This window comes from Rhinolophus ferrumequinum, chromosome 5, assembly GCF_004115265.2.
Source record: "Rhinolophus ferrumequinum isolate MPI-CBG mRhiFer1 chromosome 5, mRhiFer1_v1.p, whole genome shotgun sequence".
NCBI lineage: Eukaryota > Metazoa > Chordata > Mammalia > Chiroptera > Rhinolophidae > Rhinolophus > Rhinolophus ferrumequinum.
The window spans coordinates 71450645-71572540 of NC_046288.1; the positions used below are offsets into that span (position 1 = coordinate 71450645).

Genomic DNA, 121896 nt, shown 5'->3' on the forward strand with positions numbered 1-121896 from the left:
AATGACTTCCAAGGATAGATCCTAAAAGGCAATATAGTTTCCATCGTGTTCACTAGAATAGTCATTTGTGCAACTGCACAGCACCTCATGAGAAATCAACACCCTGGGACTGCCATGTTGTGAGGAAGAAAGCCACACAAAGGGACCACGTATTGACATGCTTCTCAACAGTCTTAGAGTCCTCTCAGACCACGTGTCAGGTGCAAAAAAATGAGCCTTCAGTTAATTCCAGCCCCAGCCACTGAGTCACTCTCTGCCTTTGAATCTCTCCATCCAGACCCCATGCCGCATGGAGGAGGGCAGGCTGGCCCTACTGTGCCCTTTCTGAATTTGTGAACATAGAATTCATGAACATAATGACACATTTTACTCTACAAAGTTTGGGATGGTGTGTCATGCAGCAATAGTAACTAGAGTCCTGGACCTCATTTTGTTTTCACATTTGTAAGATGAAAATTTTGTTCTGTATTACTTACCAGATCTTTTTTCAGTTACAAAGACTTGAAAATCTGATCTTATTACTTTGTGGCTTAGAAGCCTCTGGGTCAGACTGCCGGCTGTTCCACCATCCCAAATCTGTTTTATTTGTTATGGTCACATGGCCACCCAGCTAGAGAGCATATTTCTCAGGATCCTTTGCAATGGTATGTGACCATTTTACTGAGTTCTCACTACTGGAATATGAGTGGAAGGGACACATGCCACTCCCCTCTCACTTGTTTAGAAGGAAATTGCTGACCCTGGACTTTTTTCCTTTTCCACGAGCTGGAACACAGTTGGGCCAAACTCAGCTTCACACTTGCAGTTGATATCAGTGTCTTAGGCAAAGGAAGAACCACAACATGTAAAGAACCGAGGGCTCTGAATGACCTTGGGAGCACGCCTGTCATATGAAGGAAAAATTAAATTCTTTCTTTTTCAAGCCGCTGTATATTTGGGTCTCTGTTACTGAAGCCTGACTTTAATCCTAATACACCCGCCAAAGGCTCCCAGTGCTGTGTGACAAATTCCAACTTCCTTCACATGGCGAAGGCTCTGGTCCTCCCTCCAGCCTGATCACCTGTCATTTCTCTCCTACTCTCTGTGCCCAGGTCAAGTTGGTCTTCATGAAGTTCTCTTGATGTCATGCTTTTTTCTTTGCCTGGGTGTCACTCCTCAGCCCATCCTTTTGCCCACCTCACTTCTACACGTGTTTCCGGTCTTGCTTTAAATGACACTTAACTTACATTTCCTGTTATATGCTTTCATAGCATCCTTGTATTTTTCTTTCATACCACTTACCATCTTGCTAATTAAACAATCATTTGCATAACTTTGATTCTACTTCGTCACTCTACCGTAGACACCATGGGGATGAGGCCCATGTCCTTTTTGTTTCTTGTTTTATTCCCAGGACCTAAACAGTGCCTGGTACGTAGAAGGTATTTAAACAGCGTTTGTTGAATTTTGCTAAGTGAACTTGCAAGATAGCTGACCAAGCTTTGCTGATTAGGCTTGTGGTCGCAGAAGTAAGCAAAAGATGAACTTGCCCATACGGTATCCACGTACAGCCTTGGCTTCACAGATATTATGCTCACAGATCAGTTGAGCTCACTCCACCAGGCTGTGGGCCTCCTGAGTTTGCTCCTTCTAGGCCATCTTGATGTCATCAGGGACACTTCTGATAATAGAATCTCTCTCTTTAAAAAATTGGTTTATGGATGAAAAGATCCCAAGTATATAGGATGCTGAGTTTAGCAGAATTTGTATGTAAATTGGTATTTTGCTGGTGATCAATCTTGTGCTAAAAATGGAAAATCAATAAAAAAAAAGAGAGAGAGAGAGAGACTCTAAGGGGAAAAATAAGTTGTAGACATTTTTGGTCCAACGAGTTTCCAAGTCCGAGGACACTGCATCCACGACCAAGGTTACTGTTTATTTCAAAGGAGAGTGCAAGAAAAGCAGATGACCATCTCACACAGAATACAGCCGAAGCTCCTGGTGAGAGAAAAGTTCTAAAAGCTAGGCTTCCCACAGCACTTCCTGGGAAAGGCCTTTGCAGTGTCTCCTAGAGACTAAGAAAGGAGTCACCATACATGAATCACAGGTCCAGGATCTCTTGGGCTGCAGAGTTCACCGAACTGCTAAAGGGATAAGAGCTGACTTTGTGTGCCAGGCAGTGGCTGCAGAAATAGCAGAGAGCTTAACGACATTGAAATAGCATGCAAAAGAATAAAAATGATTAACAAACACCTTATCTCAGTGCCTTCAATCAGATATCAAAATGATTGACACAATAGAAAGGTATGGATTGCATGGGGGTGGGGCAAACGTTGCTGCATAGCACCAATTCAAACCACTTCTGATTGAAGCAGGGGAGGGGATACCTTGGGAATGGTTAAGCATTCAATGGGAAGCTAGTGGACGCAGATAATTTATGTAGACGCCTAGTTAACTTTGTTATACAGAGATGCAGGAGGTCTCATGGAAAAGAAAATAGCTGTTATGGGTTGAATTGTGTTCCCCTCCCACCAAATTTATATGTTGAAATCCTAATGCCCAGTACCTCAGAATATGACTTTATTTGGAAATAAGGCCATTGCAGATGTCATTAGTTAAGGTGAGGTCATGCTGGAGTTAGGGTGGGCCCCTAATCCGATATGACTGGTGTCCTTATGAAAAGGAGAAATTTGGACAGAGGCTGACACACGTAGACGGAAGACAATGTGAAGAGACACAGGGAGAAAGTGGCCGTCTACAAGCCCTCTAGAGAAGGCTGGAACAGATCCTTCCCTCACAGCTCTCAGAAGGAGCCAATGTTGGTCTCACATTTCCAGCCTCCAGAGCGATGAGACAATACATTTCTGTTATGTAAACCACCCATCCTGTGGTCCTTTGTTATAGCAGCCCTAGCCAGCTGACGTAGTAGCAGGGCACAATAGCAGAGTGCATGGATCTCAGAGACAGGTTAGTCCTGGTCCACCCCTTGCCAACTATGGGTCTTTGGTCAAGTCATTTAAAAACTCTTTAAAATTCTCAGCTTCCTTTTCTCTCAAATACAGATAATCAGGAGTGATACTCAAAATCCTTAAGAGCCCATAATGTGCGCTAAAGAGGCTGCTGAACCCATACGTGGCCACAGGAGAGTGACTCCTTTGTTCTTCAAGACTCATGCCAGTCTCGGAGGGCTAGTCAGGCACCGAGCACGTACCTGCTGAAGTGCCAGCAACACCTACACCAGGGCTCTGTCTGCTCCTTTCGGGTCTGGTCAAAACAGGCCAAGAAGACACATGGGGATGGGAGCCATTGAGGAGGAACCACTCAGGGTTCTCGGGCTAACGGGGGTTCACTGACAGTGCACACTTGGTTCTCTCCTAGGCTGGGGTGTTTGGGTGGGGGAGAGGTATGAGGTAAGGGGCTCATTTAAGGGGCACTGAGCTGCCGTTACTTACCAGCCTGGCATTTTAATGGCAGTATTTTAATATTTCAACCATCAGTGGGGCCTTCCTGACTTCTACCTGCTGAATATCAGGCCTGGGATAATTACAGATAATCATATAGTTTTGCGAAGATTGGATGAGATGATACATGTCAAGTGCTTAGCAAAATGCCTGGCGTACGGCAAGTGCTCAATAGGTGCTAGGTTACATTATTATTGAGAAGAACGGTTTTAATTAGAGGTCAACAAACATTTATTAACCACCTACCATGTGCACTGGCCCAGACAATAGGAACATAGAGATGAATACGGCATAATCCCTGCCCTCAAGGAATCTATTCTTAGCAGAGCTGAGACACTCTTTTCTACTTCCTGGCTTTTCATACTGACGGAAGATGGAGGGTCTTTCAGTATTCCAGTGCCTGTCATTGTTGGTTCCACCTTCCTATCCACACAAAATGTCCTCACACATCCCCTGTTTGAGTTTTTCTTCAGGGACTCGCCTATGTCACGGGGTGTCTTAAGTGATCCCTGAACTGGTAGGTTCTACAACAAACAGATAAACACACAAGTTTGTACTGAGGCCTGAATTCAATTGATTTTGATTCTACGGAGATGAAAAATGCCAGGCTTGGTTAATATCTGCCCAGTATCCTTTTCCCAAACAGGGCGCCAGAGGATAATTTGTGGTTAAAATCAGAATTGCTGCTATGGCAGCTGGTTTCCAAAGATAGCGACCATCACATTCTTCCCTCCTGCATGGACGTGGCTCGTCTCTGTCCCCATCTAGAGTGGGAGTTTATTCTTCCACCCTTCTGAATCTGGGCTGACTTGAGGGGCACTTTGACCAAAAGGGTACGGTGGACGTGACTCTATGACTATAGGGCAACTTCCACGGTGCTACGGTCTGAATGTTTCTGAACCCTCAAAGTTCATATGTTGAGATTCTAACCCTAAGTTCATGGTATTAGAAGGTTGAGCCCTTGGGAGGTGATTACGTCATGAATGCTCTGCCCTCATGACTTGAATTTATGTCCTTATCAAAGAGACTCCAGAGAGCTGGTTCATCCCCTACACCATGTGAGGTCACAGTGAAAAGATGGCCATTTAGCAAGTGGGTTCTCACCAGACACTTAATCTGCCTACATCATGATCTTGGACTTCCCAGCCTCTAAAACTGTGAAAAATAAATTTCTGTTGATGTTAAGCTACTCAGTTTATGGTATTTTGTTATAGCAGCCCGAATGGACTGAGACACACTTCTGCTCCCTTGAAACACTTTCTCTTGGGCAAAACCCTTTGGGAACCCAGCTGCCATGTTGTGGGAAGCCCGACATGGAAACACATGAGTAGGTGCTCCAGCTGACACCCTCAGCTGAGTTCCCAGCATTGACAACTAGCCATGTGTGTGAGCCATCTTGGACATCCAGCCAAGACTTCAGAGGACCACAGGTCCAGCCTCTGTCTGACTTTCACCAGGAGACTCCACATGAGAACCACCCAGCTGAGGCCAGTCAACCCACAAAACCACAAGAGATGAAGACAAATTGATATTGAAGCCCCTGATTTGGGGTTGTTTATTGAATAGTAATAAATAATCAGAATTTTGCTCTTCATGAAACTCAAATATGGTCAACTTGTAAGCATGATGAAGGAGCTAGGGAATCTGAACTTCGGGGTTCTCACCATAGCTCTGTCCCTAACAAGCTCTGGGAACTTTATCACTCTGGGCATCTATTTCTTCTCTTGTATGAAAAAGGGGTCCAGATCGCTATGATTCCACCTACTTCTAATACTCTATGAGGTTGTTATCTTTCAGGATGATGCAAACAGGCCCTTCACTAACCTTTTGTACAGAGTTCCACCCGAAGGTAAAATTCTGCTTTAATTTCATAGAGTCACAGACAGTCGTGGTCATCCAGCCTAATCTGCTCATTGTATAGATGAGGATAAGTCACAGAGAAGTGAAGGTGCCCCAACTTCCATACTCACTGCTCTGATCCGCTGCTCCTTTTCCAAAGGTTTTGTCCAATGACTTCTTACTTCACTTTGGAAAAGGGTCATTGCTTCCCCTTTTTCAAATGTTCTGGGATTTGGTGAGTAAACTTGCCAATGCTTGCTTTCTATGTCTTTGAAGTCTTTGCTTCTGCCCTGCCTGGCTTCCCACATGGACCTGGTTTTTCTTTTTTTGGGTTTTCCACTTCCCCCCCAAAGCTTTTTTCTTTTACTTTTTTATTATGATAACATATATACATATATAACATAAAACTTGCCATTTTAACCACATTTTAGTGTACCAAAGAGTTCTAGTTTTCAGGGTTCATTCCCGGTTCCTGAAGAAACTGATGTATGACACATCACAGCTGAAGAGGCCAGTTCTGGAACATGTCTCCACGTTTCTGCAGTGTTCAGCTTCTTGGGGAATGTGGATAATAGACTGAGAACCTCGAGGACAGAGGACCAGGTCTTAGCCTGGTCGTAATTCCCATGGCCTTGCTCAGTGTGTAGGACAAGCTCAAGAAGTGTTTGTTAAGGGAATAAATGACCCTGTATGTTAAAAGAGAGCCTCCTCAGACTTTCTTATATCACTTTAAGATTACTTTTTCTGTATCATGGGAGCAAATAGGGTTAATAAACAGCAACCATTATGTCACATGTGGGCATATATGTGACTCTCTTTCCCCAAAGGTAAGCCACTCGGTGCAATAGCAAGGACACGATAAGCTCGTAAATACCCTTGTTGACAGTTTCTCTTTAGAAATCATGTTTACTTGCCATGTTGTGTTTCTGTTAGAGAACAAAGAGAAATTTGCCCTTTGGTGACTGAATGAGGTCACCGCATTATAATCGGTGTCACCAAGGGCTAACAATTCTGCCCCACGGATGTAATAAAAATGAGCAGATCACTGCCATCCTTTGAAATATTTGCTCAAACATACCCACAGACCAGAGCTGGGGGCTGCAACCAAACACCTCTTGTCTGCCGTGAGACCAGCTAAACCACAGCCGCTCTGATCCCCACACTGTTTGGACATTGAAAGGAATTGCAGCTTTGGTGGAAAGCAAGACTATTTGTCTCTAACAGGAATGAAGGGGCAGTAAAACCCTTTGGCCTGGCTTTGTCTCTGGTGTCTTGAACCTCCTGTTTTATTGCAATTACAAGTCACAGAATAAGGCCTGGCCCAGAGAGGCTACTCCCAAACTGCGAAAGGTTCTCTTTGCTGTTGGGGTCACAGCCAGGCTGGAGAGGCTGCAACCAACTGGGAGAGGCACATCATTAGCTAAATGTCATGACCTGGTATGAGGGGGGAAGATAAAAATCAACATCCAGTGTTGTGAAGGACAGTCTAATGGACGATAAATATTTTACCAGCTCTGGCCATTTATATGGCATGCCACCTTTTCACCCTCTCCAGCAAATTGTTTTCTTTGTCCCCTCCCCAAGCCCCATTATTCTTTCATAGTGCAGAAGGAAAAACATTTCTGTCACTTGACTAACATATTCAATGCACACAGTACGTCCTAGATAATGTTAATTCTCTTCTTTTTTTCTCCCCTGCCCATCTTTCCTGAATAAAAATGGTCCCCCCACCCTAAGACAAAAATCAGACAGGAGGACAATGTAGGTGATTCTATTTTAGACAGTTGTCAGACTTTTTTCCTTTTTAATAAGCTTTCCAGAGCAGCGGGGTCAGTCCCTCTCTTGGCCTGCAGGAGAGGCCAGTGGCCCCCAAGTCAGACGCTTCTATTTTCAGCTCCCCAAGTCCAGAGAGTGGTAACCTCGCCTAGCTGAGGGCTATGCAGCTGACCCGCCAGCAGTTTGGGCTTGCAGCCTCTCTACACTTCCATTTCCATAAATTTACATCAAATTTGTGCTGAATCATATCCTCCCCCCCTTGCAGAAGAAATGAAATACATTATCAATAAGTACAACACATTTGAATAATCTGAGAGGCGAGTGACTTTCCCTGTCTCTTTTTCATTTAACTCCTTCCTTGGGCGACGAATCACTCCACTCCCTCCACCAGCCCAGGTTGTCGGTCAGTCTTCCCACCCACCTCTGCGTCCAAGGTTTCCCACGTTTCTCCCCTGGTTCTTCATTTTCTGGCCTCTCATCAGGAGCCCCAGGCCCTAAATCTCCTTCTGCCTCTCCTTTCCTATTTGGCTCCTCTGGCAGATGCCCTTTCCTGCTGACATCCTGGTCCCCCCTCCTAGAACTCTTCCATCAGCAGAAGGAGCTGCCCCTCTGCGTCCCCTCACCCCGACCCCCTGCCCCGCAATGCCCCAGCCAATCACACCCATGCCTGTGCCCCCTCAGGATGGCAATTGCAGGGCCCGGCCCACCAGGCTATCATCAGCCCCACTCAGTCATTTTGAGCACCTCGTGGAGGTTCAGCGGGGAGTGGAACTTCCTTCCACCCCCTGCCGCCTGACTGATTGGCAGCCAGTGGGGCTGGGGGAGCAGTGGGCAACTGATTGTTTGCTCCTGGGCAGGGAGGGTTTACTGGAGGCAGGGAGAGGGCCCAGAAGCTCGGGGGGGGGGGGGGGGGGGGGTGGGGGGGGGGTGGGGGGGGGGTGGGGGGGGGCTAAGAGACAGAGGAAGCTCTGAGTCAGGAAGCTGGCCAGGATCCCCTGCCTGTCTGTCTGGTGTCTGGCTGCCAGCCATGATAGAAAAACGGATGAGGCCCTTTGCAGATTGTCCCCAGGTAGGGGGAAGAGGGTATGTTTATCTTTTCCAGAATTGAAACCAGTGGCCCAGGGGACCTCAGGTCTCAGGGCTTTGCAGGAGGCCTGACTGCAGTGCACGCTGGGACCTGCAGTCCTCTGCCCTTGGATGAAATCAAGAACAAAGGAAGGCATTTAGCAACCAGCCCATAGGGGCTTCTGGCAGGACCTGTCAAAATGGCCCCCCTTTGACAAGAGCAAGAATTAGGGACCTTGGCTTACATAGAGCTAATTAAAAAAATATATTTATCTACCACGATAAACCACAGTCATTATGAATCATTTTCTTTCCAGGCTCTTCAGAGTGGGTTTCTTAATTCAGGCAGGAGAAAAGTGACTGGGGAAAGGAGTCGCAATGAATATTGCCCCAGTTGTATAGTTCAGAGAGAAAAAATCTCTCCTGGAGATTTGCTTCGTTTCCTTTAATGAGAACTCTGACAGTTTTGCTTGGGCAGCCAGAATTTAACTGAAAATACTGTTGGGAGAAGCTGTATCAAAAGCTTGAGGGTTTTCCCCGTGTGTCTGGGTTTGTGGGGACTTGGCCAGAGTCGCCCTGCAAGTCAGTAGAAAACCTGTAACTAGAGGCTCAGGTTTCTAACAAGTCCAAGTCTTCCTTTCGTTCCCAATCTCTCCAGAGATTTTTTTGTTTTGTTTTGTTTCCATCAGCATCTGCTGGTTCCATTTCTTAGATTAAGCTATTTTGGAGTTTCTACATCGAAAACCCTCTTCAACTTTTGAAAGTGAAAAGCATCACTCAGAAGCACTTTCTTCTAACACTATATGTGCAAATAAATAAATACATACATACGTACATACATAAAACTGGCCCTGGGGCTATGAATATATATGGAAAAATTGGGTCCCTAGAGGATTTTCAGAGAGCTAAGGGGATGTGAAAACAGAGGCTCAAGCCAACATGTCAATACTTAGTGGCAAATTTAAGACAAGGGCACCTGGTTTTCACCTGGTCCAGTGCAAATGGACTGTCAGATGGAACATTTAATGTGCTGCTTTCCTCAGAGGTAGGGATCATTGGTCAGCAGTTTTATTATTATTATTATTTCTTTTTTTTTCTTTTTAAGTTAACCATGATATAATTAGCTTTGTTTTTGTCAGCCTGGGCTGATGTTGATGAGGTATCTAGAAGCCTTCTGGTATAGGTGCCTAAAAGCTTAAATGGCATTTAATTATTATTATTACTCAATGTCAGGCTACATAAATGAAAAGAGATAAAAAAGAATTGCTCGCAGCAACATTGCCTTGCTTTGTGATTTCATCACATCCCACAAGCGAAGCAGGTTCGAGCTGGCACATGGGGCATGAAACCTCTAAGGAGAACCCAGGCAACTGGAGATGCTGTTTCAATTGACTTGGAAGTTTCTCCACGTGCTGGGGAGGGAAAAGGCTTGCCACTCTTTGATTCACTTCACTCCCAATTTTATTTTTAAATACCTTAATAATTGGCTGACTTCCTTCAGAGAAGGAGAGCAACTAAGAGAAATGGCGTCACACAGAGAATTGTCTTAAAGGTACATGGCTTCTAATGTAAGATCCCTTGGCTCCCAACAGCTTGCTGATGATCTGTCCTGCTGCCTGAAATACGAGTGAAAGCTCCCAAGGAGCAGCAGTGCTGAAAGCCTTAGCTAAACATGGTAACTGCAAGGGGCAGGATGCCTTGCCACCTGAATGCCAGCCGATAGCAAGGTGCAGACCAGGAGGTGGCGGAAGGCAGATGGACCAAGTTATGTCCACTCTTACAGTCTATTTCATCGACAGGTCAGAATGAAACCAGATGGTTTGCCAAAGGGCAACATATTGGCAGACAGTACCTTGCTTCTTAGCATGAGACATCAGGCTGTTGGGAACAAGGGCTTGATGCTGAGTTAACCCTAGACGTTCAGCTCAGGGATGACCTTCTTTCCATCTAGTTGGATTACAAAGAGAATGGATTATGTGGCCCAGCATGGTCGGAAGACCAGAAGCCTTAGCTGCATTCTAGCCCCTTCTTTTTCTCTTTTTATTTTCTAGAGCAAAACCTTGATGAGTAATACGGTTGACAAACCTTCAGTTCCCACAACACAGACTGGTCTGCCGTGTTATTGAACCCAAGATGAGTGTAATATTTGTACACAACAGGCACAGAATACATGTGCTAACTGGGAGACGGACTCCTTCTCATAGTCCCTGGCCTGCCAGCATCTGTTGCAGAATCTTCTTTAGATGAGGACTCAACAAGTCGTGATGCGAGGGGCTATTGCTTTTTAAGAGCCGCTAGGCAGAGTTGAGGCCATCCAGGCTCTTTATCAGTAGTGTCACCATTTATTTATATGTTATTTGTTGATATATAGCAAACCACCCCAAACACGAATGGCTTAAAGCAACAACATTTCTGTAGCACATGATCTGTGGGTCAGAAACTTAGACAAGGCTCAGCTGGGTAGCTCTGGTCTCAGCGAGGCGCATGCATGCATCTGTGGCAGCATGGGGGGTGGAGTGGGAAGGGAATCGATGGCCTGACTCCTGATATGTGGCAGTTGGCTTGTTTCCCTCATCTAGCAACACTTTGCCGGCCTCCATTTCCCCATCTGACAAATGGGGATAACATCCACCTCATGGGGTTGATCTAGGATCAACAAGGGCTAAAAATAATAAATAAATGTTGGCTGTGATGCTTTCACACCTGTCAAATGGGTTCACAACTTCTTTTCAACCTACCTGCTCATCTCCACAGGCAGCGTTTCTGCAGGTATGGAAAGCTCACTATTGGTGGTGGTCGGTGGGAGGATTTTAGGTGGCACAGGAAAACCACCTGGAATAGTATCGACTCATGTGTGAGCCTCACCTGCCCTGTCATTTTCTTTCAGTCCTTCCTCTTCCAGGGTGTCTCAATTTGATGCTGATATCTTTCCTGACACATGCTAAACATCAAACTCAGAGCTCTTCGGCCTAGTTAGAATTCGATATCATTTTATTTTCAATGTTTACATTTGCTTTCTGTTTATGACAGCTGATAATTTAAGAAGTAAATATAAGTAACTCTTAGTAGCTTGAACAACAATGTGAAATACATCACACGTGGTTCAATCATTCATGCATTCAACAAATCTGTGTGGAGCATCTCCTATATGCCAGGCCCTGTACCTAGCGTTCATCAGAGAACAGAGCAAAGCCCCCGGCCTGGGTGCGGCTTACATTCTAGTGGCAGGAGCCTGATGGTGTTCAGGGAAAGGCTGGATTTGGGGATGTGCTTCGTGAAGGGGGCACCCTGGTGCCCGCGCCCTCGCCTCCAGCCCTGGCGAGCGGTAATGCTGGGGTCAGGGGTTACCTCTGGGCTGAGACCCGGGCTGCCCCTTCTCTACGAACCCGGGCGCGATCCGAGGGTGGAGGTCGGGGGTCCGGGGCAGCGCGGGGCGGGCCGGGCCGGCCCGGCTGTGGCTGCGGCCTCGGCGGCCGCGGCTCCTCCTCCCCTTCCTCCTGCGGAGGCTGACGTTGAGTCAACAGCGCGGCGGCCGCAGGAGGCGGCGGCGCAGCGGGTCGGAGGCGCCGGGCCCTCGCGGGGCCCGGGTGGAGGCGACGGCAGCAGCGCCGCGGGAGGAAGAATCGGCCGTGGAGAAGGGCGGCGTCCATGCAGCCCGCCCGCGCCTGTAGGAGAAGGCCATGAACAGCGACCGGACCGAGAGCGACTGGCAGGGGCTGGTGAGCGAGGTGAGGCCGAGGCGCCGGCCAGGCGGGATGGGCCGGGCCGAGCTGCCACCAGCCCCGGGCCCGCGCCCCCGGTGGCCGAGCCAGGGCAGGGACGCGCGGGGGACGCGCACCCGGTGGCCCCGGCGCGCTGTCTCCGCGCGACCCGCCAGGTGCGCCGGTCCTCCCGCACTTTCCTGTCTATCCCGGTGCCACTTTCTTCCACGCCATATGGTGCCAGCCTTTGGGGAGGGGCCTTTCCTCAGGCAGGGCTTGGTCCTGGATTGGAGAGAGAAGCCCGGGGATCCGGGAGAAGGAGCCAAGTCCCACCTGCCTTCCTGGTCACCACTGTTTTGGAGCCAAGCGATTGGACGCCCGGTGCTGAAGCGGAAAGGTGGTGCCAGGGGGGAAATCTGGGCCCAGGGTAACACCCAGGCCAAGTGGAATTATCCGCGGCGGAGGTTTGGGTGGTGGAGATCCGGGTCCTCTGTAGCCTTCATTCATTCTCTTATTCAATTAAATGAACACGTGTTACTGCAGGCCTACTGTATGTAAGGTGGTGGGCCGTTTATCAAAGGAGTGAAACACAGGTGCTCATGTCATTCGATTTGTGGAAGCAGAGAACACCATGCCTTCCTATGTTGCTATACGCACCCCTGGGGGCCGATTTTGGACTCCTATGCTGTTCCCTCTTCAGTCCACCATAAGAGTTTTTTAGGCTGGTAGGGGCTGCCTGACTTCTCCAGGTGAAAGGGAGTGCCGATGTCTCCTTCTCACAGGTGAGTTGCTTGTCCTGATTTAGCACCATTTGTGGTGGCAGTTACCCATGTTACCTACCATCCACTAGAAATTCTTCCTTTTCTCCCTCCTGAAAATTATTTCCCACTCCCAAAGCCCACATGGGGCTTCTTTTTCTTTACTCTTGTGCACACATGCAGGGTGTAATGGTTTGCTCTCTTCCTTCCCTTGTGGGGTGTTGGAAGGGAAACCATGTACTGTCTTTCCCTTCGAATCATTTTCTGAGTCTCCAGGTCAGCCTGATAACAGTACTGAATGTCCAGTGTGTGCAAAGCATTGTATTTCTAAAGAGGAATGAGATGGCAGCTTATCCCCTAGTTTAGTTTGTTTACTCTTGGCCTAGTAGTTGAAAGCTCCTGACTTCACAGTATTAATGATACATTATATCACAGCCTGTCCCCATTTCCTCTAACTTTCAGGCTTTATGTTAAGGGACAGATCGATCCTCTGGACATCTTTTCACTTGCCCGCCTCAAGAATCATACCCAGCAGTCACAGAGGCTGAAAATGGTTCTTCATAGATGTCCAGTGTTGGACTCTGAAATAGCAGCATAATATTCACTATACCAAAAAATACTCATCAAATGCCTATTAGGCATCAGGTTCATTGCTAGGTACTTGTGGTTCAGTGGTGAAGAAGAGAGAACTCTTTGTGCTCTCAAAAGACTCCTGAGCGTATAGTATAGTTTGGGAGGGAGTCACACTAGCACTAAGAGAGTACTAATGAATGGAATGTGCGAGATGGAAAACCAAAGGAAGGAGGTGCACTGTATAACCCAGCGGTCTCCCTGCTAGGCTGTGGGTTTTATTTGGCTCTTTGTTCCAAGGGCCTACACACTGAGCACCATAGACAGCAGGTGCCCAAAAAATGCTTGTAGAATAAGTCAACAACCTGAGGTGGGTCTTTCCGGAGTTGTCTTGCCTATCCCAGCTGCGTTTCTCCAGAGGTGTGCTTTCTTTCCTTCCACAGACATTCATTAAAGGCTTAGGATGTGGAAGACACACAGTGAGGGCCTGGGGGATGTGAAAATGAATGCAACATGCTTTCCGCCTTCACAATAGCGAGTAGCTGTTTCTTGAGTCCATCTTTGATGTCAAGCATTTTCCATGGCCTCATTCTCATAGTGGTATAAGGTAGGAACTGTTACTCTACAGAGAAGGAGACTGTGTCTCAGACAGGCTAAGGAATGTGCTCAGAGCCTCACAGCTGGAGGGGGCAGAGTTGGAACCCTGGTCTGTCTTGACTCTGGAGCTTGGGATCTTTAGGCCATATTTTGTATTTTAATCATCAGTTCTTCTGTCTGTATCTTCCACCAGACAGCAGGTTCTCCAAGAGAGGGGACCGTGTCTTATTCATTTCTGAATCCTCAGGAACTGGATTGTTTCTCAGAATATGATCCACAGATCACCTGCATCAGAGTCTTTTGGGAGCAGAGTCACTTATATTTGGGTCTCTCCCCAAAACTACTGTAGTGGATTGAAATCTCCCCCATCCCACCGATAACCTCCCTTCCCCCCACCCTTGTGACTATGACCTTATTTGGACATAGGGTCTTTGTACATATAACTAAGAATCCCAGGATGAGATCATCCTGGATTTAGGGTGGGCCATAAATCTAATGACTAGTATACTTATAAGAAAAATAAAGATAGATTTGAGGCACAGAGATCCAAGGGAGAAGGCTATGGGACAACCAAGACACCATATGAAGATGGAGGCAAAAATGGGAGTTATGCAGCAAAAAGCCGAGGAATGCCAAGGGTTGCCAGCAGCAACCAGAAGCAGGAAGAGGCCTTGAACAGATTCTGCTTCAGAACTTCCAGAAGGAACCAGTCCTGCTTACACCTTGACTTTGGTCTTCTGGCCTTCACAACTGTGAAAGAATACATTTCTGTGTTTTAAGCCACCCAGTTGGTGGTAATTTGTTACGGCAACCACAGGAAACTAATACATGTAGGGCATAAAAATACCTGGGGGTTATAGCCCCAAATTTGCCTTTCTCACAAACTGTGGTTTCTCACAAACTGTGGGAATCACCCAGGTGATTCCCCATTCTCCTGCCCACTTAAGTTTATTTAGCAGGCCAGGTGTGGACTGCGCCTGGCATGGAGAATTTTCTGGTATTCATCCTGGTAGGATTCAAGGAAGAGTGAGCTCAGTGGCCAGTGATGTTTCAAAGTGACTTTGGAAGTCAGCCAAAGGAACTGGGGAAGATGGCGCCAGACAGCTGACCTAGCCGGATGGGCTTTTTGATGCTCTCACATCTATTTCTGCAAAGTCCCGGCTTCTACCTCCTATCCTGGACCCACCTCCATTGCCTTTCCTGCCCACAGCCCTGTGCTCTCAATCAATCAGTTCGCTTCCTTGGTTCGCCTCTAGGAAGCAGTTTTCATTTACAACGATCCTACAGAGATCAGTTTGATTTTCATATTTTTAGTGTAACAAGCTGGAATTACAGCCTTCTCTCAGGCCCTGAAGTAAACACGGCCATGCATGTGAAAAGAAGCATGGCTGGTGTTCTACTTTGGAAATTAAATGTCTGGGGAGGGGAAATGTTCTTCTTATCACCACCTGAGGTGATCTTTCAAAATCAGGGGGAAATCTTGAAATGCAGCCATGCGGACAATCAATAACTTTTTATTTCCAAGATAAAAGTCCTGGTCATCTCTCAGCCTACTGCCCTATGATTAAACCATGCCTAATTCAATTTCACTATTTGGGTTTTGGTTAATTAATTAGATAGCAATCACTCTCGTATTCCATGAGTGTGTTATATATACAGTGGCGTGAGGTAGACAGAAGACAGTCGACCCGGGCCTCTACCCAAAGTAGAGCCACTGACTTTTGGGAGAGGTTGAATCACGTATAGTTCAGCCTTGTGGTTAAGGGCACAGCTTTGGGTCTTGATTGTTGACGGAAAACTGGGGGTGAGTCTTGGCTCTACCCCTTTCTTAATGCAAATGATCAAAAACCCAACCCAAGTGTTTTAGCTCAGAGGGAATTTATTGGCTGATATTGTGGGTTGAATTTTGTTCCGCCCAAAATATGTTCAAGTCTTAATTCTCTGTATTAGTGGATGTTACCTTATTTGGGTGAGGTCATTAGAGTAGGCTCCTACTTCAATGACCAGCATGCTTATAATAAGAAGGGGGAAATTTGGACACAGAAACGCACAGAGGGAAGACAGTATGAAGTCACAGAGGAAAGAAGGCCTGATGACAGAGGCAGAGATCAGAGTTATGTAGCTGAAAGCCAAGGAATACCAAAGATCCCTGGCCACTGCCAGAAACTAAGAAGAGGCAAGGAAGGATGCTCCCCTAGAGCCTTGTTAGGGAGCATGGCCCTGCTGATACCTTGACTTTGGACTTCCAACTCCCAAGAATATCGGAATATTAGTTTCTGTTGATTCAAAATACCCTGCTTGTGGCAATTTGTTGTGGCAGCCCAAACAAACTACTACTGCTGACGTGACTAATAATTCCAAGATGGGTTGACTTTGGGCAGAGCTGGATTCAGCACGCAGACAGATGCTTTCTCTCCATCTTTGGGTCTGCTTGATGCCTGTCTTCAGCCTCAGCCTCCCGTCCTCTCAAGTTCAAGTCCAGAGGGGAATCCAGAAACTCTTATGAAGTAGATCCCATAAAAGCCCAGGAGTTACTGCATTTGAACCCACTTAGATCGTTCATCTGCCCTGGAAGAAATCACGCAGGAATGTAGTGATCTGATTGTCTTAGGCCTGGAGTTGTGCACGGGACCCTGCATGAACCACATGGACTAACAGTGGTTGGGACAGTGGAAGCCGTTTGCCAGAAAAGGGAGAATCACTGCATTATGCAACTTCTCTGAGCCTCATTTTTCTCATCTTTAAATAGAATGATAAAGGACTTATAGTTGTGAGGGTCCAAGGAAATCATACTTGTCAGTGTTCAGTTCTCCAACTGGCAAGTAAGTGTTTAGTGGCCATCAATACAATGAAAATGACCCTCAGGACACAAACGCAGGTGTTTACGGAATGAAAACGTCTTTATTTTGGCAAAACACCTTAATTTGGATGACAAATTCCCATGATGTGGGTGGTGGGAATGTAATCTGAACTGGAATCATGCCTCCCCCTTTCCCTGAATTTGTATTTAAGTTGTAGGGGGCTTAAATAGTACTCAGCCATTGGCAGGGGTGATGGGGTAGAGGGCACACATCTGGTCTGCGCTATTTTTGTTGAGTCACGATCTCCTTATTTCAGTCTAGAATCTGGTCAGTGGTCACTGGAGGTCACTGTTGTGTCCTCCCTGGTTCCCCTCTCGGGCCTCTGCTGGCCCTTTGGCTGTCAGTACCATACCCATGCTACTTGGGGTGAATGAAGAACAAGTGGATGTAGTGTTTCTTCACTGCTCTAGACAAGGGACTTCGCTCTAGTGCACACAGTGGGGGGTAAGATCATATTCTGCTGCCCCAAGTTACTCCTGAGCTGCGGAAAACTTTGGGAAACTATTGTGCCATTGTCTCCATAGAGGTAACGAAAAAACAATGCACAGTAGTGAACAGTATGTCTTAGACACATATATAGGCAGTTGGTGAGGCTTGAAGTAGAAAAAAGCATCTGAGAAGTGGAACTTGAACTGGATTCCTCCCCTTTGGTTGAAGAGGGCATGGGCCATCATGACAGGAAGCAAGTGTGAACACTGGGCTGGTGGTTGACCTTTGAGGAAATGCTCCAGATAAAACTGAAACTAGTGGGTTAACGTATAGCAGATTAAAGGTTGGATAGCCAGGGTAGACAAGATGGTGGACGACTTCAAAAGCAAAACAGAAGGGTGTGCTCTAAGGTAGCTGGTAATAGAGAGTCACTGAATGCTTTTGTAGCTGGAGTACAAGTTGACAAAAATACTTGAGATAGATTTGTTTCCTCTGAACTCAGTAATCACTGAGCCTTGTCGTCTACAAGCCTTTATTTACCAAATAAAGACAAATTTGGTAACTTTGCCAGGAATCAGGGAAAGATAAGATGAGAGACTATAATCTTTTTTCTCTCACCATCAATATTCTCAATTATTCCTATCGCACGTGTATCATACCACTTATCGTATCGTTTTCTAACTAACCCTTGACTTGTCTCTCCACTGAACCCAAAAGATCTTCTTGAGAGTAAGGAACATATGTTACTAATTTGTGACCTTAGTTACTAATTTGTACCTTGCCCTTTGTATCTACTCAATAAGTGTAGAATATATGAATGCCTGGATGTTTGAATGAATGAAGTGGTAAGAAGATGCAGTACCAGTGGGAATAGAAAAAAAGTGGTCTATAAGAAAGATTTTAAAGGAAGACCCTTACAGGATTTTATAGCCAACTGGATTGGGAAGATGGAATAGAGTCCAAGAGGACCCTTGATTGATGGCTAGAAAGTGGTGGTGCGAGGTGTAATGAAGGTTGCGGGGGTGAGAGTCTGGTGAGAGGACACTGAGTTCCATTTAGAACTATGCATTGTTCACAGTTTCCTGGGAGCACTTGAACTCTTATGAGGCAAGCTTAGTGCTTACTGGAAACATTTTTGATGAGCAGCTATCTTCATAAAGGCAGGCTAATTTCAGAGTAAGTTTATTAAAATTAGCATGTGGGGGAAAGTGAGCACAACGGCTATTTTTAACTAATGGGATTCGTGTTCTCTCCTGTACAGGGAAGTTCGCATATGTGCTTCTAAAATCGACAATTTTTACTCTTATTATGCTAAAAATCAATTTACTGACTTTCACATTGAATGAAATAATTGGTTGAAGATTAGAGACTTTGGCTAGTCCCTGAATGAAAATGGCCAGAGTGAATGACATTTCTCACTCACTGCCTGGTTTTCCACCACTAAAACCATCCTGGGGTTTGGGGTACCTCATGGCAGAGGACTTTGCTTAGTGAAAAGTCTGCGTCTCTCTCTGGCCCATCAGGTAAAATGGCACCATTCGTAGGGGATGCCTGGTCCCCAAAAACAGAAACCTTTGGTTGATTTTTTTATTTTGAAATCTTCCCGTTTTCATTTCACCTCTTCTAGTCTACTCTGTTTCCATTATCTTATGCTATTTCATTGTAGCATGACTTAATCATGTTCAGGATATCAGGTCATCTTCAAGCCAGCCTACACTCTATACAACTAACCTATTCAGCCACCTTAAAAAGTAAAGCACTTTTCAGCAGGTTCTCTTCCTCAGAAGCCTTCCGTGGCTCCCAGTGTTGGTATTCAAGGCCCTCCTCGAGCTGGCTTTACGACTCATTCCTTCTCTCATAAACTGATCCGCCGTGCATTCTGGCCTGTACCTTATTCTCATACCCTGACCACAGCCTTTAGTAGTCCTCCAAGTTAGAATAGGAACCCCCAGCCCTCACAACATCACCATGACCACCCACGCTGGGAGGGAGCTCTTCATCCTATTGCATTATGTAGCTGAGGTTCAGAGTCATTCACACAGCGCTTAGATGCTCCCTGAGAAAGGAAAGACCTTCCCTGGGTGTGGATCTTCACTCTGACATGAGTCAGCGAACTCCTAAGAGAATGGACTGCGTTGGGTAGGAGACAGGAATTCTAGAATGATGAGCTTCATGCTGTGGCTGAAGAGGGGTAGGACCTGAATGAGGATCCTGATACAGAATCCCAGAACTGACTCAGTGCTGGCCCATTTGCAGGGCCTTTTTTTTATTTCATACCCTCATTTATGGAAAGAGACTCAAGGATGTGCCTGCCCACCTGTATCTTCATTCATGGTGGACACACTGGTGGGGGGTTAGTGACATCAGGATGCGTCCATCTCAGTGTTAGGTTGGTTGGGTGGCATGAAGGAGTGAAGGACAGCCCGGGGATATTTCAGTGGGACGGGATAGCAGGGGAGAAGGTCAGACACGTATTGGGTACTATTGTGTGCAGAGCCTTGTGCATGGATAGTTGTTCTCAAGGGGTTTACAGTCCAGTGGTGATAGAGAGTAGGGAAAAGGCCACTATGCTATGACCATTGTCATACTTGTTCTGCAGAGTAAGGGGAAGTTAATTCAGATCGGGGGATTGAGGAAGCTTCTTGATGACGTTGGCAGTTGGGCCAGGATTTCAGCAAGTGGAGATGCCTAGGAAGGGTGTTTTAGGCCGAAGGAGGGGAGATAGCAGAGGTGGCAAAATGTAGGGCTTGTCTGGGAGATCCTAAATCGTTTGGTCTCTGGGCATCAGGTGTTGTTTGTTAGGCAGGCCTTGAATGCCCTGTTATCTGTATAGGGTGCTGAGGTCCTGAATGTGGCCTTCATTCTGGAGGTGACCAGTGACATGCTTGTACCCTCTGAGCAGGGCAGAAGTTGCCTGGATGCGTTGGGAAGGTAACTGATTTGCCAAGAGTGTATGTGAGGGGCTGGGTGGGCATGAGGACTGAGCAGGACACAGGAGCCTACCTGTACCTGTTCCTGTACCTGTACCTCTGTCACCTTGCTCTCATCCACTGTCACTCCACCTGAGTCTGCCTCCCACCCCTTCTTTGCTCCTGAAAATGCTCCTGTCTAGGTCACCCAAGACAAGTCTCTTATTTGCCGCATCTAGTGGTCTTTCTTCAGGGCTGAACCTATTTGACACCTGGCTGTGCAGCCTCCGACACTCCATTCTTCTTTCCCTATACACTGGGCTTCTGCATCCCTCCATGTGGCCACTGGACATGTCCCTGAGGCACCTCACATTCAGTGTGCTCTCCCTGAAGTCATCCTCCCTTTGCCTCTGCCTTTCCTATCCCTCCTTCCCTTCTTCCATCTCATCTCAATTAACATCACTTTGATTCTTCTTCCCCACTTATCCGACCCACCGATTTAATTATTATCAGGGCCCGCGTCTTCGGCTTTTGTACAAGTCCTCAAGTAAGGACTCTATGGCACCATTCCCACTATCGCACCACAGCCCAGGTTCTCATCCATGCTCCTCAGAATATTTGCAGCGTCCTCTAAGCTCTTTCCTCCATGCAGTTGCTGGAGTTGTTGTTCCAAGCACGGAAGTGGTCTACCACTCCTGTGCCTGAAGCTCTGACGGCCCCCCAGGATCTGCAGAGTGAACCCCGCTCCCTCTTCATCCCCAGTAACTACCCCGTACCCCTCAAGCTCGCCACCTCCCCCACTCTTCATAGAACTCCTTCCTGTCAGCAGATCATTCGGTACCCTGAGGCATCTCTAAGCCTTTGCTTATCTCCTACTTTAACGCCCAGCTCGAATGTCCTGTCCTCCACTGGAGCCTCAAGAGGCTCAGAAGTAGATGGTGTGCTTCAGCTGGGGAAAGGATGTGGGGATGATTGACAGCATAAGAAGGGAAGGTAATGTGGTTCCTGAGTGATAGGGGCCCCTCAGAGATGCGGGTGGTCACCAACATCTAGCACAATGCCAGGCACGTGATACTTTGCGGGTACTTGCAGAAGGAAGGAAGTGGGGAATAAAGAGAAGGGAAGATGGAAAGAAAAACAATTCACCTTGCCATTTGCAACATTCTGTCGGAGCCAGCCCTGCTCACCTGCTGGTGTGCCCTACTTCCAGCCTCTCCCCCAGGCTGGTCGTGGCCCTGAAGGACCTGGGAGTGTGTGCACACGGCCCCAGCACATGCCCGGTGTCCCGGCCAGCTTTCTGGCTCAGACTGCAGGGAGTTTAAGAAGTCATCAAGCTCCAGTATTAGGTAGCTGCATGGTCTCGGGCAAACGTCCTGTCTTCTCCACTTCTCTGCACTTTAGACAATGAGGCTCATAATATCTGCTTTGTGTCTCTCATTTAAGGAGGGTAAAGTGAGATGATGGGAAAGTGTGTTTTAAAGTCCCCAACCCTGTACTGCTGAGGTGGTGGTCCTGTCCTTGCCCGAGCTGTAGGAAAACCCTCCCCAGACCTTCAGAGATGCTTCTGCAGAGGGAGGTGATGTGTCAGCTGCCAGCTGTCAAGATGATGCCATTGAAAATTCATATTGATGGGGCACAGATTGACGTATCTGCTTGCTCTGCCATCTGCAGACCCCATGACCAAGGCAATATTGGAGGTGGCAGGGATGGGACTCCCTTTTTCTAGCCAGTTCCAATTTGCTTTTTAATTTGCTCCAGCCTGGTGAGTGCTGTCAGGGTCAGTCTGTCACCTTTTCTTCTTTCCCAGCGGTCTTCAGTCTGGCCAGACCTTCCAGCACGATTGTAGCTACTCGGTCAATTTCTGAGCACCGGCCATTCCCGCAGCCCCTTCTGCACTCCCCTTATTCACCTTCTGATTTTGTATCCCTCTTACTGTCTCCCAGTCCTCGCTCCTGCTCGAATGGTTCGGCCCCCTCCCATTTGTTACCTCTCTCTGGTCTTCAGAATCATCTGCTGACCACTCTACTTTCTTCCTTTGTTGGGGTTTTGAATAAGCCTCCTATTAGGCCTATGGCAGAGCTCAGGAAAAGATACAGCACTTACTGGCAAAGAAGTAACAGTAATCCCTCCCGCACTGGACTCTTGCAGGTGCCTCCATCAGCCATGGGACTTCCTGCCTCCTGCATCTCCTTGTACTTTTCCTTCCATCTGTTACTGCCTGTTCAAGTGACTGGAAGCAGTACTCTGGTCCTGACGCTTCCTTGCTCAAAGACCTCCACGGCTCCTATTGGCTCTCACTTTGGTTCAGACTGTGTTGTCGTTTAAGGCCTTTACTTTCATTCTAACCAGATGTTCTAGCCTTATTTTATATTTCTCCTTTTCACATGTCCTATGCTCTTGGCAAACAGAACCACTTCCGGTCCCCATGTACCTGGCCTTTGGTCAGGCTATGCCCTCTGCCTGGAACTCTTGTTCTCTCATTTCTCCTCGCTTTTCAAGGCTTGGTCACGACTGCCTTGCACCCCCAACCGAAAGGCCCCTTGCCTTCTGCGATCCCATAGCATCTACTGTGTTTCCCCCAAAATAAGACCTAGCTGGACAATCAGCTCTAATGCGTCTTTTGGATTAAAAATTAATATAAGACCTGGTATATTATATTATATTATATTACATTATATTCAGTCTTATATTATAGTGAAATAAGACCGGGTCTTATATTAATTTTTGCTCCAAAAATGCATTAGAGCTGATTGTCCGGCTAGGTCTTATTGTCGGGGAAACACGGTAAGCACACCGCCGTGACCAGCGTCTTCCTGGCCGCCTGACGTTAGAATTATGTTCTTGCCTCGCTTCTAGCCTGGAGTTAACTCAGAGCAGGAAAGGGCTGATTCATTTGTGAATCGCCTGCTGTGCCCAGTGCAAAGTCCTGTGTGTAGTGAACAAATTTCAAAGAAATGACAGACCTATTGGGCTCTCAGTTAACACTTGAATTGAAAAACTACTGAATTAAAACAAGGACATCCTTTTTTTTTTTTTTTGTCAGAGACCATTCTCATCCGTTTCTTTCCCCCAAAGTCCCCTTACTATATATCCATCTGATCTCACAGCTCTTCTGAGTTTCAAAATATAAATTGTGATCTTTTAAAGGTAGTAAGTCAAATCTCCTTTAATAAGCGCTAAGGGATTTATGAATTTACTAGAAGTCAGTTTCTCCCTCCGTCCCTTCTTTTCCTTCCTTTCTTCCAAACTGGAATTTTATTGTATTAGATATACGGCATGAAAAGAGTTAGGCAGAAGCTGTGGATGGGAAATCACTGGGTTATAAAGAGTTCCTTTGTATAATGGGCTCCGACCTGTGTTATGGTGTGTCTGAACATGCGCCAGCCTTTCACACTGCTCTGGACCAGAAGTTAAGTTTGCTATAAGGGTATCTGCCAGCCACAGTTGACTCTCATGCAAAGAAATTGTGTAATTTCTTCGGTTCCTATGGTCCTCTTCTCATCACGAGAAATAATAAAAATAACTCCTTACATCTGTTTTTCTTCCACTGATATTCAAAAGGATTTACTATGTCCCAGGCACTTTGCTAAAAGTTGGGGTGCAAAGTCCAGCAGGATGTTGTCACTTTCCTCTGCATTCCCTGATCCAATCCTTATAACCACTTTGTCAGAATGAACAGAAGGTCTTCATTTTATAGAACAAGAAACTGAAATTCAGAGCCCTTCTTTATGATTATTCCGCAAGAAGCTGGTGTGTGGAGGTAGGCCTTTTAACTTCAAGTTAGGTGTTTTTCCCACTGGGAGCCTTGGGTTCAGACCTTTTGCCCGCTCATATCATTCTGACCTAGCTCTAAACCCATGAACTGAACTGAAAAATGACTTTTGGGGTCTGGTTCCAGATTCCTGCCCAGACTTCAATATGGGCTGGAAGTTGAGCGAGAGTGGTGCCTGGAGACCAGCAGATGTGACCATATCTTGAAAAACTGTCAGGACACCACCTCTGCTGTTGTAGGCTGAAGACAGGTGTGCCAGGTGACCCAGACCCATCCGAGCATGGTGAGAAAAATCTAATCCTGCCAAGGATTCACTTCCCCACCTCCTCCTGTTTCACTCCCAGCACAGAGAGTTTCCTCAGTGAGCTGTGGGTCTGCCCATGATGGACTGAATCTGTGAATGAGGAGAGGTTTGGAAAGAAAAGTGAGTAGCTGATAAAACCTTGGATCATGGTAGACTCAACTTTAAATATCCGAGTAATAGGCATGAATTCATTGCATCCCTAAATTTAGAAATTATAGATGCATTTAAAAGAAAAAACAAAACAAAAAAACTCCCAAAAAACCTAATTGCAGTACTCAGAGCTGACTGCTGTTTACACTTTAGTGTATAATATTCCAGACATTTTCCCATGCCTTGATTTCTAAAACTGAGTATATCATATGCTATTTTACTTTTTCATTCGTATGACGTGAAATGCATGCACGCAGTGAATGCTCGGTGTCATTTTACTTGCGCATGTACCTGCATAACCGCCAGCCAGATCAACATATAGAACATTCCTAGATTCCCAGAAGGTTCTGTTTGTCCTTTCCCAGTCAGCCCCTTTCCCAGGTAACCATTATTCTGACTTCTGTCACCGTATGCTGTTTTTATAACTTGTTCTGTTTCCTGCTCAGCAATAAGCAGAGAATAGCTTCCGTGTCACTAACTCATCAGCCTTGTCACCATAACCCTCAGTCATAATGGCAGCCACGTAGGAGTCCACGGTATTGAAAAACCGTGCATTGGTTGGCCTTTGAGCCTCTGACTTAGAAATACTGATGGTATTGTTGCCCACTATCAGAAAGCCCAGATGTCCGACATTAGGGGTTCTAGTTAGCTCTAGAACTAAATAGGCTGCAGAGTCAGTGACCTCGAGGTTTTCCTGGGTTTTTTTTTTTTTTGCATGGCCTGCTTGTGTGTTCCTTGGCTTGCTCGTTTCTTTGAGTGCACGTGGGTCGTGCTGTATGTCCCACTGACCATGCGCTGGAAAGGGCACCTCACATCCTAGCACGCGGTACAAAGATTTTTCTAGGAGAGCAAATTCCAGGTAGCTGGTTCATCTCATTCCTCCACTTCTTTTAAACAAATCATTTTTAAGAGAGGAGAGAAATTCACCGGACAGCTTAAACAGCTGGGTTCAGAGAAACGTGCTTTTCAGGTGACATTGGCGGGTTAGGAAAATAGCTGTTTTGGTTATTGGAATCATTCGTGAAGACACTGAGAAAAATTTCGCTTGTCTCCCTGAAACACTGTCCTACTCGATGCTGAGTGGTGAAGGCTTAATCACGTGGGTATTCACCACACACATCTGGGACACTCCCCCATTTCACTCTCAGTTTAGCTTTTGGTGATTTGACTACCACTACTATTATGACCACTACTCTGATTGCTACTACTACTCTCGGTAGCATTATTATTACTAAAAGCAGTAACGTGATTCTAATGTTTTCCCATTTAGTAAGCACTTGTTGTGTGCCAGGCACAACATGAAGTATTTTTCCTATAATGTTCAGTTCAGGTATGTATTTGAAGGAAAAGGGAAACCTTTTATTGAGCACTTTTTAGTGTGCCAAGTCCTATACTGGCTGCTTCATATATGCAATTGCGTTTATTCTTCACAACAGCCTTGGGGGGGCAACGAGGGTTACCACCATTTTGTAGCTGTGGTCAATAGAGCGAAGAGATGATAAGCAAACGTAAGACAATATGTGAGTAATGCAAGAGCTGGGATTTGAACCCCAGGATCTTATGATTCCAAAGCCTGTGTTTTTCCCCCTCTACTACAGCCTCACTGAATGAATGAATGAATGAATGAACCAACCAACCAACCAACCTGGTACAGTGAAATACTCATTTTTAGGAAGTGTGTATTTTGACTTATGGAGCCAGAATGAAAATATTCTTTCATTTAAATTCTATTTAATATCTTGATATAGTATTTATAGACTTTGTGTTGTGGATATCCAATGTCACCTGTCGGTAGTACCACAGGTTTCTAATATGAACTCAGTTACATATCTTGCATTATAAGGTGCCAACTTTCCTCAACGTCAGTTGTTTGGGCATGTTGGCATATTACTTAGGATCAATTTTAATGTAATACCAGAAACAACAGTGGTTCAAATATGATAGACTTATCTGCATTTCTCTGTCAAGAACAATAACTTTGGAGGTAGGCAGTTTAGGGCTGATATGGCAGCTCACAGTTTGTCAGGGATCCAGGCACCTTCAGTTTCTCTGGTCTACCACTCCGTTCTAAGCACGAGGCTTTCCATTTTGTGAACCAATATATTGCATGAAGGAGAAAGACATAAAACAAAGTGTGCCCATCCCCCTAAGGAAACTTCCCAGAAGTTCCACCGGACACCTCTGCTTCCATCTTATTGGCCAACACTTCACATGTATGTAAGGAATCATAGCATTACCTATCTCATGGGGTCTCATTGTGAGGACCAAAATGAGCTAATGTGTGTAAGATGTCCAGAGCAGTACCTGATACACAATAAATGGTAGAGGAAGGTCTGCCGTCTGTGTTTTGACTTATGCTTCCATGGTCATATCTGGGATCTGGGTCCAGCAGGCTTGGTGGAACTTTCCCAAGGACTTGTAACTACTTAGTCTTTGTGCCCTCCCACACGATGTGGACAGCACCCAGTCCTGGGGAATTATGAAGATGATGATTATGGATGATGATGATGGTGATAAAGATACCTCTCAGTCAATGCCAGCTACATGCCAGTCACTGGGCTAAATACCTTGTTTCATTACCTCCATTAATCTTCTCGTAAACCCTGTGAAGTAGATACAATCATAGTCATCCATTTGCAGATTAGGGGTCTTTGGCTTAGCAGGAGATGGATTAATTTGCTCAAGGTCATTCAGCTAGATGTGGCAGGGCAGGGAATGAAATCCAGAAAAGTCAGGCCCCCACGTTCAGGGTCTTACTTGGGCTATCCATTGCTCTCCCTATCCTTGTAGTTCTTTCTGCCTCTGAAATTTCTTTTCTTTTTGAAGTGGTCAGCCTGATGATATAGTCAGCCCTTTGTCTTGATGCTACTATCTGTAGTGATCCTGATTATCACTGAATTTTCTTTACTGAAAAAGAAATGCCCAAACCTTGACATTACCTGCATCAGTTGATGTCTGTGTGCCCTTCTCCAAGGAATTTTTTTAAGTGTCAGGTCTTAATTCCATACGTGGAGAGGAGTAAAATGGAGCAACCTATTTTATTGTCATTTAAATGCTCTCCTGATGAACTGTGATGATCTGGAGGTAATGGTGGTGGTGGACAAAATGACTGTAAAAATGGCTGTCAAGGAAAACAAGTAAAATTATGCCCAATATTGTCTTGTGGTCCGTTGGGGAGGTGAAGCCAACGAGGATTTCGCCATCTTCCTTGAAAGCCATAATTAACTCAGGTTACATAAATAACTCAGGTCACTCACGGGAGCCTTTTGCTAACATAATCAACCCATTTGCACAGTTATCACTCAGAGAAACAGACCTGGACAGAATCCCTGCCTTAAAAAGTGTTGACAATTTAACCTGTCCTCTGAAATCTCCAGTGATTTGAATCATCAGGATCGCACACCCACCCGTGATCCAGAATGAATCTCCACCTAAATTTATGCTGTCGGGCTGAGGTCTGAACTGACAGTTCTCACTGAGGAAAATTTCTTAATAATTAGTACTGCCTAGAGTTAGTGGAAAGTAAGAATGATGAAGCTGAAGTGCAGGAGGAAATTACCGGTTCTCAGAAAAATATGAGCAAGTTGTAGAGAGAGGGCAAAACCAGCTCCCAGCCACAAGCTTCAGCTGGGGAGACCTTCATCCTGGATGCGAAATTTGGGCCCAAGAGGCCCTTTCGGAAGACTCTGTGGTTCACATCCAGAGAGAACCACTAGTTGTGATGATCATGGTTGATTAGCATCTTGGCATATGGTGGTAAGAGCTTTATTTTCTTGGATAATTAAAGTGGTGATGGATTTGCATGGCTGATTTCAAGATCTCTAGTCTGCAGATGACTGCCTTTTGGGGCTGCTGGGATGGAACACCTCCTTGCTTTAGAGTATCTGCACCTGACTCAAGTATCGGAGAGATGGGAGCCCAGGAGTATTTCCACAAATGCTCCAGCTTGAGTTGAATCCTCGTCTTGAGCGCTCTGGCCTTCTCATGGATTACTCACCCCAGCAGGGAGATAGTTTTCAGAAAAGCAGATCTTAGAATCTTAGTAGGAATGGCGATTGTTTTCTTTCTCTGAATAGGACCGACACAGTTCTTTTGAGTGCTATGATAATTAAGATTGGTGCCTTTAGAATTTATTGAGTACTTTTTAATTTTTTTTTATTTTACATACACTATCTTATAGAATCCTTAGGCTCTTCTGTGAGAGAGGCAGGGCACTGTGGCAGAAAGGGCATGGGACAGGCCTGGGCTCACATTTCACCTTTGCTACTTACAAGTTGCATGATTTTTTTTTAATCTCTTAGAGCCTCAGTTTCCTCATCTGTAAAAGGGAATAATAACGTTGACCTTTTGGGGTTGTGATGAAGTTTCATGATTTATGTATGTGAAATGCTGAATCATGTTTGAGCACTGAGCAGCCTCCAAAAATGATAATGGTTACTCATGTCATCATTTAGAGAAGAGGCAACGGAAGCACAGAGTGGGTGAGTGGCTTCTCCCGGCCCAGTGGTAGGGGATTGCAGTGAAACCCACATTTTACTCTAAATCCCAGGTGCCACACTGTTTCTATTAATGATGCCATTGTCTCTGTATCTCCTGAATACCTTTTGTAAAGGACAGTACAGAATCAATCCCAGTTTGGCAAATGCAACCCTTTAAAAGTACCTCACATATAGAGCAGAAGCACGGCTACAGGTCCCCTCTGCCCCAGGGCGTTTGGGGGGCAGATCTGAGGGGTTAAGAGCTAAGAGGTATGCAAGAGGGTCCTAGCTCATCCACAGTGGGAATTTTAGGGTCTTTTTGTAATTTCTTTTTTGGGACAAGGGGAAGATGAGCCCCTGCAGGTTGACAGCTTTTAAAGACAGTTTGACCAAAAGTTGTCCATGCTTCCCTAGCTTTTACTGCTACCCAGCCCCCAAGAAAAGCCCTCTGCAACTGAATCGAATTCTCATGTAATGAAGTAACCAGAGAATCTATCATTACATGCCACATGTGACTGTTATATATAATATGTGATTGCATATGCGAGGATTGGTGAGTGGGCTGTCGTCTGTATCCCATGTACCCCAGACCTCTGTCTACCTGGATGGAGAAGGGAGAGCCTCAGGTGCCTGGGTAATTTTAGTGCTCCATCCTGAACATCTGATCTCTGAAACAAACCAGAACTGCACGCCCCACCATCAACATCTCGGCCCGAGGCAAGGTCAGATCAGCCTAGCGACAGAGACGGCAAATTCACCTTAGGCAAGCAATGGTGTTTAAAAATATATGCTCTCTTCAGTGAATGAGAAGGGGGTTCCCAGCCCTTTTATGGCCAACCACAAGGCACGCCAACCTTTCCCCTTATGTTTCCTCCTCACCTCTATAGGCCGCTCTTTGTAGTGTCAAGACTGGGAAGATGGGGAGGAAAGGAAAAATAACAGGAGTGAAAGGATTGAAATAGATATTCAGGCAAACCTTCCTTATTCAAAACTTCATTTAACCAAGACTGTCAGTGAATTCCACATACCCCCCAGCTACTATAGTTCACATTACAAACTCTTCCAATTACCTGAAATCTCACTTAACTTAAACCTCAGCACATCCCCTGGGGCAGTCAAATAATCAAAGTTTGCCTGTCGAAAGAAATACTGGAGAGGGCAAGCCTCCATGATGACTCTGAGAAACATTATTAAAAAAAAAAAAAATTATCTTAGAGAATGGCATTGGAATTGTTAAGTTACCAACTGGAAATTGCTGAAATGTTATCTAAAAACTACAGAGGTGAACACAGGTTTAGACAAGGGTTGCGGAAATGCTCAGGAAGCTGTACGGCGGGAGACTGGGGTAGAGACTCGGCCGGAAAGGACTCCTAGGGAAGGCGCTGCTGAGTTGTGTTGCGTGGCGGGGATGGCCACGGGCGAGAGGACTTTGAAATGCACATCAGCGTGTGATTAGCCCCACGTGGCGTTTGACGCTGTAGGTGCCCACACTCGGACTGGTGAGGTTAAGGATACGTGTATCTCCGAGTGACAGTCCTCTATGCCTATCTGGAGGGGTGAAGACTTTCAAACATGAAGGTGGTGAATTGAGTCTCGTATGCCCAGGTAGTGTAGGGAGGTGTTCATTTTAAGCAGGAAAAACGAGGTTTAATACAAATGTCATTTTGATAATCCTATAGGAACTATCCTGTGACCTCTCCATACACATCGAGTTTATGGAATTGGACTTTTTTCCCCTAAATATGACACTAAAATGGGATTTAGAGATTTAGGCTTAATAATAATTGATGGCTATCTTAGTAAAATACGTACATATACCTAGATATTACAAATATAACATATAAAAGGTACATACATATTTTCAGTTTACTGAGAACTGAAATTCATTTATTTCTCAAATATTTATTGAGCACTCACTCTGGGTCAGGAGCTGTGCTCAGCTCTGGAGGTACACAGGTGAATGACCCCGACTGCAAAGAGGCCTCAGGCTGTGGCGAGGCAGACAGGTGGGCAGGTGGATGTGATGCAGTATGTGGTAGTTTAATGAAGGTGTTCCCAGAATGCCACCTGGCTGCCAAGAATCAGCTCTTATTCTGCCCATGGGGTGGCAGAGGGCTTCTTAGACAGGGACTTGTGTGTTGGGTCCAGGTCAGGATAAGGAAAGAGAAAGGGAGGGAGAACATGTGTGGGGTAGCAATGAGGTCTGCAGGGAAAGTCAGAGAGGTGAACTGCAGTCACACATCGCAGGGCTCTTGTTTGCCAATCTCCTCATGAAGACATTTTTCAAGAAGAGTGGCAGGACCTAATCTACGGTTTTCAAAGGGATTGGTACCTGGACGAGACAGGTAGGGAGACAAGAGGAGGCCATCATGATGGTCCTGGCCAGAGATCACTAGGGCTTCTGGGAATGGAGGGCGTGGTTTGTGTGAGGTTGGAGACGTTGCGTTGATTGTTGAATCCTGTTTACCTGGAGTTGCTTATTGGATGGGCAAGGAGGTCTTCCTGGATGGGGGAGGGAGGAGAGGGTAGAAAGATGGCAGTAACAGAAAGTAGAGGGAACACCTCTACGAGTGAGTCTGAAGTTGAGCAGTTTCTCAGTTATTCCTGAACACGAACCCTTCAGCCATCTGTGCTTATCATCACACTGAGAAACCTTTCTGGATTAGCAAGCCATGTTCTTGCAGCGGCTAATGAGAGCTAGCCTGATCCCATCAGTAAAAGCCTCCAAGGACTTGTTTGATGCAGAGGGTCACTTGGCAGAGAGGTCCCCTCCCTGACACCCCGCTACCTTCATCTCTCTTAGCAGTTATCTGGTTGTAAAGCCATCCAAATAGTAATGTAGTATGTCAGATAGTCGTTTAATTATTATGATCTTTCTTGTAGCAATTATGACTTGCTTTATTGCAGATAACAGTAAACGGGTAGATAAAAGCCACTCAGTAGTGAAAATTGTGGGTTTGGGTTCTTAAGATGATAAGCGCAAGGCTACCTTCATGGTATTTGCTAGCAGGCTGAATTAGCATCGACAAATGAGTTACGGGCTCCGCTTTAAAAATATAATTGAAACGCAATTCAAAAGAAAACTGTTTCTGAGAGGATAATAAAAATATGTCATGATATCTAGCATACATGCCGAAGACTAGGCATATTTTATCAAGTTTATTTCATTTGCGTTTCACTGATTACCCAGTCCACTTGGTGTATGGTTTTCTTCCTTTCTCCAGTTGGTAGGTGTATACCCCACAGCAGCCGTGTAAACTTCACCACCAGTCTGTGTGTTTCTGTGCATGATCAATAGAGGCTCCAAGGTCAATTAAAATAAAAGGAATTGTTATTAAATGCCCTCTGTTTCTTTTTCAACCTTTATCCATGAACCACTAGAAGAACATTTTTAGCATGGTTGAGAAATAAGCTCAATGGAATGGGTCTACCTAGGTTACTTTGGTGAACAGTTGTTATTTTCTCAGTTCCCAGCATTCATTTCTCTTTCTCAGCTGCACCCCAATTGGGAGGGTGTTACCCCTGGATATAATCCGGAGGGAAGATCGAGAAACACCATCTGGGTGTCCTGTTCTTCGCCAGGCAAAGGATGGCACATAATCTGCTGTAGGCCAGTTGGAGACACCCTCGAGCAGAGAGACAAAGAGACGGAAACATAATGCAGTTCAGCTCTACTTGATTCAGTGGCTCTACCTGGATCTTTCTTCACTGAGGCCCAGTGGTTCCTGGGCCTGCCTCCAGCCTCCCGAGTCGCCTCTCTGTCTGCCTGTTCCTAAGTCTATTTCTCTGTCCTCCTGCCTATTCTCTGAGTCCCAGTATCTTTCCAATACATTCCTATGGTAGAGTGTCAGTTACTGTTGCTTACAACCCAAAGATCCTAACTGATATACGAGAAACCAGTCTGGCTCTGTTGCTTATGACCTTTATGCTGAAGGATAAGTTGACCTCTTTGAGCTTCATTAACCTCATCTCTAAAATGGGGTGAATCATACAGCCCATTTCATAGAGCAGCCATGTGGATTCAATATCATATTTCAAGTAGAGCATTTAACACAGTTTGGAAAATAGTAACGTTCTCTAAATAGTGGCTGTGGCACTTACTATTATAATCAAATAAAAGTCTTTTTCTCATGGTTATTGTTCCCAATTGTGCCTGGCACATAGTAGACATTAAAAAAAATACTTTTTTCTTCCCTTTATCTCTCCTGAAAACAAACCAGACTCTTGCTTTTCTGGGGTTAGAGAGGAGAGCAAAGATCTCTGGCCCCTACACTACACATGAACTTAATAAGCAGAATTACACGTTGACTAAAGAGTGAAAACAGAGACATAAGGAGAACCGAGTGTGTATCCGTTGGCTGGACCCGAATGACCAGAAAGTGGGACATTTTTCTGTGGTTTGTCCTGTTCAGCTCAGGGTGTGGTTGGGCCAAGTGACCCACTTACCCACTGATGTGATTCTGATACCAGCTGCTGTGGCTGAGGCTAAATCCATGAGTGCATCTGGTTGCCTGGGTAGCAGCCTGCCAAACAATATTGTGTTAGGCAAGGTGGTAACAGACCCCACGTTAAGAAACAGCAAAGCCAGTATGTTCTTTGTCGGCCTGGCAGAGCAGATCAAACCACAGGATCCAGAGATGTGTCTGCAAATTGGGGGGCCTGAACCCCAACCACCTTCCCCTCCTCATGTGAGCAACCTCCATTCTGGCCCAGGTCCAACTTGCGGGAAAGACAGTAGTCACATCATGCAACAGTCTCTCCTCCACACGATGTCAGGATGAAATTGTCTTCCTAAAAAGAGTTTTATATCACTCCCCTATTCAGAGACCCTTAGGGCTCCTGCTTGCTAGAAGAGTAAAATGTGAACAGTACTTCCAGGCCCTTCTGACCTGGCCACCATCTATCTCGCTTTCCAGCTTATCTCACAAGCTTTCATTCCCACCGAATCCAGCCCAGCACACTGCTCACTGTTCTGACACTATGTCTTCTGGCGTCTCACCTTTGTGCTTTGCTGTGGTGGTTTCCCTTCCAGGAGTATTGTTTGCTCATCACCACTACCTGTCACAACTTCCCTCATCCCCAAATGAAATGAATCTCTCTACCTGGTCTTCAGGATTCCTTTCAAATGTTCCCATCTTCCTCCAACTCTGTGAGTACCTCCTTTGCCAATCGGTGATCACTCTCTTAGTGATATAAATAGTAGTGATAACAGCACACGTACAGCACTTACTGTTTTCAGTGTTTATTCTTTTAATTCTCACATCAGCCCCATGAAGATACCATAACTATACCATTTAACAATTGGGGAAACTGAGGTGCAGAGGCTAAGTAATTGATCACATAGCTAGCAAGTGGCAAAGCCAAGATTTGAACTCAGGCATTCTAGCTCCTTCTGCCATGCTCTCAGGTGCCTTTCTCTGTGTTCTGGGAGCTTTGTTTGCATCTCTTTAGAGCATTTAGCAGACTATAGTTAGTAACTATTAGTGAGCGATGACCAGGCTACTTATCATCTATTATTATCATCTATTTTGTTATAATAATTACTATTATTACTACGTACAAGTCCCAGGCACCATTCTAAGTTTATAGGCATTTATGTCTCCCTAGCAGGAATGCATACCTTAATTTGGTAGTGTAGAGAGAGTGCTGAATTTGGAATGAGAAGAATCACAGTTTAGGTTTCAGCTCTGGGTCCTGCCAGCCAGCCTTGGATAAGTCGATTCACCATTCTGAGTCCCAATTTTCTCATCCATGGAATGAGGGGCCTGGCTTTGATGATTCTGGTCTTCACTATGAGTTTGAGAATCTGTAAAATGGAGACAATACCACATATCCCAAGTAGGTTGAGGCTGTGGTAAAATAATATATGAAGTTTTCTCATTAATTAGACATATATATTGAGCAACAACTACGTATGTAACATGGATTGTTCTCGGCACTGGGGATCTTGAATCATAAAACAAACTCCATGCTGCCATGGAGTAGGAGATGTTGAAAATAAACCAATAATTAGTTATTTAACTCAAGTCAAGTGGTAAGTGCTATGAAGGAAAGTAACAGTGTAAGGGGTTGAGAGTCTGGGTGTGGCAGACAGGGATGAGCTTCCTGAGAAGGAGACAGTACAAAAGAATTTTTTTTTTTTTTTTTTTTTTTTTTTTTTTTTTTAGTTTCAGGTGTACAAAACAATGTAATAGACATTTTTACCCCTCCAAAAGTGATAACCCCCCACCCCTAATCTACTACCCCTCTAACATCGTATATAGCTGTTATAGTTCCACGGACTCTATTCCTTATGCTGTACTCCACTTGTGATGATATATATATATATGTATTTAGATATACATATACATATGTATATGCAATTATAGTTGACATTCATTATTGTTCAGCTTCAGCTTCAGGTGTACAGTGCAGTGATCAGGCATCTACATCATCCCTGAAGTGGTCTCCCTAATAAGACAAGTGTCCATCGATACCCTACAAAATCTTTACAACATTATCGATTCTATGCCCCAGACTGACTTTCGTATCCCCGTGGCAATTTTGTGGTTACCGATTGTGCTTTCTAATCCCCGCACCTTCTCCCCCATCCCCACCCCTCTCCCATCTAGCAACCGTCAGTGTTTCCTCTGTATCTCTGAGACCGTTTCTGATTAGTTTACAAGAGAAATCTGAATGAAGCCAGGGAACAAGCCACACAATCCAAGCTCAGGGGATGACAGCGCCTAGCCCCTGAGGTTGGAGTAGGCTTGATACAGTCAGAGACTAGCAAGGAGGCCTGTGAGGATGGACAGCAGTGAGCGGAAGGTGAGTGGAAGGATTGGATTCTGTTTTAAATGTAATGGTCCACCATAGGGGATTTTGCGCTACCATATGTCACCATCTGTTTTCATTTAAAAAGCATCTTTCTCATTACTGCATGGAAAACAGACTATAGGTCAGTAGAAGCAGAAGGTTAGGCCCACAGTCCAAACGAGATGATGATAGTTTACATGAAGATAATCATGGTGGAAGTGGGTGAGAAGTATTTGAATTCAGGATACGTGTTATCTCGTGAAGGGAGCACCCATAGGGTTTGTGGGCAAATTAAACGAGGACTGGGAGTACGAGAGAAGAGACAAGGATGTCTCCAAGGGTTTTGGGAAACCAGACATGGTTTGTACTGTTTCCCAAGAGGGAAGATTCAGGCAGGGGCAGATTCAGGCAAGGAGATAGATCAAGGTTTCAATTTAAGAATGCCTCGCAGATGTTCAGATGCAAAGTGCAGGTGAGAGGGCTGAGCTGCTGGTATCAGTCAGCCCAAAGATGGCAGTGAAAGCCGCTGGACTGAATGAGATGACCTTGATGGCCGTGGGGGAGAGGGATATGATTTGAGTTAGCCAAGAGAAAGGGGCTAGGGCCTGAGTCACAACTTCCACAACTATGTGTGCAAGTGCTCTTTGAAAAATGAAGTATCTCATGCCTGCGATTCAGCTGGTGAAGACCCTGGTGTGGTGAGCCTCTCATCCATCCGACGTTGGGCTAACCAGAACTCTTGGGGATATGGAGCTGGCTGATCACTGAGCAGACCTACAGGGAGCTTCTTGCACCTTAGCCGTTGCCCATGGAGTATATATAGCATTGAAAAGTCCCCAGGAAGGCTGCCGATCTTCCAAACAGGCCTCGCAATACTATGGACTACAATGCATTGATTTCAGTTACGCGATTATCTCTAAGAGTGTCCTGTTAAAAGTATGATTTGACCCTAGAGGTAATATGTGGATCTGCTAATAATTTATTTGGTACCAATATAGAATAGTAGAAAGAGCCTGGAATTTGTGGTTACAAATCCGTATTTGTGTGGACCATGCGTTGTTAGTTATGTGACTCTGGGAAAGACAATTGATCTCAGGTATTTTGTCCATAACATGGGAAAAACAGTATTTATCCCACTTGTCATATAGAGTTGACTATCAAATGAGAGTGCTCGTGACAGTGTTTTGTAAGCTTTAAATGCTATAAAAATAATATCTTTAATTTTGAGAAAGTTCATAAAACCAAATTTTGCCATAGCACCTTTTGTGTCAAGCTCACAGTAACCTGTGGGGTGGGCAGAGCAAGGATTAATTAATCAGAATTGTACCTCCACCCCCAAGAACTGGCTAATTATTTCCATTACATACTGGCCTTTATTCGGGTGCTTTTTATACCTATTCATCGCTCAAAACTCATTTCAAGCATCGTCTCCTCAGTGTAGCTTTTCCCCGCTGCCCAATAACGCCCTCCTTAACCCCACTCTTGTCTTTCTTGGTGCTTTTCACTAAACATTTGTTGTTTGAATGAATAAATGTGTAGCGTGGCTCATTATAGAACAGTAGTTTTCAAACTTTTAAGATGGCAGTCCACCGTAAATATGTGAAAATATGCATAGATGTGTTTTTATTCCCACTCATACATTCAAAAAGAAAAGTTCCATAAAACAATACTTTGCTGCACGAGCAGTACGCTGATACTTTCTGTTCTGTTCTGTATCCTTTTTATGTTTTTAAGAAAATGAGGATTGCAACTGAATTGATTTCGCTCCCCAGACTGATGTATCGTGACCCACAGTTTGGAAAACACTGTCATGGAATAGGCTGACAGCTGGGAACCTTGTTCTTTGCAACTGGGCAAGTCACTTGGGTTATCTGTGAGGTTTATCCAAGCTCTATCGTTCATGCTAATTCTAAAGAATAAAGAAATCAAGGAGGCTGTGGGAATCGGCAATTCAGCATTATGGCAGCTTGGACATTTACTGCGTATTACGTACTTTTAGTTTTTTCTGGCCTCCATGAGGAAGTTAAAGTCTAATAAGTGCTTAGGATTTGAGCACTTACTGTTTGAGAAAGATTTGATTTTAGTACATATATGTCGTCAAGACTATGTAGAGATTTACAAGGGTGACTTTCAAATAAAAGTCAGGGTCCCTCTTGAAAATCCGTGGGCCCCAAATGTTTCCGATGCAGGAGTTTTGGGCATCTGAAAGGAAATGCAATAAGCATACTGTGTAATTTTTAATCATCCCCAGTGGAGGTGTGGCCAGCTGCCAGTAATCAAACACATTGATTTGTCTTCAGCAAGTGTGTGAATATTCACACTAAATATAAATATTTACACGCATAAAGACCATAAATGACATCGGCTGAGGTCATTAACAGGCTATGAACACATTTTCAGTTTTTAGAACTTTGAGGGTTTCAGAAAAACCCATAAGGGGTTGTGGAAGTAAAATTTTGTTATCCAGGTATCATGTTTTTCCTTTTCAAAACAACAGGACCCTGTATCCCTTTAGGAGACGCATGTTTGGTTCAGTACCTAACACATAGAAGACACCCAGAAAACCTTTGTTGACTGAATGATTGAGACCAACTACAGGTTGAAGAAAACTCCTGTTAGACCAAGCTGCTTTGAGAAAATAGCCCTCTAGTTTTTTTTTTTCTTCTGAAGCCCTCTAGTTTCATCCTATTTCTTATAAATGGATGGAAACCTTATTGCTTATGGATTCTTTTGTTTTTTCCCCCCTTCTTCTTTCAGGCCTTGCTTCTGAGGGAAGAAGAGGCAGGCCCACTAGAAAGAGAAGATTGGGTGAAGAGAGAAAGATTTTACCCATTTGTTCTGTGTCTAAAAATACCCGTATTCAAAATTGCCCTTTCTTAGCTTCCTTGTGCTAGAAATACTAACTTGACGTAGTAAACAACTCCATGAATATTTTGATTTTCTTTTGGGGGTAAGGGCGGGGGGCACAGAATGCTTAGTGTGTCAGGAATTGGGGTTTCACAGGCTGAGCTCTACAAAGATCTGGATTCAGATTCTGGCTCTGCCAATCCCTTGGCACATTACATAAACTCTTTAAACTTCACTTCTCGTGTAGAAAAATGAGCACAATACTAAATGAGTAATGTTGTGGTGAGGACTGAAGGTGATCATACATGGAAAGCATTTGTCACAAAACTTTGTTTTTTGTTGTTGGTACTGGTAATAGTGGTAATGTTAATCCTCTTTGTCATTGTGGTGACTCAGCAAAAGCAAACAGCAAAGACAACCTCCACCATTTTCCTACCTCCCGTTCTTTGATATGGACTGTATTAATCAGGATGGACTAAGTTATGCTCTGGTAACAAATACCCGCCAAATCTCTGAAAGTGAACACCACGAAAGTTCATTTCTGGATCACACAAATTTCTCTGTGGATTCAGTGGACTCTCCAGGGCAGTTCTCTGTGCCCTTTTGGCTCTATACTCTAGGCTGTTTTGTTCTGATGGCCCCTCCGTAGCAACACATGCTTCCACAGTTGTTGCAAGAGGGGAAGAGAAGGCTTGGAGATTCTTACGCTGATTCTTAAGTGCTTCCACTTTTGAAGGGACTCATGTCCCTTCCAGGCCCATGTTCTTGGATAAAGCAAGTTATAGGGCTCTGCCTTACTCCAAAGCAATGGGGAAGGACAGTCCCACCATGTGGAAAGGAGAACTGGAAATATTGGAGAGAGGCACTAACGTCGACCACGTAGACATTTGGCCTTTTCTCACTCTGTCATCAATTGCTATCGCAAGCCCAGCTTCAGCACCCCTTCTAACCAGGTAGTTATCCTGAGGCCCCTGCTATATAGAGTGTGGAATTGTCATTGTCACAGACAGTTTTTGGGAATCACTGAGCTGGCTCTGTCCTAGACAAGGCAGAGGAAGCAACTGCTGGGCGCTAGAAGTGAGTCATACCCGCTGGGCTGGAGCGCCTCACCACCATTGTTTTCCCTGAAACCCTTCCCTCCCAGTGATATTGGATGAGGTGTTAACACTGAGGGTTCCTCAAGTGGGAGGGCACCCTAGGAACCCTCCTCGTTTTCCAAGTATGGAAGCTTGGCCCAGGCAGTGTGTGTTTGTTTTGTTGCTCATGTTCTGTGGCTTTCCCAGGGTCCCAGCAGTTCATGATTAGATAGCTCATCGTCACACCTCCATCTGGACGGTAGCCTCCTGCCTCTCTGCCTGGTGATTTTCTGCTGTCTACCTCCTCCATCATCCATACTTACTCATCCTTCTTTACGAGCCGAAATGTCCCAAGCACAGTAACTTGGCTGGTCTGGCTTTCTGTTCTATTACTGGCCTCTTCTAAGGCTGAGGAGCAAATCCATGAATTTGCTGCTTGTTGAGCGCTCCAACAGGAGGATCTTCAGGACCTGTGTCTTTCCTTCCAGTTTTGTTGTTGTTGTTGTTCGTTTCCAAAGAGGCAGGACGATAGGACATGGAGAAGCTGTCACCATTTTACAATGCTAGTGAGAGATTCCATCCCATTCCTCAGTACCCCCCACCAAACACAAGACTCCCAGGGGTTCCTATTGTTATTTTAATGAGACTGCATATATAGGATCTTTGGCCAGATGCAGTAAAATACAGTCTGTGCTTGTACTTGTTTAGAACCCCTCTGTGATACAAAAGGTGGCACAGACATCTCCAGAATGACTCTGAGACCCTGTCTTGGCCGTGAACTTGTGGGCGGCCATAGCCTCCCTGTCCTGCCAGACTGTTGTAGCTGGTTCTAACTTTTGAGACACCATAAAGCTGAAGGCCTCCAGAGCCTGGGTTTTCAAAGTGTAGATAGAGTAAGAATCGCCTGTGCCATGGTCTAACAATGCAGATTCCTAAGCCTGCCACCAGGGACTCTAATTCAGTAGGTCTGGGCTGGGGCCCACGAATCTGCATTTTCACAAGTATCCCAGGGGGACATGGAGCAGGCTTTTCTAGGCCTCCTGTTGATATGGCCACTCCAGGATTGGGGGGACAACAAGGGAGGCATCCCCGATTTGAGCAGTTTTAGAAATGAAGCTTCAACCTAAGATTTGTTCTACTGATGAAAATAATTGCTATGGAATAAAATTTTTGAAATTCACTGTTCTAGACCATGGTAAGCAGAAGAGAGAGTAGTCCAGCAGTGGTTTTCTAAAGACTGCCCTTTTCTTGGTATGGCTCCATGTTCTATACAGAATGTGTTTGCTTTCTTACCCTTTAGTGGAGTCATAATTGTCATGTTTTCCATGCCCTGAGGGAAATGAAACTGCAGTGATCCTGCTCCTGAATTCTGGTCACTGGCTCTTAGTAGGAGCCTCTGTGCCTGTTTTCTACAAGGTACCTTAGACACAAGGGAAGGGCATCTCTTACTGCCCCATACAGATTCTGAGGCCTCACTTGGATCATGTCTTGTGAAAGAAACGGCTGCTCACTTGGACCCTAAATGATTGTAGTTCAAGGTCATGGAACTTGGATGTCCAGTTTGCCACTAAGCAGTGGTCCCTACCTGTTCCCTTTCAGTAGACCAGATGCTACAGCTGATCTCGCCTACTATACAATGTTTCCACGAGTTGGGATTTTCTTCCCCAAAGTCAGAAGACTCTGATTATCTCTGGGGCCTCAGATTTGGATCTGATAAATTGAAAGGACAAAGGTGGCCACCTTGGTGCCACCAATACTAATAGCAGTGACAACGAGGCTGCTGATGACGGGCAAAGAACTGAAGGCACAAGGGCAGATCTGTTCAGTTGTGTGTAAATGGTATTTTTTTTCCTGTGAAATCTCAATACCTCCCTTAGGACATTGCAGTTGAGATTTCTGAGCCACTCTCCTTTGATATTTACTTGTTGGGGATTTTACTCTTGAGAAATCACTGTGGCAACAGAACCATTTTGCTTCCATGAAGACCATGTCAAAGTCTTAAAATTCAGGACATTTTAAGGCAGGATTCCAACCTCATTACTGCCAGGAATAAGATTCATCCAAGGTGGAAGCGTCCTTTCTTAGAACTCAAATCTGTCTCAGAATGGTTTTTCTTTCCCCTTTGTTTTAGAAGCTAAGCAATTACTTTTTTTTTTTTTTAAGGAAAAAAGAAATTGTGCTAATGCACAAAACTCTCTTTTTCCCCTTTCATTTATTTGAAATTGAACTTAACAAAGTCAGTTCCGAGCGAGCACTATATATGAGTAATGCTTTTTGTCCATAAAAGAGCATTGACTCAAATGGTACGGGAGTGCTGATTCTCTCTGCTTTGTGTGAGCGTCCATGATGACAAAGTGCTCATGTCAGAGTGTATAATGAAACTATAAATTGTTTTCATGAATGCTCTGAATTTGGTCTTTTACGGGGCAAATTCCAAAGGTATTTAGTGCCACATTTCACATATGTGAATAACCCCAGACGGTGCGGTATAGCCAGTAAAAGTCACGAAGTTCCCGTCAGGCTCACACTGGCCATGTGGTGGGTGGTTGTCAGGTGCGGGTGCTTCACAGTCGGGGACATGGGGAGAAGGAGGATGGAGACATCCTGTAACTCTGAGGAAAAGACCCAGCAAGGTACATTGGACTGTTTGGGGATAATTCAAAGTGTGGCTAAAATAGTTAACTCATAAAATTAGTCTCTGTGTGGTGGGTGCCTGCATTGGAATCATGGAAGTTGTACATGTCTTGGCCACATTGGTGAACAAAAGTTCGCAAGTGAGAAAATGTTTTCTGGGTTGCGTGGGTAGGTGCAATCTATTGCAGTGATTTATGGTTCAATTACATTATTTTTAATAACATATTTTGTATTTTTTTATTATAGAAGCCATATGGGTTTATTCTAGAAAATTTAGGAAACACACAAAAGCATAAAGAACAAAATTAAAAAAAACAATGTGTAAATCATTTTGCTACCAAGAGCTAATTGTTAATAATATACAAAATTTTTATTAAATATCTTTGTATATCATTTTGTAAAATTTTACATAATCTTACCTGGATATATAAATCCTTCTTAAAACAAAATTGGGATCCAGCTACCTATTTATTTATCTATGTAATTTTTAAAAAATATTCCACTTTTTTACTTATTTGTCAGTTAAATTATTTTATCCCTCCCAGTTTGCCAAAGTTCGTGAACATCCAAGATTTGGGTTTTGTCATGAGGAGAATATAATCAGGTGCATGTCAGTTACTGACAAATGTCTCTGGATATAAGATTTCTAAAAACAAACAAACAAACAAAAGGCAACAGAACAAAACAAAAAAACAACCCTGTAGTGTGTGTTAAATCCAGTACGTTAAGTGGAGGCCTGTTGATGTTTTGACCCGTCACTTGGATGTGTTTGTTTTTCAGTACCTGGTGTGTAAAAGGAAACTGGAGAGTAAAAAGGAAGCCCTGCTAATCCTCTCCAAGGAGCTGGACACATGCCAGCAGGAAAGGGACCAGTACAAACTAATGGCCAATCAGCTTCGAGAACGCCACCAGTCCCTGAAGAAGAAATACCGGGAGCTGATCGTACGTGTTACAACGTCACGGTGACATTCCTGTTCCCTCATTGAGATAGCAGGGCATTTTGACATGCTGCTTCTACAAAAAAAGGATTGAATTCAAACAGTTCCAAAGTGGAAAAATTAAGAAGTGAAAGTGCTCACCCCTATTTCCTCCGCAACCCGTCCGTCCCACTGGCTAGTCGGTACAATTATGGATCCAGACTGCTAGCTGGGGCACCTATGAAATAACACATGTACCTAGGTGTTTGTGTGTGCCCATTTAGTTATGTATTCATATGGAGTATTTTTCAGAGGATTTGTATTATAAATCTACTCTGTCTAATATAGAAGCCACTAGCTACATGTGGTTAAATTACACTTTAAATTAATTAGAATTAAATAGAATTGAAAACTCAGTTCTTCAGTCTCATCCCATTTCATGGGCTCAGTTCTATAGGTGGCTGGTGGCAACCATACTGGATGGCGTTGCTAAGGCATATTTCCGTGGTGGCTGCTCTGTTGGACAGTTAGATCCAGGACATTTCGATCATTGCAGAGTTCTGTTGGACCGCACTGTATAAATGTTCTAAAACTTGCTCTTTTCACTCAACACATTATTTTGTCCATTTCTCTAGGCCATACATACAAATTTAGTTCACTTTTAAAAAACAGTTGCATAGCAATATTTCCATACTTTTTATTAACCTTTCCCTTATCCTGGGCATTTAGGTTTTCTCTAAGTTTTCATACAGCAAGATTTTTAAGGATGCAAATTATACCTCAATGAAGGATGCACAGTGCTATTTTGTTTGCATGGTTGCTTTTTTTTTTCCTTACTGATACAACTTCTTTTTTTTTTAAGTGCTGACAGTATTACTAACATTTAACCATTTGTACTGGGATCATTGAGCTGTCCTGGAACAGCAATTGAATAGATAGATTCCTCGGGTTAAAATAGTGTTGACTTATCTACGGACAGCATTACCCAGAAGAGTGCCGGTTTGAGCATTTGTAGTCCCAGATGGTACACAGGTGGAGGAGCTGAATCCTTTTCAGATAAAAATTCTCTCATAGGACTGGAAGTTCTCAGTTAATTTTCTTCTGAGCATATCCTTTCCTCACCCCCACCCCCCAAATTGTTCTGCCTATAAAGAAAACTCAGTTGTGTGTGTGTGTGTCCCCACTACTGTTCCTTTGGATCTAACTAGTTAAAAGAGGAACTCAGCTCAAATCAAATGAAATATTGTTTAAGTTTCGGCTCAGCTCAAAAATAATTTTGATAAACCCAGTTGGTTTATTTTAAAATGTTTTGGGTTTGCATAGTTTTAGGAAATATATAGGTTTGGTCCTAAATGGAACTGATTCCTTTGAGGTTTTTCTAAAATAACTCTGGTTCAGTTTATAGTTAATTTTCTAAGAGTGTATTTGAGCTTGATTCAGCACATTGCTGGTTGCTGGGGCCGGGAGTGGGGAAGGTCTGGACTTAGTTCTTAGTTTGGTTCAATTCCTTAAATCTAAGCACATTTTTTTTTCTTAAGTAAAATGTTGTATTTGTTTTTTTGTAGGATGGAGATCCGTCACTTCCTCCTGAAATGAGGAGACAGGTAAGACTTCATCCTGATCTTTGATAATGCTCAGATTGTTCGTATTGATGCCTTAGAACAATTAGGGGGATCATAGAAACCCCATAATATGTAGAGAAATATTTTTTTCCCAGAATCCTTTTGTACTACTGTGGGGAGTGAGTGGTGGGGAAATAAATACTGATGGCAAAGAGCAGTTGAGGTGGGGTGAAGGGTGAAAGAAACCCAGTGAAGTCCAAGAGGATGGAAAAGAGCACCCCAGTTGAGTACATTTCCTTTCTTGTTGGGAATTTTGTTGGGAAACCATGCGTAGAGTCTATAGTACTTTAGCTTGCTGTTCCATGGATTGATACTGTTTTGCCATTTAGCTTCTGCCACTTAAGACTTTAAAAAAACTTTTGTATTTTATTAATTTATACTTTAGTATAGTTGCATACAGTATTATATTAATTTCAGGTATAAAACATTGACATTTATGTACCTTAGGATGTGATCACCACAATGTCTAGTAACCATCTGTCACTGTACAAAGTTATTACAATGTTATTGGCTAAATTCCCTGTGCTGTACACTACATCCCCATGACTTATTTATTTTATAACTGATAGTTTATACCTCTTATTCCCCTTCGCCTTTTTCACCCATCCCTCCAACCCCCTCCCCTCTGGCAATTATCAGTTTGTTCTCTGTTTCTATGAGTCTTTGTTTTGTTCATTTGTTTGTTTGTTTGTTTGAAGATTCCACATATAAGTGAAATCATCTGGTGTTTGTCTTTCTCTGTCTGACTTCTTTCACTAAGCATAATACCCTCTATGTCCATCTGTGTTGTTGCAAATGGTAAGACTTAATTTTCTTTTTCTTCCACTGTGTGTGTGTGTGTGTGTATCTCACATCTTTTTTATCGATTCATCTACCGATGGACACCGATCACTTCAGACTTAAAAGCCATATTACCAGCAAAACTCACAAGCTATTTATATTCTTTTCTCCGAAATGGTAACCAACATTGTTCACTGTTGGTTTTTACCCACAGATTTTAGATGCCCATTTTTACCCACAGATTTTAGATGCCCCTTTTTATCAATGAACAAACCCTTGTTGATCTGTTTCTGGACTTTCTGTTCTATTCCATTGAGCTTCCTGTATAGTCCTGTGGTCGTACCACATTATTCTGGTTTTACTTTATAACACTTTTAACATCTGTATGGGTTTCTCTTCTTCCCTTTGCTTTTCCTTTTCAGGAAGATAAAACTTACATTTTATCATTAATGTCTAAATATTGGGCTGCTTAATCTGGAATTGTTAGGTACCTTTGTTTTTGGTGGCTATGGGCAATCATCTTTGCCGAGATCTTAGAGTGTGTTAGTATTCATGAAAGAGTTTTACAGTGTAAGTGAATTCACATTCTGTGACTTTATAATAAAAAATTTACATTGACTGAAGAGAATCTGATGAATTCCAGTAAGTCTGTCTAGCTGTATACTTACAGCTCTGGAAAAAAAAAAAAAAAAGTTCAATGTCCTAAGCATTGGCTTTGTAGCTTTTAATATAGCATTGGGTTTCTGTCCTTTTAGGATTTCATGTGTAGGTGTGAGCTTGCACTCTGCACCCTACCTGCCTGAGTTGGAACCACTCACTTGCTGCATGAGATAGGTTGCGTTGGGTCCAACAGACAAAAATTCCAAACTGCTTAAGCAATAAAGGAATCAATGACCTTCCATAACTAGAAATTCAGAGGTAGTGCAGTCTTCGATTGCTATAGTCATCATGTACTGGTTCTCTCCACTGTGCCACACTTAGCAAATAAAAATGCAAACAAAAACACAGGACATCCAAGTGAAGGTTAATTTCAGACAGACAATTAATACTTTTCAGTTTAAAAGTATGTCCCACGCCATATTAGGGACATAGTTATGCTAAAAGATTATTCATTGTTTATCTGAAATTCAAATTGAACTTGGCACCCTGTATTTTATCTGACCAGTCTATCGCTGTGCCAATTTTAATGTCAGCTTCCTTTTAAACTTAGCATAAGCTTTCTTCTAAGGATGATGCCCCTAAGCAGGAGAGCCAGAAAACCCAGCCATGGAGTATAAATCCTTTCCTCCAGTGTGACTGGGCAGTGTACGACATGTTCCCGTTCCTGGTCTACTGACATTCATCAGGAGAGTACTATATGAGGTGTGATCAAACAATACGGTGAATGTTTAAATTAAAAAAAAAAATTATTACAGTAAAAGACACATTGCCATTAATCCCCCTCAAAATACTCCTGCCTCGCTTTGAACACACTTATCCCATCATTCTTGCCACTTTCTGAAGCAGTTCTGGAAGTCCTCTTTTGTGAATATCTTTAGTTGTGCTGTCGTGCCTGCCTCCATGTCCTGAATCATTTTGACTTTGAGGAAGAGCCAGAAGTCGCACGGTGCCAGATCCAGTGAATAAGGTGTGTGAGCATATGGAGGTCAAGGGAATTACCCAAGGGAAATGACGTAATTAATTGGTGATGGAGGCAGAGTGCAAACCCCTGCAAGTCCACAGACTCATTCTCAGAACCAATATAATTCAGAAAGTACTTATTGGGCATCTTATGGGTGTCCTGTGCTAATTTAGACAGTAGGGGCACCGGGGTGAAAAAAGTCAGACACAAATCCCTGAGCTTATGGAACTTGCACTGTAGTTAGGTTGACCATCCCTTCTGTTTGCCCAGGATCGTCTCCATATGCACCTCTCTCCAAAAGAAGAACCCTACCTGTTTTAAATATGTATTTTTAAACTTTGTTTACCTTTAGTTAGTTAATTTGTTTAAGTATGTGATTGGGTTTGGGGCATCCTAACACCTTATGTGCCCGCTTCATGAACTCAGTGTGGGGAGGAAAATGCACCATTCCATTTTTAAGCGCTGGTTACAATGAAACTTTCCATTTAGTAGACAGCTTTGGCCTACATGTGCCAGTATTAGAAGGGAAAGGCACAATTATTTTACAGGAAGCAGATAGAAGCATGCACCCTGACCTAGTGTACCTTGTGTGAGCAGAAGGCACCGGAACAAGAACCAGCTGCCGGGTTAACAGATGGGACAGGAAGGTCACAAGATCAATCTATTGGAAAAGAAGAAGATGCCCAATAGAACTTCTTGTGCCCATTGGCCTTCAATCTGTGGCTTCCATTTCTTGACGCAGAAGAAAGAATTTCTATGATCTCTCCTTACTGGACTCTTCCCCCATTCATTTCTCGACTCAGGAAGAGACAGCTGTGCTTACTCTGTCATAGACGGAAGGTTTGTGTCCACCTCTTCCCCTTCTCCCCCCAGTTCATATGCTGAAACTCTACTCCTCCTCCCCACCCCATGTGATATTAGGAGGTGAGGTCTCTGGGAGCTAGTTAGGATTAGTTGAGGTCAAGAGGGTGGAGCTCTCACGATTGGCAGTACTACCCTCCAAGGGTCACGAGAGAGCTTGCTTTCTCTGCTCTGCTCTCTTCCATGTGAGGACCCTGGGAGGTCTAGAACCTGGGAGAGGGCCCTCACAAAAACCTGACTAAAACCCTCATCTCAGATTTCTACAACTGTGAGAAATGTCTGTTGTTTATAAGCCACCCAGTTTATGGTATTTTGTGACAGTTGCTCAAGCTGACTAAGATACACTTCTTGTTGGACTTTCTTCTTGTTTCACTTCCATTTCTCTGGACCAGTGGTTCTTATACTCTTGTGAATCAAAGCTATATTTGAGAATCTGATGAAAGCCATGGGCCTTTCTTTGCTCCAGAAATGGTACATGGACTCACCCACAAAAATTTGCATGTAATTTTATAGATTCACAGACTCTCTGCAGCCCATCCATGGATCCTTGGGGTTCTTTGGACTGCATTTAAGAGCTCCTACTCTAAATGTTTTGAGGGTTCTTCTCAGATATAAGTAGAAACAATATCCCATTCTCCATCTTTGTAGTGCTTTGTGCTTTTCAGAGAACATGTATGTGTGCGTGGCTGGCTGGCTGGCTGGCTGGCTGGCTGGCTGCAATCTCCCAACTATCTTCTGAGGTCACACTGGCAAGTTATGTCTTTCATAAAGTTTCAAAGGCATGTCATGGGCGTCATGGATTCAAATTTAGCACTTCCACCTGCTCGCTGGGTGACCTTGTGTAACCTTTCTGAGAATAAATTTCCTTTTCTTCAAAATAAGCATAATAATGAGACATATGCATAAAGTTCTTACGAGGAATTGGTGTGATAATGCTTATAATGCTCACTGCCTTGTAACAGGTGAATGTTCAATGGTGAGTGCAAAAATGGATTGCCTGTTTTAGAAATTTTTCCTGTGACTTGTCCAAAGTCACACAGTAGGTTAATAAAGCAGGACTAGAATCCTATCTTGTGGTACAGCATTCGTGATCAGGCGTTTTGTTCTAGATTGAATTCTTAGAATGTCTGAGTGGAGAGGAAGCATAGTCAATATGTAATACAACCTAGTTTGCAAGGCCAACCATTAAGTGCTTTATTCAAAACCATCTGCCTAGGTGTGATGGAGAACCCGAAACTGAGTTAGGAATTTTTACCTAATAACTGGCCATAAATTTTGCCTACTTGTTTTTCTTTTGTCTCCTCCTCAGAGGACAGACCAGAACTTTCATGTTTGTAGTTCTAGAAATAGAGTTGTCAAGGCTTTTAGGACTTAGAATCCTTTTTAAAACAACTCCATTTCCAATGGCAAATCATCCGTTAAAGAAACTGTGAAGAAATCATGACAATAGTGATTGAGCTAATAGCTTCCCGTGGGATATGGAAATGAAAATTTCTTCTTGATACTCCAGGCAGAACTGTACACAGAACACCTCTTTGCTGCAGAGGTTACCAGAAGATCTCAAACGACACTTTAAATATTTTGCTTTGGCTAAACAAGCAGTTCCTCCAAAGGAGACAAAGGGGAATTGAAATTATCTGGGTTAATCTTCTTATAAGGTGGGATTTTTGAGGGGTCACTGCAGCACATTTTCCCACGCAGACTCCTCCTTGAGTAAACAATCAGACCCCTCTTTGTCTTTTTCAGTTTTGATTTCCGGCAGACCTACCATGGGAGGCATTGCTCCTGGTCCAGGAGGGAGCCTCTGCTTTCTTCCCTTAAAATGTGATGACTTATTTAGACGGTGACATGCGCCGGGGTGACAACCCTGGAGACATCAGAACATAGAGTGGCCCTTTGTGCAATGGGAGGGAACCTTTTACTTCAGTAGAAAAGTCTTCTTGGTCAATCTTATTGAAGTCTCCGGTGACTGCAAATTAGAGTAACTTTGCATCTGTGTCCTGGTTTGGTGCTCAGAACCTCAAACTTCCTTCAAAGGTCTTGAGTGCTTTGAGAGGTTTCTTTCATCACACTTTGAACAGTACCATTTTACTGTCACATCAGGGAAACTGGGAAGACATCCAGGGTCCAGCCTGTGGGAAATCTCCCAAAACATAACAGTAACTTCCTTCCGAACACTAATGCCTCTTGCCACACAGGCCCTTTGAATCCTTGCAACAATTCTGTGAGGAAGGTGAGAGCACCCTCCTCCCTGCCCCCCCCCCCCCATTTTATAGATGAGGAAATTTAAGCTCAATGAATCTAAAGAATTTGTGAGCTGTTAAGGGAGCCACTAAGTGGCAGATGCAGAATCATAACGACCAAGATTAAGCAAACATTTATTTAAATAGCAACCTCCCAAACCTATTGAAGAGTGTTTGCCTGGGGGCTAGAAATGCATTCATTTGCAAGTGTGTGTTTTGAGACTAGGAGGTGGGAGTAGGCTGCTGAGGGCTCCCTGCACAGCCGAAATATATATAGGGAATAAGCTCTCCAGTGGTTGTTTTTGGTAAATCAGAACGCCGTCACTGTAGCCGAGGTCATCATTTTGGCAGTTGCTATGAATAGAGGCCCTTGCTCAGCAAAGCTGGTTTCACTATAGGAGTCGCCACCGACCAAAGCAGTGGAGTAGAAATTGCAATTAAATTCGCTATCAATCACACCTCTCAAGCACACTCATGTTTCATCACGCATTTTTTTGTGTGTGTGGCCTTTTTTTACATATTCTTCCTTCATCTAGTACTTTCCCCCATTGAAGGTGTGGTTTTAGGGGGACCAGGGTATCAAACTTTTTAACACCATGTGGGTGAGCAGTGTTTTCTAAATCTGGTCTCTGTCTCTTTCTCTCTCATGCTCCTTTTTCCTTACTCTTATCGAGGAAGTGCCTGGGACAACGTTTTACCTGTCTCTCTGTTATATATTTTTTCCCTTCCACGTTTGAATTCCAGGTTGAGGTGTCAGCAAATTGAGAAGTAACGTACAGGGCTTCCTGGTGACAGATCAGCTTTGCACCATGGCGTAGAGTAACTTTTCCATGGCGAGGTTACTGAAAGGATGGATATGTACTAAATTACAAAGAGTCAGGATGACTGAGGGATTGTTCCTGAATCACGCCCCCCCACCCCCACCCAGGTCACTGGCCTGAATTATACAAGGACTTCAGATGAAAACAGGTGGCCCGCCTGCCCCTTTCACTCCTCTTTCTAGTGTCTGGGTCAGTGCCAGGTTGGAAGGTTAATCTTAAACTTTTCATCGCTGTCTTTCATTTTGTTTTTTTATCCTCTGCCCTCTTAGGTTCAATGAATTTAACTCACAAAAGCCAGATGATCAGGAGAAAAATAAAAGCATACAATTTTATGAGTATTTTACCTGCACGTGAGTTCAGAGAAAATAAGTGAAATTCAAAGAAGTGGTTATAGTCTGGGGCTTTTATTTTAACAAAAGAAAGGGGGTTTGGGCTTCAAGGGATGACAAATTATGGGAAAGTGACTAGGAAACATATAAGGAAACTGATGGAAGATAAGGGTCATTTTAGTCAGGGCTGTTTGCAGTGCCAGCTCTCCATCTCAGGTGATAGCAGTTGCTCTCCTCTTCCTGGTACCAGAGAGGACAGGACACTGTCACAAAGAGAAACGTAGCCCCTGCTTTTAGGCAGAAAAGGGGAAGAAAGAGAACTCACTCTGTTGATTCTCAATTGCCTTCAGCTCAACATAATCCTATGACAAAGTGGCATACTTAGGAGTGGTATATTCTTATCCCTCCGTGTCCATCTTTTCATTTCTTACATCATAGAGAAAAGTGGTATAACGTGGATCCTCTTCTCCCCATCTCAATGATTTAGGGCTCTTACGACCAGTATCCTGAAATCCCTTTCTTGTGAGCCGGTGTTAGTTACTTGATGATTGAAAACAGGAGTTCTTCACGGTAATTGTCATTGCCAAATATGATACATCGTTTTTTAAGACTCTCCGATCACTTATAAGTTTTTTAAAAAATGTATGGAATCTAGAGTGTAAATGATTCTGAGTGTAAATGTTTTTGTGGCATTATAAGGGAATTGAAACACAGTGATAGAGGCAAGAGCTCGAGTTTAAGATACAGTAGGACTTGAAGAAAGATGGGAGAACAGCTCCCTTTACCCATGTGAGGAATCTGCCTCAGTGAGAATTTCTACAAAAAAGGGGTGCACTGGGGCGAGATACACACTGGTCTCTCAACTCCCAGATCTCTGCCCTCACAGCTATCAGGGTTTGTAGCCTTCATCTCTGTGTAGAGAGAATTTCCATGTACCTTACCTTTCCCACAGCAGGGGCTGGCCTTGGCGAAATGCTTCTGCAGACATCAGTTCTAACCCGAGATTGAGTTGTTCCTGGACAAAGGAAGGAGTGTCGGAATGGAGAGCTGTAATACACATTCAGCCTTGGTCTCCCAGCTGTATTTTTATCAAATCTCTTTTCACTCCCTTCTCCATCCTAATTTTAATAGATACACTTTTTGCCAAAAAGAGTGACTTAAATATATGGATTCTAAAATATATTCCACTATATTCAGCATTCTTCTATGATCAGAGCTAAAATGTCAACCTTTAATGTCGGCCCTGGCTAGATCTGAATATTTAAAAGAGGCTTCTTTTTAAGCCTTTGCATGTTTTCCTATTTATGCTCCCCCGTGCCCTAGAGCTTTAGAGGCAATAATCTCTAGGTTTTGTTTTTGTTGCCTGTGAATCTTTCCCAGCCTTGGATGGTCCGCCACCTTTCCCCTGACATTTCCTTTATGTAAGTGCTGCTATTCTAAACTGATGGTCGCGGAGTCCTTCTCCATAACACAGAGACAAAACACTCTGCATAGTTGATAAATTATAAGCAGGCCCCGCATGTTAGCTTGATGGATTGTTATAGTGAATACGTGAGTCATGGGTGTTATTTTTGGTCAAAAGAATTGTGTGAACTTTCCTCCTCTATTCTGAGTCCTTTGAAATGCACTACTTTCCTTTTCCTTTTTTTTTGTTTTGTTTTGTTTTTTGTTTTGTTCTTCTTTAAGGTATATGTCAAAGAATTAGGTAACATATCCGAATAGTCATTTTCTACTTTTCAAAGTTATTGTTGTGGAGTTGAGGAGGTGGAAGGACTGAGGAGAAAAGAATTGTGTGTTGACAAGTAATCCAGCCTGTGAAATGTAAAAGAAAATTACAAGTCACCTGCTTTGAAGCTGGGGCACCTCCCCACCCCGAGCCGACCCTGGGGGTCAGTTTTAAAGCTGGTGTAGATTTACTGAGAACTCACTTGGAGGAGATGCGATGCTGATTGACTTTTATTTCGCAACCACTATAGACACGCCTGACTTTATTTTGCTAGATTTCTTTTCAACCACGCTGCAGAGCAAATCATGTCTGACAAGCACATCAGTGGGTCTCCGAATCGTGGTTTCTAAAAGCAGCCCTGTCCTCTGCTTCATGCATGTATCACTGGAAACTGAGGTATATACCCGGTGCCTGCCCTGCTCTAATGTCTAAATACCAGGGAGTGTCACTGAGCTCAGTGCTGTTCAAAGTAAGGCCCAAGGATCAGTGCCCGGCTGCAAGCTGCTCTTTCTGCACAAGCTAAGTGCAGACATTGAGAGTAAGCGTTCAGAAACTTTGATAGCAATCACACAGCATAATGTTATGTCTGTTGAATCTCACAAACACTTGGGGTCTTGATGTCTTCTTCGATTAATTTTCCTAGTAATTGATTTTTATTATATTTTGCAAAAGTACTGGTCTGTGACAGGGTAGAGGTAGAGAACCAGTCTTTCACCACTGATAGATGGAGTTGTACCGTTTTAGTTACTGCAGTTCCGTTGGTGAGCGAAGGTCAGGGTCTTCCCACCCACTTGAGGGGCTCAAGCCATTATTAATTCAAAAAGGGAAGGTTCGGGACATTGCAGATTTTTCTTTCTTTCTTTTTTTTCCCTGTCTTTTATTAAGTTTTCACTGTTACTCTTGCATGCATTTCTTTCTGAGCATCTCTTCCGCCATTTAAGAAAAGGCAGGTTCCTGTGAAAGTGAATTTTGCTGTGTCTCTTGCAGGTGGGGTGCTGAGATGCCTGACTGTGTTCAGGCAGCCGCTGGCTCCAGGAGGCGGCCTTCAGCCAGAGGAGCCAGGCCTACTGGGGCTGCTCCCCCCTCCCTCCTCTGGGCCAGTCACTTGGCCTGGGGGCATGTCCCCCCATCTGTCGGGAAGGGATTATGCGTGCGGAGTTAAAGCCTCGGAAATGTTCTGGAGTTCTGTGGAGGAAAAGCAGAGGTTGCCCACGTGTGATAGTTTCTGTTAAGGAGGGAGAGCCACGGGATGGAGGGGAGGAGCCAGGAAAAGAAAATCAAGACTTGAATCATCTCTCCACTCTACTGCAGTATCTGGGATCAGTCTGCCCCTCCGCTCCAAAGTGGCAGTCTTGCAATGCAATGGTGGGGAGGAAGAAAAGGAGGCCAGGTGCCTTTCCCACCACCTAGAACTTGCCCCCCGGGGTAGCCACAAGGCTCCTGCTCATTGTCTCTTCTTTTTCAAGTCTTGGTTTAGAGGTGGTCTTCCGTGAGCCATCTGGGGCCCTTTTCCCTAGCACACTGTTTCCTTTGCTTGCTTTGTTTTTCTCCATAGCACAGATCATCCAACTACAGGGTTATGGTGTATTTATTGCACTAGAATTGGAATAATGCAATGTCATCTATTAAAATGTAAAGCTTACAAGGGCAAGGGATTTGGCCTCATTGCTCATTGCTGTATCTCCAGAGTCTAAAACAGTGCCTGGCACATGCTAGGTGCTCAATTAATATTTGTTGTATAAATGAATGGATGAATAAAGAACAATGAAGATGCAGGATCACAAAGGAGCAGACTATGTCCAAGGAGGCTTTTGGCCACACGCACCCAATGGTCCACTGTGGCTGAATTGGGGCAAGTGGAAGGGCACCATCAAGGTGGGGTAACCACTCTATAACCAGCACCTACTGTAGGTAAAGTACTGTCGTAGCTGTCTTGTGTTCATTATTCAGTTGTAGTAGCCAATTCTCACTGGAAGTATGTATGCTTACTCCATTTTACAGGAGGGGAAACTCAAGAGGTTAAGAAACTCGGCCAAGGTCACCCAGTCCAGGAAGGGTCAGAACCTGGGATCTAACTTAGCCTATATGATTCCACTGAGAGAAATTTCCAAAAATAGTCCATTGGCAACAGAGTCTCCTGTTTCTTTGCTTTTCTACCTATAAATGGGGATTAATTTCCTTATCCTTCACCAAATTTTTATCTGAGAAAGAAAATCTGGGAAAATTGGAATACAACTATTACAAGATATGAGCTTTGCAGATATGGGGTTGAATTATTGAGGTAATGTTCACAAGTAAGTGAGTAGAAATCAGAGCTTGGTTAAATCCAGCCATTGGGGATGAGTGGGGTTTTTTGCTGTGGTTTTGTTTTGTTTTTTAATGCAGGACTCCAGGCCAGGCACTGGTTTTAGTGTTGTTAATTATTATTATTATTATTCCAGATCCCTCCCTAGGCTGAGACCATAACCTCAGCATAGCATCTCTCATTTAAAATATGTATAGATATTCGTAGAGTATCTATAAGGTGCTTCGGGTATATCCAGTAGAGAAAACAAAATTCCTTGCCCTTCATGGAACTTCTATTTAGTAGGGAGACGAGACAGGAAACAAATAGTAAGCAATAAACCACGAAGTAGACTACGTAGCAATATTCAAAGATAAGTGCTATGGAAAAAAGATCGTGTAGGGGAAGAAGTTTGGGAATTCAGGGTAGAGGTGGGCAGGTTGCAGGGGGTCCAGGTAGGCCCCCTTGAGACCATGCACTTTGAACAAAGGCCTGGGAAAGGTGAGGGTGTGAGCCAAGGGGTGTTCTGGGGGGAGAGCATTCCAGTGAGGGAGGACAGTGCGACAGCGCTGAGCTGGGATCATGCCTGGTATATACGGGGAATAGCAGGGAGCTTGGGGGGAGGCTGAATTGGGGGAGAATACCTTGAGGGTAGACACACTGGATGCCCCGATAGATGAGATATAAGTGATGACACAGTGAGGCGTCAAGGGGGAGCCCAGGTTTAATCTTTATATTCTTTCACCTTTATTCTCTTTTTAGTACCTAACATAATGCGGTATTCCTCAAAGTATTGGAGTCTTTGGAGATTTACCCACTATGGTTGTACTAGTGTCTCAATGTCTTTGGATCTGGGTTTCTTCAGCCATAATGTGAAGGGAGGCTACAAGATAATCTTTAAAATCCCCCTGTGTTGCTTTCAGAATGATTCCTTTCCAGGAGTCATATTCTGATTGCTTGCTTGCTTCCTTCCCTCCTCCTTTCATTCATTTATTCATCACAAGCTTTTAAATTATTTGCTGGAACACAAGTACTTTCTGGAGCAACCTGAGGAATCACAGAGAACAGAATCACTGCCTTTCCATACCTTGTGGTCTTCTTGCTAAGGTTAGATAAGAATATGATAAGCGAGGTGAAAATTGGAGCAAATTACAGCTAGCAAAATACAAATAGTACCAGAGAACAAGAAGCCATGGGAGGTTAATGGAATGGTAAGTTACAGGTCTGAGCAGATGAAAACATGTACATAGTTGGGGAGAGTCAGCAATTCCGGGTTTGGGAAACCCGGAGAAAGGGAAGGAGCATGATCCAAAGTGCCCACGTGCTCTGGGAAAAGGGCAGTGATGGTGGGAAAAAGGGAAGTGGGCTTCAGAGGGGAGGCTGGCTAATGGACCCCCACCCACACAGGTCAGAGGCATCTGGGTCTGCGTAGGAGGCAAATCTTAAGGAAGGGATGACGTTATGAAGATGGGACTGGCGAAGAGCATCCCGGCTGTTTGGCATCATGGGAACTAAAACAGGGGAGTCAGTAGGTTGGAAAACCAGCCCAGGAGACAGTTGCTTTCCTCTGGATCCTGACTTCTGAAATTTTGGCACATTACTCGTCTCTTCCCTGGCTACTTCCTTTTGGGATGAAATTCTGGGCTAGGAGGTAGCACAGAAAAGTTCATTAAACAAGATCCATTTGAAGTTAAAAAACTAAACAAGGAAATGAAACTTTTCCTACGTTGGTGGCCCAAATTTTAGAATTGAAATCTATGTCCACTTGCAAGATTTTTAGTAAAGAGCTCTTAAATTCCAGATTCCTCCCTAGGCTGGGACCGTAACTTCCAGGCTCAGCATATTATCTCTCATTTAAAAAATATTTATGGACTATCTACTAGATGCTCAAGGTAGATCAAGCAGAGAAAACAAAGTTCCTTGCCTATCTCTTTTTCTTTTTCTTTTTTTTTTTTAAGTAGATTATGACTGACTCCTCCATTCCTTGTCTATGGGCCATTTTGGAAACAAAGAATATCCCCAAATTGTGGTTCATAGCCAACTTCCTTTCTCTCCATGAGGTTGTAGTGGCGTGATTTGCAGGTTTGTTGCATTTCTGTATGTGTTTACTCTAATGTGCTTTGTGTGGTTCAGCTGGTCTTGGACGCCAGCCTCTATAAACCTAATAAAGCCTCACATTTGACCACTCCTCCATTTCTGATTGTACTTCATCATGTGTTGATATTTCCAGGCTAATCTTGCCCAACTATTGCGAGATTCTCAAGACCGAAATAAACACCTGGGAGAAGAAATTAAAGAACTTCAGCAAAGGCTTGGAGAAGTCCAGGGTGACAATAAGGTACCGTGAATATTTAAAGGGAAAAAGCTCTGTTGAGTAATTGTGCACTAGAGGTGTATGGAGAGCATATCAGAAAAAATGTAATGCAGCATTTGCTGAAAAATTTGTTATACATTTTTATATTTGCAATGAAAATTCACAGTTGAGCATTTCTTATCTTTATGACATTACGTGTGTGTGTGTGTGTGTGTGTGTGTGTGTTTGGGTTGCTCTAAAATATTGTCGCAGCCCATTGTAGAAGTTTCATTATGTTCAGCTTGGTGGCAGATAACATTGTGGTTGAGGGCAAAATAAAACCCAAATGCTATACTTTCCCCCTTCTATACAAATAATGGATCTGTGGCTCAGATGATTTGGAATTATTCACATTCGGTTTTGAATTTTAAGTAGTCATCCTACTAATTATGTTCACATAACCAATTTATTTTATTGCTAAATTTGGCAATTTGTATGGAACATTGCTCAAAATCCACTGCTTGGTATTAATCAAACTCCCCTGTTGGCAACGTTAATTATAAAATATGAACTCATAAACTCCAAACTAAATGTGTGTACTCTCTCTCCCAGCTGAAGCTATGAACAAAAGTACAATTGAGAAAAGGAAGAAAAACTACCAAAGTTTAATTCTGTCTCCACAAATAATTTCCCATTTTGCCAAGACAGATTCATTTTCAACTCCTTGCCAGAGGCAGCTTTCTCAACAGAGACTGCCCTTGGAGTTTAACTCAGGAAGACTACGTGGAGTGGAAGAGGTGCTTTCTTAGGAAATGTCTTTCATACATGACTAAGTTCTTGGCAAATTGTGGTGATGTTCATAGTTTCTGAGAGTTACTGGTTGTTGGAAGGTGCCATTTTGAAAGATGTTCATGCTTTAAAAAAAAAAAAAAAAAGCACTGGAAGTGATCTGTTACTCAAGAACTCTTCCATAACAAAAGATCAGAGAGGATTTTCTGTGGAAAATCCTGGCTTGAGCCAGTCCGTCTGTGGGAAGTCTTCCTCACACAGCCTCTTCTCCACTTAATCGGCATTTAAAAATTTTTTTAAACCTTTTGGATTTAACATATATTTGAAAAATTAGGCTCTACTATTTCCAGTCATGAAATAGGAGGTGGGAGAGAATGCCTGAAAGGGTTCTGATTAACACAGGACAAGCTAATCAGGCCGCTGGTGTGGTTTTATGCATCATTAAAAGGATTTAAGCTCTGTAACCTAGGTATTTGGTTACTAATTAAAGGCCACACCTCCTCAGTCACTTCCTGAAGTGATAACAGCCGGGCAAGGATTTCTAGAAAATACAGTGAAGTGTGTGTTTCTATTAAATCCATAAAAATACGGCAGGAATTTTGGAGACATCATAAACTCACAAAATACTGAAATATTTTGAATGTGATTTTTGAATTCATGGTTCTTCTTGACTGATTTTTTTTTTTCTTCTGTTCTTTTCTTTTTCTTTCTAAGCTGCCCCTCACCTCCAACTTTCCTAAATCCACCTCTGCCTCATCTTTTGGTCACTTCTAATTGTATCACCTTTTGGGCATGAGATATTTGAGAAATTAACATTTGCAACTGGTATTTCAAGGAAAGAAAGGAAGGGTGTGTGTGTGTGCATGTGAGAATGTGTGTTTATGTATGTGTGTGTGTTTATGTGCGTGTGTGCACGTGTGTGTGCGTGTGTGTGTGTGTGTATGTAACACTAAACCCCTGTCCAGGGCTTCTGTTGCATTGGCACAGTCTGAATTTCATGATTTGCTTATGTTCTGGGTCTTTATTCCAGTAGCTAGACACATTTATCAAACTTTGTTTTCTCACCCAAGGTTTAGAATTTAGTGACTCATATTCATAGTCTGTGAAGTAATTCGCCTGCCAAAAGGTGCAGGGAAGGTGTAATCATGTTCAGCAGACCCCATATCTCAGTGTCCAGCCTCTCCCCCTCAAAAAAGGCCAACTGCAGTGAGCCCCAGAGATTTCATTTATTCTCATTTGCATCTCGAGTTCTAGGGTTGGTTTATTTTCAGCCCTCCCGTGAGTCATGGTCATCCTCCCACCGCCCCCCACCCCGAATCAACGTTAAGGCCAGATTACTCATTTGATAATGACACCAGACATCTTGAGACACTCAGAGGCCTTCATTCAAAGGTGCTGTGACCATGCGGTGGAGGATGGTTTAACCCTTCATTCTTCATTTTTTCATTCATAGTATCGCTCTGCTCCAGCCTTTCTATGGTCCTCTGAATCCAGTCCCACCTTCTTGCCATGGTGGGCTAGGCCTTCCATTATTTGGCCCCATCTCTAAACATTAGTGCTCTCATCCTTCATCCCTGTAGCACTAATTTCAGCCCCTTTGTTGAGCTCTACTGTTTTATGCCTCAGGGCCTTTGCACCGGCTGTTGATTCTGTCGGCAACACTCTTCCCCTTTGCAGTTCCCCTGCAAACTCCTGCTCATCTTTCAGGGCATAGGTCCAGTGTAGCCTTCTCTAGCTCTTAGGGGCAGGTTCTGTACATGCCCACGGTGCCCTGCGCTCTCCCCTCTGCTTGCATGTGGGTGGCCCTCCACCCCTAAGGTAGTCTCTTTACAGGCTGGATTCCTGACTGGCATACTACCGTATCCCTAGGAATTAGCATTCTTAGTTCCTGATATGTAGACATTATTTGATACATCTGTATTGAAAGAATGGAATGGAATAAATGAATGAGTGAATGAATGAATAAAATACATAAATAAAGGGAATACAAATAAAACCGAAAGGATTCAAAAACAGAAAAAGGATACAAGAAAATAAGTGAACTGACTGCCACGCTGGTTATCATAAGTCACTCTCTTTGTGGCATGAGGAGTAGTTTAGAAATTTGGAGAAAGGTGCGAGCCAAGTAAACAGTTTCCATTAAAGAAAAATATCAAACCAAAACCAAGCTCAAGGTGTGAGACCGTGGGAAGGCCTCATGGAGAGACAGAAGAGGGTCCAGTGCTGAGCCTTGGTGGACACGAGGTAACGTCCACCATTGGCTAGGTGAAGCCCGTTTAATTCAAGAATACTCAATGATTGCTGTTGTCGGACTCCTAACTTCTCCCTTTTCAAACGGGGGCTGATGGCATCATTTTATGAGCAACCGTTGAAGTGGAAGATTTTTATCTCCGTGTTGCCATTTTAACTGATGACCCTTATCCATATTTGGGAAGCCCAGCTTCTAGATGTTAAGTACATTTAAGAAACAAGGTGATAGGAAATTACTTGCCTTGGATATTTTAAGGTAGACTAATTTTTCCATTTGTTCAGCTAGAGCCTTGTAACCCTACATGCCATAAAGCATTTTCAAACAGCCTCTCGAAAGATTTGTTGCCACCCTTGCTTATATACAGCTTAGCACTCACACTTAGGGAGGTTCGTGTGACAGCATGGGGGTGCTGTGATCAGACACCACCTGCCATCTCTCTGAACAGTGCCCAAGAATTTCTCGGGGCTCCTGGATGGAAAAGCCCCCAATCCAAACCAGAGGAGAGGTGTAAAAAGAAAAGCCTCCTATACACCCTCCCCTGCCTTGATAATTATAGTTCTAAAAGGTTCACAGGAAAGAGAAGGCCTGTAGAAATAGGAGGACACACACCTCCACAAATCACCCTGGGAAAGCTTGTCCCAGGTGCTGAATTGTCCAGGTCTCTCAGTGTGTCCGTCCATGAGGAATAAGCACCAATTAAGTACGTGGAAAGCCCCAGACAGTGCGGGGTCTCAGTCGGAAAAGCAGCCCATTGAGAGAATGGGAGCTCCCCATCCTGCCCCAGAGGTCTGCCTGCTTCCTCTTCTGGACATTAAGAAAAGAGTGGATTCAGGGAAGGGGGACCAGGAGGAAGAAGGAGGCCTCTGAGAATTTAAGGATTACGAAGAGTCAATCGACAAAACTAGCAGAGCACGTGTGAATCACAAATATCCAGACGTAAGCTGGTGGACCAGCGAGGTCTCCGAAGGAGGAAGCCTACAGTGTTGGTGGTGCTTTGCTAATTTCCATGAGGTAAACGCTGATGCCATGACCAACACCAGGCTACCAAAGTGAAGGCAGTGAATTTGGAGTTGGAAAGATCGGCACTCCAGGACAAGCCAGCTCCAGTCTGCCACTGCCGGGTGATGTAGTGTAGTAGGTCCTCAAATAAGGTCATTTCATTCAATATAATTTCGTTATAACCCGTTGATGAGGAAAAAAAAAGATCGATTCCCAGCTGGGTCCACTGTCTATGTGGAGTTTGCACATTCTCCATGTCTGCCTGGGTTTTCTCTGGGTCCTTCCCCCCATGAGGTGAACTGGAGTGTCTGCATTGACCCAGTCTGAGTCACTGGGGGGGGAAGGGAGAGGAGTGGCCCTGCCATGGAAGGGCATCCTGTCCAGGGTTGGGTCCCACCTGGCACCCTGAGCCGCCAGGATAAACTACAGCCACTGCAACCCTGCCCTGGAATAAGCAGGTTGGAAAAGAATTATCTTACTTGTTTTTAATAATCTTTCTTAATTGGATGTATACTCACATTTATTTCAGTACTTAATATTATAAGGGTTTGGGTCTTCGTTTAGAAGTTTATTAGTGATGTTTTTGTGACCAGACATAGGCCATAGCAACTTACCTATTGTTTATATCAATTAGCCTCTGGTAAAATTGGTTTCGTTATAGTTGTTTCACTTAAAGTCACCGTTTCCAAGAACCTATTGATAACGTGAAGTGAGGACTTACTACATAGTCCAATAGGTCCATCTTTGGAAATTTTTAGACCCAGGTTTATATTCTAGCTCTGCCAGTTACTGTCTTTGTGGCCTTGGGAAAGTCAATTTTCTCTTCAGGTCTCAGTTTCCTCATCTATAAAATGGGAATAATAATACCTCTGACAGAATTGTTGTCAGGTTACATCATTTATCCATCAACACATAATTGGGGACTTACTATGTGTTGATTAATGTTCCAAGAGCTGAGGATACATCGAGGAATAAAAAAGACAAGGTACCCGTTCTCACAGAGCTTATATTATAGTTGGGGAAACAGGCAGTAAGAAAATAAAATAAATAAGTAAGATCATTAGACAGTGGTTAGTGCTGGGAAAAAAAGAAAGAAGGACAATGAGATTTAATAACTCTGTGTGTGTGTGTGTGTGTGTGTACACAATAGTAAGTGTTTGTAAAGAGTGGAGCATAGTGTCTGTCACCCAGTAAATGCTCAGTGAAAGGTAAATGTTGCTGGTGTCTTCAGCACGACAGGGACCCAGGTGGGCTTAGAATTCTCTTGTACAAAAATTCCACCAGAAATCTTTCAAGGTCTTCCTTCTTGTTGATCGACTATTTCCAGTGAAGTGGGTACGTGCCTCCTGATAGAGACAGACATTGCGGGGAGAAGCTTGGCATCTGGCAGATGGATCCCCAAATCTCAGCCCTCCCTATCACTACTCCAGACTTTGCCAACACCAAGCTTGCGTGCAGAGTTCCTGGAAGCTTCCTTGCATTTTGTGTGTCCCTTGTGGAATAAGCACCGAATAGATACGCCCGGAGCAGCAACTCATGTTCCTGTTGAGAGTGCCAGCCGTTGGTTTTCTTGTCCATTTGCTTTTGTTTTTCTTCATTTACAGATATGGCACTTCAGTGCAGAAGAACAATAATGCACTGTGAGCTATTGAAAAGCAAGGAGGTTCAGATGGACAACTGCTCCTACCAGAGTCATGCATTTGAATTTCCTGGGCCTCTGTTGGCCAATTTAAATATAGCTGCTTTTGTGATATCATATAAACACGGGGTTTTGCCCTTAATAATGAGTTTTATGTTACACCAGCTGACGGTCTCTCAGTACCTCTGTTTTATCTGGCTTTCAAAAGATAAAACCATAAAATGATAGAGCCCTTCTGTGAGCATACCTCTATTGATAAAACCATAAAATGATAGAGCCCTTCTGTGAGCATACCTCTATTTGGATGGATTCAGCGAGCAAACCAATTAAGTCAAAGCCATGAGCCAATAAATACAGACCACTGAGCATGCAGGTGACTAATTAAAGTATACTTTGTTTAAACAAAAAAAAGAGTGCTCAGCTGTGGATGTCTGTAATGGTCCAGGATGAGGAATCAGAGAGCTCTTTGTAAATGGTTTCTCTTTATGCTTCAAAGAAGCCCAGAGATGTCCTCGCCTGTAGGAACCCAAATAAAGAGGGCACTCTAATGAAAAGCTCTCACCTTGGGGCATCGTAGAAATTAATTACAAAGAATTGAAATGAGTGATAAGGGCCCTTCACTCGCTCCAGGTCCATCACATCTGCCTCTAACTGGGGTCTTGATTGTGAACTACAGCTAACACTCAGCTAGTTCAGCGAGCAGCCAGACTATTGCAGCATTTCCTAAGGTTTTATTGGCCAATGAACTAGACATATTTGTTCTCAGAGACCCTACTTGAGCCTGTCCTGGCTTGTGTGAGCGTATAGCCTGGATGGCCCATGCGACCAAAGCAGCATGGTCTGGGAGTTCACCCCATAGACCATGCATTGTGATTATACTTCTTAGTTGAGAACCAGTCCTGAAAGGTAGCTCTGCCCAAGACTTATTGTATAGTACACTATGTCCAAATTGCATGAAAATAAAAAAGAAATTGAAGCAGCTTTAAAACTGCTTGGTGGGACGCTATAAAGATTGTGGCTCTGGGAGCAATGTGTACTGAATTGTCTGAAGGGAACTCAGGGGCATCCTACCTGTGTGATCTGGTGTCAGTGCTTGACTTCTCTGTGTCTCAGTTGTTCTCATCTGCACAGTGGAGGTTAGTAGTACTTGTCTTATGGAAGGGGTTCAGTTCATCTCACCATACCTTTACTGAGAGCCCAACTACGTGGTCTGGGGATAAGACAGTAATCAATGAGTCCCTACTTTCATGGAGCTTCCATTCTAATGGGGACAGTTGGACAGGAAGCAAATAAACAAATAGGTACATCCTATCTCACAGATTCTGACATGTGCAGATTTCCACATTTGAACACCTCTGACATGTCAATGGCATCATGTAGTTGTGATGGGCACTTTTTATTCTTTTCAGAGGTGCATGGTGGTGGGTCTTAAAGTTGGTGGAGACTTATGTTTGATGAAGTGCAGTAGTCCCCCCTTATCCACTGTTTTGCTTTCCGCAGTTTCAGTTAGTTACCTGTGGTCAACCATGGTCCAAAAATATTAAATGGAAAATTCCAGAAATAAACAAATTTGTACATTTTAAATTGTCTGCTGTTCTGAGCAGTGCGGTGAAATCTTGAGCCATCCCGCTCGTCCTGCCGGGGACTGAATCATTTCTTTGTCCAGCGGCTCCACGCTGTGCACTCTCCCCACCCATCAGGCACTTAGTACCCATCTCGGTTATCAGATCAACTGTCACTGTATCACAATGCTTGCATTCAAGTCACTCTTATTTTACTTAATAATGGCCCCGAAGCGCAAGAGCACTGGTGCTGGCAATTTGGGTACGCCAAAGAGAAGTTGTAAAGTGCTTCCTTTAAGTGAGAAGGCACGTGCATGTATAGGAAAAAACGTAGTATATATAGGGTTTGGTATTATCCAGTTTGAGGCATCCACTCAGGACCTTGGAATATGTCCCCCATGGATAAGGGGGGACCACTGTACCATATAATATGTTAGAAGGTGCTAAGTGCTAAGTAAAAAAATTTCTTAGAGTGTTGTTGAGTGCAGCCTGGGCAGAATGGGGCACTGTTGTTGATAGTGGCCCTGGGAGGGGTAGCTGTTCAGGTGCTCTTTGCACAGAGATCTGAAGGAGGTGTGGCTGGAGGTGGTCAGGTAAGCCAGGGAGGAGGTGAGGAGACCTGGTGGGCGGAACAAGCTTGGGGTGATTAGAGGCCTGGCAGGGAGCCAGTGTGCCTTTTGTGTGGATTAAATATGAAAAGTCATACGAAGCACTTGACACAGACACACTCCATGGTGGGGGTACTGTGCAATAGCATAGTTGGGGGTACTGTGCAATAGCATAGTTGGGGGTACTGTGCAATAGCATAGTTGTTGTGGAGAGAGAGGCAGCACAGCAGAAACTCCAGAGCCCTAGACTGCCAGGGTTCCATGCCTGGCCCTGCCATTTATAGTTTGTGGCATGGGCAAGTTACTTGACATCACTGTGTCTCGATTTCTCACCTGAAGATGAGGACAGTAACAGTATCTCATAGGGTGCTAGTTACCCTTCCGTGGGTTAGTGTGTGTATGCATCTAGGACAGGGCCTGACGTGTGGAAAGTGCTGTGTGCGTGTTTGCTGTAAGTGTTAAGTGACTGACACCTTGTGTGAGGGACAGCATGGCCTCCTGAGCGGAGCACAGCCGCGGGGCAAGGAGACCTGGCTTCAGAGCCCTGTATCTGCCCCTCAGGGCATTCTCACCTATAAAGAGGACAGGACAGTGTCTGCCTCCAGGACTTGTAGGGAACATCAAATGATGTCATCCGTGCCGATGACAAGCAAGGTTCCCGTTGTGGTAGAGCGGACAGTGGGGAGGGCACGAGCAGATGAACAAGGTAATTTCTGTAAGTACCATGAAGATAGTAGGGCAGGGTGGTGGGAGGGAGAGCAACTTGGGGGTGAACGGCTTCAGTGATGGGGTCCAGGCAAGACTTCTCAGAGGCTGTGACATTTACCTGAAACCTAAAGGAGACGAAAGAAGTGGGTTCTGGACAGAGCTGTGGGCAGGCTATTCCAAGGGCAGAGGAAGTGCAAAGGCCCAGAGGCAGGCAGGAGCATGGCATGCTTGAGGCTCTGAAGGGAAGCCAGGATGGCTGGAGAGCAGAACAAGGGAGACGGTTGGAGGTGAGGTTAGGAGGCTGGCAGGGAACAGCTCAGGGTTAGATGTTAGTCCTTGTCAGGGCTTTGGCAATTATGCCAGTGCAATGAAAAGCCACTGGAGTATCATGTGGAAGGAAAGCTTCGAACAGGTTGTTTGGCCCAAATTGGGTGCTCATTAACTGGGAAACATCAATACGCACTTAGGAGCACGTGCCTGGTGATCTCCAGAGCCTGGGGAGGAAGAAAATAAAAACTGCTGGGTTTGTTTTTCTTTTTGTGTGTCTATGACAAATTCTTTTGTTTAAAGCTGGAACTCCATTGTTATATAGGTTAGGAATTTGCACTCTGGTATACACAATAGAATTGCCCACTTGGAGCCGTTCTAAACTCTCCTGTTCAATTGTATCAAAGCTATTTTAAAGGTCCGGGGGCACTTGGAGAGGATGTGGCGGGAACAAACCGTAAAAGTAAAAGAAAAGAAAAAGAAAAGATAGTCAGGGTCTTGTTTATCAAGTTGCCCTGCACGGCACTAATGAATGTTTAATAAATGCCTTTTGGTGCTGACCTCTTCCTAGGTGTGCTGTTTGCATCAGTACACAAGGATTGGGGGTGAGGAAGGGCCTTACGGTTAATAATTCTTTCATCCGATCCTCCCAGTAACCCTGGCAAATGGAGAGTAACAGTGTAAGAACTGCAAGCATACCAACTGTGACTGGGGATTGCACTTTGAAAGCTCTCCATAAAAGGGGGAGTTACATCGACAGTGATCATTGCATTGTACCTTCATATCATGAGGACGGAGACCCCGGAGTTGGAATCACGCAGTACACAGGCCGGGCAGCCATACATAGCGGTCCTATCTACAAGAAAGCTTGTACCTTGACTGTAGACCGAATGTGTCCCCGTAAGCTTCATCTGTTGAAATCTACTCCCTGATGTGACAGTGTTGGAAGTGAGGCCTTTGGGAGCTGATTACGAATGGGACTAGTGCCCCCATAAAAGAAACCTCAGGGAGCTCTTTTGCCCCTTCCGCCACATTAGAAGAGAGCATCTATGAACCAGGAAGCAGGCTCTCCTCAGACACCAAATCGACCGGCATCTTGATCTTGGATTGCCCCCCTCCAGAACTATAGAAAATAAACTTCCATTGTTTGTGAGCTACCCAGACTATGGTATTCTGTAATAGCAGCCTGAATGGACTAAGACAATTTCCATTTTCAATTTAAAAAAACATGTCACTTGAGGCCCAGTGAGGGTAGATGGCTGCCAAAGACACATGACTAGGATTAGCAGAAACAGGATCTAAACACAGATGACACCTAGAGAATAATGGCTACTCCTGCCCCTGGCTTCTAGTGGGGAAAAGGGATTCAGGCAAAGGAAAACAAGACGGGGGAGAGAATGTTGAGGGCTGCGAGGGGTGACGCCTGAGAAGAGATCAAGGAAGGAGCAAGTCATTCCGACTGGGGGGCCTTGACCAGGACCAGAGTTTGAGCAGGACATTGGCAGAGGAGTTGGACTCAATGGGCAGGGTGGGGGAGGGGCACCCCAGAGCCATTTGGCCCCATCGTTTCACAGGCGTGTTCCTCAGCCACATCCCAGCTGCAGCTGCACTTCATCCATAAGCTGACAGCTCACACCCATAATTCATTCATAAATGTTTATTTCCATCTGAATCACCAAACGAATGCATCGACGGATGGCAGTGTGCGCGCCTCGCAGGGCACTGATCCACTTCAAGGACTGGCACAGGGAAGCTGGCCGTGGAGTTTCGATGGCCGTGGGGGAGGGAATTAAGTGCCCTGAGCAGTTGCCTCCTAAGGCTTTCCAAGATGGGAAATCAATATCATCGCCTGCAGTCTACAGATGAGGTTGGCTTGGGGGCTCTGCTTGCTCCAGCTTAGAAAGGTGGTGCTTTCCCAGTGGGGGGTCTGTGTGGGGAAAGTCATGTGGAGGATGACAGTGATGGTCATTGTGACAATAATCGTCGTAGCAGCTAACATTTACTGAGCGCTTTTTATGTTCCAGGGGCTGTGCTGGGTGTGGTAGAGAAATCCCATCTTCTCTCCCTTAGGATTAAGTTCTAAAGGCAGCACCTAAGAGACAAATAGTTATGTCTATCCCAAATTCCCCTTGATAATCCCTTAAATTGTCCATAAAGTTCAGGGCACATGGGGATGTATGGTCCCGAACAGTGACATTATGTATAAATATGAACAGTATGATTTTGCCTAAAGGAATTACCAGTCATTCTCCCACCTCTGGGTCTGGGACATTGAAAGCAAGGGTAGGTAGATTCACCCAATGTTTAAAATTTTTATTTCTCTTCCTCTCTCTTCTCCATCTCGCTCTCCCTCATCTTTTTGCCAAACACTCATACAGAGTGCCAGAAACATATATACACATTCTAAGAAAGGAAAACGGTATTAAAATTGTAATAATATATACCGATAACAAAAGATGAATACAAGTCACGTTTGACTTCTGCAATTACAAGAGGTGCTCAAAGTGGTTACCATCAGCGTCCAGACACTTCTGATTACAGCGAACTACTGCTTGAGCAACGCCGACCAAAGTGTCCACTTGTATACATGTTTTTCGCATCCCCAATATTTGAATTGCCCTAAGTTAAAAATGCACATTTAATGTAACTCCACTCTCTCTCACTTCATCCTTACAGCAAGCTTTAGCAGTCAAATGCTGTACTATTACTGTCATGTTTTTCCTAAGTCTCAGAGACATTTAGGCACATGCTTGAGGTTGCAGAGTTCACAGACTGTGGAGCCGGAACATGAACCCCTAGGCTGGGGACTTCAGAGCCTGTGAGCTGCTGGTTGGGAAGGCAGGAGAACTCTCCCTGGGGGCTGCCATTCCTGTTGCCATGGCCTCCTTGGGCCCCTGCAGATAATTGCACTGGAGTGTCAGACCCAACTAATGATTCAGCTATTACCAACTTGGGCCTCACTTTTTAAAATAAGTGTTTCAACTAGTCTGAGATTTAATAGCCGATATTGTATGCACATTAAACACCAAATGATTGTTAACATATTTATTGAAGCTTAACAGGCATCCAGTATATAAAAGATGACTCTCTTATATGGCTGTCAGACCTCAATAAACATGTTTAATAATTAATTGGCATTAAGAAAACATAATTGTGTGATTCTAAATTAAGTGTTCAGTGAAGCATATTGTGAATGGAAAACCACAGTGGTGTTTTATTACTTAAAGTTCAGGCTGTCAGTCTGGCTTTTCATATATCAAGAAAAGAGCCCTACTTTCAAAGCCATGTTGCAGGCCTCCTGTTGCCTCATTCCAAAAAAAAGCAGGAGACTACCTGTTCCTAGACGCTTTGATTTGAGAAATATTTCTTATTTGGTTAGCTGTTTGTCTCTCTGTATACCAACTTGGGGTTCTGAAAGTCCTGAACCAAGAAATTGTGCAACATGGAAGAATTTTCACGCAATTTTCAGCTTCCAGTTGAATTAACCAGTGCTGCCACCGCCGCCCCCCACAAACACACACACACCTGCCACCCCTAATACAGTCAATTCTCATTATTTACTGTAGTTATACTCTCTACTCTCACTGCAAACACTGAATTAGCAAATACTGAACCACTGTTCCTAGGGGAAATACAGGATTAGATATGTCGACCTTGAGAAAGAAGATGCCTACCGAAGATGAAGGGCTCTTGTGGCCAACCAGGCTCAAATTTAAAAGCAGAGCCTAGCAGCTGTTTCTAAATGGGCCTCTCATGCAAGCCACCCTTCCGGGAGAGACCTGCACTGAGCTGCCTGCCTGCACTGTGTTCCTGCCTGCACTGTGTTCCTGCCATCCGAACCGACCCTTATAGAGGAGTTCCTGGAATCATATTTTAACCAATAGGACTGAGAATTTCCCCGTCCAATTGAAGCTGTGCAGCTATATCCCCCATTAGCATCTTCACCAACCAATCAGAGCAGCTCTATTCTGATCAACAGGACAGTGCTTTTTGGACTAATCAAACTGTGAGGATTTGGTCACCTCATTTGCATGAGGATGGACCTATCAGGGTCCAGGGGCGGGGACTTCTCTCAATATTAAAGTCAGCTCCCCTCTGAATCAGAGAGTGCACTTTCCTTTTCCACAGAAGGTTGAAGATTGAGTTTCCTGGCTGGAGCTGAAACACCGAAGACATCTCCCTGGAGCAGGGCAGAGTGGAGTTGCCTCACCCCGGTTCTGCCTCACCCCAGGTCTGCCTCACAGCTGTGCTGTTCCACAGCAGTGCTGATTCATAATTGATTGGTAACACTACTGAGCTGTTCTCACAGCCATGCTGTGTCACAATTGAGATATTTGCACTAAATAAAGTTTCCTTCATCACTGCGCTCCAAATTAGGGTTTCTTGTTGGTGTTGAATTAACGCCAACAACCATTGATTGACAGGTTCCTCTGAGCCTCTGGTCACAAAGTTTTTGTCAACGGATCAATGTGTAATGGTGTTTTGTGTGTGTCTCATTTCTGCTTAAAGTCACAGTATTTAATGTATATTGTTGATTCACTAACATTGAGCTTACTAGCACTGTAACGCACCTGAATGAAGCTTACCTAACACGTGCATTGTCTCTACGATACATCACAGCCTTCTAGTGCTTAGGAACACTAGACAGAACTTCAGCACTACCCATGGGGGCCGTCTTAAACAGCAAAACACCAATAAAAAAGCTCGAAAATGTGAGAAAAAAGATGGGGCCACGAAAAGGACGCCTGTGTACAGCAGAGAGCTAAAACAAGAGGCAGAGCATCACCTTGTTCAACCTCAGGAACCTGGCTGATGGATGAGACATTTTTTGCAACTCTGCGCTTGCCCTCACATGGTTGCCCATGATTCAAAAGTACCGTGAGTGTTGATTTTGAGATTGCAAATAAATTTGTGCCAATTCTCAAATACAGAATCCCTGAGTAATGTGGCTCAACTGTAATCAGTTTCCATGAAGTACAGCCGTCTGTATACATCCTCTGTCAGGACTTCATATAAGCCTGTCTGCTGCCTGGAACATTGTCTACCCAATCCCACTGATGCTTTAGCGAATAGAAGGTACACAATAAGTATTTTGTCCTGTTCAACTGAGTAGTTTGCAAATAAGGACCCAAACTTGATGCTGCTTGAAATGCTCTTTACTTTTCTTTAATCATCATCTCTTTCAAAGTTCATTGCTGTTATTTATTATTTCAATCTAGTTAATAGTCTACCGTGGCCTTTAACTTTCTATCTCTCACCTGCCCCTAAATCCTTCAGAGAATTGAAAATAAAGCCATTTTCTCTACTGGCAACAAATCCCTCAAAATTCATGCAGGAACAAGGAAGAGTGTGCCTCAAGCAGGCACTGCTGGCTGAGATGGATCTGTGTGACAGCAAAAAACTGTCCCCAGGGTCTCATCTATATATGAAGCCCATCCACACACACCCTACAGGGAGGCGGGGAAATCAGGCTTACATCTTCTTTAGAAGAAGTATCTGGAATCAGTGCTGTAACTGTAAAAAGTTGTTCTAATAGCAACCTGCTTGGCAGTAATGGGCACAGAAGGGATCCTCTGGGACCACTGGACCTCCTTGGGATCTTGCATAGTTCCCGTTGTGGTCCTACCTGGAAGGTTTGGAGATGCACATGGCGCTTGCCCTGGAGTTTGGGCAAGCTAGGGATTCTGTGGGGATGCTTTGGAAAATTCCATTTCTGAAGACTAGAATCTTATCCCTGAGGATTTAAAAACATAAATAGATGACATCATAAAAATGGCAGTGTGAAGTGAGCCTCTTGAAATCTATACTGGAATTTACAACAAACTGAACTATAACTCCACAAAGGACTCCCTGCATAGCAGACAGGCAAGACTAAGAGGCCCACTACTGAAATCACCTAAAGGTGGGCAAATTGCACGAGCAGGGAAGGAGGGAAGGGAGAAGTGCGGAGACGGGGCTGCGCGGGCGCAGGATGCAGACCTAGCTCGGTGCTCCGAGCTCGCTGCATCCCGGAACTACCGCAGCTGCAGGAGAGGGAAGAACTCGGACTGCTAGGGCTCTGCTTATGACCCACAGGGCTGAGGGGACAGCATATAACACGGCTGAACCCAATGATCATGGCAGAGACCTCGGAGAAAAGACGGAGGGAAAAGGGCTGAAAATAGTGGTTTTAGCCCTCACTGCTGAGCAGAAAATGAACTTAAAGACATGGAAATATGTGACTTAAATGACAGAGAGTTAAAGACTGCAGTTCTTAAAAACTCAACGAGATGCAAGAAAACACAGACAGGCAGTTTAATGAATGCAGAAACACAATCAAAGAACAAAATGAACATTTATCAAAGAGATTGAAGTTTTGAACCAAATAGAATTTCTGGAGATTAAGAACTCAGTAAAAGAAATGAAGAATGAAATAGCCAGCTTAGGTTGTAGAGTTGACCAGATGGAGGAAAGAATCAGTGACATCGAAGATAGAAACCTGGAAATTACAGGGATGGAAGAAGAAAGAGACTTGGGACTTAAAAGAAATGAAAGAACTCTACAAGAACTTTCTGAATCCATCAGAAAGAGCAATATAAGAATAATGGGCATACCAGAAGGAGAAGAAAGAGAGAAGGGAACAGAGAGAATATTCAAACAAATAGTCAATGAGAACTTCCCAAACTTGCCGAAAGAACTGGATCCTCGAATCCAAGAAGCAAATAGAACACCTAATTACCTCAGCCCCAACAGGCCTTCTTCAAGGCACATGGTATTGAAGCTGTCAAAAATTAACAACAAAGAAAGAATCTTCAAGGCACCCAGGGAAAAGAAAATGGTAACCTACAAAGGAAAGTCCATTAGATTATAATCAGATTTTTTTCAGCAGAAACTCTACAATTCAGGAGGGAGTGGAATCAAATATTCAAACTATTATGAATTATGATAATTCAAAGAGAAATTATGAGCCAAGAATAATATAGCCAGCAAAGATACCCCTTAGATATGAAGGAGGAATAAAGATGTTTCTAGACATACAGAAGCTGAGGGAATTTTCTAACACACGACCTGCACTGCAAGAAATACTGAAGGAGGCTATTTGACCAGCATAAATAGGGATAATTTGTGACAACCAAAACACAAAGCAGGGAGAATAAAGATCTGAACCAGAATATGGGAATGGAGAAAGTAAGCATGCTGGAGAAAATGGAATACTCTAAACATGAAACTTTCTTTTACATAAACTTAATGGTAACCACTCAAAAAAATCCAGAACTGAAATATATAACATAATAAAAGAAACAGAGGGAAAAATCATAGAATATCACCACACAGAAATAATAAACAACAACAAAAAGGCAAAGAAACAATGGAGACACAGTCTTACCAGAAAACCAAAGATAGAATGATAGGAAATCCTCACATATCAAAAATCACCCTAAATGTAAATGTAATGAACTCACCAATAAAAAGACACAGAGTAGCAGATTGGATCAGAAAACTAAACCCAATCATATGCTGCCTCCAAGAGACACATCTCAGCTACAAGGACAAACAGAGACTCAAAGTGAAAGGGTGGAAATTGACACTCGAAGCAAATGGTATCCAGAGAAAATCAGGTGTAATCATATTGATATCAGATGAAACAAACTTCAGGATGAAAAAGACAACAAGAGACAAAGATGGACATTTCATAATGATAAAGGGGACTATACAACAAGAAGACATAACAGTCATCAATATTTATGCCCCCAATCAGGGAGCACCAAAATATACCAAGCAACTACTAACAGAACTAAAGGGAGAAATTGACCCAAACACAATTATAGTAGGGGACTTAAATACATCATTGACAGCTATGGATAGATCATTCGAAACAGAAAATAAAGAGTAGCAGCCCTAAATGACACATTAGATGAAATGGACTTAATTGACATTTATAGAGCACTTCATCCTAGAACATCAGACTGCACATTTTTTTCTAGTGTACATGGAACACTCTCAAGGATAGACCATATATTGGGACATAAAACTAGCCTCAGCAAATTTAAGAAGATTGAAATCATACCAAGCATATTCTCTGATCACAAGGCTTTGAAATTGAATATCAACTGCAAAAAGAAAGCAGGAAAAACCACAAATATGTGGAGGTTAAACAACATACTTTTAAAGAATGACCAGGTCAAAGAAGAAATAAGAGGCGAGATCAAAAGATACACAGAAACAAATGAGAATGAAAATACATACTACCAAAATTTCGGGGATGCAGCAAAAGCAGTTTTAAGAGGGACATTTATATCGTTAGAGGCCTATCTCAAGAAACAAGAAAAATCCCAGATAAATAACCTCACATTACACCTTAACAAACTAGAAAAAGAAGAACAAATAAGACCCAAGGTCAACAGAAGAAAGGAAATAATAAAAATCAGAGCATAACTAAATGAAATAGAGAACAAAAAGACAATAGAAAAAATTAATGTGACAAAGAGCTGGTTTTTTGAAAAGATTAATAAAATTGACAAACCCTTGGCTAGAATCACTACGATAAAAAGAGAAAAGACACTAGTAAAAAAAAATCAGAAATGAAAGAGGGGAAGTTATCACGGATGACACAGAAATACAAAGGATTATCCAAGAATACTATGAAGGCCTATATGCCATCAAATTCAATAACCTAGAAGAAATGGACAAGTTCTTAGAAACATATAGCCTTCCTAGGCCGAATCACAAAGAACTGGAAAATCTAAACAGACCAATCACCAGTAAGGAAATTAAATCAGTCACCTGAAACCTTCCCAAAAGCAAAAGTCCGGGACCAGATGGCTTCACTAGTGAATTCTACCAAACCTTCAAGAGGATCTAACACCTGTCCTACTCAAACTCTTCCAGAAAATTGAAGAAGAGATAACACTCCCTAACTCATTTTATGAGGCCAACATTACCCTGATACCAAAACCTGGTAAGGACAACACAAAAAAAGAAAACTACAGACCAATATCTCTGATAAATACAGATGCAAAAATCCTAAACAAAATTCTAGCAAATCGAATACAACAATGCATTAAAAAGATTATTCATCATGACCAAGTGGGGTTCATCCCCGGGGCACAAGGATGGTTCAACATTCGCAAATCCATCAATGTGATACATCACATAAACATATCACATAAATATGATTTGCAAAAATCATATAATTATATCAATTGATGAAGAAAAAGCGTTTGACAAGATACAACATCCATATATGATTAAAACACTTAATAAAATAGGTATAGAAGGAAAATATTTTAACATAATAAAGGCCATATATGACAAGCCCTCAGCTAATCTCATAATTAATGGTGAAAAACTGAAGCCCTTTGCTCTACGTTCAGGAACACAACAGGACTGTCCCCTATCACCTCTGCTTTTCAACATAGTGTTGGAAGTCCTTGCCAGAGCAATCAGGCAAGAGAAAGAAATAACAGGTATCCAATTGGGAATGAAGAAGTTAAATTGTCACTCTTTGCAGATGACATGATGCAATATATAGAAAACCCTAAAGACTCCACCAAAAAGCTATTAGAAACAGCAAACGAATACAGTAAAGTTGCTGGCTGCAAAATTAACGTACAAAAGTCCATTGCATTCCTATATACTAACAATAAAATCTCAGAAAAAGAAATAAAAGAAAAAAACAATTTCTTTTGTAATTGCAATAAAAAGAATAAAATACGTAGGAATAAACTTAACCAAGGATGTAAAAGACCTATATGCTGAAAACTGTAAAACATTTTTAAAAGAAATTGAAGAAGACACAAAGAAATGGAAAGACATTCCATGCTCATGGATTGGAAGAATCAACATAGTTAAAATGCCCCTGTTACCCAAAGCAATATACAGATTTAATGCAATCCCCATCAAATCCCAATGGCGTTTTTTAAAGAAATAGAACAAAAAAAATCATAAGATTTGTATGGAACTGCAAAAGACCCCGAATAACCAAAGCAATCCTAAGAAAAAAGAACAGTGCTAGAGGTATCAAACTCCCTGACTTTAGCTTGTACTACAGGGCTACAATAATCAAAACAGCATGGTACTGGCAGAAAAACAGACACATAGACCAATGGAATAGAATTGAGAACCCAGAAATACAACCACATAAATATGGACAGATAATTTTTGACAAAGGAGCAAAAAAAATACAATGGAGAAAAGACAGCCTCTTCAATAAATGTTGCTGGGAGAATTGGATAGCCACGTGCAAAAGAATGAAACTGGACTGCTATCTGTCACCGTGTACTAAAATTAATTCAAAATGGATCAAAGACCTAAGCATAAGATCTAAAATGATAAACTGCATAGAAGAAAACATAGGTACTAAACTTATGGACCTTGGGTTCAAAGACCATTTTATGAATTTGACTCCAAAGGCGAGGGAAATGAAAGCTAAAATAAATCAATGGGACTATATCAAACTTAAAAGCTTCTGCACAGCAAAAGAAACCATCGACAAAATAAAGAGGCAACCAACTGAATGGGAGAAGATTTTTGCAAAAGTGCTTCCAATACGGGGCTAATATCCAAAATATACAATGAACTCATACAACTCAACAACAAAAAAAAACCCAATTGAAAAGTGGGCAGAGGACCTGAAGAGACATTTCTCCAAAGAGGACATACAAATGGCAAATAGACATATGGTAAAATGTTCAACATCACTAATCATCAGAGAAATGCAAATAAAAACCACAATGAGATATCACCTCACCCCAGTTAGAATGGCTATCATCAACAAGACAAATAATAACAAGTGTTGGAGAGACTGTGGAGAAAAAGGATCCCTCATACACTGTTGGTGGGAATGCAGACTGGTGCAGCCGTTATGGAAGGCAGTGTGGAGGTTCCTCAAAAAATTAAGAATAGAATTATCATACAACCCAGCAATCCCTCTCCTGGGTATCTACCCAAAAAATCTGAAAACATTTATACATAAAAACACGTGTGCTCCAATGTTCATTGCAGCTTTATTTACAGTGGCCAAGACATGGAAACAACAAAAATGTCCTTCGATAGATGAATAGATAAAGAAGTTGTGGTATATATACACAATGGAATACTATTCGGTGGTAAGAAAAGATGAAATAGTACCATTTGTGACAACACGGATGCATCTTGAGATTATAATGCTAAGCAAAATAAGTCAGATAGAAAAAGCAGAGAACCATCTGATTTCACTGATATGTGGTATATAAAACTGAAAACAACAAAAGAACAAGACAAACAAATGAAGGAACAAAAACTCATAGACATAGGCAATAGTTTAGGAGTTACCAGACGGTAAAGGGGAAGGAGGGATTCTAGAAGAGGGTAAACGGGGTCTAATATATGGTGATGGAAAGAGAACTGACTCTGGGTGGTCAACAGAATGTGAGATATAGATAATGTATTACAGAATTGTACACCTGAATCCTATGTAACTTTACTAACAATTGTCACCCCAATAAACTTTAATGAAAAGAAAACATATAAGTAAAGGTATGTTATGAAAGCCATGCATACTTATTTTAAAAGTTAAAAAAAAGACAGGAAAAAGAACTGATAGCATCCACAGTTTCACCATGACCTAAACATACACATTTTCATATCTGGGGTATTTGGTTGTTTTTCATTTTCTTTTGCACGTGGCTTCTGAGTATAATTTTAGTCATACTGCATGTAAAAGTGACTGCTCCGCTTTTTTCCCCACCTAACATGTCATCCTGAACTTGTCTGTGGTATTACGTAGTTCACATCACCCTCATTTCAAACAGCTACAAACTAGACCATTGATTCATTGAATTATAGTTGGCTAACAATTCCACTCTTTCAGACATTGTTTCTAGGTTTGTTCCCCCTCCCGCCCCCTCCCCCCCCCGCCCCCCCCGCTATTTCTACAAATAACAGTGGAATCTACTTTCTTTTTTTCTTCTAAAACTAGTCCCTGTCTGGGATTATTCTTAGCCCAGATGGTCAGAAGTAAAGTTACTGAATCATTGAGTAGGCACATTTTTAAGGCCCTTGATAATATAGCCCCATTTGTTAAGAGTATGGAGGCATGCCCATCTCAGCATGTGCTATTTTTTAATATCTGCTAAGCTTAAAAGAAACCCAGTTTGTTTCCTCACCATGGCTATGCTGCATAGATCATCTACCTTCAAATGCCCAGGCCTGTGTTCCTATTAGCCTTATACCCTGTGTGCATGCACACGTGTGTATGTGCATGCATGTACCAACAGCAGTATAATTTTTTTTAATTCATGATGTTGGCAATAAATGTCTTTGTCTTGTCCGTTTCTCTAGCATTTCTTGAAAAAGCTCCTAAAAGTATGCTTGGGGTTTTGTTTGGATCTATTCGTTTTAAATATCTCTCATTCTCTCTCTCTCTCTCTCTCTCTCTCTCTCTCTCTCTCTCTCTCTCTCTCTCTCTCTCTCTCTCTCTCTCTCTCTCTCTCGGAAAATGCAGCTCTTGAGGATGACAATTGCCAAACAGAGGCTCGGAGATGAAGAAATTGGTGTGCGGCACTTTGCAGCTCATGAGCGTGAAGACTTGGTTCAGCAGCTGGAGAGAGCAAAGGAACAGGTTATTGCTAACATCTGTTAGGAGTGAGGGATGGGTCTGCACAGCTGGATGCAACAGAGAAGAGTAGACTGTGTCCCTGTGGCTCAGAGAGTAGGGGGTGCCTGGGATGAGAATCAGAGAAAGAGGGACACAAACTGAATGCTTTTCCTTCTTCGGTACTTTACTAGGTTCCCAAGCTAATTCTTGTGTTTCTGGCTTCCAGCAGGTCTGCCCTCTTACTTTTGGTGCCCTTGTTCTGAACACAACAAGACACCCCTCACCCGCCACTGTACCCCCACCACCACCCTTGCCCTTACCCAGGATAGACAAGGAGGCAAAAAAACGTGACAAACTGGCCTTAATTTGCAAGTTTCCGCTGGAATGCTGAGCAATGCTTTTTAGGCAAAATCTCAACCGGTACAGAGCCCTAGTTAGGGAACAGCTACAAGAGCCTAAAAGACTTCACTATCCTTCTGTTGCTAATTGCTTTTGAAGAGCTGAACAAGATTTCTGGGTCTAGAGTGGTTTGCAAAAGCATGTATTTGTAAGGCACTAGCTGTTCCCGCTGTCTGGATTTGCCCTCTCCAAGCCTCTGGCTTTAGGGCACGCTGCCATTGTAAGGGATCGGTTCTGGTTTTGCAAGCTGCCGCATGCATCCTATCTTAGATATAGTAAGAGTCTGGCAGGAAGTTGTCCCTGTCCTTTTAGCTTTTATCGTATTCCGGGGTGTGGTGCTTGTGATTTTATAGCATGCGGGTGGTATTAATAAGCTCTTTAAAAGCCAGTCGACCAAGTGGAAGGCTCCATCTCCGGCCATAAAGCTGGCATCTTTAGAACACCTGGAGTAAGGGCACTTCCTCTGGTTTCAGATTGAGTCTCTGGAGCATGACCTACAGGCCTCTGTGGATGAGCTTCAGGATGTGAAAGAAGAACGGTCTTCCTACCAGGACAAAGTGGAGAGGCTCAACCAGGAGCTAAACCACATCCTGGGTGGGCATGAGAACCGTATCATTGACGTGGACGCCCTGTGCATGGAGAACAGGCAAGTGGCCAAGCCCAGGCCTGCCCTCGGGCAGAATGCTAGCTCTCCACAAGCCTGCAGGCTGGGAGTTATTTGCAGCCCTTTTTACCTTTGAGAAAATTGCCTTACAATGAAAGGAAAGTCACAACCCCCAAAACATGATATTAATGTCACATATTAGTTGTAAAAGTCAGAAAAGAAGTACCACACACCTACACGCCTACATGCGTACCCTTTTCTCTCTCTCCCTAGTTGGGCGAGAAGGGTAGGGAACCAGTGAAAGCTGCTTGTTATTGCGATCAAGGAGAGAGAAAAGAATAAGAAAATAAATTGAGAAATTCCCTTAGCTGTTTCTTTTCCCCGAGGCAAATTCCAGTGTGTGTATGTGTCTGACTTAATGTTATGTCTGGTGTCGCCTCTTCCCGCCTTCTTTCCCAGTGGAATCATCTTAATGAGAATTATATGAAAACTGTGTTGATATCCCTTGGGGGATCTCTGCAGAGGGTTCTTCTGAAGTGGGGTTTCTGTGATTTGGGCATATTTGACCTTGATCGCATCCATTTAAGCAGAGGTCACAAAGACGCACTTTCCTCTGCCTCCCTTTAGGTGGTGAGAACGCATCATGTGTAAAAGATGGCTCTTCAGGCATGTGGTTTTCCTTTCTTCTCTCCTATCTGAGTGTACGTTTTTTACTGTGTCTCCAAACACTTTCTAGTTGTATCTATTTTTTTTCTAGGTACCTTCAAGAGAGATTAAAGCAACTTCATGAAGAGGTCAACCTCTTGAAATCTAACATTGCCAAATACAAGGTAGTGGAACCATGACGCCAACCATGATGATTCAGTATTATACCTCTAAATGTCATTCTATTTTAATTTTCTTTTATGTGCCGAACATATTTTAGTGCTTCCCTGCCCTCCCAGAGAGAGGCCAGTAAGGACTCCACTGAGGGTAACTGGTAAGAGTTAAACCCCCAACAACAAAACACAACAAAACAGCTTTTGCAAGATCTCCTTTCTGTTGCTGTTATCAGGCCAGGGCACACCGAGACCCCGAGAATCTGGATGTGGCCACTTGACAGCCTCGGTCCAGAGGAATTAGGCTTCTTACCCGGCTTGTCTATAAAATGTTCTATCATCAGATGCTGTTTGTCTCATAATCATCCATAAGAAAATGGTTCCGAGCGATGAAGAAACAAAGATTGGGAAATCACAATCTAAACAATAATGTTCACGTCACACTGAAAAGACACAGTGTTTAAATTCTCCCCACTGTTATTTAGTCTAATTCCAGCACCATTAGTTTGATAATATCTATTTCTGCAGATGTTACTTGTAAATGTTATAATTAGAAAAATCTCCTGGGTTTCTCTGCTTTGAAAATAGATTGATTTCTCTTCCTGAGGGTGAAGTTTTACAGCAGTCTAGATGCTTGGGAGAGACTTCATTTTCCTGGCTTTCAACGTTGGCTTTTTTCTCAGAAGTCGCCATGCTGTTCCTCCTTTCCATTCAGTGGGGGCCACACTTTAGTTTATACCAGCATATATATATAAATGCAGCCAAAGAAGAATACAGCTTTTAAAAATGTATAATTAGTACATCATTTTGAAATATGTGCATATGCATTCATTTAACATTTATTCAGTTCTGTGTGCCACGCTCGGGCTATACAGTACATATCAATTTCAATGTAAGAGTCTCTTCTAGGAATGACACTTAGGTGGCACACATGCACTTCCATTGTGTGTGTCCATGGCAGATATCACTAATCGACTGTGGCTCTTTTTCCAGTCCAGCCACAGAATGATCTTTTGGATGCCACTAACGATCTTTTGGCATTGGTATGTGAAAGAAAACCTGTTCTCTATCTCGTGTCTGTTTGAAAGGGATTTTATAACTAGTGACTTCGCATATTAGACTGAGTTCTTGCTTCAGATTTGATAATTTAACAAATATGCATTGAGTGCCTTTTATATATATGACAAATGCATTGCTGTCGTTCTGCTGGGCACCAACTTTGAAAAAAAAGACCAAAAAACTCTTTACCAAGCCCATAAAAATCCTAGCTCTTTGGCAGGGACTCAGAATTTTCAAAGGTAGGCCAGCATTTGGAGTTTGCAGAGGGATCTTCTGTGCTGGATTGGAGGATTCATCTAATCGTAACCAGGTGTTTTTTCCATTATTGGCTTTTTGACAGAGGTTTTTATTTTTCTCCCAATCCTGCTTTAGAATGCTCTCGAGAGACGGAAAAACTCAAAAGGCCAGGGTAAATCTAGCAGCAGTGCTCTGACTGGCGTCCTCTCTGCAAAACAAGGTAGGGTTCGTTCTCCGCGAGGGACCACTTCCATCACAGAATGCTAGAGCTGACCGTCCAAATTGCGTTTTGTGGACTGGGAACTGAGATGATCCTTAGAAACATCTGCCTGCATCAGAGCTGCCTAGAGGACTTGTTAAAACACAGATCACTAGGCGCCCCACTACCCAGAGTTTCTGATTTAATAGATCTGTTCGGCCCAGAGAATATGTATTTCTACAAAGTTCCCAGGTGGTGCTGATGCTGGTTTGGGGACCCTCCTCTGAGAACCACTGCCTTCGAGATTTTCCTAACGCCTGGTCCTCATTTACATTTCTTCCCCTGCACTGTGCTCTTCTCCCAAGAATGTTTTCCCTTCTCTGATCACCAGTTTAGTAGCTCCAAGTACATGTTTCAACCTCATTGAATGTCTCTTTTTCCTAGCCTCTATGATCAGAACAGAAAAGTCTCGTAGCTGCTGAGTCATTTTATCATGGAACGTGTGCCTTTTTCAAAGAAGCATTTATTGATTGCAATTTCGTTCCTCCTTCTTGTCGATTCCGATGAAAAATAATGATCTTCCAAGAACAGTCCAGGGGAATAAATAGCTGAAAGCTTGCTTTTGACACTTAATAGTTGAGAATTCAGTTTTAAACATAAGCCTCAATTTGAACATGCTCAACTGGCCCACTTTTGGGTTGTTGGCAGTGCAGACCAGCAACAGTCAGATGGCAGTCTTAATCAGAGCTAGAGTGGCTTAAAAAAAAAAAAAAAAATTCTGTATCTGCAGCCTGCCTAATAACCAGGCACTTTTCCAAGCAACTTCTTTTTTCATTCCACTAGAAAAGAACACCCTAGAATTGTTTTTAAAAAGAAAACTACAATACTCTATAGAAATGTGAAGTAGCCCATCTAAGTTTAGCTTTGGATACCCTTGATAGCATAGCGTCTTTGAATGACGAGACGCAGTCTTATCACTGGAATGTTAGCCATTCTCAAACATCGTGACAGACCAGTAAATCTGACACAACCTTTCTAGATAACCACTTGGCAACCTATTATGAAATGCCTTAAACAGATCCCCTTTGAGCCAACAAGAAATAATTCTACACGTATGCAAACATTTTGCTTCAAGAAATTTCTTCCTATATCAGTTATAACAGAAAACACCGGAAACAACACAAATGTCCAGAAGTGATCAGTTATTATATATCTATACATGAACTACCAAGCAGCCATTACATTTTATGTTTTAGGAGCTATTCGTGATAAGGCATCTGGTTAAGTGAAAAAAGCAGAGCTCTCCCCAGTTTTGAAAAAATTTGTATAACTAAATACAGTCATATAGGAAATGGTGTTCAGAAATATACAGTGATTTATACTGTTTCTTTCTTTTCTGTCTGGTAAGAGTACAAGTGGTCGTCGTTTTGTGTTACCTCTTAGTTTATCTACCCTTTTTAAAAACGTGCACATACAAAATATATTTTATAGTTTTGATAATCTCTGTAATTATCTTGCTATCCACTGAGGGCACCACGCTCTGAGAAACTCTGACATAAAGGAGGACGAGGGTCTTTGTCATTATCACGGCTGTGGGATGCTCAGCCAATGTTTTTAATCCATCTGCACCTTGCTTCCCTGTGCGTGAAATGAGAATAAATAAATACTACTCCCCGGGTGGATTTTTGTTATTGTTGTTCATTTTAAGTCTCAAATGTGTTAGTCAATATGGAAGTGTTTTCAAACTGTAAAATACTGGACACATGCAACAGATTATTATCCTTTTAAAAATTGTTGATAGAAGTCCGTGAGACTTCCAATTTAACCTGCACACTGATTTTTATTTTGTTTTATTTTTGACTCTAGAAGTGGATTCTTCAATACAACATAGTAGCATTAAGAAGCAGGGTATCTATCATTATCCAGGAAGAACTGACACTGGTTTTCCTTCCAGATGCATTTAAGACTGAATTGTAAATTTTATATCCCACCTAGTTCAGGATCTGTTATCTGAGGATCACGGATGTAGTCTCCCAGCAACTCCACAGTCCATTTCTGATCTGAAATCTCTGGCAACGGCCCTGTTGGAGACGATCCATGAGAAAAACATGGTCATCCAGCACCAGAGACAGACCAACAAGTAGGTGACCGGACCCTTGGGTGGAGGGTGGGCAGGAGAGATGTGGGGTGATGGCAACTGAGTGGGACTACAGGCTTTAAGGGAAGCGGGTGAGAGCTCTCAACTCTGGAGGGAAACTTGTTAAACTAGGACTATATTTCTGCATTATGACAGCACCTTGGTTATCAGCTGGAGTCAGGCAAACAAATAATACCGGTCACCTTTTATTGAAAGCTTCCTCTGAGCCACTCACTGAGTCATGCATATTACATGGGGGATTTCAATAGTATACTTCCCTGGGTCACTTAGCCTACTTCTCCCCAGGTCTCCTTTAGGGAAGATAACTCCTGAGTGCCATTTGAACCTACAGCATGACCTTGAGGGGCTCTGAGTGCCAAGCATCAACTCAAAGGCAGCTGGGCCTACAAGGGAGTCTCATGTCACTCTTCAAAATCAGCAAAAAAGATGGTGGAAAGGAACGATAATTAAAACACAAAGTCTTATTTGGTTGTTATAAACATATTGACTATGTTGGGCAAAATCAAGCAAGTTCAAGTAAAAGTAGCCACTAGAGAATACAGAAGCAAAATCGAAAGTGTTCAGAGAACGGCGAATAAACAATAATTTAAAGCAGCAAACACTGCAAACAGGGGTGGCTTCAGTTGCTCAGGGCCCCGTGCTCAGCAGGGCCCTGCACTTGGTCTGATGCTGCTGCCACCATCTTGAAATTCTTCAGTATTTGTGAGCAAGGGGGCCCCACATTTTCATTTTGCACGGGGCCCTGCAAATTATGTTGCTGGTCCTGCTCATACCATCTACAGGCGGAACCCAAATGAAAGTGTGGAAGAAGCGAGGCGAGCACCGAAAGCCTGGGCTTCCCACAAGAAAGGGAGGAATCAGGAAGCCAGGGGGCCTGGTGAGGCAACTGGAAAATGATTGAGAGTATTATAAAAACAAAATAGGAAAACGAGAAGACAGGAGTGAAGGGAAGATCGCGCAGGAGATTAAGATATATATAAAAGAAGGCAGAGAGCACTGGAGGGAGTCTGGGCAATCTCAAAGGGATGACAAGGGTAATTTATTGACAGAAGAAGTTTCAAAAATTCTTTTAAAAGGAATCTTAACCAAGGAATGAAACAGCCAGAGGCTGAAATGCCGATGTGTCTCAGGAGAGGGGCGAGGAGTGGGAAATCGCCCCAGAATAGGGATGAGATCTGATTTATTCAGGCAGAATCCCTGCAACCTCAGCGTTCCTGTCTTTGTCCTCACCCTATAAAGTACCTCGCAGGGCTCTTCCAGACCTTCTTGGATCTTCTAAATGCTAATCTGTTCTCAGTGGGTGAGCTGAGCCCCTCTTTTATTGAGAAAACAGAGGCTGCTCATCATGAGCCCCAAAGCTTGCTGCCCCCCCTGAAACCAATGTCTCCTCCCTACACACACACACACACACACACACACACACACACACACACACACACACAACCTCACCCTCTCCTGTCAGGGAAACACGCCTGCCAGCAGCCCTATTATCCCAGGACATCTTCCCTCCTCTGGAGCCTGCCTGGCTCCCCTGTAACCTCTTCTTTCAACCTCTTCTACCTCTGTCCCCCCTCTGGCTTCTGCCTGTCACCTAGAAACTCACAGCTCCTCCTAAACCCCCAAAGCCTTTCCTCAATTCTGCAGCTGCCATGTATTCCTCCCAATTCGAAGCCTTGTGAACAAGGAGCCACCTCTACTTCGTCAACAGCTGCCCCCTCAAAGTATATTCTGGCAGCACCTATGTTAGAATTATTTGGAGGGGATACCTGTTGAGAAATACAAATTCAGGGGGTTCAGGAGGGAATGTAGGAATTGTGGACTTTAGCAAGCTTGAGTGATTCTATGCACCGGAAAGAAAGAGCAGTTCAGCTTTAATACCTCCCAACACCTCTTCTGGCATTTTCTACTGTAGTCTTCCTTAGAAGGTCACCAGTACCCCCAAACCTCACCTTCTGAGTCTCTTTCTTCTATAATTTCTCTACATCCACATTCCCATCTTGAAACCCATCTTTTTGGATTGCTCCAACTTTCTCTGCTGTCTCAATCCCTCCTCCCTCCTCCCGTTCTTCCCCCACCCTCTACCCCAGGTGCCCTCCGCCACGTGTTTTTGCTGTCAGGTCTCAGTTTTTCTTAGCCCACCTGGAGGACCACATTCCCCCCCTGTCTTTGCCTCTCATTTGCTGCAGACTCTTCTCAGAACTCTTGTCCCCGCCACCCCATCAAGTGCAAGACCCACATTTCCAACTGGACCATCTATTCCTTAGCATGTTTTAAGACACTTGAAACTGCTTGTACCCTTTCACCCAGATGGTCTGCTCCTAGGAATTTATTGTAATGAAAAAAATCAGAATAATACCCTAAAATTTATACATAGGTGTTTCATTGTGGATTCATTTATAAGACAAATGGAAACAACCCAATGTTTTTTAATTGGAGAATGATTAAGATTATAGTAATTCCAACAGATAGGAGGCTATGTAGCCATTTATAGCATGATTTGAAGAATATTCAATGGGCTCTGCCCACCATCCTAATACCCAGGGTGACACTTCAGTTTAAGCTGTCCCAGGGCCAGAATGTTTGTCCATCTCAGTCACTGTTCTCTCCTGGTATGTAGGACAATGCTGGGCCCACAGTGGGTGCTCATGACTATTTGATGAATGGATGATTGAATTATCTCCTATCCTTTTGTTCCTGTTCCCTTAACACAAACATCCAAATGGTCATTAAGCTCTATGGTTTTCATGCATTCATTTACTCAATATGTATTTCCTGAGTGTTAACCATGGGCCTTCAGTGTACATCTCCTACCTGCCCCCTCTGCTTTCTTCCCGTCAGACCACCACCTCTTCCTTGGGAAGACCCTCCCATCCACCCTCCAGCCTCAGACTGCAGCCATGCCTCCCCGACCGCCTACCTAGGCACTCCCACACCCCCTGGCCCGCTACAGTTCTGATCATGACACAAGTCTCTGCTGAAAAGCCAGGCTGAGTCCCCACTGTCTGCCAGACGCGGTATCCACACTACTGTTGACCTGACATTCCCACCTCTCTAATGAGTTGATTTCCTGATGTGTCCCTAACATGTCCTGCTGCAACCATATGCATTCCCACGTTCCATGGGCTCTCACCTCTTTTGAGAAAGATTGACATTTTCATTTTGCCAGGTTTATTTTAGCTTTAAAGCATTTTTTCATTTTTAACAATTATTTAATACTTTAGAACCGTCTCGTGGTTCAGATTTTAAAGGGTTAGACAATAGACAGCAGGTCCTTGAATAATGTCATTTTGTTCAACGTTTCGTTATAAGGTTGATGACTTGTGTAAGAACTTAACTCTTGTTTATGTCAGTGATGCTATGGTAAAATTGGTTTTATTTTATGTTGTTTCACTTAAAGTCAAAGAACTTATTGAGGATGTTAAGTAAGGACTTACTGTATCTCAAACTGCTACTAGTTTGCAGTCACCCAATTTTCCTTCCTGGAAGAAAGCACCATTCCTCATTTCTTATGGATCCTTCCCAGGATGCATGTATACACAAATGCATTCCATACATATATTTATATAGACATAAATACTCATACGTATTTAAATAAATATAGATATTCTATGGGGTTTTCCTTTGTTTTTTGTTTTTTACAAATAGTAGCTAGTATACCCAAAGATGTGTTTTCATTGTTCTGTACTTTCCCTGTAACAGTGGCTCTTGAAGACTGCTTCATATCAGCACATAAAGTACCTAATAGACCATTTTTAATACTTAGAGGGTCTTAAGTTTCATATTTTCAATGCATATTTTATTTGGGAGCATGTAAAGAAACTAATTATACAACAAATGGAGTGGGGGCTAAGAATAGAGTCTGTGTTTCGTCTGGTTGCTGTTATCCCCCATGATTCAGCCTTCTGTAACGAAATTGATAAAATAGATTTGTTTTGGTGGAGCATGATAAGTAGGAATAAAGACATTCTGTTCTGTAAGTGTGTTTCCCACTGCCTGACAGTTACCGCCCACCTCTTAAGAAGGCTCGATGGAAGCCATCTTGAAGAATTGATGAGTAAACCTAGGCTTTTACATTTTAAGAAGATGTTCAATTAAAAGGCATTTTGCTTGAGGTACTCGTTACCACAGAGTTGGCAGTTGTCTGATTATTGCTAAAGAAGAGATGAGGTTCACTTGTCTTGTAAACAGATGGCAAAGCATTTCTAGATGAGGCAGATATTAAAGTGCTATTTCACTAAACACCACACTTAGTTCTCCAGGCCTTCCCAGCAAACCATCACTTTGCCAGTGGTGGGGTAGTGTTAGGGGTGGATTTAGGATGGCCTTTTGCTACCCTTCCTGCTACGCCTTCCTCTTCCCCTCCCATGGCCAATGGTAAATGCCTTGGAAGTTCAAGATCTTGGTGGCAGCATGAGCTGTCACGGATCAGAGCAGAGATTCAAAAGAAGGCCACCTGGGTAAAGGTGGGAGCAGAGTTATCTTCAGGTCTGTATAGAGCCACAACCACCCGCTTCTTCTTCAGGCCCTGGCTCTCCAAAGGACACTCACACAGGGATCCCTGCTCCCTGTGTTGTCCAGAAAGCAAGGACAGAGGTACAGTGGTGGCCAGTTCCAGAGTTACTTCTGTCTTTGCAGATCCCCTCTGATGTCGTTCTTATTAGAAACTGCTACTGAAAATCCATTTAGAGGCCTGACGTCTTCAGGATTTTCCTAGACTACTCGGTGGACATATGCTGAAATCTCCCTTATGTTAAAACAAACTCTAGCTAAATAAAAATTTTATTTAAAATCTCCCCATCCTAAAAAAAAAAAAAAAAAAAAAAATCCCCTCTCTAGCCTGTTTATGCCTCAAGCTACTGCCCTAGCTTGTCTCCTCCTATTCTCTACAGTACTTGAAGGCCATCTAATTCACTGCCTCAACTTTCTCATAGGCTGCTTGTGTCTCAAGCTTGTCACTGGGATTCCGGATTTTACCACCTCCACTGTCCTGATACATTTCTCTCAAGTGTTGGGCACATCTTCTAAGTGGCCTCTTCTGAACTTTCATCTAGAAGTATGAGCACTTCTAGCATAAGACAACACTGACCATGCTGACACACCCGGAACGCTCTCTTCCCTTGGCTTCCACGGCCCCACATTGCCCTGGCTCTCCTGCTCCGTCCCCAGTTATGTTTCTCCTATCCTTTCTCGTCTCACACAGGAGGTACTCCAGTTCCCTGTTCTGCTGACCCCTCCCACTCGGTTGACGAGTAGATTCACTCCCCCAAACTACTCTCTCATCTTCGCACTCCCAGATTGTTCCTTTCTCCCATATGTCCAGGTGGATATCCTACAAACACCTCAAACAACTCACTACCTCCTTATTGTCTGTTTCCCCATGCTTTTGGCTTCCTACATCCCCACTGGCTTGTTCTCGGCTACCATTATCTCTGACCTGAACAATACCCTTCTCACTGGCCTTTCTGTTTCTACTCATATTCCTTCCGGTCCCTTCTCACCCCTCCACATCAAGAATGCTTTTCCTAAACTTCATTATGCTGCTTCTCTGCTTAAAACACTTCAATATCTCCCGATTGCCAATGTATAAGTCACAACATTCTCAATATGGCAACAAGAGCTTTGTGATCGGGGTCCCTACCAGTCTCTCTGGGTTCATCGTTCATTTACTCCTCACTTCTGCTCTACAGTTCTCCTGAAGTACTTGTGTGTTTCCAGGCCCAGGTGCTGATTCTGGCCCCTCCACTTACGAGCTGTGTCACGCTGGGCAAGTTAGTTGACCTTTTTGGGTCTCAGTTCCGTCATCTACAAAATTAGGATGATAAGAGCTGCCTCATTGATTGTGGCAAGAAACTAAGGGATGTAATAACTAGGTTGTGCTTAGAGTAATATCTGATACAGAACAAGTGATAGATAAGCATCGACTCTTACTAAAGCTTTCCACTGGCATTGTATGTGTCTGTCTCCCACCAGGCTTTTAGTCCCTTAAGTATAGGAACAGCGTCTGCTTCTCTTCATTATCCCCAACAACCTTGTTTGTGGAATTGGTCAAACTGAATTGAGCGGACCCTGTTCCTACTTCTACCATCTCCATCTGTGAACACGGCCAGCTATTAAGACTCAAAGAGCCCTTCTCTCACTGGGCTGCATCACACCATGTTCCGTGGACCACCTGCCATATTCTTTCAGTGTGAAGCCAATCAGGAGGTCCCTCTTTGTCATTTGAAGCATCTTGAGCTATATTTTGCAAGTCAGCTGTGGCTACATCCGTATTTCAATATGAACAGTTTTTAACGAGAATTTGCTCGAGGCATGAGAACCTCGCTTCACAGTGCTGTCAATTACTGGGAACTGGTTAAGAATATGCACTTCGCAGGCAAACGGAGGCTTTGCTTCAAATCCAGACTCATCACCAGCTGAGCCTGCATGTGGTTTTGGCCAAGTTAACTACCTAACTTCCATGCCTCTGTTTCCTAATGGGAAGAGTAGGGTATGATAGGTCAGAGCACTGGACGTTGGGAATAGACAGAATTTTGAGATGAACTATGTGTCCTTGGGCAAGTTGCTTAACCTCTCTGTTCCTTAGGGTTCACGAGTGTAAAAGGAAGATAATAATACAACGTACACTGCAGGGCTTTTGTCCCAGGTCTGATGAGATAATGCCAGTCCGGTAGGTGTTCAGTGTGGACTCTGACTCATATCCAGGACTCAGGAAAGATTAGTTTTACTGTTTAGGTTAACAGTAGTGTAGTTGCCATGGTTATTGATACGATTACTACGACCACAACTTCTACTGGGTCCATTTAACTGCCTGCAGCCCTGCATCAGATGCCTCTGTCAGGCCAAAGAAGGAAGCAGTCACCACTGACAAACAGGCAGGGCCCCTGAAAGTAGATTGCTGGGGATACCAGCAAATTCACCTCACCCCACGTCTGGGACACATAGCTGTGTTATCAGAGAACATCAGAAAAAACACAACCAAATGTCTCTTCACCACGCGTTCACACATTGCCCTGACGGCATCCTTCAGCGCCCACAGAAGAATTCAGCCTTATCTTTTGTTTCCAAGAGGCAGCCACATACCGATGATCTGATCTCGTTAAAAAACAGGCGTCAACTTGAGCACTGCTGTGATTGCATCTCAAACCCATCAGCTGGTGAAAAGGGAGCTTGGATCAGGAGGTCTGAGGGAAATATTGAAAGCGAGATTACGAAGAATGGTGTTTATTAAAGGGTCAGAGACATGAAAGCAGAATAGACCCAACAAATGGAGTGAAAATTGAAAATAATTGATAAAGACTATGCAGAATTTAAGACTTAGGGAAACGAAGCAAAGAAAAGCTCTAAGTACCTAGATGAAGAAAACCACATATAATAAGGTCAAAGAGTTTTTTTGTGAACTCAAAGGGAATATTAATTAAGATGCTGCAAGTCAATTCAGGCAAAATAAGGATGAATTCAAAGATATATATATATATATATATATATATATTGCAGATACATACATATTCATGTCTCTGCATATATGTGGGTGTGTGCAGCTATCTCTGGAACATAAAGAGAGCCAGGAGAACAATTCTGGTGTTCCGATTTCTCCTGCTGAAAGGGATTGAAACTGCTATTAAGGATATTTCCGCATCATTTTAGCATCAATAGTGCCAAGAAAATCCCCCAAATAATATAAAGACTGTTTTTTCAATTTCCAGGCCAATGGAAAGTGATTGAAGTTTTAGATAACTATGAAATCATTTCCCAATATATTTAATTTTGTGTAGCGTAATGGAGGTGAGACCTGTTTCCACATTTCTGTCTTGGCGTGCAAATAGACAAAGTTTGACTTCCACGTGAACAGTATAATCTCTCTAAATACACCTTCCAACTTATATTTCAACGAGTCAGAATGGTCACCTCTGAAAGCAATATCCTTATTCTAGTGATTCTGCAATTGCTGAGAGTTCTTTTGAAATGTTTGTGTTGTTTTGTTTTTTTTTTTAAATTCTTTCCATTGATAATTAGAAGCCATGCGAAAAGAAAAGCATTTATTTAATCAAATACATTTTTGAACATCTACCAGGCATTATGCTAGACATCAAGGAAGAATGTCTATCAGTACGACGTAGGTTAAATCTAAAATGGCACATCTTATTATTTTATTGACTCAAAGCAACATTACCAAGTATGTTCACCCATCCCATTTGTTAGACTTGGTTTCAAAACTCAGACTCACTCTCAAAGAATCAAGGTGTGGTACTACTAAAGGTGTTCAAAATTAATTGTCACTTTTATCAATGAGCGATTCCCAAATAGGAATTCTGTAAGACATTTGGGCAGTGGTGGAATAATTGTTTAGCTTTCCAGGGGAACTACCTTTGTGGGAGAGGACGCACTTGAATGGCAGCATTTTTTTTTTTTTAATTATTCACTTTATATTCTCGTATGTACTTTCAATAGAGTATATATGCACATATATTATTCACACACATACACAGTCTCCATTTTTCACATATATCCTAAATCTCAAAACATTTTCTCTCTTCTAGGGCACTTGTGGGTTTCTCATTAATCTGTGCTGCTGTTTTGTCCCCTTCTCCAGAATCCTAGGGAATCGGGTGGCTGAATTGGAGAAAAAATTAAGAACTCTGGAAGTTTCTGGTTTGTGGAGCCTTCCAGGTAAGCAGAACTTCATGAAAATTGTTTTCCTTTTCCTTTTTCTTTTTTTCTTTTTTTTAAAAAGGAAGCTCTCACGTAATTTGCAAAGAAGAAGAGTCTACCTTTTCAATGTCGTTTTATTTGAAGATTGTTGCTGAAAAATCCACAAGTGTTTTAAACGTAGAAACCATCATTTTGGGAGGAAACCTGAAAAATACAGTAAACATGCAGGTTCTCACCTACTTAACTATGAAGTTTTGCTAATCTACGTTCTGAAATTGTCATTGTGTGTGTTTGTATGTGGTTTTCTAAAAAACTTGGTGAATATGGTAAATTGTTTCATTTTTGTCACCCATAGGTGTCTTACAAAGATTTGTTCAATTTAATCATCAGTCCTAAAACTGAGTGTAAGAATATACAAACATTTGTTCAATTTAATTGTCAGCCCTAACAATGAAGATGAGAAAAAGTGAATGTGCTTCTAACACAAATGCGCTTGACAACCTCTTTCTCCTCTCTTCCCCATCCCATTTTTTACGTAGCTTGAAAATCAAAATTTCCTGTGGAGATCTTTTTTCACAGTTTTACACGGTGTGAGGAAACACTGCTGTTTTAACTATAACTGTTAATTAACTATATTTATCCCATTTGTCTTGGTAAAATGCCCCTTCATGAGACACCCCACGCCCACCCCCGTTAAGTATTCCCTTTTTCTTTACACTCTCCAGAAACTTGTACATATCATTTTCCACCGCCTCCTCTTCCCCTGGAAGCAACGTCGTACATACATATTTTAGTTACTTAACCTTTCTGCACAAATTAGTCTATTCTACCCTTGATTCTTATCAGTTGCTTCCCTGTAAGGGATGAGAAATGAAAATTGCCATAGGGACGTGGACAGCAACACGTTTCCTTAATGTAAATCTGAATAGCGGCCTGAGGTTGCCTGGAAGTGTGTTTCATAAATTGGTATTTTTAGAAGAGATTCCTTGAACCTGTTGTCAAAAGACCTAACAGAACTAATTAGTGGCGAGTGCCATCCTGGGGATTTGAATGAGCCATTTTGAACAAGAATCTTTTGATGCAGTTAAAACCTTATCTTCTTTGAAGGCCTTTCTTTTATTGCATTGAATTTCAACACAGTCGGGCAAATTTATTGGTTATTTGTGCAGATTGCTATTTCTGTGCATGTACTGGAGTTTTGATTTTTTTTTTCCCTCTCTAATGACTTAGTGAAATTTCACAATGTTTTATTTCTACAACTTACGTAAAAAGCTGGAAGTTGAATAACTGAACGAATGCTGAGAATTTTCTGTCTCTGGTGTTGTTTGGTCTAGGTTAGCATGGCTTTGTGCAATAACAATTTTTTTTTCCTTCCTTTTGCTGCCTGAAGGCCTGAGCTACAATGTTTCAGTAGGATTTGGGAGTATGTTCTATTTGAAATATCTGTGTTTGTGGCTTATATCAACAGTGCATTAATATTATCCCTGCATGGCAATAAATAGAAATGCATTCTCTATGTATCCTTGCACTTTCCTGATTAGAACAGTCAATCGGAATAGAGAATTCAATTAGTACCAAGCAAATATTAAATGGTAAAATTAGCTCTGAGGCAACCGGCTGAGTGGATTTTATGCCATCGTCATGTTTGTTCTAATCTCTGGCCTCCACATACACACAAAGTGGGAGGACAGGGAAAAGAGTGGTAGTTTCCCAGATATGGCACAGTTTATGTAACAATAACATGCCCCTGGTGCCAGGATGTTACAATAAAGCATCATCTTATGGTCGTCTTCAAACCCAGTGAAAATAAGGGGGAAGGGCTTCTTCTGGTGTAAATCAGACCAGTACCTCTGTGTGCTCCTTGTTTTGTGGCTCCATTTAACCTACTGAATAGCGGAACAAAAAGCAATATGTTCTTTTCCTCCTCTTCCACTTTTCCTCCTCCTCCTGTTCATCCTCTTCTTTTTCCATGTTACCCTCCTTCCTCTTCTTTCTCTTCCTCTTTCTCTCCCTAAGTAGAAGCCAAATCTGAGTGTTTCAGCCAACTGGAGGGAATCGAGCCTCAGTAGTTTTAGAGAACTGCTAGCTTTCTTATTTACCATCATCTTCAAAGCATCAGTGTCTCCTCCAGTAAGTCAGTGCAGCGATGTGTTGATACCCTTGTGACCATCAGCTTTGTGAATTTAGTTCTGTACCAGGCATTCTAGACGTGCCCCTTACCCCCTCCAAGAATCCACAGTGCCATTAGGGAAACAAGATGAATATGCATCAAGCAGTGAGAGGAAAGCAGAAAATGGCACATAATTAAGTGTTGAGTAATAAAGATGTTAGTGTGTGAAGTGTCATTGAATACTAGACTTGGAAGGGACAGTTGAGAGCAAAACATTCAAGGATGGCAAATACTTGGTGTGTATTACACAACGCCGTTTCCCACGACGGTGGCAGACATTGCTAATCAATCACATCGCTCTTCTCTGATGATCTAAGACGTGGCCCCCAGAACAGTCTTCCACTATGGCTTTCCAGGAAATGACCCCCTGGTCTGAGTTGATATATCTCTGAAAACATTTCCTGATATAGTCTGATCCTTCGTTTTAGATAAAGAAGCCCAGGAAGTTGAATGATACCTGAGGCCACAGAGGCTGGTATTAGAACCCAGGTGTTCCGATCTTCATTTTAGTACTCCACTTGTAAAGGGGTCCCACAATTCAGGGAAGAGGGAAATGGGGTAGATCAGATCAGCTGGGGACTGGTTCGTGAAGCCAGTTGGATTGGAGAAGAGGAATACAGAAGCCAAAACCATCTCTTCTGAGACGGTAAAGGCCGGGGTAAAGAAGCCAACCCCTCATTATTACAAAGCTGGGCTTGGAGCATGCTATGATTTTTCTTTGACTCTCTTTTCCATCCCTCCTCCCTCTCTGCCACAGTACATAGTTCTTGATGTTGTTTGATAGAGTTGGGGCAAACGTGTGAGCTGGCTGGGAAGCAGACACATTTAACAAATATCCCCGCCTGCATGGAGAAATCATCTGGCTAGCAAAGCAGCTTCCCCACTGTTTAACCAGTGCCAAAGAGGTGGAAAAGCTATGGGGCTCTGTCAAGGAAGCCAGAGAGCAGGCCGATGGACCACACCCCTCAGGAAGGAATAACCCTCCACCTTCTCCAGCCCCTACCTGTCAGCCTCATTCTCCCAGCCCTTTGGTGGCTTCTGTAGGGAGAATCGTGCTTGGGGAGCTCTGAAGGGAGGTGTCCTGGATGCGCTCCTGCTCTAAAGAGAAAGCCAGGGGAAAAAAAAAAAATTCTGGCAAGAGCAGAGCCTGGCTCTTTGGGCTTTTCATTTTAATTTTCTCTCTTCTCCACGCTAAGCACCAGCCTGAGGAGGAAAATGTGTGTGTTGAAAGTACTTGCTACATTTTGAAGAAGGGGCTGAGGAGTGTTGTTATAAGGAGTCAGGAGGGCTTCCAGAAAGCCACCACCAGTTGAATGGAAAGGCCCGTGTGACCTTCTGTAACACATGAGTTGTGGTTTGACTCTGGGTTGTGGAGCCCCCTTGCCCCACTCTTCATCTTCCAGTCCTGTAAACCAAAGCGAAACTATGAAACAGCAGACCCTCAGATCAGAGCTCAGTGTAAGTCAATCTAGATGGAATCTGCACGGAGTGAGAAACAATAGAACAGGGAGCCTTCTGCGAAAGATCCTTGAATCCTTCAAATATTTTGCAAGAATAACCAACTCTTGTCGTTTTGCCTTGAGATTAGGAAATGATCTCTCCAGGCAGGCATTTCGGGGGGTGTGTATTTTTGCCCCCGTCCTCACTGTGACTGGACGTGGGTGAGTGGTGGCTTCTATTTCCCTTCACTGCATGCTTGCTGCCCAGCTTCTTGGAGAGGTTTGATGTTGCTGGTCCCAGCGTTTTTGAGGAGGCATGGTAAAATGATAATGCCCTCCTCATTATCGGAGGGAGGCATCAGACGTTCCGCCCTGGAGAAGTCCTCATGACAGGCAGGGCGGCGGATCTCAGCCAGCTCCCAACTCTGCCCATAATTCTGATGCTGTGGCCACCAGGGCCGAGGGTCTTCTTGGAAGGCTAGTTGGGACGCAGAGGGGCAGAGTATGTCTCTTACTGAGTCCCCTTAAGGCTAGAGAGCTGCCTGCCTCTTTGCCAGAGGACAATGGGTCAAGAAATGCAGTCCTATCCCCGACTTGAGGACAGGAACCATTGCCTTGGTGAAGAGAAACAGAAGAAGTCCAAGCCATTAAGCCTTCAAGGTGTTTCCATATTGAGTCTTTGCAACCGAAGGGAGACCTGGCGGCGTTGATTTCATTGTGTGAGTCTCTTAACAATATCCCAATGATGGTCTTTGGGAAACCTCTCTGGACTGTAGCCCTGAAGATTTCTAGATTTTTCCACAGGAGACGATAGTGTGCTGGTGGAGAACTTCGGTGTCAGCTCCTTTCAGATTTCTATTGTTCTGGAATGACCCTCAGATAGCAGAGAAAGCAGAGTGCTATGGCTGCAAATAACATCTTCTGTCTGCCCAAGGCAGCCGCAAGCACCCTTACCCTGCAAGACGTCAGCATTCCCAGAATGCATCAGCCATCTATTCAGACATTTCTCAGATATTTATTAAGCACATGTGCAAACTCTCTACTACAGCCTTGGAAATCAAGTCAAAAAGATACGGCCATTGGGAAGACAGTGTTACAAACAAATTGAGGTCGAGTCCAAGGTTCACCTGCTTCTCCAAAGCAGTGGGCAGACATCGTCACACAAATACCACTCTGTGCTCTGTTGACGCTGAAACTAAGGTCAGAGAACTCGAGAGCCTCAGCCTTGAGCCCCAGAGACATTTAGTGACTTGGCTTTAGAACGAGTTTTGCATAGAGTCAGATGGCTAAGTCTGGAGCAGAGGCTGAGTCGTGGCCCGTGGGGCTTGTGGGTTTTGCACAGTGATTCCCACCAGGAGAGTCCTAAGGCCTCATGGAACCAAGTTTGGGATCCAGTCCTGCCTGTTAGGCTTTCCTAACTGCCGTGGCAGCATCCCTTTACGTCCACGTGTTTTGTGTCTGTGTGTCTGTGTGCATGAGGCTCAAGTCCCCAAGCCATGCTTCCCTGCCGCTCACCTCCATAACTCGCCATGACCTTACAGCTAGGATTGTAATGGAATTTCCTCATGGCCTCCAACTTCCTCAGTCCGGTTAGGGAGTTAGATAAAAGAGTGTGGTTGGTCTGGGACTCTATGGGAAAGCTTAGCTGTGATAATTTGGGGGACCTGATACTACCTGACTTATGACAGAGTTATTCAATCTTAATGACCAAATTGAATTAAATTAGATATAGTATATATGGCAGTGCTACGGAAGTTGCCTTCTAAAGCAATAATTGCAACATGACATTTATGGAGTGCTGACTAAAGGCCTAAGTGCTTTCCCTGGATCAGTTCATCAAAACCACCCAATGAGGTGGGTGCTGTCATTTGTCCTCATGTTACAGATGAGGGCTGTGAGGCTCAGAGAGGTTAAGTGACTTACCCGAAGTCACCCAGCTAACAAGTTCAAAACACAGACACTGTGGTGTGTCTCCAAAGCCTGCACTCCTAGGCACTCTGTTGTTGTTATTATTGTTATTGTCTCACCCCTATGAGTGTCAGCTGACATACAGGCTTCTCCTTAATAGTGGCATTGGAGGGCAGCCATGTCCTTAGCAGACTCTCAGGTCATACACAGCTGGCCTGGACCTCACTCTCCTGTTCTCCCACTACAGAAAGGGCCTGCTGGCCATTTCCCTTTCACAGTGTTACCTCCGACTGAAAAACGTGCTTTGTTGACTGAACAGCCAGTCCATTGTGTGGGGTAGGTAGCCACAACTCCATGGAGGGCCTAACACGTCCATTTCCCCTTCTCCACGACAGGGGGCAAGGACACCATACTCTTCAGCGACCCCACGCTCCCCACCATACAGAGGTCGCGTTCCCCACTGCTGAAGTTCGTTGAGCAGCCCACTGAGGACAAAGCAAACCCCAAGGATGGTAAGCCACACCTCGATTTCTCCATCTTTGCCTGGCGTGTGCCTGGCACAGAGGAGGGGCTCACTGGACAGCAGTCCCTTCCCCTTCTCACAGCTTCTGTGGCCCTGTTGGGTCATGCCTCATGGTTCTTACGTGGGTTCATCTGTATTTGGAGCTTCTGGCACAAGAACCATGGCCCCTGCGTGCCCTGCACGGTGGCTCAGAGGTTGAGGGAGGGCTCAGTTGCAGAACAGTTTGGGCTCATTTTCCAGCCCCACGTCGTAACGGCTGTGAGAACTTCAGCGAGTAACTTCAGCCTCAGTTTCCTTATTGATAAATGATGGTGCCAACCTCAGGGAAATCTTGGCACATTGCCTGGCACATGGTAAGTGGCCTGGGAATCAGTTGCATGGAGAAAAATGCTTCCCCTCTACCAGGCATACTTTCTGGAGGGCAGAGTGTTCTGAAAGTGATCAAAGGCCCTCTTAGGGTGCCAGTGTGAGAGCCAGATCTTCCCACGTGGCAGTCTTATTTCCCCAGCTAAACTATCCTACCCATCTTTCTAAGTTTGGCTTGTCTTCTTCCTCCATCCCCAGTGTGGTTGCCAGCATCCAAAATGGCCCCAAACGATTCCCCACTTCCTGGTATTCATGCCCTTGTGTGGTCTTCTCTTGTGTGTCAGGGTTGGTCTGTGTGACTTACAGAATACAGCAAAGGTGATGGTATGTGACTTCTAAGGCTAGGTCATAAAAGGCATGTGGCATCTGTCTTGGATCCCTCACTCTGGAGGAAGCTGGCTGCCATGTCATGAGGCTACTCAAGCAGCCCTACATGCTACTCATGTATGGAACTGACGTTTCCAGTCACCAGCCATGTGAGGGGACCATCTTGGAAGCAGATTCTCCAGCCCCAGTCAAACCTTCAGATGACAGCAGCCCTGGTCAACATTTTGAATACAACCTCATGAGAGAGCATTAGCCAGAACCACGCAGATAAACTGCTCCCAGGCTCCTGAGTCTTAAGGGGCTAAGTTTTGAGGTGATTTGTTACACAGTGGTAGGTAACTATTAATAATACACCCAGCCTGTGGGTATTAATATTCTTTCCTTGAACATCTGCACCTTTCCCTCTTCTCTTGCTCAGAGTCATGTCTTCCACCATCACCTCTATGAAGATATCCTCGAAATATTTCCCCCGCCACGAAGTCCATTTGCAGAGTTGCAATCCCACATTTCCCAAAGCTAAAATTTTCCCACCTAAATATTTTATGGACTTCTCAAGTATGACCTCACCAACTCTCCCTGCTTCCTTGCTTTTTTGTCATCCTCTCAGCTACCCAGGCTTGAAACCTTAGCGCTATCATTGAACACTATCAGCTTTCCTTCCCCATCCACATCTGGTCTTTAGCCAAACTCTTTCTTCAGACTGTCTTGTACCTCCATTCCAACCACCTCTGACTTGGTTCAAGCTCACTTTACCTCCTTGGAAGGACTTCCATCCTGGTTTTCCTGCCTCCCAGACTCTCCTTACTTCACACCCATCTTCATCCTGCTGCTGTAAGAAGAAGCTTCTGGAGCTCTGCTTTCCATCCTGTTTGTACCCTGCTCAAAATACTCAAGTGGCTCCCAACTGTCTTCTAGTTAAAATCACAATTCCGAGACTTGCCCTAGCCTGCCTTTCTAACCTTATGAATATCTGACATGAAAACTGATTCTTTATCAAACTGTACTAGCCAGCTGAATCAGTCAGCTATTATTGTGTAACAAACCACCTCGAAGTTTAGAACTTAAAGCAGACAACTATGTATTATTTATCAGGTGTCTTAGGGTCAGATGGGTGGGTCTGCTAATCTGATCTGGGCTTGGCAAGGCTCACTCACATCTGCACAGCTGTGTTTTGAAGCCTGTGCAAATCACTCATCGTAGTATATGGAATGGTAAGAATAGAAGGCAGGACAGGTCTGGGATTTCAACAGAAAGCTTCCCCCAGTACATGCGGTGAGAATTCCTGGAGAGAGCCCCTGACTTGGGTGGGTCACACACTGGCCAGCAGGCAAGGTTGGGTCTTCCCAACCTGCAGCATGTGGCTGTTTGCAAGGCTGGCCTGTAACACACTATGGCCCACTATGCAGTCTGGAACATGTCTTGGCTAGTGGTTATCCCACGCCAGCAGCCAGTGTCCACAGGGAGATCCAAAGCCCTCTATCTGCTCTGGGCTTGCTGAGCCCCCAAGTGGGCCCGGGCCTGCAAAACTGAAAAGGAGCATGAGCCTGGCTTGATTTTCACAAGAGCAGCATAAGTAATGGCCTGATTCGAAATGATAGCTTCTAAAGTACCATCATTAGCTCCCATTGTTCCAACACAGTCCTTCACCAAGCACGGGTGGGACTAAGGAAGCATTTATGTCGCTGCTGTCAGTCTGGGGCGGCCTCATCACCACTGCATCTCTGATTAATTCCAACGGAAAGCAGCTCACACTTGGGAGGACAAAGCCCATCAGAGACGAGTTAACAAAAGAAGACAAATGTCCCCTTTGGGCCAATGGGTGGCAGGGGGGGAAACACATTTTTAGAGAACTAGCAATCTTTTGTTCAAAGAGCTCCTGTTTCTTCACGTTGTAGAGCAAATATTTGTCTTTCCACGCTGTTTGTGTCATAATGCATTTGTATCAGTCGATTGCCTCATCATTAATATATGTGTATTGTTTTTAATAATAAGTATTAATGATACTAATTGTGTTTGCTAAAACAGCACAGAATAATTACTATTATTTATAGTAATATTTTCCTACTCTGGGCTAGTTCAGAAATCTTTTTTTTTTTTATGGAAATGGCAATGCTATGTGTCTGTTCTCAAAGGGAAAATAAAATTCCCACTGCTTAAGAGTTAAATCCCAGAATTTTGCTCCTCTGGTTACTAGGACCTAGTTATAACTCAACAGTTGTGGCATTTTTAGTAATTTCTCTTTGTCTCCTAGTAATGACGTGGGTAAGCATTTTAGATAGCTTTTGGATAAACAAAAGGGGGGAGTGTGTTAGTAAATCCTGCTGTTGACCCATAATCCAACCCTGGAGCCTGACCCCTCTATCTTTATGGTTCTGAGGCTCTTGAAAAGCTAGCCTTTCTCAGAAAAACATATCCTTGATAGAACTAAACAATAGAATTATAGCCTTGTCCATCCCCTTATTATAGCTGTGTTTGGGCCTATAACGATGACAACAGTATTGCTCCGCCCTCCCAACACCCAAAAAGAAAAGCTTAAAAGTTCTCCCTGCTAATCTCAGAGCCTTGCCATTAAAAAAAAAAAAAAAAATTCACATTTGGACACGAGTGGAATGTCACCTAAAGAAATGGCACCAAACAAAGCACCAGCAACCAAAAGCCCCCAGTGTAATTTAGACCACACCCTCAACGAGATGTACATTAGGTAGAGATTAACCTGACCCACAATAAGAACACTACACATGGTCTAGGGGTTAGGTGGTTACTGGTAAGGTTAATTAATTTTTCAGGAACCAGAATATACTATTAAGTGTCCTGGAAGAAGTAATGTCATAAGAGTATTTTCCAGAAGGAGTTTATTCATCTGACACCAGTGAAAACTTTAGCTGCAGAAAAGACCATCGTTTACTCCTTTTGAACAAAGCTCCTCGCACTGTGCTGGAAACTTGCTCATTTTGACTCAGTGTTTCCCCTGTCCCCTACACAAGCACTAGAAAAATTTTCACCTGTTAGTATGAAAATTATGCGATGGCTTCTCTGAGCTACTGCAGATGTAGCTAAATGTTTGTGCGAGTTAGAAATCTTTTTACTGAAAGTGCCATTTTAAGAACTTACACAGTAACTGCCTCAATACAACCTAAAACAAATACCATAAATTCAAGATTGCTTTTATTTATTAAGGCATGGTATTTAAACATATGTACAAACATGTTCATTTATCCATGAGTCATGTATATGTCCATAGGTTGGAACATTTAATAAGCTATTGATTGAGCTTCCCCTATAGAACACTGGCAAAGTTAAAAAATTAACCAAGTAAGACTTTATACTTCAGGTGGTTTTTATAAGCCAACTCAAATACGTAACAATTTAAGGGTGAAAAAGTAAAAAGTAGTAACTGCCCTTGGCGGTCCACACGCAGCCTTGTGGGGATTAGGACAGTGGGGAGATTACTTCTGGCAGATTTAATCAGATAGGCTTCGTGGAGGAGGTGGAAGTAGAGAGATGACTCTTGAAGTTAGTCATCTGGGTACATAAAGGAATGATGGTCATGGCAGAATCAACCACCTAAGCAAAGGTGCAGAGAGCAGGGCTGGGACGCCATGAAGGTTCCGTGTGGCTGGAGTATAAGGATTCTAGGAGAAGAGTTAGGATGTCAGGTAGAAAGGTCAAAGGATGTCGGGTCATTGAAGGCATTCAGTGTCAGGCTGTGAGCGTGGGCTTTGTTCCTGAGGTAGTGGCAGCCTTTGTAGGTTTTACAGCTGGGGAAGGGCGTAGTCAGATTTGTGTTTCAAGTTTACAGCGCTTCTTGAACTGTAATGGGCACCCACATCACCTGGGATCTTATTTAAAATGCAGACGCTGGACCAGTAGGTCTGGGGTAGGACCCAATATCCTGCATGTCTAACAAGCTCCCAAATGGTGCCACCGCTGCTGGTCCATGGAACCCACTGTGAGTAGCAAAGCTTTAGGCAAGGTCTTTCTCCCAACAGGATTAGAGCAGGAGACTAGAAACAAAGAAACGTATTAGAAATTACGTTATCCTAACTGAACAGATCTGAATAGTTATTATTTCTTTTTTTTTTAATCAAGTCTTGCTTTATTCGCTCATTTATACATTATGAATTTCATTGTGAGTATAACTAATGGTCTTCTTTTCAGGTACAATATTTACTGAGGTGAGAGAGTTCTCAGGAGAGTAATACATTGTTGTCCATGACAACGTAGAGGCTTTGGAAAGTATAATGTAGATTTGGTTGAACTTCTGTCTCGGAGATTTTGTCTATGGATATCAAAAAGGATAAAGAGAGACAAAATGACTTGTGTTGAAGGCGAGAAACAAATGCATGTCAGGACTGGAGAGGTATGGGCTGTGTGGACAGCGGGCATAGCCTGCCTGGCAGAGTTGAGACCCACTGTTCCTTCCGCAGTGATTCCAGCCTGCCACCTACCACAGATGCACCTTCTGTCTACTACCCTTCTTCATCTCAGTAGTTCCATTTCAGTTTTAGCATCCAGTAGTTCCATTTCAGTTTTAGCATCCAGCTGATCTCACTAATATTTCATTTCTTCTAGAGTTTCTCAGAGTTGTTCCCGGGGGTTGGCCATTTTTAAGTTTCTTAGCACTTTAAGCACTATTTTAAGTAACTAAGTGCTCAAAAAACACACCCAGTTATTTAACTAAACAGATGCTCAAAACATATCCTATTCTTATTAAGAAATACCTTCAGGCATTATATTAAAGTGGATCACACGTATAATAATAGTTTTACATGTTGCAAAAACTCTAAGCTGCATTTTAATTCCAACTGTTTGGGTCATGTCGATGTTTTAGGTTGTATCTACTTAGATTTATGCACTTTTAAGTATGCAGTCTTTCTAAAGTATATCAATAATCCTCAAAAATTCATATAATAATTATAAACAGCCACCACATACCTATCACCTGCCAGGGTCTGGGTTTATGAAATACCAGGAGTGGTTGCACTTGTTTTCTGAATGCTCACCTGTTCACTGGCTGAGGTGATTGATGGTAAGTCATATTGGGGAAATATTACTAAGTGATTTACATGGAGAGGCTTTAGAAATCTAAGCCATGATTGGGGAGAGTCTGCACTGGGAAAGAAGAGTGAGCAGATGCAAGAAACATTTGTGAGTGTGTTGGCTCAGGCTGCTATAACAAAATATCATAAATTAAGTGGCTTAAACAACAAATATTTATTTCTCACAGTTCTGGAGGCTGGGAAGTCCAAGATCAAGGTGCTGATACTGACAGATTATGAATGTCTGGTGTCTGGCGAGGGTCCTCTTCCTGGCTTGCAGATGACTACCTGTTTGCTGTATCCTCACATCATGGCTGAGAGGCAGAGAGAAAACGCGTAGGAGGGAGGGAGAGAGAGAGAGAGAGAGAGAGAGAGAGAGAGAGAGAGAGAGAGAGAGAGAGAGAGAGGTTGCGTGTCTTATTTTGTTAAACTAGTAATGCAAGCACATGTTTAAAAATTTAAAAAGCCCAAAAAAAAGATATAAAATTAAATTTAAAGCCTTTCTCTACCCTTGCTCCTGCCTTGACCCTCAGTCTGCTCCCTGGAGGCAGCCTACAATTTTTGGTGTGTACCAGCAGGAAGAATTTTGTAGCTCGTCAAGTATATCCTGTGAATCCTTCCACAGAATCCCCTGTGGAAGATGAGATTCTGTCCAGGTTGCTGCTATTTAAAGCAATGTTGTAGTGAGCATCTGCCACGCATGTCTGGAAACATTTGGGCTAATAGCCATAGGTAGTATTCCTCGTAACGGAATTACTGGGTTAAAGGGTAAATGCATTTAGGATTGCCATGGATATTGCCCAAATGCCCTTCCAAGGGGTTTTGCTAATTTTTGTTCTCTACTCATACGTGATTGTACCTGTTTGCTCACATCCTCAGTGACACTGAGCTTTATCAAACTTTTAAATTTTTGCCAGTCCAGTAGATGAAAAATTGCATCTCATTGCGATTTAGATTTCTTTAATTTTGAACGGTTATGGATCATTTCATGTGTTTTCCATCCATTTGTATTTCTTTGTGAATTGCCTGCTTTCGCTCAGTACTTAAATACTTTTTGAAAATTGTGGTGCCTTCAAATGAACTAATTCAAACCACAATAACGTGGATCAGCCTCATAAACACAAATCAGTACAGACACAAACCAGCACGTACAGTATGATCTCAGTATATGAAGTTCAAAGACCAGGCAAAACTCATCCTTCGTGTCTAAAGTAGGAAAGTGGTCACCACTGGCAGAAGAGAAGTGACTAGGGAAAGGGACTAGGCTGAGGGCCTAGACTGTATGTTTGTAAGGGGCAGTGGTGGTAGTATTTTATTTCTTGTCCTGGCCGCTGGTTACAAGGTATGTTCACGTTGGGAAAATTCACTGAGCTCTAGACTTAGGATTTGTGCACTTCCGTGTATGTTATACTTCCATCAGAAAAAAATGGAGAAGTGAGGAACTACTTTTTAAAACATTCTTGAATAATTAGAATGTGCCAAGCACTGTGAACGAGTCAGGTGAGTCCCCTGCTTACCTTCTAGAATAAGGTAAACGTGTAAAATGCTGAGCGCCAAGCCTAGCACAGAAAAGCACCTAATAAGTGGTATGATTCAGTTTAGAAAGGGGAGAAATCAAGTGGTGCAGGCCCACGGAAAGACAGTGTAGACTGGTCTGTAGGACACGGACAGGTGAGGGAACCGTAGAAAATGAGCCTGCACAGCAAAGCAGGAGCAGAGCAGGTAGGACCTTGTGAAGGACCTAAGTGAAAGGAATTGAAATTTCTCCTAAAAGTGACAAAGTTCCAGTAAAGGTTTTGAGCAGGAAAATGCATGGTCAGAATAGGTCAACTTCCTTTCTAACCTTCCTACAGTTCGCCCTCAACCCCCTCCCCCCCCCAAGTTCCAGCTTTCAGCCGCAAAGCACACCTGCAAGCCCCATGGCAGTGGGGTTTCTCTCTGGTTCTATGGTGGAGGGGGGACAGGAAGTGTTCCCTGTGTCCCTGACCCCTGGAGGCCTCCACCCAGGCTGAAATTAGCCTGTGAGTCTCTTCCGTATATTCCATCACTCTGTGGCCTGAGGGCTAAGAAAATCTTGACTCTGGGAACCTCAGAGTCTGATATTGAATGCAGATGTCCAGGTGCTGAAAGTCTGCTCACCAAATGCTTCCCAGTCATGCAGAGCCACTCACTGTTGCTTGTTAGGTCTGGAGGGGACATCAGGGAGTCCTGCCCCTTACTTTGTTTCTGAGAAAAGGAGGCCGGACAGGTCCCCCTGATTACAAAGCAAGTGAGTAGGAAAAGGAGGCCTAAACACTGGCTCCCAGGTCTGCATTCTCTCCTGTCCCCCTCCAGTTACAGCTCGAGAATTTCCATTGTATAGAGTTTAGGGGGTTAGGGACACCAATTTAGCTGGGGGCAGAGGGAGCTTAAACCTGCTTTTGCATATAGTTTTATTTGAAATTGAGGAAACATCAGTCTGTGTCAAAAAAAAATGAGGTGCTGGGGCAGCCAGATGGCTCAGTGGGTTAGAGTGCGAGCTCTCAACAACCAGGTTGCCGGTTCGATTCCCACCTGGGATGGTGCACTGCACCCCCTGCAACTAAAGATTGAAAACGGCAACTGGACTTGGAGCTGAGTTGCACCCTCCACAACTAGATTGAAGGACAACGACTTGGAGCTGATGGGCCCTGGAGAAACACACTGTTCCCCAATACAAAATTTTTAAAAAGAAAAGAAAAAGAAATCCCGGGCCCCTTGAAATCAAATGCAGATTCCCTGGGCCCAGAGATTAGAGAGGGGCCCTAAAAGTCCCTATTTAAAAAAAAAAAATGAGAATGGGGAGAATGGGGGACACTAAATTCCTCCCTAACTGCTGCTTCTGTTTTCCACCCTGAAGGCAAACAGAACCTCTTTTCATTTCTAAACAGCCCCAGGTCTTTGCTGATCTACAGACAGCACAAAACCTTTGTCCTCTGTTTAAATATTTAATGGACACAAGGAGCCACCGCTAGAGAGAGGGAGGCAGGAGGAAATCAGGGGCCTGGAAAGGGTGGATTGTGAGCCTGGCCAGGTGCTCCCTTTTCCGCCCTTAAGGACACAGTAATCACAAAAGTACCTGCGGCTTTCTTTTTGAACTTGAGTCCTGTGTTCCCCTTCAGCAAGGGGGGTGGGGGAGGAGGCCCCAACACATTTCCAGCTCAGAGGCCCCGACAGTGGGCAGGAGGTTGGGAGGAGAGGGGAGTGAGGGCTGACTTCCAGCCAGAGGGTTGATGCTGTCCTCTGTCTGTTCCAGGGGAGGTTCAGAAGCAAGGAGGAGATGAAAGTTGTGCCGCTGCCGACGTGTTGACAGCACCAGAGGATGCTGGGAGGCCCGCTGTCAACTCCCCAGCAAATCAGAGCCACGGGAACCAACACAAGCACTTTCATCCTTCATTACCCCAGTTACCTTCTGAGGAAGAAGAAGTAAACAGGCTCGGAAGGGAAATAATGAAACTGACAGAGGAACAGGCAGCTGCAGAACCCGAAGGGGACGGGAGAGAGAGTCCTGTGGCGGGGCAGAGGAACGAGATAGGGCTGGCCCAGCTGGGCCTGGCCTCCAAGGGGGAGCTCCCCAAATCTTGCCAAGACTCCTTTGAGTCCAGCCAGCCAGAAGCCAAAACTTCCACCGTGGAAAATGGCAAGGAGACCCCAGAGGGTGGAGGCCCACAAAGCGCTCTGAAAACATGAAGGGGAAAGGGACCTGGCATGATGACACGCGGAATGCCCTGGGGACAATAAAGAACTACCATCAGAACCACTCGCAGAAGTCGCTTTCTCCTAAAACACCTCTCAGTCTGCAAGTGAGAAAGACACAGATCCCGTTGCAAACTGTGAATATTCTGATGATGCCAGCACAGTTTGATTTATTAAATGCGGGCCTTCAAGCTTCTCAGTGTCATCTCTTTCTGCCGAAGATGCACTGCTGTCAGCATGGCCAGGCACAGAATTGTGTCCGCCATATGGCTGGTTTTCGGCATCCGTCTTTCTGTCAGCATTTGTTTTATTAGAGAGAAGATGTTATTCTATTAGCGTTTAATGTTGTCGATCAAAATTATGGGAAGAGCTTGAAACGAATGGGATTTTTAATCAGATCTCTGTCTTTGTAACGGTTAGGCGGCGGGAGAGAAAGGTCTAATTGAGCGTAATGGGTCCAGAGGGCCCACCGCTCCACTTCATCATGTCAGGGCCTGCTAGGACCTCCCATCATGGGTGTTCTTGGCATCCTGCCTGCGTGTGGTACTGTCTGTCATGGCACCGACTGGCAGGTGGAAAGGGGCTTAAGCAGGCTCGGAAGGTTGGGCTTCCGGTTTGAAATCCACGGCCCCTGTTGGAGACCTGTGTGCTGACTGCTGGAGCTGAGTTTTCCAGCCTGTAATTCTGGAGGATTAATCGACCTGGATTGATGGGGGCATAAGAAGGGAGGAAGGGGACTTCAGGGGTGTTTTGGTTTTTGTTTCTGAGCAGAGATGAGGGCCAGAACCTGGAAATGCTGCTTCTCTCATTCAACCTGTGCTGCATATAAGGTTCGATGGCCCTGTGGGGTTGGGGCAAGATATAGCTGCTTAAGGCCAATCCAATTTTCCATACCGCCTGAAACCTTGAACCCTTCACTTCCCCAACGGAATGGTAAGGCTGCATCCTCTGTGCAGCCAGGAGCAGGGATTTTAAAGACAAGACACAAATAACTTTGTTACAGCCTGGGAAGGGGGACTGTGGAACCAAGTACTGGCTTCAAGGGTGGGAAAGGAGGGAGGGTCAGCCCTACCTGGTTCTTTCCTTGGGAATAAAATTAGCTTTTCTCAGCCGCTTCTGGCACCACAGAAAGTTGAAGGCTCATCAAACGACAGAACTTGCTTTGAGCTGAGCTCAGTTCATTTCCCCAGGACACCTGATCCCTGATCCCAATGCTCAGAACACCCCTGAGAACCAGAATCATTCCCTCGAGGGACTCTCCTGCAGGAGAAAGAGAGGCTCCCAAGGTGGGAAGGGTTGAAAATTCATCCTCAACGTCGGCTGTTTATACCGGGCTTGTGAACCCAGGTGTGCAACATGCACGTAGGTGGTCAGCTCACCCTCACCTTCCCCGCCACATTGCATCTCCTGGCATCGCTCTGCCAGCCGAGTAGGAGCGCTGGCTCCCGCTGAACGAAGGGGAAGTGCAGACCAGAAGGCCCAGTCCTTTCCCACAGGCACACTCCAGCGGCTTTCTTGCCACTCACCAGAGGCCAACCCCACTGGAGGAACGAGAGCATGCCCGAGTCCTGATGCCCCACCTGCCCCAGTGCCACCTGCCCCTGCCTACTCGGCCCCAATGCCTCCTTCCTCCCTCTGTGCTCCAGCCTCTGCCCCCTCCCAGGTTCACCCCCTCAACTTCCCCTCCAGGGAGGCCGCTTCTGCAGCTGCACAGTGTGCACAGCCCAGCAGCCACAGAAATAACGTTCCTGCTGCACTAGGCCTTAACTGTCTGCACATGTTCAACACTGCTGCATAGGACGCCAGAGCCACTAAAGGAAAACACAGCCAGATTTAATACAGTAATAATAAAAAGAAAACTCTCTCCCCTCAGAAGCTCTGGTTTTGACACACACTCGGCCAGGTGCACATCTTTAGGGCCCGTTCATCACCTTCTGTCAAGCAGGGCTTATAATAAACTCCAATGCATTCTTCCATCATGAACAGGAAAGCTGCCGTGAGCGCCAGAGAGCCTGGGGGCAGGGAGGTGGTAGGGAGCATAACCTCAACTGTGTGCAGTCGGCCTGGGAGGGTTTTGAGTTATTAGATGGCATTGGAGCCAACAAATTGATTCTGTCACATTCCTGTATGTGACATTGTCCCACTTCTGCTATCCCAACCCAACAGGATTCTTCTGGTCCACAGACATTAAAGACAGTTTCAGCAATCACTTACGGTTTTCTTTTGTCGTGCTAAGAGTCATTGTGAAAAGTATGCAGCTTTCTCTTCCTTCCTTCACCAGATAGCACTGTGTCAGGTATTCTCAGCGATAATTCACACTTTAAGAAACTTAAGCAATAGGGAAATGAATCATATTGCAGAACAAGAACTTCAGAAGTAGGGCGTTCCAGCCAGGGCTGGTTCATTCAAGAAATCCATGAAGAATCTGGGTTTCCATCTTTCTGCTCTGCCCGCCTCAGTGTTGGCTACTTCCTCAAGCGAACAAGATGGCTGCAGCAGTTCCAGGCATCACCTCTCACACATGTGTTCAGAAGCAGAAGGAAGTTTCTCCCCGCATGTGTGTGCACAGGCATACGTGTGTGTGTGTGTGTGTGTGTGTGTGTAAGTGCAAAACACCCAGTTCTTGCCACATGTCACTGGTAAGAATTGTCACATGCCTAGGTCTAAACCAATCCCTGGCGACGGTGATGAAATTATGTGACACATTGAGGTTCATCAAGATCACATTCTGAATTGGGGAGGGGCCCTGTCCCTAGACATGCAGACTCTAGAAGGGTGAACATGAAAACAAAATCAGGTCTTGAGAAGTGTAGGAGGGGTGGGAATAGATTTGAGTAGGCCACTAACAGCATTGTCTCGGAACCCCACATGTCTGTTTTTGTTTGATTTGTTTCCCCTTAAAAAGCCAGAATATTATGTTACTGATGAGTGGGGAGTTGGGGGGAGGGGTGGTCGTCATTGTTTGTTGGTTTGTTAGTTAAGAAAAACGCCATCTCATCTCCTCTTCCCTGGCTTCTTTATCATCTGTCCTATTTTGTAGCTGGAACATTCCCACCTTTGTTTACCTCGTCAAGTGTGTCTGTCCTTCCATTATTTTTCCAGCTCGGTTGCCAGCAGAATGCAGAACAGTCTGGATAAATGAAACAGAGCTGACAGGTCTCTTAATGAAAGCTTGTTTGCACACACTGCATTTCTTGTGATTGCTCCGTACCTGAGAGCCTTTAGGTGAGTATTTTTACATATGAGTGTTTGTCGTTCTTTTAATTAAGGCCTGTGGAAATGGATTGGTTTTTGTAAACCAGGCATTTCTCATCCCTAACTCCTTTCCTTTCCGAGCCTCCTCTGCCCACCTTCTTCTCCCCCTCCCCCTTTCTTCTTCCCCTGCAGAGCTAGTCCCCAAACGTCTCTAGCAGAGAGGCGCCTGAGAGCATCCAGCTTAATCTGAGCTGGAACCTCCTCCCAGCTGGCCATCTTAAATAAGCTACATTCGTTTTCCCATCATTGTTCCGCTTCTGTGCCCTTCCTCCCCCACACACACCACTATCGTGATGTGAAGTTCTAAAGTGGGGTTCTGGTATCAGTCGTTCACATGTTGGAGTGCATTTTCGGATGTGTTTTTCCTACTGGAGCATTTGCACCCCAATTCACCAGGCAACATAAAAGATTCAATCTCCTCTGTAAGGAATTTCAAAGACCAGCTACTTGTTCCTTGGAGTGATCTCCCTTCTTTAAAATGACAGCATGCCTTTGCCCCTTTTGATTTTCTGCTCCTCCAAAAAATGGGACTTTCTCCTGGCTTGATCATTTTCCTGGAACCCCGTGTATGGCTTGGTACCCAGCTTCTCTTTGAAAGTGTTCTCTATTTGAGTACCTTCTACCTCTGCCCTCCACTTTCATTGTGGAAGCCTGCATTTAGAACAATCTTCCTCCTTAATGATATTGAGGGTAACTTAGGATATCAAAAAGCTAAAGGATTCCCCTTAACTCCCTACTTTAATATATTCCCTTTTTCCAGATGTCTTTCTGAACAGAGAAAAATTTGAAGATCAGAGAGATGCAGTAGAGAGCTCAGGAGTCAATCTAATTAAAAATGAGAAGCAGAAAAACTAAGAAGGACCCGTCTCTCGATATTATGATTGCTCACAAAAATAAAACAAGTTGATACAGCATGAAGGCAATTTAAAATGATAGATATTGATATGCTGCCTTACATTTCATTCCACCTTTTTACTAAATGAGAATTTTTTTTTTTTTAAGATACATGGGGAATGTTTGCATAATACTGACAAATTTGACTTTCTGGAATCTATGTGAGCCTAGGAATATATTTTGGGAACTTAGTTGAGGCCAGTGATAGCCTATTAAATTTAAAACAATTGGCTGAAAAAAAAAAAAGAGCAAGCCAGCTGCTATTTTTTAGTTGAAAGAAGTAACTTCTATTCCTTTGTAGACTTTGTTTTACTGGAGTCTACGATCATCATATGTCATAACTATATCATTTTAGCTACCTGACATAAAAATGTGGTATTTTTCCTGATAGAGACGATTAATTAACTTTATTATTTGGGTCATTCTCTCTCTCCACTGTCACTGAAGGCCAAGAATAGGTTGAGCATTCCGTCTAGCATATTGTAGCAACTTAACAGTTACAATCTGTTACCTAAAATTATTAGATCATATGCTAGTCATGAAAATTATGGAGAATGTAAAGATTTTATGTATTTAGTCAAAAGCACCAGATCTAAAATCAGTTGGTTTATTTCCTGCAGTCTTTCAAGTTGACCAAAGCATTCACTGATTTGCTCTATTTTCTTACGTTTTTAGTGTTTCTGTATATATATGCACTGAAAAGCCCCACTCGGAAAAAATTCACTGCAATTCTGAGAAAAAGCTTATCCTAAACATCTAAAGATAGCATTTCTAATTATTGTCTACATTGTGTTTAAACTGTGCAAACTTGAGCATTATTCTCACTTTACCAGCTGCGTCTAGGTAGAGTCATTACATCAAATGCTTCTAATTTTACAAAAAGAAATCAAAACAAGTGTGTGTTTAAGTCTCAGTGACAAATGCAAACCCTGTGAGTCAAATAGGCAAACTGATTAGCAAGCTGGCTGGGAACTCAAAACAGCAAGTGTAAATAGATTAACAAAATAGATTTGTAAGAGGAGAGGGGTAAAAATAGCCTCCAGGGGCCAAGTGGGGTCCAAAGGGCACATTTGGGGGCACACATCAGGTTCCGTGCCAAGAACCATATGCCTGCCTTTATGGTCCACAATCTTTTCTTCATCTGAAGTCCCCTCCCCGCAAGAACTGGGATCACTGAGTTTCTCTCAGCCAGCCTCTTAATGGATGCAGAAATCCTTCTTACAAACCTAAGAGGTGGCAACCATTTCTTTACTTGAATCCTTCTAGTTGCATGACACTCACTACCTTATAAGGTAGTCCAATCCATTCGTAGGTATTTTTCTGACCTTCGCCATTGTTATTCATTGGGCACTTATTAGTCCCTTAGGTCTTCTTGCTATGCTATACACCTCTGATGAATAGCACTTGATTTAATCCTCGCAATAATCCGATTGGATAGTCTTATTTTACAGAGGAGAGAACCCAGGCCTAGAGAGGTGAAGCAAATTGCTCAGGTCACACAGCTTGTAAGTTTGGCAGACCTGGGATTCCGAGCAGGCCTTCCACTGAGCCTGAGCTGTCAACCACTATGCTGTCTGTATTCCTTTGCCCTGACACTGAATTGTAATTTGTCCTTCTATTGTTTCCTCGCTCTTTCTTGGCTCTGGAACCCCACAGAATGGTTTCCCAATTCCATTCCCATTAATGGACGGAACACAAAGGAGTAGGTCTGCTAGGGTATCTCTTTCGTTTGGGGAAGGCTGAAGGTAGTGAAGAAAGAAACTAAGAACAGGTGCTATGGTCTGAATGTGCCTCCCCCCAAAAAAAATTTATATATTGAAATCCCAACCCCCAAAGATGTTGGCAGTAGATAGTGAGGTCTTTGGGAGGTCCCAAAGTCTTCAGGGGGAGCCCTCATGAATGAGATAAGTGGCTTATAAAAGACGCTCCAGAGAGATCCCTCGCACCTTCCATCATGTGAGGATACAGCAAAATCATCAGCTTGGAACCCCAAAGAGGGCTCTCACCCAAGAACTCTCAGCCTCCAGAACTGTGAAATAAATTTCTGTCATTTCTAAGCTGCCCAGTCTGTGGTATTTTGTGATAGCAGCCCAAATGGACTAAGACAGAAGATAAGTGATGAAAAGTACCGGCCTCCTTCTGAAAAATAAGTCCATACCTCCCTTGGTGATCTTGAATTAACCTGTAAATTGGACAGCACAGTCGAAGACGGCACGTTTGGTATTTTATTCCTCTCCATTGTGTGTCCCTATGTAATTGCTGCCTTGTTTCACAACTTTTAATTGTGGTGATAGGCAAACATATCTATTTGAGATCAAGATAGTTAAAGACTCAGTTTGAGAATTCCCTTTTGTGCTGACCTGTACGGTTCAAGTCAATGTTTCAAACTAGTGGGAACCTGCTTGTGGAGCAAAGTCACCAGGCAATAGCCTTTTTCTCCGGTTATTGCTCAGGTTCAAGTGAAGATTTCTCAACAAGTTAGTCTCTGTAAGAGGTAAAAATAACCACTGGGGATGAGTTTCTGACTAAAGTTCAGTTTGACTCACTGCCTTAAGAGTCTGGGAGAAATGGAAGCTGCCCCCAAGTAACCAGGGCAGAAAAGCGGCAGCTAACAAGTAGGTCTGCCCCAGGAGGTTAAAAAGTTATTATGAATACTTTTATTCAGCAAGTGAAGGTGGATACCCAAAACTGACATAGTCTGTGTATAGAGTATAATTTTCAAAAATAGGCTAAAACTCCAACAAGCCTTCACTCAAAATTAGCCTGCCTTAGGACCCCTCTGCTTCCAACTGCCTTCGTGTCAAGAAGGAAAGCATTGTCCTGGTTGTGGAGAAGGCTGATAACTTCAGATGTCAACACCAAACTCCCTGTAACTTGCCCAGTGACACTGCTGTGTCCACGATTTGGGAAAATGGACCTGAGGTTGCACTGAGAGGCAGACGTGAGAAGCCACAGGACACAGATAAGTTGGCCCTCACCTCAGGCCAGGCCAGTGGCTCCAGTATCGGAATCACCAGAAGCTTATTGGAAATAGATTTCCCTCTCTCCTGTTGGATTCCATAGTTCTGGGATGTAGCCCAGGAAGCTGATTTTTTTTTTCTCACTTCTCAGGACAATCAGTGACTAAACATTGTTGACAGCAGAATTGGGGAGAAGGATAAGGAGAAGTCTTAGCAGGATTTGGGAAATATCTTTGCTATTTCCAAATAGTAACTGAGCCCGGGAGAGAAGTCTCAAACAAACAAATAAAGTAACCGAGGCCCTGATGCAGTACTGAGTTGCTGAGTTTTTAATGTGCAACACGAAGATTGCCAAACAACCCCCAAAGGGAACTGCTCTCCGCAGGGTGTCCAGGGCCAGAAACAGCTGAAGACTCGGCATGGGCGCCTAAGGGCCGGGCACATATTAGTCACAGGGGGGTTGTGGGGTGGGGGGAAGACCCTAGGCAACTTCAGGAGCACCTAGGAGGATCCTAAAGGGTGGGGTGGGTCCTTAGGGCATAGAGATATCTCAGGACTCCTGTGGTGACCGTAGGGGTGTCAGGGTAGAAAGGGACCTCAAGAGTCTAGGAGACGCTCAGGGTAGGTGGGGTATATGGTAGATATGTAGGGGAGGTACTTCTGCGGGTCCTCAGAGCTCGGAGTGGGGGCTACAAGGTTTGAGGGCTGCCCTCTAGACGGAGGGTATCTCAGCATACATGGCTGGAGACTTCAGGGTGGAGGGAATTTGGGGGGAGATCTCAGCGATGGCAGAAGTGAGAGACCCCCAGGGCAGAAGGTGTCTCTGGGAGCAGAGGGAGAAAGTCAAGGTGGGGTCGGGGTCTTGGGGCGCTTGGAGGGGTGTCGGGGCCTGGAAGGGGTCTGGGGAGCATCAGGGCTCTACCGCCGCCCGCAGGGTGGAGTGCACTCAGGCGGCCTTGCACTCGCTCTCCCGCCGCCGCTTCTTGCGCTCCGTGTGCTCCAGCGCTTGGCGCGCCCAGGGCGCGGGTCCGCTCAGGCCCACCACGCAGCAGGCCAGCCGACGGCCCGCGTTGCCGTTCTCCAGGCTGGCCGGGTTACCGCCGCGGCCCAGGTCGTCCTCGCCCGCATGCACCACCACGGCGCGGCCCACGATCGAGTGCGGGCCGCTGAGCGAGGCGGCGAGGCCGGTGCGGTACTTCCAGAGGCTGCCGTCCCGCACGGGGAAGTTGCCGAAGTCGCCCGGGTGCTGCGGGTGCTGCACCCCCAGCGGGTTGTAGTGCGGCCCGGTGGACTCGCAGCCCTGGCTCATGTCCCCGAACTGGTGCACGTGGATGGCGTGGCTGGAGCCATTGGACTCAGCGGGGAAGCCCTCCAGCTCAAAGAAGGCGTCGAGCCGGGCGCCGGGTGCCAGCTGCCGGAACAGCACGAGGCCGGTCACCTGGGGTTCCGAGGCGTCCAGAGTGGCGGATGGCCGCACGTGGCAGGCGGTGTAGAGTGTGGCGTCTGGGCCGCCCCCGCCCGCCGCCTGCCGCCCGGTCACCTCCTGCCAGATCTCCGTCACTTTGGCGTGCATGTCTCGGATGTGCTCCTCCGTATTGAAATGGGCGTCGGATGATACATCTGAGCCGCCAGAGGCGCGGGCCACCAAGAGCAAGCAGGCACACAGCAGCGGCAGCATGGTTGGAGTCGGACACCTGCGGGCACCCCCGGGGGGAGGGGGGCGAGGGCGGAGCTAGGCTTAGTCTTCAGAGACAGGAAATCTCAGCGACCCCAGGTCGCTGATCTAACCCATCCCCGCCAGAGGGGCGTCCGCGCCCAGCGTGCATTCACTTGTTCTCTCCGCCCACGTTTCTCTAGGGCTTGCTGCGTTCCAGGAAGTGTGTTAAGGGCTGTGCTCGTAAAGATGGATGACAGAAAAATCTCAAGAAACTCGCAGGGATCATTCTGATCCACACATCTAATCGTGGTCCTCTCAAATCCTGTCTTCATGCTTGGAAAGTCTCAGGGCAATTGATGTGGGGGTGGGGGGGTGGGGGGGAGGCGTCTCAGGGCACATGAGGGGAAATCTCATGGCCCTTACAGATCTCCTCCCGCTGCTCATCTCCCGGCCTCATCCCCTGCCACCCTCTTTAAGCATCCTCCCTTACAGGCATGCCTAAGACTTGCTGCCCCCGCCTTCTTGATCTTTGTACACCCTGTGCCCTGTCTCTGAAGTACCCTATCCCCTCTTCTGTGCCATGATCAGTAGACTTTAAGATAGAAATTCTGTTTTATTCATTAGTATCCCCAGCACCTGGGCCTACACCTGGCAGTAGGAGACATTTAATATGTGATTGTTGAATGAGGAGTTCACTGAGGGACAGACATGTCATCAAATCATTCCAGTTCCATCCTGTGATTGCAGATGGAGCCTTGTACTAGGGAAGGACAGAGTAAGTAGTGTCCATCTCCCTGGGGAACTCCAGGAAGGCTCCCCAGAGGAGGTGACTTTTGAGCTGAGTCTCACAAGACAAGGAAGAGTTTTTAAGACAAGGAAGAGTTTTTCAGCCAAGCCAGGTTGGAAGCTCATTTCAGGCAGGAGGCACAACGTGACATGTTCACTGGCTGTGAAAGGACACAGTTTGTTTTGGGGATAGAGGAGAAATTCAGTATGGCTAGAACATGGCCTGTGTCACCCCGGAGGAGTCGAAGATCAAGAGGGAACTTTGAGCCAGGGACCAAGGGGCTTTTCTGTGCTAAGTGTGGATATTAGCTATGAGGCTTGCAGTGGTGGAAGTTTTTAAGCAGAAAAGCAGGTGATGAGATAGCTTTTATTTGGTTCCTTAAGTCTAGCAGGAAAGAGGATGTGAGCTGGACTTTGTGGATGGAGAGTACAGACGAGATGGAAATAGCCTAGGGAGACACAGAGAAGGAAAAATAGAGACAGTCAGAGGGAGATGAATTGGGAGGCTGTTGCAGTAACCCAAGCCAGAATGATGAAGGCTTTTTCCAAGGTGAAGGCAGGAGAGGTAGAGGCGGGCCTGGGTTGGGGAGACATTGTGACCTGGCAGGAGGGAAGGAGGCGGAGCAGCTGAGGATGATTGAGTTTCCAGCAGGGGTGACTGGGTGCATGGAGGGTGGCCTCGGGCCCTGAGAAGAAGGGAGAGGGAGGAGATGCTGGTGAGTGTCCAGGTGGGATGTGCAGCAGATGGTTGGAAATGTGACTGTGGCACTTGGAAGAGGCAATGTAGCTGGGAAGGGTTCTCCGTGTTGGCTGCACATCAATCAGGTTCCGGTTCTTAAAAATCAGAAGCCCAGGCCCTGCCCTAAAGGATTCTGATTCAGTGGGCTGGAACTTTTAAAAGAAAAACAAAAAACAGCTCCATCAAAGATTCTGGAACCCAGCTAGGGATTCAAATCTCAAGCCCATACAATTACTGAGACATCGTGAGAGAAGGAATGACTGACTCTCTTTCACCTACTTGTGAAATAAGGCCAGTAATACCACCAAGCATCATGGTGCAGATCAAATAAGATATTACATGCCAGGCTATTTTCACATTTTTAAGTCTGCCCACAGGGATCAGTGCTGCCTTCAAAGAACTGGTTTGATGGTCACCTGCACTTTCCAAGGCCTTCTCCAACCCCAAAGCAGGTGCCATCCTAAAAGTCAATGCCGGCATTGAGTATTGGTTCTTTCCATAACCGTTACAGAAAGGCGATCTAGTAGGATGATTAAAAGAATGGATTCTGAAGCTCGCTGCCTAGATCTAAAGCCTGACTGCCACTTACTTTCTCAGGGTTAGCTGTGATTGTTATTTTTATTGCAGAGTAACAGAGAAAATGCTGGACTGCAACCTCTAGTCAGGCTCCACCTCCTCTGCGCCTCAGTTTCCTTATCTGCAAATAGGAATAATAACACTTCCCTTAGAGGCTTGTTGTGAGGCTTAGAAGAGACAATTAGGATTACTAATATTTATTGAACACACGTGCCAGGTACTGTTAAAAGCACTTGGCATGTGTTAATTCACGTGAGCCTCACGAAAACCCTGTGGGGTAGGTATTATTGTTACCCCCATCCTGAAGTGTGGGGAAACTAAGGCACAGAGAGGCGAGTGTCTTGCCCAAAGTTACACATTGAATAACAGCTGAGAGAGAGACTGGAAACCAAGCCCCAGGCTTACAAACCCACACTGAACAACTCTCATTTAAGACACTTGTACCTAGAAGTCTGGTACCTAGAAAGTTCTCAGTAAATGACAGCTCTTTTCTTAGCGATTGGATATAAATTACTGATAGAGATTTCAGGCCCATTAGCTAAGAGATATTGAAGCTATGGGAGGAGGAGAAGCCTAGGAAAGCCTCCAAAGAGTGGCAGGTAGGAGGAGAAGCCCAGAAAGTGACATCAAGGGAACCACTTCTGACATGGCCTGGTGTGGCTTACCACGCTGAAGCCCCAGGAACTGGCTACAGGAATGGGGACCATCCCTGCCAGGCCTGGGCCTCAAGCTTCCCATCATCAGGGACCACCCCCTTCTTTCTGAGGCAGTCCTGCTCTTCAGGAGTCCTCTGCCCACTGGAAAGTTCTTCCTTGAAAACATACTGTTCATTTTCAGTAACGCTTGGGTAATAATTAACATGTTATGGAGATGTTTTTCTTTTAACAAAAAGAAAATTCTTCCTGAACCCCAGGTATACTCTGACTCCTTGTTTCTTAAACCTTTGGCTTTTGTCCCTTGAGGCCGGCCTGCATAAGGCTCATCCTCCTTGGACCGTCTCCCCCTTAGTTTGACCTGTGGATGCCCAAGTGGTTTTTTTCAGGGCCTGCTGTGTGCCTGCTCTGGAGGGCAAGAAAGATGATTAGAGAAAGGGGACAAAGGAGGTCACCAAGTGTGTGCCTCCTTCCCGGGTCTGGATCTGGGAAGGTGGCAGCTCTCCTGACGTCTGGTGTGTTCTAATTCCTTGGCTCACTCCTAGAAGGAGCCTGTCTGTGAGCCTGAGCTGCCAGGCCCTTCCCTCTGTGCCTCCCCTAAGCAGGTGGCTTTCTTCAGTAGCTCCTGCCTCCCGAACCATGCAACATCCAGAAAGGGCAGCCTTCCTCCCTCAGATTTCTCTTCCTAACACTAAAGTCGTCTCAGGCTGGCCTTTGCAGGTCCAGAGAAGAACAGTTGTGTCTCCCCGTGGCCTTCCTCACCCCTTTTCCACCTCTCCACTCATCCCCTTGGAGGAGCCGGGCTCCATCATTCAGTGTGTTTCTCTCTCAAGAAGATGATCAAATACTTTTCCAAGAACGGGCCCAATGCCCCACCCTGGTTTCAAATTTATAATAAGCACACGCTGAGAAAACGAAATGAACCTCAACTTGGCACCCACCTTTCCAGCTCTTCCAAGAGAGCTTTGCCGCCTGAGAAATGGGGAGCAGGACCCAGCCAGTCGGTTGCAGGAATGCAGGCTGACTCCTGAGGCTTGGCTGTTGTGGCTGTGTGACAAAGCCAGCCCAGGGGAGTGGTCACCCTGAGGAAAGAAGGTGATTGGGCCAGTTCGGGAGGGAAAGCAGGCCAGGCTGGCCCTTGTCGAATTGCCTCACACCCTTTTCCCCTGTCTCCTCCTCCCTCAGCCCCGGGTTCCCAGGCCAACTATTCCTTGTGGTGACTTCACCAGTTTGTGCAGACGTAGCCAGTGACCTTCAGCATGCAGTAGCAGGGGAATAAAAACTAGACAGAAAATAGCCTATTTGGAGAGGTATACAATGGGTTCTTTCTTGAGAGGCCCTTTGCTCTCCCCCGATTTGCTCAACTCTTGACTTATTTTTGCTGGATGCTTCTACGATGCAAATGGGCTCCTGACAGATATGCTTGATGTTTTCTCAGAACCGTGCTGCCACACCTGTGAGGCGTAAGAGGTGGGTGGGGTAGCAGCTGCACAGTCAGGCTGCAGACTCCCAGCTGTGTCCTCTCCTCCTGGGGAGCTCCTGACCCGCCCCCTGTGAGTCTCTTTCCCCATCTGTAAAACGAGGATCTAATGCTAACTGGTCCCTGGCCAACGGAGGCTGTCATAAATCGCCGTCATCACCGTTGTTGTCACTTACTAAAGTTAAGGTGGAGTCTTTTTAAAGAGTATGTGGTCTGAGGGAATCTTGAGCCAATTCCTTCCCCAGTGGCATTTCTTCTTTTGCTGCCATGATCTTTGCTCATTCACAGCAGCTTCTGCCAGAAATAGCTTTTCTTTCCCAGAAAATCCCACATGGGAAAAGGCAGCCTGCCTGCCTGCCTGTGTGTCCTCCAGCCTTCCTTACACAAACATTTAGTGGGTGCTAGTCCAC

The 121896-nt window shown here is 44.2% G+C and overlaps 2 protein-coding genes across 4 annotated transcripts; one reads left to right on the forward strand and one right to left on the reverse strand.

Moving 5' to 3' along the window:
* Positions 1-11645: 11645 nt before the first annotated feature.
* On the forward strand, positions 11646-110706 carry CCDC149 (coiled-coil domain containing 149). Of its 2 annotated transcripts, XM_033105650.1 has the most exons (13): positions 11646-11848; positions 42782-42943; positions 44484-44522; positions 57436-57543; positions 78785-78901; positions 79750-79922; positions 80638-80710; positions 82130-82214; positions 84189-84333; positions 92942-93018; positions 94391-94423; positions 98913-99029; positions 108047-110706. In XM_033105650.1, the coding sequence occupies exons 1-13, from the start codon at positions 11801-11803 to the stop codon at positions 108478-108480; spliced, it is 1611 nt and encodes a 536-aa protein (XP_032961541.1). In that variant the 5' UTR covers positions 11646-11800; the 3' UTR covers positions 108481-110706. The 2 variants fall into 2 exon arrangements, with proteins under 2 accessions (XP_032961541.1, XP_032961542.1); XM_033105651.1 differs by lacking the exon at positions 94391-94423 and having other exon boundaries at positions 11647-11848.
* A 5177-nt stretch (positions 110707-115883) lies between these two features.
* SOD3 (superoxide dismutase 3) lies at positions 115884-121088 on the reverse strand. Of its 2 annotated transcripts, XM_033105653.1 has the most exons (3): positions 120948-121069; positions 119367-119474; positions 115884-117289 (listed from the first exon to the last, which is right to left on the reverse strand). In XM_033105653.1, exon 3 carries the CDS (start codon positions 117271-117273, stop codon positions 116542-116544), a length of 732 nt encoding a protein of 243 aa, XP_032961544.1. In that variant the 5' UTR covers positions 117274-117289; positions 119367-119474; positions 120948-121069; the 3' UTR covers positions 115884-116541. The 2 variants fall into 2 exon arrangements, with proteins under 2 accessions (XP_032961544.1, XP_032961543.1); XM_033105652.1 differs by lacking the exon at positions 119367-119474 and having other exon boundaries at positions 115885-117289; positions 120948-121088.
* Between the last annotated feature and the right edge of the window lie 808 nt (positions 121089-121896).

What these genes read in the sequence shown, in the direction of transcription:
- CCDC149 (XM_033105650.1), top strand. Translation starts at nt 11,801, where the DNA reads ATGAACAGCGACCGGACCGAGAGCGACTGGCAGGGGCTGGTGAGCGAG. An exon ending in AAGTCCAGGGTGACAATAAG is followed by an intron (nt 57,544 to 78,784) that starts GTACCGTGAATA and finishes CGGAAAATGCAG; the next exon opens with CTCTTGAGGATGACAATTGC. An exon ending in TGGAGAGAGCAAAGGAACAG is followed by an intron (nt 78,902 to 79,749) that starts GTTATTGCTAAC and finishes CTCTGGTTTCAG; the next exon opens with ATTGAGTCTCTGGAGCATGA.
- SOD3 (XM_033105653.1), bottom strand. Translation starts at nt 117,273, where the DNA reads ATGCTGCCGCTGCTGTGTGCCTGCTTGCTCTTGGTGGCCCGCGCCTCT.